Source organism: Dipodomys merriami, unplaced genomic scaffold (genome assembly GCF_024711535.1).
Source record: "Dipodomys merriami isolate MVZ:Mamm:240054 unplaced genomic scaffold, mDipMer1.0.p SCAF_85, whole genome shotgun sequence".
Lineage (NCBI taxonomy): Eukaryota > Metazoa > Chordata > Mammalia > Rodentia > Heteromyidae > Dipodomys > Dipodomys merriami.
In genome coordinates, this window is record NW_027206457.1 from 5,555,837 (window position 1) to 5,700,015 (window position 144,179).

The window sequence follows — 144,179 nt, forward strand, 5'->3', positions numbered from 1 at the left end:
GAGACAAAGACAAAGGCCGGCTTACCTCCTGGTGGGTCCGAGCTGGAGTGGGTCAGGGGGCGATCCCGGACGAGCCCCCAAGATGAAAGACCCCCGACTTCGGGTGTCCCCCAAATCAGGACCTCCCTGCCCCAAGCACCAGTCAGACAACACCAGATGCAAAAGCAAGAGGGTTTTATTTGGGCATGCCCAGGTTCCCAGGTGCATGTGACCTCGAGATCCGCAAGGTTCAGGTCAGTGGCTGGGAACCCCGAGCAGTCCCGGGGATGGTCCTTTTATGGGACCCCTCTGTCCGTTACAGTAGAGCCCGCGCTTTTTCAGCCAGTAAATTTAAAGTGTTACAACCTGGTCTGCACGCAGGCAGCCAATCCTTTTAAAACAAATCATATGTTTTGGCCAATCACTGTTCGAGGGGGTCCCTCGGTGTACGTGCCGTGCCGAGTTGTGTCTCCAGCCCTTGGTATGAGGAAGTGACCTTTGTCAGAGTCAGCACCTGTCGTTCGCTCATACCAGGGGGCTGACTGCGGGGTGGGATTAGTTAGTAGGGTGTGGGCTTATTGATTAACTGGTGAGGTTAGTTATCAAAGGGGGAGTGTGGGGGTAATATAATTTTCTTAGCAAAGCATGTTACAGAAGCCAGAAATAGCTTGGTTAGATACAAAACTCTGTTCCCCTACAAAGAGGCTCAGGGCCTGGTTGGTTGGGGAGGGGGTCTTTCACTGGTAACTGAGGCCCAACCATCTGATGTGCTTTGTTAGCAAAGATGTCTAAACGTTGTCAAATTTTAGGTTTTGAGTTTGGCCTTTTTTGTTTTGTGCTGTGTATTCTGGTACTGACTATATGACTCTAAAATATTGGGCATATCTGTGCTAAGATTCTCACATCCAATGGGTTTTGTCATTTCAGAATATTTGTTGGCAATTCTTGATAAGAACCAGGTAAACTGTACTTATTCTACTTGATCTCCTTGTTGCTTTAATTGGAAATAATAAAGGGCTTTTGTGGCAAAGATTGCAGTTCAAAGCCAGCCTAGCTGAAAAATCCCTAAGACTCCATCTCCCAACTAACCTGCAAAGAGCCAGGCTGGAAGCATGGCTCAAGACTCTTATCTTGAACCAACAAACACTGGAAGTGGTACTATAACTTAAAGTGGTTCAGTGCTAGCCTTGAGCAGATGCCCAGGCCTTGAGTTCAATCCTCCTTGAATACCAACTGGGACAAGCCATCCCAGCAAGGAGCACCTAGACTCAGCCAGTCTGGGGAACAAGGGAACTTGGAGAAGAGTAAGAGGAGATGAGGTTACATTAGCTACTTTGCACCTGTCCTTTCAAAATTAACCAGAGCCTGGAGGTCACTAGAAGAAGCTGCCCATCAGTGTCCCGACCCGCAGGACTTCAACAAGGGCAGTGAACCTAAGCGAGAAGGAATGAAGGGACAAGAGACACAAAGGACAGCAAGACAAGGATTCTGATCAAGGTGCCAAATTTTATTTTTCACACAGGGGTATTTATATGCCTAGAATAAGGAAGCTTTTTCATTGGGCGTAGCAGCTGCAGGATGCTTGCTTAGGGCAATGTGAAAAGGTGGTCAATAGCAGCTACCTGGTCTTTGTTTGGGGCAGGATGAAAAGACCAGATTCTGTAAATAGCGAGATAGTCAAGCTTATCATGCAGAGAGACTCCCTGCAGGGCTCTCGACACATCAGATGTCCTTACTTGTCTACCTATTAACTGGACAAGAATTTACATTCTTGCCTTTGTTAACTGACTTCTCTACCTAGTAACCAGATGTCAGAAGTAGCTAGGGACATTTCTACCAATATTTTTCAGCCCCAAGTCCTTCCTCTTGCCATTTATTTGCTCTCTAGTATTTTTTTTCCAGCTCCTCAATACCTCATGAGACTTCTCCAGACTTCATCTAAGGGCTAATGCCACCAAGGGACAGCTGCTGCTCACTGCCTTCTCTGGGAAGGGACCAAATTCCAGCCTTTTACACCTATTGTTGATGCCCCTTGTCAGCAGGAAGTAGCCAGAGAGAATCTGTGCCCTATTTCATGATTATTAAAAAGCTAGAATGTAAGGTCGGCTCCTGGATGGTGAGAAGTCTCCACCCTCCTTGCAGCAAAGTCTCCACCCAGTACTTGCTTTACTTAGGCAACTGGCACACCTGGAAGATGTCACATCTGCTTCCGCTGAGGTCATGTCTGAATTTGATGTGGCCACATCTTTCTCCACCCAATACCCTAGATAAGGCCTAGCCCAGGCCCAGACATTCTCTCAGCGCTTTCCTTCTCAGCTCTTTCGCAGCTCTCTCTCTTTCTCTCTTTCCCAGCTTTCTCTTTCCCAGCACTCTCACTCTTTCCCATCTCTCTCTTTCCCAGCCGCGTGGAGGGCCAACATGGCCTGGTGCCAGCTGGAACGATGAATAAACCTACTCCTTACCCAAATACCATGTGCATGGTGCTGTTCTTACTCAGCTACCTCTTTTTAAAAACCTAACAGTGTCCTGGCCCAAAGTGGAAGCTGCGAAGCTGCGTGTGGGAGCTATTGTCTCCTGGGGGCCAAGGTCAGATGGACCTGCCTGCGGACTAGCACCTGAGCACATACCTGGTGCTTTGCTTGACTCTGGGGAATAAGGAAAAAACTGGACCTAGATGGGAAAGGCAGATCCTTCCTTATAGGGTCTTTTGGGTACTTGAAAAAATGGGCCGAAGGGAGACGGGTGGGGAGGTGAGGGGGTAGGGAGGGGCAGGGAGGAGGAAGGGGTCCTTGGTTGTCCTGGCTACTTGCTGTTGCTGACATAGGGGCATGGAGTCACCAAGGCTGGGGTCTTCAGGATCCAGGTATGTGCTGGGTAGGGCAGGAAGGTGTAAGAGAAATCTCTGCCTACAGTAATAGGATGTCCTTGACTTGCTCACAGGTCCTGAGTGAAGGCTGTAATTCTATTAAAGAGAAACTTGAAAAAGATGATATGCAAAAAGGCTAACAAGGTGGCAGGACCAGGTACTATTGAATGGCAAAGGCAAAACATACTCTGGCCACAAGCCAGAGAAGTTCCATTTGGAGCATACGTCCAGTTGTGTCACATTACAGGGGAGGGAGAAATTTCATGTAACTGGACTATAGTGTCTGGATTATATAGAATGAATGGGATATAGAAAAAGCTGGTAACAAAGGCAAGAATGTAAGTTCCTCTCTGTGGTCTGCCCTAGGCCAAGTTGACCCTGTGCAGACACCTCCCCACCTCTAGGCTGTTTCCACCCAGTAACTGTTGCCTAGGTAACTGGTCCACCTGGAAGCAGTCACCTCCCCCTTCTGTTACAATACATCCAGTGTCTGGCCACCCATCTGACCTTAGGAGGGTCCTAGGCCCTGAGGTCACATCCAGATTCCAGTGTGGCCACACCTTCCCTTACTTGGCCTAGATAAATTCTGGCCCAAGGGTGGATTGCCCTTTTCAGCCATGCCTCTCTACCATGCTAGGTGAGGCAGCAGTTCAGTAAGTACACTTCTGCCTGAATACCACTTGGTGTTCTCTTCATCAGTTACCTAATGAAACCTACCTATTTAACATGCCTTACAGAAACCATGCTTTTTCATTTGTATTTTGGATTAACTCAAAACTTGAAAACTGCTTGCTTTTTTCCTTCAGAACTGCCTCAAGGTGAACTGTGACTCCACTCAGCAGGTTGTAAGGTCAGAGCAGTTTGTTAGATTTTAGGCATATATCACAGCTGGTTAAGAGCAGGGCTTGGTCTCCTTCCTTATACCGCTTCCATTGATAAAGATTTTTCCTTTTAACAATTGCAGTTTTTTTTAACAATGGCAGTTTTCATCTATTACAATGAGATAACTTTGAACATATTCACACACACTCTTCCGTACAAAAGTTTTTTTTTTTTTTTTTTGTTTTTTTTTGTTGTTTTTTGGTCCGGTCGTGGGTCCTGAACTCTGGGCCTGAGCACTGTCCCTCAGCTCTTCAGGTCAAGGCTAGCGCTTTACCACTTGAGCCACAGCGCCACTTCTGGCTTTTTTCTTTTTCCTTATGTGGTGCTGAGAAATCGAACCCAGGGCCTCATGCTTGCAAGGCAAACGCTCTACCACTGAGCTACCTTCCTAGCCCCTGTACAAAAGTTTTTTTTTTTTTTTTTGCCGGTCATGGGGCCTGAACTCTGGGTCTGGGCGCTGTCCCTCAGCTCTTCAGCTCAAGGCTAGCGCTCTACCACTGGAGCCACAGTACCACTTCCGGCTTTTTCTGTTTATGTGGTGCTGAGGAATCGAACCCAGGGCCTCATGCTTGCAAGGAATGCACTCTACAGCTGAGCTACCTTCTCAGCCCCTGTACAAAAGTTTTAAGGCATTTTTTAAAAATGAAAATCGGCTGTAAGTTTCTTTTTGGAGTTCTAATGGCGAAAGACATTTTATGATAGAACCACATGGTCAATGCTAGAAAAATAAGCAAGACTTAAGGTTTAGCCAACAAACAGAATTTAATAGAATCTCCATGCTTAGATAAGCAAACATTGGTAACAAGAACAGAAAACCTTTAGAATAATTTTGGCAAAGCTTGGAGAGAGAGTAGAGGTCACATGAAATCCCACCATGTGGCCTTTGTCTCTTCCTAGGTGGGTATCACTCTCTAGGGCCTGCAGGAAATGAGGGGGGGAAGGTTAGGGGGTGGTAATAGCAACCTCATAGAGGCGTTTTGCCTTAAGGGAGAAATTAAGAATCCAGATTTTGAAGTGAGTAGACTCAGGAAAGAGAAAAGTAATGGATTATTGTCCAAATCCTGAAGGCCAAAAGGATATGTTTGCTTGGAGTATGCTATCTGTCTAACTGCTCTCAGGCTTGGTGCAGTCAGACAGTTTTCACTTAGAGAATCCAGACTGGCTACAGACAGGAGGAATGTACTTACAACAGCAAGGATGGAGAAAAGACTTAGGCTCATGAAACACTGATCCAGGTCAGCTAGCCTTTAAGAGGGAACCTAGAGGGGTCCCTGGGACCCTGCTTGCATCTCACTCTCAAGGGTACAAGTCCAAGAGCTATCAGAGGGAATGGAGGTGTTGTAATGGTAAATGATCTCTGGTCTAGATGTCGTCAGAGAGAGAGAGAGAAAGGGGAGGGGGATATGGAGATTGCTACAAGACAAGGAAAGTTCCCTTTCTAGTGGAAATAGCTGGGAGGTTTATGGCAGAGGACTTGGAGTGGAGGTAGAGGAGAACTTGGTGGGCAGAACAGAACAAGCAGTGGTTGGGGAGGTGGTTTCTCAGTGGAGGTAGAGGAGGGTTTGGGTGTAGGGGACTTCGGACTCCTTGCCGTTTCCTTGGCAATGAGCGGGAAGGCAAATGAATGGGCCCCAATAATTAGGAGAAGGCATCCCCAAAGACCTAATTAAATGGGGTGGGAGAGAGGAGAGAGAGACTGACTCTTGGTGTCTCTAGGGCACCCCATAGACACGAAGGAAGGGAGGTATAAGGTCACCCTCCTCTTGGCTAAGTCTCTACCCAGTACCTGTGGTCACCTAGGAAACTGGCACACCTGGTTAGTCACCTCCCCCTTTGAGGTCACATCTGGGCTGCCCCTGGTCACGCCTCCCATCTGACTGGAGGAAGATCACAGGCCCTGAGGTCACAGTGCATATAGTGCGGCCACACATTCTCCAGGCCCTTATCCTACTTAAACCCTTGTCAGATCTCAGCCTGCCTTTTCCAGCCATGTGGTCTCCACCTTGCATTGCTGGGGCAAGCAGTTTGGTAAAATAAACTTCTCTACCTGCCTGAATATATGTGTTCTCTTTACTGGAATTAAACCTACCCATTTAGTTACCTAAAGAAGGGACTCCTGGAGTCCCAGGGTCTGGGTCCAGAAGCATCCGCCATGGATGGGGCTGGTTACTTTGTCCTGAAGGCTTGTAGGTGGTGGGTGGAGTCAGTCAACTGGCAAAGAGCCTGGAGCCCTTAATGCCTTAAGCCACAAGGGGTGGTATCCAGGAGGCATGCACTGCTTACTCAGGCAAAGATACTGAGGTCTAATCTTGATCAGCTTTTTCCTTGTTGCTAGTTCTCTACCAGCCTTAAGGGAGAAATTAAGAATATTTTGCCTTGTTAACTGGAGATAAAGCCTTACAAGGCTGGGAATGTGGCTTAGATAGAGGTAAAGAGCTTGGCTAGCATGCAGTACAACATAAGAAGGAAAAGCCAGAAGTGGCGCTGTGGCTCAAGTGGTAGAGTACTAGTCTTGAGCTAAAGAAGCTCAGAGACACTACTCAGGCCCTGAGTTCAAGCTCCAGGACTGGCAAGAAGAAGAAAAAAGCGTCTTACAGACTTTTCTACCTGGGCTGGATACTCAGATCTCAACCTCTTGAGTAGCTAGGATTATAGGTGTTAGCCACAAGCTACTAGCACAGTACATTTTATGTTTATTCTAATATATAAACAATGAAATTTCAAATTTATCAGACTCTCAATGTGTAATTTCAAAATCAATGTGTTTAATTTAAACTTGATGAGAAACCTAAATAAAAACATTAAAACTATAAAACTCTTAAAGGCACAGATAAGAAAAGCAAAAATCGGGGCTGGGAAGTTGGCTCAGTGGTAGAGCGCTTGCTTTGCATGCATGAGGCCCTGGGTTCGATTCCTCAGCACCACATAAGCAAAAAAGAAAAAAGCCGGAAGTGGTGCTGCAGCTCAAGTGGTAGAGTGCTAGCCTTGAGCTGAAGAGCTGAGGGACCGCTCAGGCCCAGAGTTCAGGCCCCACGATCGGACCCAAAAAAAAAAAAAAAAAAAAAAAGAAAAGAAAAGAAAAGAAAAGCAAAAATAAACTATCAAAATGAAAAACGACACAAGAAAAGACTCACAGTACTAAGGAACAGAGGAGACATTTTCCAATAGTATATCTGAATGGCTTAATATCTAGAACACATAAAGAACTACAAGAACTTGAAAAGACATTTCTGCAAAGAAAATATACAACTGCCAGGAATGGCAATGTGGCTTAGTGGTAGAGAGCTTGCCTAACATGCATGAAGCTGTGGGTTCAATTCCTCAGTACCACATAAACAGAAAAATCCAGAAGTTGTACTGTGGCTCAAGTGGCAGAACACTAGTCTTGAGCACAGAGAGGCTTAGGGACAAAGCCCAGACACTGAGTTCAATCCCCAGGACAGGCAAAAATTAAATAAAAAAGGAATTATACAACAGCCAATAAATGACTTGGGCGCTGGTGGCTCACGCCTGTAATCCTAGCTACTCAGGAGGCTGAGATCTGAGGATCGCGGTTCAAAGCCAGCCCGGGCAGGAGAGACCGTGAGACTCCTATCTCCAATAAACCACCAGAAAACCGGAAGTGGCGCTGCAGCTCAAGTGGTAGAACGCTCGCCTTGAGCTGAAGAGCTGAAGGACAGCGCCCAGGCCCAGAGTTCAAGCCCCACGACTGACAAAAAAAAAAAAAAAACTTGATATAATAAGGGAAATGCAAAAAAAACCCACCATGAGGTAACACATATCCATTAGGATGTCTACTATTTTAACAATCCAAACCTTAAACTAAGCAAAAGGAAGCAAGAAAAGAACTGGACAGGATATGGAGAAACTAATCTTGGGAACTACTGGTGGGAATGTAATATTGTGTGGCTAATATGGACAAAGGGATCACTCCTCCAGATTACTGACTCAGTAATCCCACTTCTAGGGATCTCCCCCCCAAAAAACTGAAAATAGGATCTCTAAGATATATTTGTATAACTATATTTACAGCAGCATTATTCATACCAGCCAAGAGGAAGCAATCCAAGTGTCCCATCAATGGCATGACACAGGATACACAATACCAAGTTACTCAACCTTGAAAACACTACAAGATGAATGAACCCTGAGAACATTAGGCCAAGTGACATAAATCAGCCACAGAATACTGCATAATTCCTCTTATAAGAGTACTAGTCAAGCCGGGTGCTGGTGGCTCACGCCTGTAATCCTAGCTACTCAGGAGGCTGAGATCTGAGGATCATGGTTGAAAGCCAGCCCAGGCAGGAATGTCTGAGATTCTTATCTATAACCACTAGAAAACCAGAAGTGGCACTTTGGCTCAAGCGGTAGAGTGTTTGCCTTGAGCTGAAGAGCACAGGGACAGTGCCCAAGCCCAGAGTTCAAGCCCCTCAACTGACAAAAAAAAAAAAAGTGTACCAGTCAAATTCAGAGGCAAAAGAACTAGGTTACCAGGTACCCTGGAGAGGGAAGATTAGGGAATGATTTAATGGCTATTCAGTTTTGCAAGATAAAAATGTTCTGGAGATTGGTTGCAAGGTAATGTGAATATATGGTACTGAGTGGTTCACTTCCAAAAAATTGAGTTGGCATTGTTAGTTTGCATCTGTAATCCTATCTTTGTGTTTTGTTTTTGCTAGTCCTGGGGCTTGAGGTCAGGGCCTGGGCACTGTCCCTAAGCTTCTTTTGCCACAGCGCCACTTCTGGCCTTTTCTGTTTATGTGGTACTGAGGAATCAAACCCAGGGGTTCATGAGTGCTAGGCAAGCACTCTACCACTAAGTCACTTTCCCAACTCATCTTACTCAGGATCTCACCCTTTGTTATCTCTACTTTTAGGAGTTTTGTAATATTAACATGTATAGTTAGGTGCCTCATCATTTCAAGTTAATTTGAAGCTATCCTGGGCAGAAAAGTCTTTGAGGTTCTTTCTCCAATTAACTAGCAAAATGCTGGACTAGCAGCATGGCTCAAGTGGTAGAACTACTGTGAGTAAACAAACTGAGAATGTGAGGCCCTGAGTTTAAGCCAACACACACACACTCACACTCACACACAGAGATGTTGAGAGTCACATTTATCTATGTGCTGTCATCTTTTTTTTTTTTTTTTGTCGGTCGTGGGGCTTGAACTCTGGGCCTGGGCGTTGTCCCTCAGCTCTTCAGCTCAAGGCGAGCGCTCTACCACTTGAGCTACAGCGCCACTTCCGGTTTTCTGGTGGTTTATTGGAGATAGGAGTCTCACGGTCTTTCTTGCCCGGGCTGGCTTTGAACCGCGATCCTCAGATCTCAGCCTCCTGAGTAGCTAGGATTACAGGCGTGAGCCACCAGCGCCCGGCTATGTGCTGTCATCTTATGTACTTGGGAGGCTGAGAATGGGAGGATCATGATCCCAAGCCAGCCAGGAAAGTTCTCAAGACTTTATTTCAATGGAACAAGCTGGTTGTGATGGCATGAGCCTGTCATGTTAGCTATGATGGGAAGCCATGAAGATTGTGGCTCAAGCATTCACCTGGGCAGGAAGTGAGACACTATCTAATGCATAACCAAAAGATCTAAATATATGGCTCACCAGAATGCCTACCTAGCACGCATGAGACCCACAGAAACAGAAAAAAAAAATTAAACATGATGATGAATACATTGCTTTGGGCTCAAAGCTAGAAATTTAAATCTTGGCACTAGATTAAAATAAATATTTCTACTCATTATCTTGCCCATGTAATTGTAACCACTCTGTTCAGTATTTTCATAATAAAAAAATTTCTTAAAATAGATGAGGAATACTGACTTATCCTATTGATTGATTGTGCTGAGGATTGAACCCAGTGTTTTGTGTATTCTAGTAAGGCATATAACCAGTGAACTCCCTCCCCAGCCCCCATTTATTACAATGTTACAATTTAGCAAATGCTTTCAATTTTTTAATTTTTATTTAATTTTATTTTTTTGGGGGGCCTGGTTGTGGGGCCTGAACTCTGGGCCTGGGCGCTGTCCCTCATCTCTTCAGCTCATGGCTAGCGCTCTACCACTTGAGCCACAGCACCACTTCCGGCTTTTTTTTCTTTTTGCTTATGTGGTACTGAGGAATCGAACCTAGGGCTTCATGCATGCAAGACAAGCACTCTACCACTGAGCCACCTTCCCAGCCCCCAGCAAATGCTTTCTAAATGTACTTCAGAAGTAGTAAAATTCATAAGGCAGATATTTACTTTATAAATGAGAAAACTGAAGCTGATTGAAGCTTTAAGCTTTTCTTAGGGGACAAGTGGCAGAATTTAAGTCTAAGTTTGTATGGTTCCAAAGCTCAACTTCATTTTTCAATAACACAGGGCTTTTCAGGTATTATGCCCACATTGAGATCACTGTGGTACACCTTTAGCTTTATTCTGAGAAACTTTTAGAATTAAAAGGGTGGAAGGACAAAAAAAAATCATTTTTAGTCATTCTAGGTATATGCAATAGGGATGAATCACAACTTTCTTGTAGCACTTATTACTAAGGCCATTCAAAATAGATCTTAAACATTTGGACACATTTAATTCATTATGAGAACACTGAATTACATCAGGTTTCTGTTGCTGTGACAAAAGAATAAATACATTTTGAAGGAGGGAAGATTTTGGCTCAATCTTAATTCATGTTCATTTGGTTGGGGACAGGATAAGATGTAATTCCCAAGGTGATTCCCCCAAGGAATGCCTCCCCTCAAGACCTCACCTTCTAAATTTCTTTTACTTTACTTGTCAAATTATGAACCTATCAATAGAATAATCTTGTGCTGCAGAGCCCTCAGAACCCAAATACTTTTCAAAAGTTTCACCTCTGAACGTTGTTGCATTGGGGACCGAGACTTCAACAAATTAAGGTTTGGGAATATTTCCTACATAAATCTTCTTAATTTTAGTTCAGATGTCTGGTTTGATACCTCTAACAACTGCTTCATTGATTATAATTCTATATGAGGACATATATTTTTTCTCTAAATTCTCAATTAGTATCAACATATAAAGGTGTTTCATTATTACATATTCAAATATGATATTAACTCCTTTTTCATCTCCCCTTCCCAAACCCATCTCAACAAGCTTCACGTTCCATTTTAACACATGGACATAAAGTATTTTGCTCATATTTATGTTCTCCATTCACCTTTCCCCTTCTACTTAGTACCCACCAGCCTGAACAAGACTTTTATGTTCCAATACTGAGGCTTGAACTCAGGGTCCCAAGACTGCCCTTAGTTTTTTCATTCAAGGCTAGTGCTCTATTACTTGAGCAACAGCTCCACTTGTTGTTCTTTAAAAATATATTGCATTGGGCACTAGTGGCTCATGTCTATAATCCTAGCTACTCAGGAGGCTGAGATCTAAGGACCATGGTTCAAAGCAATCCCAGGCAGGAATGTCAGTGAGATTCTTATCTCCAATTAACCACCAGAAAATCGGGTATTGTGGCTCAAGTGGTAGAGCGCTAGTCTTGAGCTAATTTGCTCAGGGACACCACCTAGGCCCAGAGTTCAAGCCCCACAACTCACCAAAATAAATAAATAAAAATAACAAAAGAAATAACTATATATACGTAGTTATTATTATGTTTATTTCTGGGTTTTTTGTAGTTAATTGGAGATAAGAGTCTCATGGGTTTTCCTGCCTGGGCTGGCTTTGAACTGCAATCCTCAGATCTCACCTTCCTAGGTAGATAGGATTACAGGTGAGCTGCCAGCACATGGGTTAGATAAGACTTATTTTACATTCCTATATATGTTAAAAAGTGTTTAAAGAATCTTGAAAAAGGAAATCAACACAGAACTTAAAAAATGGCAAAACCTCCCATGCTCCTGGATTGGCAAGATTAACATCGTGAAAATGGCAATACTTCCCAAGGCTATCTACAAATTCAACGCGATACCTATCAAAATTCCACCCTCACTCTTCAAGGAAATAGAAGAGGCAATCCAAAAATTCATATGGAACAATAAAAGACCCCGAATAGCAAAAACGCTCCTCAACGGAAAGAACACTGCTGGAGGAATATCAATACCAAATTTCAAACTCTACTATAAAGCCATAGTAATCAAAACAGCTTGGTATTGGCATAAGAACAGACCTCAGGACCAATGGAATAGAATTGAAAACCCAGAAATGAACCTACAGACCTATAGCCATCTAATCTTCGATAAGGGAGCTAAAACAATAGAATGGAAGAAAGACAGCCTCTTCAGTAAATGGTGCTGGGAAAATTGGTTAACTACATGTAGAAAACTAAAGCTAGATCCTTATATATCACCCTGCACCAGAATCAACTCCAAATGGATCAAAGACCTTGAACTCAAAGCAGACACTCTGAAAACATTACAGGATGGAATAGGAGAAACCCTAGGTCTCCTTGGCTCAGGCCGAAATTTTCTGAATAGAGACCCGGAAACACAACAAATCAAAGAAAGGTTGGACAAATGGGATTGCATAAGGTTGCAGAGCTTCTGCAGGGCAAATGACATAGCTAGCAAGATCAATAGAAAGCCCACCCATTGGGAGAAGATCTTTACTAGCCATACAACGGACAAGAGTCTCATATCTAAAATATACTTGGAACTCAAAAAATTAAACCACCCAACAACAAATCCTCAAAGAAACAACTGTCCAATAAATAAGTGGGCGAAAGACTTAAAGAGAAGCTTCTCTGAAGAAGGATGGCCAATAGACAAATGAAGAAATGTTCAACATCCCTAGCCATAAAAGAAATGCAAATCAAAACAACATTGAGATATCACCTCACTCCAGTTAGAACAGTAAAAATCAAGAACTCTAACAACAACAGATGCTGGAGGGGATGTGGACAGAAAGGAACCTTACTTCATTGTTGGTGGGAATGTAAACTTGTTCAACCACTTTGGAAAGCAGTACGGAGGTTCCTCAAAAGACTTCACATAGATCTCCCCTATGATCCAGCAATCCTACTTTTGGGCATTTACCCAAATGTTTACAAACAAGACCACACTAAAGCTACCAGCACAACTATGTTTATTGCAGCATTATTTACCATAGCTGAGATATGGAACCAACCCAGATGCCCCTCAGTAGATGAATGGATCAAGAAAATGTGGTATATATACACAATGGAATTCTATGCCTCCATCAGAAAGAATGACATTTCCCCATTTGTTAGGAAATGGAAAGGTTTGGAAAAAATTATATTAAGTAAGCCAGGCCCAAAGAAACATAGGTCCCATGGTTTCCCTTATTTGCAATATCTAGTATAGGGATGAGTCAAGCGGAAAAGGTCAGATAATGTGATGTTAGGAAAATGAACCCTTAAATATGTATTTTAATGTTTTCGTTTCTTTCATGCATGTGTTTCTAACGCATTTATAAGATTATTTCTTTGTTGCTTTGTATGTCCCTCCCCCACAGTGTAACCCCTGCTTTCACTATATTTGATGTCAGTATAACATGTGGAGGAGATGGGGACAAACAAGTCGTTTAAGGATTCAGGTGGACCTGTTGCAACAATGAGGAGTACAAAATGTCATGTCAAAACCAGCTTTACAATGTCGGTGTGTGGGGGGGAGGGGGGTATGATTGGGTGGGAGGGAGGGGGAGGCTGGGAAGGGAGGTGAAGGGTAAACAAAGGAGGAGGCTGCAATGCTTGGTAAGAAATGTATGCATTATCCTGCCCATGTAATTGTAACCCCTCTGTACAGTATGTTCTCAAATAAAATAAAATAAAATAAAATAAAAAAAAAGTGTTTAAAGGGATTTTACTGCCATATTTCACAAATAACATTTCTATACTTTAATGTTTACTCAGTATTTACTTTCACAGGAAATGGTTTTCATGTATTGGCTTTTACACTCCTTAAAATTATACTGAGGTAATAATCATTGTTACTATTTCACAGATGAATCATAAAGTGAATTGCTTTGATCAGTGTTTCACATGTGGTGAGTGGCTGAGTATGGTCTTCAACCCAGAAAGTATGATTTGAATTGTCGTATAGTGAGCATTGAAGCTCAATGTACAGAAACCTGGTTTTTTTTTTTCTGCTGGTGAAGACACAGATTTTGACCCAACGATTCCTTGAAGCTGACAGAAAATGCATTTTTAATTTAAAAAAAATTACTAGGTTCGACCGCAATATATTGAGGTAAACCAAAAAAGTTTACTGAAAAAAAGTAAGTAAAACCTGTAAGATTCCATTCAGCCTAAAATATATATTCAGGATAAAACCAGATTGTCATTAGTTTAAAACAGAAAATATGACTTGCAATTCCAGCATAGACTTCTGGAGTCAAGAGTATGTAAGACACTGTGATTGATGTAATGTTCTCATGTCAAAAGCCAGTCCACTGTCCAGAATTCGTCTGTGTTCTGGTTTCTTTGCTACTAAGGCAATGGTGAGCAACCTTGTTCTGAAAGTTCAAACCAATTTCATCAAAGCCCTCAAATCTTTCTGGAGAATGGTTTACTATCTAACAGAAGCAGATACCAATCTGGAAGCAGAAGTCACTCTGCTGTTGTCTTTTGAGCCTTGGCAGCATTTTCTAAAATTTTCCTTTTCCATTCTTCATAATCTTGTGTCAGATCTTCATCTTTTTGTAGTTTACGTTGGATGTCTTCTACCTTCTCTATTTCTATGAGAAAATTATAAAAAGTAATTTCAAAATTCTTATGTTTACAAATGAAGTTTAAAAAAAGTAAGCTTAGGGGTTGGGAAGGTGGCTCAGTGGTAGAGCGCTTGCCTCGCATGTATGAGGCCCTGGGTTCGATTCCTCAGCACCACATAAGCAAAAAGAAAAAAAAGCCAGAAGTGGCGCTGTGGCTCAAGTAGTAGAGCGCCAGCCTTGAGTTGAAGAGATGATGGACAGCGCCCAGGCCCAGAGTTCAAGCCCCACGACCAGACCCCCCCCCAAAAAAAAAGTAAGCTTATTTAAAGTATCAATTTCAGTTGTAAAGGTAATAGAGAACACAATGCTGAAATGTAGAAATATCGGTTTTCATTTTCTTTTCCCAGCATACTCCAAGTATATTTTTTTCATGCTGAACTTTAAACAGTATTTACTTAACTCTCACCACAATCTTATGAAGTGTCGTGTATTTACCACATTTTGTAGATTAGCAAATTGGGGCTCACAGAAATTGTTATTTTCTTTTTGTTTTTTGTTTTTGTCAGTCATGGGGCTTGAACTCTGGGCCCGAATGCTGTCCCTCAGCTCTTCAGCTCAAGGCTAGTGCTCTACCACTTGAGCTACAACACCACTTCCGGTTTTCTGGTGGTTTATTGGAGATAAAGAATTTCACGGACGGGCTGGGAAGGTGGCTCAGTGGTAGAGCGCTTGCCTTGCATGCCTGAGGCCCTGGGTTCGATTCCTCAGCACCACATAAGCAAAAAGAAAAAAGCCGGAAGTGGCACTGTGGCTCAAGTGGTAGAACGCTAGACTTGAGCTGAAGAGTTGAGGGACAGTGCTCAGGCCCCACGACCGGACCCAAAAAAAAAAAAAAAAGAATTTCACGGACTTTCCTGCCCTGGCTGGCTTTGAACCTCGATCCTCAGATCTCAGCTTCCTGAGTAGCTAGGATTACAGGTGTGAGCCACCAGCACCCGGCAATTTTTTTTTTGGTCGTGGCCCTGAACTCTGGGCCTGGGTGCTATCCCTCAGCTCTTTAATTCAGAGCTAGCACTCTACCACTTGAGCCACAGCGCCACTTACGACTTTTTCTGCTTATGTGATGCTGAGGAATGGAACCCAGGGCTTCATGCATGCAAGGCAAGCACTCTACCACTGAGCCAACTTCCCAGCCCGTTACTTTCTTAAAATCACACAATCAGTAGATTTTTTTTTTTTGGCTGGTTGTGGGGCTTGAACTCTGAGCTTGGGTGCTGTCCCTCAGTTCTTCAACTCAAGGCGAGCTCTCTATCAGTTGATTTACATTGCCACTTCTGGTTATCTGGTGGTTTAATGGAGATAAGAGTCTCATGGACTTTCCTGCCCAGGCTGGCTTTGAACTGAGATCCTCAGATCTCAGCCTCCCAAGTAGCTAGGATTATAGGTGTGAGCCACCAGTGACCAGCTAAAACGTCTGGGATTTTTTTTTGGTCAGTCATGGGTCCTGAACTCTGGGCCTGGGCCTTGTCCCTTAGCTCTTCAGCTCAAGGCTAGTGATCTACCACTTAAACCATAGCACCCCTCCCAGCCTTTTCTGTTTATGTGGTGCTGAGGAATCGAACCCAGGGCCTCATGCATACAAGGCAAGCATTCTACCATTGAGCCACCTTCCCAGCCCCTAGGTCTTGTTAAAATCAATAAAAAGTAGTTAGGTTGGGGCAACACTGGTTGCTCATGCCTGTAATCCTAGCTACTCAGAAAGTTGAGATCTGAAGACTGAAGTCTGAAGCCAGCCCGGGTAGGAAAAATCCATGACTCTTGTTGCCAGTTAACCACCAGAAAATCCAAAGTGGCATTGTGGCTCAAAGGGTAGAGTGCTAGCCTTGGTAGAAAAATCTTAGAGACAATACCCAGGCCCTGAGTTCAAGGCCCATGGCCTGAGACTGTCTTTATAACTAGACCTTTTTTTTTTTTTTAAACAAACTGGAATTTTAGATATTTCTTAATAACTGATAAAAAAACCACCAGCCAGTCACAATCAGCCATCTAGCCAACTGGTTACAATTAGTGATCTACCTGCAAGAATGCCTAAGTAAGGCAAATAACAAGACATTAGCCAGGTTTGTTTCCAGGTTTATATATTAGCTAGGTTTATTTCCAAATTTAATCTATGAAAGCACCCATTTAAAACGCCTGGGATGAGTTCTGTAAATTTGAATGCTGTGTAATTTTGTGTGTACGCGCATGCATGCATGCATGTGAGACTGTGAGAGGCAAGGGAAGAGAAGTGAAGTGAAGAGGAAGACAGAGAGAGGGAGGGAGAGAAAATACTGGATTGAATTTAGAGCTGGGTGCTTTCCTTCTTTTCTTTCTGTCAGTCATGGAGCTTGAACTGGGGGCTTAGGCATGTGCCTGAGCTTTTTCTTTCAAGGCTAATTCTCTAGAGTTTTGAGCTGTAGCCCAACATTTTTTTTTGGTGGTTAACTGAAGACTCTCATAGACTTTCCTGCCTGGGTTGGTGTCAAACCATGATCCTTCAGATCTCAGCCTCCTGAGTAGGTAGGATTATGAGTGTGAGCCAGGGACACTGGGCTTCCTTTAGCTTTTTCACTTAAGGTCACACTTCTACTTCTGGCTTTTTGGTGGTTAACTGAAGATAAAGAGTCTCATATACTTACCTACCCAGGCTGATTTTGAACTGTGAACCTCAGATCTTCTGAGTTGTTCCTTGCTCCAAAACACTCTGTTAAATTTGTCTAAAGCCTTTATTTGGTGCCAGTACTAGGGCTTGAATTCAGGGCCTTAAACTCTCAAGATTTTTCACTCAAGGCTAATACTCTGCCACCTGCGACAAACTTCCACATTTGGCTTTTGCCACTTAATTGGAAATCAGTCTCCAAGATGTGTTTGCTTGGACTAGCTTAAGAGCTTTCATCCTCAGAATAGCTTCTGAGTAGCTAGGACTAGCTAGGCATTAGCTAACAGCACTCAGCTTGTCTGAAGCTTTTAACAGTGTCAAATCATGATTTGAACCCTGGCAGTTTGGCTTCAGACATATTCTTTTTTTTTTTTTCTTTCCCTGAGCTTTTTCACTCAAGGCTGGGATTCTGCCACTTTGAGCCACAGTACCACTTCAACTTTTCTAGTGGTTAACTGGAGATAAAGGTTTAATGGACTTTCCTGCTGGGCTGGATTTGAACCATGATCCTCAAATCTCAGCCTCTAGAGTAGCTAGGTTACAAGTGTAAGCCACCAGCACCTGGCTTTAGACATATTCTTTTTTTTTGGGGGGGGGTGTCCGGTCCTGGGGCCTGAACTCTGGGCCTGGGCACTGTCCCTCAACTCTTCAGCTCAAGTCTAGCGTTCTACCACTTGAGCCACAGTGCCACTTCCGGCTTTTTTCTTTTTGCTTATGTGGTGCTGAGGAATCGAACCCAGGGCCTCATGAATGCAAGGCAAGCACTCTACCACTGAGCCACCTTCCCAACCCCTGGCTTTAGGACATATTCTTAATCACAGTTCTGTTACTTCCATTAATAATTGTTTATAAAGTGAATAATGATCAGGATTTACTCTAAATCTGGCTCTTATGAGAAGAGTTACTCGAACAATACAGGAATATTCATTAATTACACTACATTAATCTCAATATCTGTATATTATAAGTCTTACCCGTAGCTGGTGGTTCAACCATCTTCTTTTTCTTCCTTGGTGGACTACCTAAGTCTCCAGGTGCCTCTTTAAAAAAAGAAGTGTTGTCAATTTTTTTTCTCCTGTTCACAATTCCAATATTTGGGCGTATTTTGGATCACAAAAGTTATGGACCAATGACTAAGAGAAGATAAATGTGCCCTTCTCTTTTCTTGCTGTTTCTTTTGTCAGTCTTAGAATCAGTTCTAGCTTAGCTTATGTATGTATGTGAATATTGGAGTATATTAACAGAGAATCCATTTTTCTGGGTATGAACTCATGGAACCACAGGCATTTTAAGTTATTAAACTACTTTACTTGAAAAAAAAAGAAAGCATTTTTCTAACTAAAGCAGCATTTTCCAGCTTGAAAATACTTTTGTTGGGTGTCAGTTGCTTATGCCTTTTTTATTTTTTTTGCTGGTCCTGGGATTTGAACTCTGAACCTGGGTGCTGTCTCTGAGCAGCTTTCTTTTTTTTGGAGGGTCTGGTTGTGGGGCCTGACTCTAGGCCTGGGCACTGTCCCTCAGCTCTTCAGCTCAAGGCTAGTGCTCTACCAATTGAGCCACAGCGCCACTTCCGGCTCCTTTCTTTTTGCTTATGTGGTGCTGAGGAATTGAACCCAGGGCCTCAGGCATGCAAGGCAAGCGCTCTACCACTGAGCCACCTTCCCAGCCAGCATCTTTTGTTCAAGGAAAGCCCTCCCTTCACCACTTAAGCCACATCATCACTTCTGGCAGTTTCGAGTAGTTGATTGGAGATAAGAGTCTCACCAACTTTCCTGTGTGGGGGGCTGGCTTTGAATCTCAATCTTCAGGTCTCAGCCTCCGGAGTAGCTAGGCTAATAAACCAAACTTGTAATCCTAGCTACTCAGGAGGCTAAGATTTGAACACTGAAGTTCAAAGCCAGCTCTCCCAATCAGGAAAGTCCATGAGACTTTTATTTCCAATTAACCATTAAAAGGCTGGAAGTAGTAGAGCACTAGCCTTGAGCAAAAATCTTAGGGATACGCTAGGAATGTGGCTTAGTGGTAGAGTGTTTGCCTGGCATGCATGAATCCCTGGGTTCAATTCCTTATTACAACATAAACAAAGAAAAGCCAGAAGAGATGCTGTAGTTCTAGTGGTAAGAGTGCTAGCCTTGAGCAAAAAGAAGCTTAGGGACAGTGCCTAGGCCCTGAGTTCAAGCTCCAGGACTGGTTAAAAAAAAAATCTTAGGGACAGCACCTATGCCTTTAGTTCAAGCCCCAAGACCACACACACACACACATACACACAAAAGTATGACTTACCAATAAATTCACATTTTCTAATAAGACATTAATGAACTACAGAATACTCACTGTCCATCTGCTGTCCAATCTTCTCTAACTGTTTACACAGTCGATCAAATATAGCTTTCTTTACACCCGAAGTGGCTGCCATTTTGTTTTTATCCACTTTCAGCTTTAGAATCCTACAAAAGAATTTCACACAATACTTTGTTCAGGATCAGTATAGTTTTTTTGTTTTGTTTTGTTGTTGTTGTTTTTTTTTTTTTTGCAAACCAGATGATAAACTTAGTTTCTTTTGCCTATGATTTGTTAGCACCCTCAACTTTTCACCATGTCATTAGCTAGACCCATGGGAATTTATCTTCTAAAGCTTTATTTAGTAAACTGAGAGTTAAAATGCACATAGAATCTACTTTGTAACAAATGGGGTACATAGATATTTGCTGTAGCAGGGGTGGGGAGTGTTTGGCCTATTGTTCACACACCCTGCCCCCCAACCCCCAATCATTCAGTAAATGGCAAGACAGACATATGTTTCTTGTTGGTGGCCTGTGGCAGCCTGCCTGTATTAATTATTTTGTATGGCCTGTGAATGATGTTATAATTATCCACATGGTCCTTGGAGCATAAAAGTTCCTCATCCCTATTGGAGCTTCATGCCCCCTCAACTACTTAATAAACTTCTGATGTAATTTGTAGAATGAAAATCATAGTATCTTTAAAACAACTTAATACATGATGCTTGTATTTATATTACAGGAGAATAACAACCTCTTACCCCTCCCACTAATAATCCTCTACAGCAACTACTAATAAAAAAAAAAGAGATTTCTCATTCAGGATAATAGACATGTTCAGACCTTTCTTGCTTGGTATACTATAGTTTCAAAAGTGGGGCTATTTAAACTATTTTCACTGATTTCTGTAGTAACAGCCACATTAAACTATATGTATGTATCTTCATTGAATTCAAGGGATTTTTTTTTCCCCAGTCCTGGGGCTTGAACTGAGGGTCTAGGCACTGTCCCTGAGTTTCTTTTGCTCAAGGGTAGCACTCTACCACTTAAGCCACAGAGCCACTTTTGGCCTTTTCTGTTTATGTGGTATTGAGCAACTGAACCCAGGGCTTCATGTGTGCTTAGGCAAGCATTCTACAACTAAGCCACATTCCCAGCCCTAAAGGGACATTTTCTTTTTTTGTCAGTCATGGGGCCTAAACTCTGGACCTGGGCGCTGTCCCTCAGCTCTTCAGCTCAAGGCTAGTGCTCTACCACTTGAGCCATAGTTCCACTTCTGGCTTTTTCTGCTTATGTGGTGTTGAAGAATGGAACCCAGGGCTTCATGCATGTAAAGCAAGCACTCTGCCACTGAGCCATCTTCCCATCCCCTAAAGGGACATTTTCTATAAATGACAATCACTCCTAGGTTTGTAGCTAGCAGAACCAAACACCCTTAAATTAGCAGATAGGTAGTGAGAAACCTATTCTTAAAATAACCAAGTATATTCTCCAACCCCCAGGAAGGTATCTGGCAAAATTAAACAAGACAACTTAGGCAAAGATATCAACAATTACTAATATTTCCAGGACAATAACTCAGCATAGACACAGATATTACAGAATGGTTGATAAACTCAAGAGCAGTTGTAATTATTATTATTATTTTTTTTTTTTTGGGGGGGGGTGTCCGGTCGTGGGCCTGAACTCTGGGCCTGGGCGCTGTCCCTCAGCTCTTCAGCTCAAGGCTAGCACTCTACCACTTGAGCCACAATGCCACTTCAGGCTTTTTTTCCTGCTTATGTGGTGCTGAGGAATCGAACCCAGGGCCTCATGCATGCAAGGCAAGCGCTCTACCACTGAGCCACTTTCCCAGCCCCAATTGTAATCATTTAAAAAATAATTAAAAATCGCTGGGTGCCAGTGGCTCATGCCTATAATCTTAGCTACTCAGGAGGCCGAGATTTGAGGATTGTGGTTCAAAGCTAGCCTGGGGCAGGAAAGTCTGTGAGACTCTCATCTCCAATTAACCACCAGAAAACCAGAAGTGATGATCTGACTCAAGTGGTAGAACACTAGCCTTGAGCTGAAGAGCTGAGGGACAGTGCCCCAGGCCCAGAGTTCAAGCCCCATGACTGACTAAAAAAATAAATAAATAAATAAAAATAAAAAAAATAAAAATCACATATGACCACAGTTCTGAGAGACTTTATCACTCATGAAAAGCAAACTTTGAAATTAGAAACCCAGCTTACATATATGGCCTACCACTTAGCAAATGAATTTCTGGCAACACTAGTTCCAACTGTCAGCTACACTGTGGGATAAACAGAGAATCTGGCCACTTGGCTACTATTCCTTGTGTTATCTGTAAGGGAAAATATGCTCTGTATTGAAATCAACTAAATTAGCATGTTCTTTGAGAATGAAAGAACCACTTAAAAATTGAGAACTTAGGGCTGGGAAGTGCTTGCCTTGCATGCAAGAGGCCCTGGGTTCAATTCCTCAGCACCACATAAGCAGAAAAAAAAGCCAGAAGTGGCACTGTGGCTCAAGTGGTAGAGTGCTAGCCTTGAGCTAAAGAGCTGAGGGACAGCACCCAGGCCCAGAGCTCAGGCCCCATGACTGGCAAAAAAACAACAACAACAACAACAAAAATTGAGAACTTACTTGCATGCTGAAAGTAGTGCAGCAGTGGTGAACAGAGGCCTGGATAAGTCAAGATCTACTTGCTGTGTCTGGGGAAGACTGGCTTCATAGCTAGAGCAGATTAGTGTTTGGAAAATTATTTGTAAGAAAACATTTCAAACGTGGCTGAAAATACAAAACAGAACTAACAATGTTTATGACATGTCTTTTTGTCACTTTAGCATCCTAATTATTTATTTGTTGCATTAGTGGAGTTGCTAAGCAGGTTGAGCCATGCCTCCAGATCTTTTTGTTCTAGTTATATTTTGCTAAAGGGCTTTTTGTCCAGCCAACCTAGGTTTAAAACGTGCCCATTCATATTTCCTGTTATAAATGGAATATAAATGACCACCTTTTTCTGTTGAGATGGAGTCTCTCCAATTGTTTGCCTGGGATGGTCTAGAAACACAATCCTCCCAAATAGCAAGGATTAATGGAAGTTCCTCAGAATTGATCACTGGGTAGTTGTGCTTATTTATCAATATGGTCTTTGTTTTAAGTTTCAGTATGCTCATACCTTTGTAGAATCTTTGAAGCCATGTTCACTGCTTCTGTACAGCTAAACTGTACACTGAGGTCTCTTATTCCAATATTTGAGTTCAGGCCCAGTAAACACTCAAAAGATTTAAGATAGCTCTGGTACATCTTCTTGTTCAAACCAGAAAGTTTAATTAAATAAGCCTTTGAAAGAAAAAGCACATATAAGTTCTATATATTACATAGAATATATATAAATAGCATCAGGTATTCAAAATTAATTCTGTGATAAATGACTCTATACACAAAGGCTTAGCTTCATTTAAGAAAAAAACCTAGAGCTGGGTGCTGGTGGCTCACGCCTGTAATCCTAGCTACTCAGGAGGCTGAGATCTGAGGATCACGGTTCAAATCCAGCCTGGGCAGGAGAGACGGTGAGACTCCTATCTCCAATAAACCACCAGAAAACCGGAAGTGGCGCTGTAGCTCAAGTGGTAGAGTGCTCGCCTTGAGCTGAAGAGCTGAGGGACAGCGCCCAGGCCGAGTTCAAGCCCCAGGACCGACAAAAAAAAAAAACCCTAGGCTGGGAATGTGGCTTAGTAGTAGAGTGCTTGTGTAGAATGCATGAAGCCATGGGTTCAATTCCTCAGTACCACATAAACAGAAAAAGGCTGGAAGTGGTGCTGTTCTCAAGTGGTAGAGTACTAGCCTTGAGCACAGAGAGGCTCAGGGACAGTGCCCAGGCCCTGCGAGTTCAAGCCCCAGGACTGGCAAAAACAAACCAACAACTCCCCCCCCCCAATCAGTAATCATATCAAGAAGACTTTTGCTTTCTAGGAGCTCATACTTTAGAGACAGGTATATGTATACAAAGATAATTTTAGTATTAACATGTCCAAGCTGTTAGAATAAAAACAATAGGAAAGATACACATATGATTACTTGTTTTTCAGTAGTGTCAATGTGAAAATTATTGAGAAAACAATGAGGGAGGTAATGGGAATAAAGTGAGGGTGAAGTAGAGATAGCAAAGGGAGAGGAGGATTAATCAAGGAGACAAACATAAGGATCCACCATGTGGGAAATGAATCCTAACTAGAAGAGTTAAAATAGAAAGCTTCAAAATCAATGGATACTAAGGATGATGTAAGACAACTTGCAGAACATTCTAGGAAAAAAATGGGAAGTTATTACATTAGCAAAGCCATAAGTTATTAAAGTACAGAAATGTGTTGACCAAGCATCATAGTTTGAAGTCAGAGTTGAAGAGAAGCTGGAGAGAGTATTTTTTTAAAGAAAAAAACCATTCAGACCATTTAAGAGTATATTCATTATGACAAAAATACTGTGCTGTGTCATGTCCATTTCATAGACTAAAGGCTCATAGAGCTATCAATGGTGATAAGAATTGGTTTCTCAACATGTGGAACTTCCTAACTCCAAAGCAGTTTTTCTCAACTATTTTGCAACCAGGATAAAAGAAACATGAAAACTGGGTGCTGATGACTAACACCTGTAATCCTAGCTGTTCAGGAGGCTGAGATCTGAGGACTGAGGTTTGAAGCCAGCTCAGGCAGAAAAGTCCCCATGAAACTCTTTTCTTCAATTAACCACTCAAAAACCGGAAGTGGAGCTGTAGCTCAAAGTGGTAGAGCATGAGCCTTGAGCAGGGACAGTGCCCAGGCCCTGAGTTCAAGCCCCACAACTGACGAAAAACAAAAACTAAAAATATGCACACATTTTAAAATATGTGCTTTAGAAGTATAATGCTATAACCAGGGGCTGATCATGCTAGTAGCTCCGTAGCTACTTGGGAGGCTCAGATTTGAGGACTATATTTAAAGCCAGCCCAGGCAGGAAAGTCCATGAGACTCTCATCTCCAACTAACCAGCAAAAAGCTGAAGTGGAACTGTGGCTAAAGTGGTAGAATGGAAGCCTTGAGTGGAAAAAGCTAATTCAAGCCCCAGTACTGATACCCTTCATCCTCCCCACAAAAGTATATAATAGCAGCATGGAAGATGAGCTTCATTAAGAAAGAGAATCAGAGTAACTAAATAAACACACTGCATTTTTTCCCTAACTGGATAAAATGACTCTGAAATTTATTTAGAATAACTTAGGGTGTATAGGAAAAGCTTAAAAACTAAGAGTTTTGACCAAGTCTTGTCCAACTAAAAATTAAAATGCAATTGTTAAGCTTTAGTGTTGCATAAGATTATTTGGACACTAAATGGGATATACTTACCCTGTCCAAGGGGTACTTCATATAGGAAGCTGCAAGGTCTAGGCACATGACTGCATTGCTGGTTTCTGTAGTATGTGCAGACAGACTGATACATTTCACCTGGGATAGTCGCAGGTACTCTTCTGCTTTCCTGGTTTATAAGGGCAATGCATTCACTAACACTGTTTCAAAAGTTTGTCTTTGTCTGACCTAGGTCAGACAAACATTGGTGGACTTCATCCTGGAACCAATTACTGTGCAAGTTTATTTGGGGCTGGGAAAGTAACTCATATTCTTTGGGGAGAGGAAATCCTCAAAGACAGGACCACAACTCTGACACAGACATCCATATACCTAACAGAGTGCTTTCTGGCAAAAGTAAGTTCAGTACCTCCAAAAACCAAGCCCCTCAGCCAGGGTTCCGTGGCTCACGGCTGGAATCCTAGCTACTCAGGAGGCTGCGATTTGAGGATCACAGGGGAGTTTTTTTCCTCGAAGTAGGCCCCAAGTTTCCCTCATCCCGGCGCTCCTTGTTCAGCACCACCAGTGGCGCGGGAAGGACTCCTGAGAAGGACCCGGACCGTAAGGCATGGGTCTCTCTCTCTCTCGGCGAGAACACCCGGACTCACCTCAGCACCTCAGGTTCCGAAAGTCCTAGGCGCGGGGCTAAGCACAGGATCAGTCCCGATCCCATGGCGCCAACCAAAACGACTCCCGCGCACAGTTACCTTGGGACGAAACCCAACGCGGAAGCAGCGCTGGCCAGTGAGCGTCAGGGCCAATCCCTGGCGCTATTAGATTGGTTGAAACGCGACAAAGAGGCTGTCCCTTACACCAAGCGTAGTCTTTCCTACGCGCACGCGCATGCACCAGTGCGGTATCCTGGGTGAATACCGTGGACCTTGTAGACAGCTTCTCTTTTTATTCCTTCCTTCATAACTAACTCGCTAAACACCATTTTCTCAGCCTTTCTGCTCGGCAGAAGAATAGCAATCGCGGCCCTGCATCCCTCCGGCTCACACCCACATTCTATGAACAGACTAACTGGCGCCTCGGCCCGTCAGCCTAGCGTGAAGGGGCAAGAGCCAATAAACACGCGAGATTTGGATTCCTAGAAACGGTCCAATCCACGAATCACGTGCAGAGCCTGGAGGCGGGCCTAGGAGGGGCGGGGCTTGGAGGGGCCGCAGCGTCACCTGACCGGGCGAGGCTCTACGCGGCGTTCGGTGCTGCTCGCTGCTGGCTCAGTGGAGTCGCCATGGTGAGTGATGTGGGGGTGGTGGGCTCCAGGCCGACCCTTCTCGCAATCCTTGCTTTTTCCCACCGGCCCAAAGACCCGCGGGCTGAGTATAGGGGGCCCGCAGCCTGATCGGGGCTAGAACCACCCTGGTTGGCCTGCAGGGTAGGAGTCGGAACGAAGAAGGCCGCAAGCTGGCTGATCCGGGCCCGGGTGGGCGGCGGCTCCTGGCTGCGGCGATTGATCAGGCGGCTTCTCTGAAGGGGGTGGCTGAGCCAGGAGGTTCTGGGTGCCTATGAAGGCCTCTTAAGTGGAATCGGCCACCTGGGAGCCTGTGTCAGGTCTGAGCGAATGGCCAGGTTGGGGGCGAACGGAGTGCCTGAGTCTGCGAGGTGGTGGCGCTGGGACCCGCCCAAATGTTGCATTTTCACCTTTGTGCTTAGCTGTGTTCGTCCGGCCCCACGGGCTTTTCCCCTTCAGTAAACATATTCCACGGGGTCCGCCGTGGTTTCCTTGTCTTTAGTGGCCGTATGGCCCTTGTTTGCAGTGGTTGCCAGAGAATTCTAGGAACTTGCTTAGGGATTTCCTGAAAGCATTCTTTCTGTCTTCCACTAATCCTAACAGCTGGAAAGGCTGGTGCTTGTTTCTTCTGACATTTGTTCATTGCGGACTGACCCTGTCTCACTAGTCTCCTCACTGATGATATCCAAGTACTTTACGTGGATTTTACGCCCACAAGTAGTCATGCTCCTTAGGACCTCTCTGTCATGGCAGCAAATAGTGGTGTGTGTGGCTTTGGCCTACTAAACTTGAACTTCCTCAAAATATGAACCTAGTGTTTGATGTAGTTTCCACCGTATAAATTTTTGGTGGTATTGGTATGCTGTGAGTGTTAATATCTCATTCACAGATTTTACTTTGAATATATAAATAGGAGATAACAAGAATAAATCTTTGACATATACAACTTTCCTAATATAGTATCTTACAGAATCATGTTTCTTATTTCTTAGATTTTTTTTTCTTGCAATTGGAAATTGATACATGATTAGTGTAAAGTTTTAACTTTTGTCTGGATTCTCAACATTAATTAGTTGTCATTTATAGTGTTTAATAAAGGAAACACTTGAGGAATTACTATGTACTCCATTTCCATGCTGAGTAAACCAAATAGGAATAGTGAATCACACATAGTCCAGTTCTTATAAATATTATTGGGAAAAGAAATCTGTCACAGCCACTATCTCTATGCCTTGATTAAGTAAGTCTTTGAGTGTCACTGTTGCATCTGGAAAGAAATCTTGATTTCCTTGGTCCTTCCCAGTCCTAAAAATGTAGAATGGTTCAGTTAATCAAATATTTGTGTCCTTTAGTGCCATGACTTTGCTAGTCAGTGAGTCCAAATAAATGGAGGGGACCTGCTTGTGGAACTTCCTGTAATGCAGTGTGAGGGCTGCTTTATGTCAGTGTCAACTCCGTGCTTTCAATTCTTGGAAGAGAGTTTTGCCTGGGAAATTTGGGAAAAACTACAGGAGATAGCATGTGGGTTAATTTTGAGGAAGATAAACAGAAATTCTTCATGTGGACAAGAAAGATTATTTCCAATAGATGAAGCTGAGAATAGTTAAAATTTCATGGTGTGGGGCTGGGAAGGTGGCTCAGTGGTAGAGCGCTTGCCTTGCATGCATGAGGCCCTGGGTTCGATTCCTCAGCACCACATAAGCAAAAAAGAAAAAAACTGGAAGTGGCGCTGTGGCTCAAGTGGTAGAGTGCTAGCCTTGAGCTGAAGAGCTGAGGGACAGTGCCCAGGCCTAGAGTTCAGGCCCCACAACCGGACCAAAAAAAAAAAAATTCATGGTGTGTTTCATCGTAGGATTCCTTCAGTACTAGTACATTAGTACAAATCTGTTATTCAGATTATGGGGTTCTTTGTTTTGGACCTTGAACCTGCTTGAGCCTAAAGGTAATCATTGTAAGAGAGCTACATTCCCTTGCCCAAACAACAACAACAATAATAATAATTTGTGCCAGTACTAAGGCTTGAACTTGGCCTTGTTCTGTCTCTGAGCTTTTTTGCCCAAGATGAGTGCTCTACCTCTAATGGAGCCACAGATTCATTGAATTTTTTTGGTTGTTAATTGATTGGAGATGAGAGTCTCATCAAATTTCTTGCCAGGTCTAGTTTTGAACCTTGATCCTCAAATCTCCTCCTGAGTAGCTAGGATTATAGGTATTAGCCACCCGTGGCCCACTTCCCAAATCATCATCTTCTTCCCCCTTCCTTCTCTTCCCCTTCCCTCCTTTCTTCATTGGATTTGCACTGTGGGTCTGGGTACTGTCCCTGGATTCATACTTAGAGTTCCGTTTCTGCTGTGATCCTCAGGTGATCTTCAGGTGATCTCTCTCTCTCTCTCTCTCTCTCTCTCTCTCTCTCTTTCTCTCTCTCTCCCCTCCTTTCCCCTCTCCCTCTCCCTCCCCCTCTCTCATCTAGCATTCTTATCAGTTGAGCCATAGCTCCACTACTTCTTTCTTCCTCCTCTTCCTCCTCCTCTTCCCTCTCCTCTCTTCCTCCTCCTCCTCCTCTTCCTCCTCCTCTTCCTCCTCTTCCTCCTCCTCCTCCTCTTCCTTCTTCTTCTCCTTTTTCTTCTTCGTTTTATTGGAAATGAGTCTCACAAACTTTTCTGCCTGGGCTGGCTTTCAACCTGGAATCTAAAGATCTCAGCTTCCTGAATTGCTTGAATTCCAGGTGTGAGCCACTGGTACCTGTCTTCCATCCCCTTGCTATTCTTAATTCTCTCTATAAATTGTTGATTTGTGTATTTCATCATTTTAAAAATAGTATTTTTATTACCATGATAGAATTTGGTGTGGGATTTCCTTCTTTTTACAGTTGATTTGATTGTCAGATTACATTTGTAGCATATATGAGGGAATTGGCTAACAAATAAGGTGCTATAGTAGATGGAGGTATTTGCTTGCATCTAAAGAGATAGGATACTAATGTCATTCTTACTGCTCACTACAAAGCTCTAGGCATATTTTGAGCCTGATTGATTCAAGTGTACTTACTTATTTCCATTTTATAGAGGAGGGAACAAAAGCACATTGCTTAAATAGAGTGTAGTTCTTTAAGTGATCTGTTTATGGTGACCTTTGCACTTTGGGGCAGTTTGTCAGTTTCAGTCTACAATGGGCCTGATCATAAATGTTAATTTGGGGCTGGGATGGTGGCTCATGGGCTGGGAAGGTGGCTCAGTAGTAGAGTGCTTGCCTTGCATGCAAGAGGCCCTGGGTTCGATTCCTCAGCACCATATAAGAAAAAGCCAGAAGTGACGCAGTGGCTCAAGTGGTAGAGCACTAGCCTTGAGCTGAAGAGCTGAGGGACAGCACCCAGACCCAGAGATCAGGCCCCATGACTGACAAAAATAAATAAATAAATAAATAAATGTTAATTTGATCTCAATTCATTGGTGTTTCCATTTTTCTCTGACCTACAAGCAATTACATACAGTCACAAATGAAAACTACTTCCAAGAGCAAGGAAGCATTGTATATGTTTAATGAAAAGATGGATATTCATGGTATGAGTATCTGTATGACTTTTTCAGGAAGGGAATCAAGAATAGTCATCTGTATTGTAATTACATTGTCTTACTAATTTGTAAAAAGATTTTTCTTTATTAGAATTTTTAAATTTACAGCCTACTTTGTAATTTGTCTTCTGTAATCTTACGTTTTTCTATCTACAATTGAAAACTTTCTACTCCATTGATACAAAATAGAATTAAAAATATTTTTTTGCCAGTTGTGGGGCTTTAATTTAAGGACTGGGCAATGTCCCTGAGCTTCTTTTGCTCAAGGCTAGCACTCAACCACGTGAGCCACAGTGCCACTCTGGCTTCTGTTTATCTGGTATTGAGGAATCGAACCCAGGGCTTTCTACATGCTAGGCAATCACTCTACCATTAAGCTACATTCCCAGCCCACAAAATAGAATTTTGCCAAGGTTTTATTCATTTGTTTATAGATCACTGAATCTTTTTAATCATTCTATACAGATACTTTGTAATCTATAGCTCTGGTTTAATTTGTAGTATAATAAGAATTATTATATATATAGTAGCCAAAAGGTGAGAACAACCCACTGTCCATAGATGGAAGAATGAATAAATACAATGTGGTATATGCCTATAATGGAATATTATTTAGTGTTTGAAATAGAGAAATTCTAACTTGCTACAATATGAATGAATCTTGAAGAGATTAAGCTAAGTAAAATAAATCAAGCACAAAAGGGCAAAGAGTCTTATGATTTCATGAACGTGAGGTAACTTGAGTAGTAAAAACAGAGAAAGTAGAACTGCTTGAGACAGGACAGAAAGTTATTGTTTAAAAGATAGAGAGTCCTTCCATCTGGAAAGATTTAAATAACCTGTTGGAGATAAAGGTGGTAATAACTGTACTAATTGGATATGTCAATTTTATTGTTATAAAATGTCATGTATCAAAGTTTATTGTTTGAATGTAATGAAATCCATTGCTTTTCATAATTGCTATCTATTACATGCATAGGTAAGGAGCCAAAAATAAAAATCAAACCAAAGGCAAAGATAGGGTGGCTTTACTAAAGTTCTCCGAGGACTAGCACATGAGGAGTAATAACTTCCAAATCTTTAAATGCTTAAATGCTGTCATTCTCCTTACCACTGAAACCAGCATTTTATGTAACAGCTCTGCCATATAAATTAATGTTAACATTAAAAGTTTTAAGTTAAACATTTTTAAGTTAACTTTAAGTTAACATTAACTTTAAGTTAACTTTAAGTTAACATTAAAAGGTACTTTTTCCTTTTTGTTTTTGTTTTTATTCAATCTTGGGGCTTGAACTCAGGACCTGGGCACTATCCTTGTGTTCTTTTGCTTGAGGGTAGTGCTCTGCCACTTTGAGCCACAGATGCACTTTTGGTTTTCTGGTGGCTAATTGGAAATAAGAGTCTTATGGACTTTCCTGCCCAGGCTGGCTTCAAACTGCAGTCCTCAGATCTCAAGCTTTCTGAATAGCTAGGATTACAGGCATGAGCCACCAGCATTTGGCAGCACTTTTTTCTTTTTTCATATATATTTTTTATTGTAAAAATACTGTATAGAGGGGTTACAGTAGGGTAATGAGTACATTTCCTATGGAGCATTGTTATCTCCTCCTTTGTTTTTCCCCTACCATCCCTTTTCTCCCCACCTCCCAAACTCCGCCCTCCCCATCCTGCCCCCCAATTTTTTTTTAATATTATTTTATTTGAGAACATACTGTACAGAGGGGCTACAATTACATGGGCAGGATAATGCATACATTTCTTACCAAGCATTGCAGCCTCCTCCTTTGTTTACCCTTCACCTCCCTTCCCAGCCTCCCCCCTCCCCCCACCCAATTATACCCCCCTCCCCCCCCCACTGACATTGTAAAGCTGGTTTTGACATGACATTTTGTACTTCTCATTGTTGCAACAGGTCCACCTGAATCCTTAAACGACTTGTTTGCCCCCATCTCCTCCACATGTTATACTGACATCAAATATAGTGAAAGCGGCTTGCCCCCAAATTTTAAAGTTCGTTTTCAACATAGTGTCTTGTACATCTCATTGTTACAATGGGTCAGCCTGTGTCCTTATTTAAACATTTTGTTATATCCCTCTCCCTCCCCAAATTATAAAAATGTATATACAAGATGCAGGATATGAGAATCAGATACAATGAAAACAGAGGTGGAATCAGATTCACTGAAAACAGGGGTTATACTGTGGGGGAAGAACATACAAAAGAAAAGAATCACTAGTGCATTATAAGTACATTAAAAACAATAGCAAGAAAGAAAAAAAACCACTTGTGTCCCTTTCTTGGGGTCCATTTCGCTTAACATCATCTTATATGGTCATACGTACATAGCTTTTGACCTTTTTTGCTTGTCCTAGACATGTACTAGTTATTGCAAATAAGGGAAACCATGAGACCTATGTTTCTTTGGGCTTGGCTTACTTGACTTAATATAATTTTTTCCAGGAAGTGACGCTGTAGCTCAAGTGGTAGAGCGGTCGCCTTGAGCTGAAGAGCTGAGGGACAGTGCCTAGGCCCAGAGTTCAAGCCCCACGACCAAGAAAAAAAAAATATATATATAATTTTTTCCAAGTCCTTCTATTTCCTAATGAATGGGGTGATGTCATTCTTTCTGATGGAGGCATGCAATTCCATATTGTGTGTGTGTGTGTGTGTGTGTGTGTGTGTGTGTGTATAAAATGTGGTATATATGTGTATGTGTATATATGTGGTATATATGTGTATATATACATATATATGTATATATACATATATATATATATACACACATATATATATATGCATACCACATTTTCTGTGTTTTTTTTTTTTGTTGGTCATGGGCCTGAACTCTGGGCCTGGGTGCTGTCTCTCAGCTCCTCAGCTCAAGGCTAGCGCTCTACCACTTGGCCGCAGCACCACTTCCAACTTTTTCTGCTTCTGTGGTACTGAGGAATGGAACCCAAGGCCTCATGCCTGCAAGGCAAGCACTTTACCACTGAGCCACTTTCCCAGCCCTTTTAGAATACATTTCTTTTTCTTTTTTTTTTTTTTTGGTTGGTCCTGGGGCCTGAACTCTAGGCCGGGGCACTGTCCCTCAGCTCTTGGTGAGTGCTCTACCACTTGAGCCACAGCACCACTTCCGGCTTTTTCTGCTTATGTGGTGCTGAGGAATGGAACCCACAGGCTCATGCATACAAGGCAAGCAGTCTACCACCGGGCCACCTTTCCAGCCCCACATACCATATTTTTTTTAACCCATTCATCTACTAAGGGGCATCTGGTTTGGCTCTATATCTTAGCTATGGTGAATAATGGGCAGCACTTTTTTCTTTGAAAATGAAGAGTAGTTGCAGTAGTACTCGGTTATTTATTCAGCTCTTACTCTCTTTCTAAAATCAAAAGCTTTTTTTTTTTTTTTTTTAGCCGTGCTGTCCTTCAGCTTTTCAAGACTAGCACTGTACCACTTGAGCCACAGTTCTACTTCTGGCTTTTTCTGTGTATGTGGTGCTGAGGAATTGAACCCAGGGCCTCATGTATGCAAGGCAAGCACTCTACCACTGAGCCACCTTCCCAGCCCCAGAGTTTTCAATTTTTATAAACTACTAGTGTTCAGAAGTAGTTTATATGGTTTGTATTTCTTTGTTAATCTCAAAATGAAATGTTTTTTGTTTGCTTGTTTTGTATGAAACAGACTAGATTTTGCTTTCATGGTTAGGTATAGGTCTTTGCCTTTCATATTTTTTAACTCATTGTATAAGAGACATTTTATCTTTTTATTTTTTTTTTGGGGGGGGGGTCTGGTCGAGAAGCCTGAACTCTGGGCCTGGGTGCTGTCCTTCAGCTCTTCAGCTCTTCAGCTCAAGGCTAGCGCTCTACCACTTCAGCCACAGCACCACTTCTGGCTTTTTTTCTTTTTGCTTATGTGGTGCTGAGGAATCGAACCCAGGGCCTCATGCATGCAAGGCAAGCACTCTAACACTGAGCCCCGAGACATTTTATCTTTAGTCAAAAAATTTTTTTTGGTTGGTCATGGTGCTTGAACTCTGTGCCTGGGTGCTATCCCTCAGCACTTTCACTCAAAGCCAACACGCTACCAACTTGAGCCACAGCCACAGCACCATTTCTGGTTTTCTAAGTGGCTTATTTAGAGATAAGAATTTCATGGACTTTTCTGCCTGGGCTGGCTTTGAACCTCTCAGGAGGCTGAGATTGGACGATCATGGTTTGAAGCCAGCCCAGGCAGGAAAGTCCATGAGACTCTTACCTTCAAGTAACCACCAAAAGCCAGAAGTGGAACTGTAGCTCAAGTGATAAGAGTGCCATCCTTGAGCAAATAATCTAAAAGACAGCACCCAGGTCCTCAGGACTGGCATACACACACACACACACACACACACACACACACACACACACGCACGCACGCACGCACGCACGCACGCACGCACGCACGCACGCACACATGCACACACACACTATACAGTCTACGGGCTGGGAATGTGTCTCAGTGGTCAAGTGCTTGCCTAGCATGCTGGTTTAGTTCCTCAGTACCACATAATAATAAAAATTTTATAAATAAATATATAATCTAAACATTTAGAACCAGCTTATTCATATGAATGTTTATGAAGCACACAATATATGTATTTTAGATATCAAAGACATAAAATGAGCATTATTTGTGATTATAATGGATGCCCTCTGTGGTAGAGGTGTTTATATGATATGAAGGAATGGATAATTCTACTTGATAAGAGCTAATTATTGTGCAAGCAGATTTTTGCTGATGATAGAGAAGAGTATATATCCTGAATAGCTGTATATTTGTGTTTCTGAAATATGAGCTAGGTGTTTGAGGAGAGTATTCTTTATCATTTCCTACCATAAATGATTAACAATAAATTTAGCTATTTTATTTCCAAGTTGTTTAGTTTCTAAGGTTAGTGTTCTATAATTATTTGGCCTGAAAAGAGTGTCAGATTTGGATTGGACTGCACCTATCACAAGTAGCTTGGTTTGAGAGCTAAATTCTGGTTAGATTCAGAGTGTATTAGCAGAACATACCCCTTACGTGTGTTCTTATGAACATACCTCTTTCTTTGAGGGCAGTCTTCCTCAAGAATGTTGAGTCACCTTAATAGTTGTCAGAATTGATTAGTTAGTTTGAGATCAGGGCTGGAATGAACCATATGTGAAAGTCTTGAAGGAGGACTGTGATTTAAACCATAGAAATAAAAATTGTGCTAAAGTACTTATGAAACACTAGTGAAAGTTTTGTGTTTTACATTTTTATTGCAGCCTACAACACAGCAGTCACCTCAGGATGAGCAGGAAAAGCTCCTGGATGAAGCCATACAGGCTGTGAAGGTACAGTCCTTTCAGATGAAGAGATGCCTGGTAAGAATGAAAATCTGAGAGACACAATTATAGATTTTAGGTTCCTAAGGAAGCATGTGCAATGTTTTCTAAAGTGAAATAGCCTGCAGCTCTTGTCAATCCAATCTTCAGCATCCACCAACATCTGTTATTAGATTCACTTCTGTCTAGCAGTGTATCAAGCATATTTATCAGTATTACATATATGAATAGATTGTATGTTTGCATGTTAGAATATAATCTCATGAAAACTAGAGAACTTGCCTTTTATTTTACACATCACTCTTAACATCACCACACTAATAGCTGACCTGAATTTCTTTCTTTCTTTCTTTTTTTTTTTTTTTTTGGCGGTCCTGGGGCTTGAACTCTGGGTCTGGGCACTGTTCTCAGCTCTTTAGCTCAAGGTGAGCTCTCTACCACTAGCTGCTCTAGCCACAGAACCACTTCTGGCTTTCAGATAGTTAATTGGAAATAGGAATCTTAAGGACTTTTCCTGCCAGGGCTGGCTCTGAACCATGATCCTCAGATCTCAGCGTCCTGAGTAGCTAGGATTACAGGTGTGAACCACAGGCACCGGGCTTTGAGGATCAAAGTTTTAAGTCAGCCTAGCAGACAAATCTCTGAGACTCTTATCTTCAATTAACAATGCAAAAAAGCTGAAACTCAAGTCAAGCCCCGGTGGCTTACACCTGTAATCCTGGCTACTCATGAGGTTGAGATCTGAGGATTGTGGTTCAAAGCTAGCTCTGGAAGACAAACCCATATGAGACTTTATCTCCAATTAACCAGTCAAAAACTGGAAGTGGTGCTAAAGAGCGCAGGGACAGTGCCCAGGCCCTGAGTTCAAGCCCCATGACCGACAAAAAGAAAAAGAAAAAGCTGCAACTGGTCAGGTGCCCATGGCTCAGACCTATAATCCTAGCAACTCAGGAGGCTGAGATCTGAGGATCACTGTTCAAAGATAGCTCAGTTAGAAAATTCCCCACGAGACTCTTTTTTTTTTTTGGGGGGGGGGGTTCAGTCGTAGGGCCTGAGCTCTCTCTGGGCCTGGGCACTGTCCCTCAGCTCTTCAGCTCAAGGCGAGTGCTCTACCACTTGAGCCATAGCGCCACTTCCGGCTTTTTTCTTTTTGCTTATGTGGTGCTGAGGAATCGAACCCAGGGCCTCAGGCATGCAAGGCAAGCACTCTACCACTGAGCCACCTTCCCAGCCCTGCCCCATGGGACTCTTATCTCCAGTTAACCACCAAAAAATCAGAAGTGGTGCTGTGACTCAAGTGGTAGAGCACTAGCGCTGAGCACAAAAGGTCTGTGACAGCACCCAGGCTGTGAATTTAATCATTGTGGCTGGAGGGGAAAAAGTCAGAACTGGAGGTGTGCCTCAGTGATTGAATGCCATCTGTGGTAGAAAATTTTGTTGGGGGGGGGGGGGGTCCGGTTGTGTGGCCTGAACTCTGGGCCTGGGTGTTGTCCCTCAGCTCTTTAGCTCAAGGCGAGTGCTCTACCACTTGAGCCATAGCGCCACTTCTGGCTTTTTTCTTTTTGCTTATGTGGTGCTGAGGAATCAAACCCAGGGCCTTATGCATGCAAGGCAAGCGCTCTACCACTGAGCCACCTTCCCACCCCAGTGGTAGAAAATTTTGAAAGCATGAAACTCTTGAGTTCAAGCCCAATTACAGGCACAAAATAATAATTGTTGCATAAATGGTTTTAATTCGTTTCAATTTGAATTATTCAGCTTTTCTTTCCTCCCTGGATCTTAGAAAGACTTTTAATTTTTATTCTAAATAGATACATTTATTATAGAAACTAGCTTAAAAATTACACACTGATGCTATTTAATATATTTTAATATTCGAAGAGATAGAAATAATCTGTAAGGTCTGGGATGGTGGCTCAGTGGTAGAGCGCTTGCCTTGCATGCATGAGGCTCTGGGTTCGATTCCTGAGCACCACATAAGCAAAAAGAAAAAAAGCCAAAAGTGGTGCTGTGGCTAAGGTGGTAGAGCATTAGCCTTGAGCTGAAGAGCTGAGGGACAGCGCCCAAGCCCAGAGTTCAAGCCCCACAACTGGACCCAAAAACAACAACAACAACAACAACAACAAAAACCAAAACAAAACAAAGAAATAATCTGTAAATACTGTAGACTGGATGAAAATGGAAGGAATCAAAACAAGTAGGCTAGTTTAAGTAGGCCTTCTTGCTGTAGTGTTAACAATTACACTTTAGTAACAGTCTTACGTTTTCTTTTTCTTTTTTTTAAAAATAATTTTATTTTAATTTAATTTTTTTTTAATTGTAAAAATACAGTTACATGAGCAAGGTAATGAGTACATTTCCTATCAAACATTGTTACCTTCTCCTTTTGTTTTTCCCGTACCCTCCTTTCCCTCCCACTTCTACAACTACACTCCCCTCCTTTCCTTCTCTCCTCCTCCTGCCAAAATGGTAAAGTTTGTGTTTCATATATGTTCATTTTCCATATTGATTTCTTTAATTTAACTTTTGTCAGCAGTGATCTTGCAAGTCCTTTTTGATAAGATCATCATTCCTATCAAAGTACATATTGTAACCCCTCTGTACAGTATTTTCACAATAAAAAATATTCTAATAATAAAAAAATCACATGGTAAATTATAAATACATTAAAAACAACAGCAAGAAAGATTAAAAAAATGAAAATGAGATATTTTCAGCTACAGATTTGTAAACACCAAAATGCTTAACTATATAACTTGGTTTAAGAGAATATTAGAAAACAGGTACTTTGACAGTCTTACATTTTCTAAGCTTAGTATTATGCTTTCTTATTTTATTGTATTTTTTGGTTACCTAATTTGGAAAGAAAACTGAGGGTCTTGGAATGGAGAAAATTAGTTTTGCACTTGCTTGTATCTTTTGTCTGTAAATGGATAGGATTTCTTATATTTTAAAGAATTGTTTGTATCTCTGAGTTAAGTGGGGCATATGGACATTTCGAGGGTATAAAGAACTCAGGAGAAAAACAGAGTTTCATGGATAGTTTTTCCAAATAGTTCTATAGGGTCTAGTCTATGATAAAGCCATGGACAAGATAAAGTTACCTTACTTCAAAACAGTTTACCATTTTAATACTTGGTCACAGTAAAATAGAAAATAATGGGATGCGTTTGGTGGTTCATGCTGTAATTCTAGCCTCATGGGAGACAGAGACAAAAGTGTGGAAGTTCAAGGCCAGACTGGGCAAAAAGATAGGGAAACTGTCTCAAAAAAGAAGCCAGGTGTGGTTTCAGGACTGTAATTCTAGCTGGGTAGAAGCAGAGGTCTAGGAGAATTGTAGTGTGAGTGCAACCTTAGGCAAAAAGCACAAGATAGTATCTCAAAAATAACTAAAGCTGGCTGGGAATGTGGCTTAGTGGTAGAGTGCTTGCCTAGCAAACATGAAGCCCTGGGTGATTCTTCAGTACCACAGAAACAGAAAAAGCTGCAAGTGGCTCTGTGGCTCAAGTGCTAGAGTGCTAGCCTTGAGCAAAAGAAGCTCAGGGACAGTGCCCAGGCCCTGGGTTCAAGCCCCATGACTGACAAAATAAAAACAAAAACAGAAAACTAAAGCAGATCAGGCACCAGTGGCTAATGCTTATAATTCTAGCTATTCAGGAGGCTGAGATCTGAGGATTGAGGTTCTAAGCAGCCCAGGCAGGAAAAGTCTATAAGACTGTTATCTCTAGTTAACCATGAAAAAGCCAGAAGTGGAGTTGTGGCTCAAGTGGTAGAGTGCTAGATGTGAGCAAAAGTCCCCTCAGGACAACATCCAGGCCCTCAGTTCAAGCCCCAGAATCACAACAAAATGTTTACAACAAAATGAGTTGGAGTGTGGATCAAACAGAGCATTTACCTAGCCAGAAGATCCTCAGATACTTTTCCCCACCCACAAAAAACGTAGTGAATTAATAGAGCAATTTCCTAGTCTCTAGCTGTTGAAAACTTGAAGTCCAGAGAAGGAACACAAAAGAGAAACAGCATGAAGTTTATTTTCTTTTAATTTTTAAAAAATTATTATTATTAGGGGAGGGGGAGGCTGGGAAGGAATGTGAAGGGTAAACAAAGGAGGAGGCTGCAATGCTTGATAAGAAATGTACTCATTATTTTGCCCATGTAATTGTAACCCCTCTGTACAGTATGTTCACAAAAAATAAAAAAAATAAAAATAAATTATTATTTTGTTGGTGGTGGGGCTTGGACTCTGGGCCTGTGCTCTACACCTGCCCTCTTCAGCTCAAAGAAAGTGCTCTACCACTTAAGCCAAAGCACCACTTCTGGTTTTCTGGTGGTTTATTGGAGATAAGAATCTCACAGAGAGGGCTGGGAAGGTGGCTCAGTGGTAGAGCACTTGCCTTGCATGCTCAAGGCCCTCGGTTCGATTCCTCAGCACCACATAAGAAAAAAGCTGGAAGTGGTGCTGTGGCTCAAGTGGTAGAGCGCTAGCCTTGAGCTGAAGAGCTGAGGGACAGCGCCTAGGCCCAGAGCTCAGGCCCCACCACCAGACCAAAAAAAAAAAAAAAAAAAGAATCTCACAGAGGGGCTTGTAAGGTGGCTCACTGGTAGAGTGCTTGCCTTGCATGTATGAGGCCCTGGGTTCGATTCCTCAGCACCACATAAGCAGAAAAAGCCAGAAATGGTGCTGTGGTTCAAATGATAGAGCTCTAGCCTTGAGCTGAACAGCTGAAGGACAGAGCTCAGGTCCAGAGTTCAGGCCCCATGACCAACCAAAAAAAAAAAAAAAGAATCTCACAGACTTTCCTGCTTTCAACCGTGATCCTTATCTGCAGATCTCAGCCTCCTGAGTAGCTAGGATTACAGGCATGAGCCACTGGTGCCTGGCATGAAGTTTGTTTTTATGTCACAAAAATAATTTCTGTTGTATACTCTTGAATTGTGTTATAATAAATTCATGATAGAAGGAAGTTGTATAATCAAGGTAAATATATTAAGCATTCTCATCAGTTCTCTTGGTATTTCTGTAGGACAAAAACAAACTTATGGATGCTCTGAAACATGCTTCTAACATGCTTGGTGAACTCCGGACGTCTATGTTATCACCAAAAAGCTACTATGAACTTTGTATCTTTTCAATGTTGAAATATAAGCATATGGGCCATACTGTTTTTTTTTTTAATTTTTAATTTTTATTATGATATACAGAGGAGTTACAATTACATAAGTCAGGTAAAGAGTATAATACTTTTTGGACAATGTTACCCTTTCTCTTGCTTCTCCTAGTTTTCCCCTCCCATCCCCATCTACAATACACTTATTTCTTGATAAGACCAATTCTGTTACTTATTAAATTTTTCTGGAATTATACCGTTCTTCATTATCTTAAAAAGTATTCAACTTCCTTGCAGATGTACTAAAAAAAAAAAAAAAAAACTTGCTTTCTGTGCTTAAACTTTTTTTTTCTTTGGTGTCCCTTCTGGAGTTTGAACTCAAGACTTGGGCACTGTCCTTGAGCTTTATTGCTCAAGAGTATTTATTGCTTTACTATTTTGGCATTTTGAGTGGTTAATTGGAGATCAGAGTCTCAGGGACTTTCCTGCTGGGCTGGCTTTGAACTGCAATCCTCAGATCTCAGCCTCCTGAGTAGCTGGGATTATAGCTATGAGTTAACCATGACACCTGCCTCTGTGCTAAACTTTTGTGTTTTGCAGATTGGGGATTGAACTGGTTCACTGTCATTCTAGACTTGCATTCTGCCACTAAACTAAACCCTCTACTCTATGTAAATGGGTTGTTACTATATTTCAATTTTCAGGTATTTCTCAAAAGCTATTAGGCAGTTTAAAGATGGGCAGGGGGGGTGGGAGGGGGTGTCTGACTGTGTTTTCCAGTCTGGTCCTCCTGCCTCAGCCTCCTGAGTGCTGGGATTTATATGCTTACACTGTACCTAGCTTTCTCCATCGTTTCTAATCTTGTGTAGATTGAGCTCAAAGCTTTATACATGCTGGGCCAAGTGTCTTACCTCTCAGCTGCATCCCTGTCCCTGCCCAATAGTTTCAATGACTTCAATAAGTTTTAGCGTTTTGGTTGGAGTATCTTTGAGTCCTTAATCATAATGAAAAGATATGGCTATTTCTGATGAGCTACACTACTTGGAGGTCTACCTGACAGATGAATTTGCTAAAGGACGAAAAGTAGCAGATCTCTATGAGCTTGTACAATATGCTGGAAACATAATCCCAAGGCTGTAAGTAATTAGAATCTGAACACTTTTATATCTATATTTCTTACCTTATTCTTTTTTTTATAAAAATGAACTTTGAGTATCTGATTTCTTAACAACTTGAGTCTAACATTGTGGCGAATACTTATTATTTGAGTAAATTTCCTTTTTATTAGAATTTGAAAATAGAAAAAAAAATGGACATGTTATTTTAAGGTCTTTTAAATATTAGAAAAATTAACTATCTTTTCCTGTATGTTTAAAGGTGAGACGGACCGACAGATACATATAGATGGTAATTTAATACTCTTCCCTTATCTAGCTATATTTGGTAACATAGTGAGACACCTCCCCCCACCATCTTATCTGGCTATACTTGGTAATCATAGTCCAGAAATTTTAAATGGAAAGTGCCAGACGTGATAAAGTTTTAAATTGTAAACTGTTCTAAGTAGCATGATGAAATCTTGCATTGCCCCTACTAGGGATGATTTGTCAAGCATGTCCACATTGTATATGCTGTTTACCTTTAGTTACTTAGTGACCATTGTAGCTATCAACTGTTATGCTATTTTGGTAGTGTAAAGCTATCTCAGTGTCACTTATCTTACTTCATCTTACCACACAGGTTTTATATCATCTCACATCATCACAAGGGTATACCTAATAAAATAGGATATGAAAGCAAGAAAAAGAAAGACGGGCTGGGAAGATGGCTAAGTGGTAGAGCACTTGCCTTGCATATGCAGCCTGAGGCCCTGGGTTCGATTCCTCAGCACCACATAAGCAAAGAGAAAAAAGCTGGAAGTGGTGCTGTGGCTCAAGTGGTAGAGCACTAGCCTTGCACTAGCCTTGAGCTGAAGAGCTGAGGGACAGTGCCCAGACCCAGAATTCAGGCCCCATGACTGAACCCCCCCCCCCCCAAAAAAAAAAAAGAAAGCCGGGCGCTGGTGGCTCACGCCTGTAATCCTAGCTACTCAGGAGGCTGAGATCTGAGGATCGCGGTTCAAAGCCAGCCCGGGCAGGAGAGACCGTGAGACTCCTATCTCCAATAAACCACCAGAAAACCGGAAGTGGCGCTGTAGCTCAAGTGGTAGAGCGCTCGCCTTGAGCTGAAGAGCTGAGGGACAGCGCTCAGGCCCAGAGTTCAAGCCCCATGACCGACAAAAAAAAAAACAAAAAAAAAAGAAAGACATAACTTTTTAATTTTAATCATATAACTTTTTGTTACAGTATATTGTCATAATTATTTTATTATTATTCATTTAATGTCCCTAATTTATAAAAGGGCAAGTATGTATATACAGGAAAAGTCAATGCTATCTGAAGTTTCAGTCATTGAATGGGGATCTTGGAACATATCTGAACATAGTTCAGAGAGGACTGAGTAGTGTGTATGTTCTTTTTGTTCTTTGGTCTATACTGGAATTTAAAATCAGAGCCTTGCACTTGTTAGGTGGATTCGAACAAGGTTAGGGGATATTTGCTATCCCTCCATCTCTACCTCCCAAGCCTAGGATTACAGACTTGAGCCATCATGCCCATCTCTGTATATGTATTTTTTTTTTTTTTTTTTTTTGGGTCCGGTTGTGGAGCCTGAACTCTGGGCCTGGGCACTGTCCCTCAGCTCTTCAGCTCAAGGCTAGCGCTCTACCACTTGAGCCACAGCGCCACTTCTGGCTTTTTTCGTTTTGCTTATGTGGTGCTGAGGAATCGAACCCAGGGCCTCAGGCATGCAAGGCAAGCGCTCTACCACTGAGCCACCTTCCCAGCCCTGTATATGTATTTTTAGAAATCAGTCAGTCAACCAGACTTGGTTCACCTATGATCCCAGTACTCCAGAGGCTGAGGGAAGAGGATCTTGAGTTTAAAATTAGCATGTGCAATATAGGAAACCCTGTCAAAAAAAAGTCGGTGATATTTGTTTATTTTTGCTTTCTTATGTTTTTAGTGTATTAAATCAAGTGATGTTTTCCTCATAATTTAGGAGAAGATAAGATTGTTCCTATCTTATTTAATGTATATAATATGTTTGGACATTACCAAATTCTTGATTTGAATATTGTATTTCTAATTAACTGTCTCCTCATAATTTTCCTAGCTATCTGTTGATTACAGTTGGAGTTGTATATGTCAAGTCATTTCCTCAGTCCAGGAAAGATATTTTGAAAGATTTGGTAGAAATGTGCCGTGGTGTACAGCATCCATTGAGGGGTTTATTTCTTCGGAATTATCTTCTTCAGTGTACCAGAAACATTTTACCTGATGAAGGAGAGCCAACAGAGTAAGTAGTCATCTTGGTTTATTTACGTATTTTTCATTATAGAACACTTACAAACAGTATATATCAAAATAAGAAAATTTCAATCCTTATAACCAATTAGTTTCTAGTAGCATTTTGTGTATAGATTTCCATTGTGATATAGAACTCCTCAGTATGTGTAGTATGATCTAAAATGTGTTATTATGCAGATTATGTTTTTGCTTTTTTTCATTTGACACAATTTAGAACATCCCTCCCCCCCCCAATATGAGAACAAATTTTCTCCCTCCAGTTTGGCTTTCTTACTCATAGCACATGCTCAACCACTTGAACCAGGCCTCCATTCTAGCTCTTTTGCTGCCTATTGGAGATGAAGTCTCTTGGACTTCTGCTACTTCCTGAGTTAGGATTACATGTGTGAGCCATTGGTATCTGGCTCTTTTTTGTTGTTACTGTTGTTAGTATAAATTAGTTGTACAAAAGATTTTCATTGTGATATTTATGTATATGCTATAATGCACTTTGGTAAATTTCAATCTATATTCTTAAACCTGTTTTTCCTCCTACCTTTAATTTTTTTAAAGAAAACAGTTTTTAGTGGATTTTATTATACTATTTTCATATGAGTATATGTACATATGCATGTATATATAAGGACTTTAATCATACACCATATCACCTTATTTCCTACTTCCCTCATTTTAAAATATTTAATATTGGTACATTCTGAAAATTGTATTTGATGTAATGAAATATGCTTAACTTTCTCCATTAGCCAGTTTTTCTTATTTATTATTTCTTGAATATCTGCCAGTTTTTATAATTTATAGACTGTTAATTACCCTAGAATATGTGATTTTAGTGATCTGTGAGCATAATTACTCTTAAACAGAAAAATACCAAAACCTTCCATCATTCATAGAGACTTCCATGTATGAGACCCAGAGACCTTTTCTTTTGGGGGGGGGGCAGTCTGGTTGTGGGGCCTGAACTCTGGGCCTGGGCGCTGTCCCTCAGCTCTTCAGCTCAAGGCTAGCGTAGAGACCTTTTCTGTAACTACCATTCTTTCGTCTGTGACTGTTCTCTGACAGCAATGTGAGATGGTCTACTATAGTTTTCAAACAACTAGGTGAGCTTGAAGTCAGGGCTTGGGCACTGTCCCTGAGCTCTTTTGCTCAATGCTAGAGCTCTACCACTTTGAGCCACAGCACCACTTATGGTTTTCTGGTGATTAATACGGACTTCTCTGCCTGGGTTGGCTTTGAACCATGACCCTCAGATCTCAGCCTCCTGAGTAACTAGGATTACAGGTGTGCCACCAGCATTGTGCTTAATTAGTGGCATTTAGTATTTGCATCAATTCCTCTTTTTTTCCTCACCCTTTTATTTTGTATGTTTTGTGGTACTAGGGTTTGAGCACTTGAACTACATACATCTTTTGCCCTTATTTGCTTTTGTTATATTTTTGCTCGGGGCTGGCTTCAGCCTGACTTACTGTCTCTACAAGTTCTCATGTAATACCATGCCTGGTCCTATCAATTTCTTCTCATCTTTCTTTTCCTTTCTTTCCTTCTTTTTTTTGCCAGTTATGGGGCCTGAACTCTGGGCCTGGGTGCTGTCCCTCAGCTCTTCAGCTCAAGTCTAGTGCTCTACCACTTGAGCCACAGTGCCACTTCCAGATTTCTGAGTGGCTTATTGGTGACAAGAGTTTCACGGACATTCTTGCTGGGCTGGCTTTGAACCGTGATCCTCAGATCTTAGCCTCCTGAGTAGCTAGGATTACAGGTGTGAGCCACTGGTGCCCAGCCTAATTTGACTCAATTTTAAGCACTTAATTAGGCAACCAACTTAAAAACTGGAACCCTGGTACTGGTAGTTCATGCCTGCAGTCCTAGCTGCGCAAGAAGCTGAGATCTGAGGTTTTGGTTCGAATCAAGCCTGGAAGTGGAGCTGTGACTTAGAGTAGTAAAGCACTTCACAAAAGCACAGGAACAGTGCCCCACCCCAAGTTCAAGCCACATGACTGACAAAAAATTAATTAATTAAAAGAAAAATTGGAAACTAAGTTTCTGTCTTAAGAGGTATAACAACTTAAAGGGCTGGGAAGGTGGCTCAGTGGTAGAGCGCTTGCCTTGCATGCCTGAGGCCCTGGGTTCGATTCCTCAGCACCACATAAGCAAAAAGAAAAAAGCCGGAAGTGGCACTGTGGCTCAAGTGGTAGAGCGCTAGCCTTGAGCTGAAGAGCTGAGGGACAGCGCCCAGGCCCATAGTTCAGGCCCTACGACCGGACCCTCCCCCCGCCACCCAAAAAAAAAAAAGAGATATAACAAAGTAGGCCTGGTGTTGTTGACACATGCCTGTAGTCCTAGGCCCACAAGAGACTGAGATCCCAAAGATGATTACAGTTGGAGGACATGTTGGGCAGAAAGAGTCACTAGATTGCATGTCCAAAATAACAAGCAAACAGAAGTTGGTCAATCATAAGGCCTTGAGTTCAACCTCTAATCCAGAAAGAAAGAAAGAAAAAAAACAGTTCTCCAAATGCTCACATTTCAACTGAAAACAAATTACAACAATAAAATGTAACAGGCTTATCATAAGTATCAGTTTATTTTAAACTTTTTGAATTGAAGGAGTTGCTAGCAAGTTAAGGTAGAGTTGGGGAAAGAATTTGTTTCCTTAAATTTGTATTGTGTCCTCTTCTTTTGTTTTTTTCTGATAGACTCTGTCCTTAAAATAACTATGCTAAGCCAATGAAGTTGTTTTTTTTTTTTTTTACAAAGCACGAATATATTATGAAGATTAGAAGAAAATGAGGGAAGGGTTAACAAGTTTGACAAGAAATGTACATATTACCTTATTTATGTAACTGTAACCCCTCTGTACATCACCTTGACATTAAAAGTAAATGAAGAAGGAAATGCATAGAACAGAGAAAAGCTAAGTTGTTCCTATAATTTAAATCCTGTATAAAGTTGTTTCTGACTTTTTTGTTTTGCAGTGAAGAAACAACTGGTGATATTAGTGACTCCATGGATTTTGTATTGCTCAACTTTGCAGAAATGAACAAGCTCTGGGTGCGAATGCAACATCAAGGACATAGCCGAGATAGAGAAAAAAGGGAACGAGAAAGACAAGAACTGAGAATTTTAGTGGGAACAAATTTGGTGCGCCTCAGTCAGTTGGAAGGTGTAAATGTGGAACGTTACAAACAGGTTTATATCTCTTTGCCTGTCATCTTGTTGTAATATATAAACTGAAATCTAATTGTTAAACATTAGATTGAAAAACCTTTTTTCAGTATCTTTTATCCAGACCTAATATAACTGAAAGACACACTATGTTTGTAGGTTGAAAGACTTGGTATTGTGAAGAAAGAGTTTTCCTTAAATTTATCTACAGATTCGGTATAATTTCAATCAAATACTAGCAGGCTTTAAAAAAAATTGAAATCTAAAATTGTATATAAAAAAGGTCAACATAGCATAAACATTTTTAGAGAGGATAAAGTTGGAGTACACAGCCTAAATTCTAGGCCAGCACCTAAAGTGTATATAGTGTGTATTAACATCTATAAATATGGATAGACACATAAAGGGATAGTGAAGAAAGACACAAATCTATGAAAAAAAATGAAGTGGGGAATAGGTGTACTTTCACTGTAAATCACTAGATATGATATATTTTAACATTATAAACTGTCTGGTATACAATTAGTAAACTCAGCAGTTGTAGGGCAAAAACAGCTAAAAGAAAAGAAAATGAGTAGGTAGGGCTTTATTTTAAAAAATAAGAAGGGAGAATTGGGTGTAGGCCAGCATTTGTCTATCATGCATAAGGCCTTGGGTTCCACTGTCAGCATTTCAAAACCAAAACCAGAGAGTTAGATTTGCCAATCCCTAGATTAGAGAATCCATTCTTAGTTTATGAGTTTGTATGTGACCCAATTTTGGGGGGTGGGGGCTGGTCTTGGGCCTTAAACTCAGGGCCTGGATGCTCACAGTTAGCATTTTACCACTTAGTCATAGCTCCATTTCTGGCTTTTTTGATGGCTAATTGGAGATAAGAGTGTAATAGATTTTCCTGCTTAGGTAGGTTTCTAACCACAGTCCTCAGATCCCAGCCTCATGAGTAGCTATAATTATAGGACTGGGCTAGCAGTGCCCAGCCCAGTTATTTATTTATTTATTTATTTATTTATTTTTGCCAGACCTGGATCTTAAACTCAAGGCCTGGGTACTGTCCCTGAACTTTTTGTCTCAAGGCTATTACTCTACCACTTGAGCCACAGTACCACTTCTGGCCTTTCCTGAGTAGTTTACAGGAGATAAATTGTCTGACCTGGGCTGACTTTAAACCATGATCCTCAGATCTTAGCCTTCTGGATTACAGGCATGAGCCACCAGCACCAGGTTCCCCAATTCTATTCTTTTCTTTTCCTTTTTTGTCAGTTGTGGGACTTGAACTCTGGGCCTGGGTACTGTCGCTCAGCCCTTTAGCTCAAGGGTAGCACTCTACCATTTGAGTCACAGCGCCACTTCCGGTTTTCTGGTGGTTAATTGAAGATCAGAGTCTCTCAGATTTTCCTGCCCAGGCTGGCTTTGAACAGCGATCCTCATATCTCAGCCTCCTGAATAGCTAGGATTACAGGTGTGAGCCACTAGCATCTAGCCCCAATTATTTTCTCATAAATGTTCAAGGGCAACATCAACAGATCCTTCTGGAACAATTAAAAATTTGTATGCAAACAACAATAACAACAACAAAAATTTCTAAGTCTTTTCCCCTCATTCAAAATAGAAAAACTCCAAAACTCCAACAGAAGACATAAATATAAAGCCTAAAACTCCTAGAGGAAATCTCTTATCACCTTAGAGTACATTAAAATTTCTAGCTGGTTGTTCTGGTACCCACTTGTAATCCCAGCAAGCTGAGGCAGGAGTATAGAGAATCAAGACAAGTTTAGGCTTCATAATGAGACCCTGTCTCAAAACAAAAAGATATAAGAGATTTCTTAGAATACATACATACACAAACAAACACACAAATGCAAACCATAAGAAGAATTAGCTTTATTTTATATGAATTTTATGCTAAATAAGAACTCATTTTGTATTTAAAATGTCTGAAAAATTTTAAAGTTTAAAAAAATGAAGTATACATGGGAATATGTTCAATATGTTGTGAAAGGATAGTTTAGAATTTTGAAAATGATCTTTTCACCATTATTGTTTTTCTTTCATTTTAGATTGTTTTGACAGGTATACTGGAGCAAGTTGTGAATTGTAGGGATGCTTTGGCTCAAGAATATCTCATGGAATGTATTATTCAGGTAAGTAGGGAGATTTATTTCATTCTCAAAAGGACTCATCTTTTATTTATTTTTACTTTTTTTTTGGAGGGGGGGGTCCGGTTGTTGGGCCTGAACTCTGGGCCTGGGCGCTGTCCCTTAGCTCTTCAGCTCAAGGCTAGCGCTCTACCACTTGAGCCACAGCGCCACTTCCGGCTTTTTTCTTTTTGCTTATGTGGTGCTGGGGAATCGAACCCAGGGCCTCAGGCATGCAAGGCAAGCGCTGTACCACTGAGCCACCTTCCCAGCCCAATTATTTATTTTTACTGGCTTGAAAAAATCTTGGGCATGTGCCTATAACTGTAGCCCTAGCCACTAAAGTGACTGACGCAGAAAAATCTCTTAGTAATTCAAGGCCACCCTTTCGCTTACTAAAAGCTGGTACTCTCCAACTTGAAACATCTCCACTTATGGCATTTAGATGCTTAATTGGAAATAATAGTCTCATAGACTTACTTGCTGGCCCAGTGGTAATTGGAACCATGATTCTCAGATCTCAGCCCCCTGTGTAGGTAGCTAGGATTACACTCAGGGTGAGACACTGGTGCCTAACATTTCTTTGTATTAATACGCTTTTCCCCCCCCAAAATTAGGAGTTTTCATTAATTTTGGTTTAATTGTAGATATACTTTTGTTTATGGACCAGTTTTGTCTGGGCTTATGTTTAGTGAGTTTAAATAATATATTTGGGAAAAATAAAAGTCTCGAGCTGGGAAGGTGGCTCGGTGGTAGAGTGCTTGCCTTGCATGCATGAGGCCTTGGGTTCGATCCCTCAGCACCACAAAAGCAGAAAAAGCCAGAAGTGGCGCTGTGGCTCAAGTGGTAGAGTGCTAGCCTTGAGCTGAAGAGCTGAGGGACAGTGCCCAGGCCCAGAGTTCAGCCCCAACGACTGACAAAACTAATAATAATAATGTATTTGAGTGTAATTGTATGAAATTTAAATGATTTTTTTCACAAATAAGAACTTTAAATATTATATATGAGTTCAGAATATTAAATGAAATACTTTTATTTGTATTAATTAATTTTGATTTTTAGGTTTTTCCTGATGAATTTCATCTCCAGACATTGAATCCTTTTCTTCGGGCCTGTGCAGAGTTACACCAAAATGTAAATGTAAAAAATATAATCATTGCTTTAATTGACAGGTAAGATCTTCTAAAACTTGAAGGTAAATGCTTTAACATAGGAATGATGAATTTAAAGTATTTTGTGAATTGTTTCTGTGGCATCTTTATTATGTCAGTAGTTTTGAAGAAATTATACTATAACTAGTATAACTGTGAATGAGCATCTAGTAGATATTTCTCTGACTTAGGCATGAAAGAAATTTAACTTTTAATGGTAAAGGTCTAGAGGTAATAATTCTTCCTCCTCCCCCCCCCCCCCCGCCCTGTTTTTTTTTTTTGTGCCAGGGGCTTGCTCAGGGCCTGGGCATTGTCCCTGAGCTTCTTTTGCTTGAAGCTAGTGCTTTACCACTTGAGCCACAGTGCCACTTCGAGCTTTTTCTGTTTATGTGGTCCTGAGGAATCAAACCCAAGGCTTCATGCATTCTACACAAGCACTCTACCACTAAGTCACATTCCGACCCCCCCCTCCCAGTTTTTGTTTTTTTTTGTTCGTTTTTTTGTTTTAGTTTTAGGGGGTTTTTTGGTGCCAGTTTTGGGGCTGGAACTCAGGACCTGAGTTCCTGAGCTATTTTGCTCAAGTATGGTGCTCTCCTACTTGAGCTCCATTTCTGCTTTTTTGTAGTTAATTGCAGGTAAGAGTCTCATGGACTTTTCTGCCCAGGCTTACTTTGAACCATAATCCTCACTTGAACCACCAGCATGTGAGACCCTGTGTTCCAATTCTAGTACTGCTAAAACAGAACAACAAAAAAGTGCAATTAAACCATTCTACTGTCACTTTTTCTTAAAAATTTTTTTTTGTGTGTGTGTCAGTCGTGAGGCTTGAACTCTGGCCCTGAGCACTGTCCCTCAGCTCTTCAGCTCAAGGCAAGCACTCTACCACTTGAGCTACAGCGCCACTTCCGGTTTTCTGGTGGTTAATTGGAGTTAAGAGTTTCATGGACTTTCTTGCCTGGGCTGGCTTTGAACTCAATCCTCAGATCTCAGCCTCCTGAGTAGCTAGGATTACAGGCGTGAGCCAACGGCGCCTGGCTTCTTAAAAATTTTTAAAAGTGTCTTATGTCTTTAGTAAATACCGTTTAGTAAAAACCGTTTGTGTTTCAGCCATTTGTCTTGGTTAAAAAAAAATAAAACTGGGCATTTCATAATGGCTTTTTTTTTTTTTTTTTTTTTTTTTTGTTGTTGGTCGTGGGGCTTGAACTCTGGGCCTGGGCGCTGTCCCTCAGCTCTTCAGCTCAAGGCGAGCGCTCTACCACTTGAGCTACAGCGCCACTTCCAGTTTTCTGGTGGTTTATTGGAGATAGGAGTCTCACGGTCTCTCCTGCCCGGGCTGGCTTTGAACCGCGATCCTCAGATCTCAGCCTCCTGAGTAGCTAGGATTACAGGCGTGAGCCACCAGCGCCCGGCTTCATAATGGCTTTTTAAAAATATCAAACTTGAGGGCGCCTGTGGCTCATGCCTGTAATCCTAGCTACTTAGGAGGCCAAGATTGAAGATCGAGGTTCACAGCCAGCCCAGGCAGGAAAGTCATGAAACTCTTATCTCCAAATTACCCACCTGAAAACTGGAAGTGGCATTGTGGCTCAAGTGGAAGAAAGCTCATCTTGAGCTGAAGAGCTCAGGGACAGCACCCAGGCCCAGAGTTCAAGCCCCACAACCAACCAAAAAAAAAAAAAAAAATCAAACTTGGCCTTCCATATAATAAGTGACTGCTTTGCAAATATGCTGTATGAAAGATAGCTCATGCCGATGGCTCATGCCTGTAATCCTAGCTACTCAGGAGGCTGAGATTTGAGGATTGCAGTTCAAAGCCAGCCCAGGCAGGAAAGGCCATGAGACTCTTTTATCTCCAAAAAAAAACACTCAGAAAACCAGAAGTGGCACTGTGACTCAAGTGGTAGAGTACTAGTCTATATTAATATTCTAGAAGAAATTGACTTATAGAAAGTAACAGCAAAGCAGCAAGTAATAAAATGTCATCTATAGTCCTACTATCCAGATTCCTATATCTTTTAAAATAAAAGTTGTTTTCTTTTTTAGATTAGCTTTATTTGCTCATCGTGAAGATGGACCTGGAATCCCAGCTGATATTAAACTTTTTGACATATTTTCACAACAGGTGGCTACAGTGATACAGGTTTGTATAGCATTTCTCCTAAGTTCTCAAAACTTTTAAATATCTCTGCTGCAAATTAATAAAATGTATGGTTTTCTCAAATTTTCAGTCTAGACAGGATATGCCATCAGAGGATGTTGTGTCTTTACAAGTCTCTCTAATTAATCTTGCAATGAAATGTTACCCAGATCGTGTGGACTATGTTGATAAAGTTCTAGAAACAACAGTGGAGATATTCAATAAGCTCAACCTTGAACAGTAAGTTAGGTGACATTCTCGTGAAAATCTTTATAAAGTAATTTTTTTGTCCTGGATTTGTTTTTCTTAATTGCTCTTTTTCTTTTTATAGTATTGCTACCAGTAGTGCAGTTTCAAAGGAGCTCACCAGACTTTTGAAGATACCTGTTGATACTTATAACAATATCTTAACAGTCTTAAAATTAAAACATTTTCACCCACTCTTTGAGTATTTTGACTATGAGTCCAGAAAGAGCATGAGTTGTTATGTGCTGAGTAATGTTCTAGATTATAACACAGAAATTGTCTCTCAAGACCAGGTAAGATAATACCAGTATTTTATTTTAGAGAAACAGAAAATGTAATTACTATCTTAGACCTTGATATTTAGACATGTGAGAAAGCAGGAAGTGTTATTTAATCTAAAAGATGTTTCAGATAGCTTATTCATTATATAAATTAGAAAATTTGAAATATATGCACATATATCACCTCTGATTCCACCACAAAGAGTTTTTATTAACCGGGGTTGATTACTGTTAGGAGCATCTCTTTCCACATATCACCATATATGTGTGTCTTGACAATCAAGTAGCAACATTTTTACAAATTATTTTACTGATACTTCTTTGTAACTTTACACAGAAACAATTTTAAGTTTTGACAGCTGTTATATGCTGATGGTTTTACTTTAGTGGATTTCTTGTTTTTCTCATAATGCAGGTGGACTCTATAATGAATTTGGTATCCACATTGATACAAGATCAGCCAGATCAACCTATAGAAGATCCTGATCCAGAAGACTTTGCTGATGAGCAGAGCCTTGTGGGCCGATTCATTCATCTTCTGCGGTCTGATGACCCTGATCAGCAGTATTTGGTATGTGTTAACTCACTGTAACCCTTTGCCAGGTCCTAACAATTAATTTAATTAACAATTAATTTAATTAACAATTTAATTTAATTTCAACTGAATTAAATATTCATGGCATCTGTGAGGTTTTACTTCCTTTTTTTTTTATTGAGGAGGGTGGTGTTATGAAACAAGGCTGGCCTTGAATTTGATGCTCCTGCCTCAGCTTCCTGAGTGCTAGGATTACAAGCATGTGCCTCTACCAGCTGGGTTTTACTGCTGAGTCATGTTTTCACCCCTCTCTGCACTAGTTATTTCTGACTTAAAGTCCTACTTCCTAGGTAGGAATGTGCTACCATTCTCACTTCTGTTGAGATGGAGTCTTGATTGAAAAGGAGCCTTGCATGTATGCCCACATTGGCTTCAGTGGTGATCCTCCTGATCTTAGTTTCCCAATAGCTATTATTATAGTTATGAGCCACGAGTGTTCTTTTCTTTAAATTGGTACTAGAGGGCTGGGAAGGTGGCTTAGTGGTAGAGCGCTTGCCTTGCATGCCTGAGACCCTGGGTTCGATTCCTCAGCACCACATAAGAAAAAAGAAAAAAGCCGGAAGTGGCGCTGTGGCTCAAGTGGTAGAGTGCCAGCCTTGAGCTGAAGAGCTGAGGGACAGCGCCCAGGCCCTGAGTTCAGGCCCCACGACCGGACCCCAAAAAAAAAAAAATTGGTACTAGAGTCTTGAAATTACAGTTTTGTACTTGGTCTGCTTGCTTGCTCTGTTGGTATTCTAGAACTCAAGCCGAACTGCTACCTCTTCTTTTTGCTAGTTATTTTTTCAGTTCTTATTTTTGTCTTATTATAAAGGCAATGTGCAAAGTGGTTACAGTTACATAAGTCAGATAATAATATATTTCCTTTTAGACAATGTCACCCTTTTGCTTTCTCCCAGTTTTTCCCTACAGTCCCTACCCACAAATTGTATAGTTTATTTTCGACAGTTGTTGGTTATTTTGAGGATGGAATCTTTTTTTTTTTTTTTTTTTTTTGGGTCCGGTCATGGGGCCTGAACTCTGGGCCTGGGCGCTGTCCCTCAGCTTTTCAGCTCAAGGCTAGCGCTCTACCACTTGAGCCACAGCCCCACTTCCGGCTTTTTTCTTTTTGCTTATGTGGTGCTGAGGAATGGAATCCAGGGCCTCAGGTATGCAAGGCAAGTGCTCTACCACTGAGCCACCTTCCCAGCCCCTTGAGGATGGAATCTTGTGGGTTTTTCTGCCTTGACTGGCTTTTGGATCTCAGCCCCTTGAGTAGCTAGAGTCACAGGTATGAGCCGAACTCCAGGCCTTTTATTTTATCTTTTGCCAATCTTGGGGCTTGTACTCAGAGATTGGGCACTATTCCTGAGCCTCTTTTTGGTCAAGGGCAGCACTCTACCACTTGAGCCATAGCACCACCTCCAGCTTTTCTGAGTAGTTTATTGGAGATAAGAATCTCACAGACGGAAGTGGCGCTGTAGCTCAAGTGGTAGAGCGCTCCCCTTGAGCTGAAGAGCTGAGGGACAACGCCCAGGCCCAGAGTTCAAGCCCCACGACCGACAAAAAACCAAAACAAAACAAAAAAAAAACAAAAACAAGAATCTCACAGACTTTTCTGCCTGAACTGTGATCCTCAGATCTCAGCCTTCTGAGTAGGTAGTAGGTACAGGCATGAGCCACTGGTGCCCAGCCCAGGACTTTTATATAAATGAATAACTATAAACTTTTGGATCTTATGAGAAACAAGTTAGATGCTATGGTTTGGGATTGTTTTTGTTGTTGTTGCTTTTTAAACTTTGTGAGAGTTCCAGAAAAACTGGTCTTTAGGTGGTATCCTATAATTACTCTATATTAAACTTCTTTTAATAATAAACTTTAAAAGAAATACAAACTTGATAATCAATTTCTTTATTTTTCCAAGTTGTATTTGTTACATTGAAAGTGCATTAAGAACTTTAAAATTGAGTTGCCTTTTCATTAGTCCTTATTTCCTGGTAAAGACAAATCAGTCCTCAGTTACCATTAGTCCTCAGTTAATCTTTGTGAAGTGAATAAAATAAGTTGCTCAAGCAGGACACAACAACAAATCATGAATCATTTATTTTAGTGTAAAGTAGCATGTCTGACTCTAGTTACTGTTAGTACAAAGTAGCTAACCATAGTTGTTAGGCTACTATAATGAAAAAGGGATCATTTGAGAAATGAAATTATTTGAGAATGGATCATAATTGTCTCCTCTTGGGCCTGTCATAGTTCACATTCTGTTTTGTTTTTTTTTGCCAGTTGTAGGGTTTGAACTCAAGGCTTGGACACTGTCCCTGAGCTCCTTTTTGCTCAAGCCTAGAATTCTACCACTTGAGCCACAGCACCACTTCTGGCTTTTTCTGTTTATGTGGTAATGAGAAATCAAACCCAGGGCTTCATGCATGCCCTAGGCAAGCATTCTACCACTAAGCTACATTTCCTGCCCATAGTTCACATTCTTGTACTTATTCATAGTTGGCTTAGAATAAGAGGCTGATTTCAGTTGCTAGTGTCTTAGTCGTGTATGTGTCTGTGTGTGTGTCTGTGTGTGTGTCTGTGTCTATGTCTATGTCTACATCTATGTCTATGTCTACATGTACATGTGTGAACTCAGAGTCTTGGTGCTGTCAGTCTTTTTGCCCAAAGCTGGCACTTGAACCATACTTCGAGTTCCAGTTCTTTACTGGTTAATTGGAGTCTCAAGGATTTGCCTGCCTGGGCTGGCTTCAGCTGTGATTCTCAAAGCTCAACCTCTAGAGTGGCTAGAATTCTAGTCATTACCTGCACCCAGTGTAATAGCTTTTGACTTTTCTTAGGGATGGATATTGAACAGTGTGTTCTGTGCACATACAGTGACTGTTCGATTATTTTAAAATGATTCCTTATGTTTCTGTGTGAGGTATGTTTTCATCTTGTTTCATATCACACATAGTAGATACACAATTGTGTGTGTGTGTGTGTGTGTGTGTGTGTGCATGCATGTGTACACGTGCATGCGTGTGCCAGTCCTAGGGAACTCAGGGCCTGGATGCTGTCCCTGTGCTTTTTTGCTCAAGGCTAGCACTCTACCACTTGAGCCACAGCTCCACTTCTGACTTTTTGATGGTCACTTGAAGATTAGAGTTTCCTAGACTTTCTTATCTCAGCTTTCTGAGTATATAGGATTAAAGGCATGACCCACCAGTACCCAGCCAATATACAACTTTCTAAGTAGAAAACGGCTGATTGGTTATGCCTATGTACATTTAAGGATATAATAATTCATTCTGTTGTAAGAGGGAATATATATATATAATATATAATATATACAATATATAATAATATATACATAATAATCCATTATATCAGAGAAATTCATAAAACTTGAATGTTATTCCTTATTTTGTATATTAAAAAATGTTTTGTAAGAGGGTAAAAATGCCTAAGAAGCATTGTACTCATACCTGACTTATGAAATTGTTACCTCTTTATACAACTCCTTAAAAAATAATAGTAGAGGGTTGGGAATGTGGCTTAATGGTAGAATCCTTGCCTAGCATGTATGATGTCCTGTGTACAATTCCTCAGTACCACATAAACAGAAAAAGCTGGAAGTGGCACTGTAGCTCAAGTGGTAGAGTACTAGCCTTGAGCAAAAGAAGCTCAGAGACAGTGCCCAGGCCCTAAGTTCAAGCCTCAGGACTGGCAAAAAAACAAAACAAAAAAACAAAAAGCAAGAGTTTCATGAACTGCTTTTTTCTGATACATCTACACATTTCTTTTACAGTACATCTTTTAAGTTGTATTGGTATTTTTCCCAATTTAAATAGGCTTAATATTTTCTGAAGTAGGAATATGATTTACCATCAATATGCATATAGTTGTTTTTGCATCATAGCCAATATATTCTGAGCACATGCCTGGGTCAGGTTCTGATTACAGTTCACATTAATTACTTGGTTTTCCAGTAAGGCCTGGAAATACTTGGGGCATATTTATCCAGGATCACACAGGTAGAAAGTACTAGAATCTGCTTTTTTTTTTTTTGCCAGTTCTGGGGCTTGAACTTAAGGCCTCAGCACTGTCCCTGAGTTTCATTTGCTCAAGGCTAGCACTCTACCACTAGAGCCATAGCACATCTTCCAGCTTTTTTTTGTGTATGTGGTATTGAGGAATCAAACCCAGGGCTTCATGCATGCTGTTAGACAAGCACTCTACCACTAAGCCACATTCCCAGCCCTAGAATCTACTTTTTTTTTTTTTTTTTTTTTTGGGTCCGGTCATAGGGCCTGAACTCTGGGCCTGGCCGCTGTCCCTCATCTCTTCAGCTCAAGGCTAGCGCTCTACCACTTGAGCCACAGCGCAACTTCTGGCTTTTTCTTTTTGCTTATGTGGTGCTGAGGAATTGAACCCAGGGCCTCATCCATGCAAGGCCAGTGCTCTATCACTGAGCCACCTTCCCAGCCCTAGAATCTACTTTTAAATGTAAAATGTAAGGCTATCTTACTTCAGACCCTGAATTCACTCATTCATTCATTCATTCATTTTATTTTTTTTAGTGCTAGTACTGGAACTTATGCAGAACTTTGGGTCTTATGCTCTGGCTTAGCTTTCCCTTCCAGACTGATGCACTACCACATTTTCAGTTCTAGCTTTTTGCTGGTTAATTAGAGATAAGAATCCCATGGATTTGCCTGCCCAGGGCTGGCTTCAAACTTCAGTCCTCATTTCTGCCTTCTGAGTATCTAGGATTACAAGTGTGAGCCATCAGCATCCAGTATAGAGCTTTAATTCTTTATCCTTATGTGTATATGTAACTAGCTACTTAGGGCTAGTTATAACGACCTCACTGAACCTTGGACTTCTCCATTTGTGAAATGGGGTCACTATTCTGTTTCTAGAACAATTGTAAAAACGTAACCAAGAAATATGTTAAAGGGCCTGCCATCATAAAGTCTAGTATACTGTTGTATTGACAAAATGGTAGTAGTGATTGATGATCAGAACCCTTATTTGGTTTTAAAGATTACTAATTTATAAAATTAAAATTTTTGTTGTCAGATTTTAAACACAGCACGAAAGCATTTTGGAGCTGGTGGAAATCAGCGGATTCGCTTCACACTACCACCTTTGGTATTTGCAGCTTACCAGCTGGCTTTTCGATACAAAGAGAATTCTAAAGTGGTGGGTTTACTTTTTAAATATATCACTACATTTTTTCCCCCTTTATCCTCACTGTGTGTTTGTTATTAATAGAGAATTTCTATTATATATCTATAATATATCTATGTAAATAGATGATAATATAATAAAATCCTATTTTTAGTAACTCTTAGTTTCTCATCCATCTTGTCTTAATAATTCCTAACAGTGATGTTCATAAATCATAAACAAGCCTATGAATTACATAAAACACTTAGAAAAGCAATTTAAATTTATGCTAAGACTTTTTCTAGGTTCTAAATTGAGTTAACTTTGCCTAATGAAAGAGCTGTATTGTATAATCACATATCTATAAAAGCATGTAATTGAATAATGTCATGAATTATATATAATGTTTCTGAGTTTATTTCATTGCTAAAATCTTCAGAAGTTCATTTTGAAGAAAATACCACAACTCATGTATGTGAAAGTTGGACAGCCAGGTTTATGTTAGTAAACTTCCTAATAATGGAGAAAATAAGATTTATTCAGAAATCTTACCAATATGAACAGCATATTTTGGCCAGTCTTTATTAGGACAGATTTCATCCAATGTTTCTCACCAATTTGTGGCTGTACTAATAAAACCTAGAACATATTACAAAATTATACTAATCAAAGTGGTATGGTACTGATATTAAAAAAAACACATAGAACAATAGAACAGAATGGAGTCTAGAAATAAATCCATGCACACACAATTAACCAATCTTAATACTAAGTAGAATACAAAGAATATATGATATTTTGAAAAGGATAGTCTCTTTAATAAATGGTGTTGGGCAAATTGGATGTCCTTATTCCCCAAAAATAGTATTAGGCCTTTATCTTATATACAAAAAATAACTCAAAATGGAAATAAGAATTAAAAAAGATCTGAGAGCATAAAACTCCCAAGGGAATTGCCACGACATTGGTCTTGGCAATGAGTTTTTGGGTATGACACCAAAAGTAAAAGAAAAAATAAGCAAATGGATTGTATAAAACTAAAAAGGTGGGGGCTGGGAAGGTGGCTCAGTGGTAGAGCGCTTGCCTTGCATGCCTGAGGCCCTGGGTTCGATTCCTCAGCACCACATAAGAAAAAAGAAAAAAGCCGGAAGTGGTGCTGTGGCTCAAGTGGTAGAGCGCTAGCCTTGAGCTGAAGAGCTGAGGGACAGCGCCCAGGCCCAGAGTTCAGGCTCCACGACCAGACCCCCCCCCCCAAAAAAAAAAAAAAAAAACAAAACTAAAGAGGTGGGCTGGGATGGTGGCTCAGTGGTAGAGCGCTTACCTTGCATGCCTGAGGCCCTGGGTTCGATTCCTCAGCACCACATAAGCAAAAAGAAAAAAGCCGGAAGTGGCGCTGTGGCTCAAGTGGTAGAGTGCTAGCCTTGACCTGAAGAGCTGAGGGACAGCGCCCAGGCCCAGAGTTCAGGCCCCATGACTGGACCCCCCCCCCAAAAAAAAAAAAAAAAAAAACTAAAAAGGTTTTGTATACAAGGGTGCAGTCAATAATAAATATCACCTAATAAGTGGGAGAAAATACTTGTAAATCATGTCTGAGAAGGGGTTAATATCCAAAGTAGTTAAGGAACTCAATAGTAAGAAAACAAGTAATTTGACTTAAAAATGGCCAAAAAAAACCTGAGTAGGAATTTTTCCAAAGAAGATAGATAGGCAAACTGCTGACATGTATATAAGGTATTCAGTATTACTAATCATCAGTATTCACATGTTCACATGAATTAAAATGGCCATTTAAACTTGAGTGTTCATCAGTAGAAAATTAATTAATTTATGGTGTGTATACATACTATGTGCACAATAAAATATTCCACCCTAAAAGTGAGAGAAATCCCACTGTCTGTGACAATATAGGTGAATGTAGAGAACACTATAATATGTAAAATTGGCCAGATACTCTCAAAACCATCCGCCGATGGCTCACACCTGTAATCCTAGCTACTAAAGAGGCTGAGATCTGAGGATTACAGTTCAAAGCCAGCCTGGGCAGGAGAGCCTATGAGACTCTTATCTCCAATTAACCACCAGAAAACTGGAAGTGACACTGTGGCTCAAGTGGTAGTGTGCTCATCTTGAGTTGAAGAGCTCAAGGCAGTGCCCAGCTCCAGAGTTCAAACCCCACGACTAGCAACAAAAAAAAGCTCATTTGCATGTTGAATCTAAAAGTATCAAATTTGTAGAAGAGAGTAGATGGGTGGTTGCCAGGGAGTATAAACTTTCAGTAGTAAGATGAGAAAATTGAGCAAAATAAAAGAAAAAAGTCAAGACAAAACAGCAGCTAAAACTTACTGTGTGCCACACATTGAACCAAGAGCCATATTACTTGGATTGTTGCATTTAATTCTTAAATCTATGATCATTATTAACTTTTAAAAATAAAGAGAACTGATTGTTTTACAGAGAGAAATTTGGGTGGTTGAACATAGTAAAATGTTTAACTTTACTAATAATTACACTAAATCTTCAGGTTGATTTCAGCAAAAGCAGTGGTATCATGCCAGTTCATCCTTAATACTGTTAGAAATGTGGTTTGTACATTCTTGGCAAAATATAGCTATATTGTTTTTTTGTTTGTTTTTTTAGGAAGCCCAATTATTCCACTGTTCTTTTTTTTTTAATCTTTTTACAATGTTTTATTGTACATGAAGAGGCTGCTAAGTAGAAAAATATCTTTAAGTGTACAAATACCCATGAAGGAAATATGCATAAATACAAATCAGCTCTTCCCCCCAAGAAATCTACAAAGGCACCACAAACTGAAGATTCTATTTCCCTTAACTCTAACAGCCTGAAACCTATCCGTTGGCATTACAAAACAGCCAAAAAGGACAGGATGACATGATTTCCAAAGGTTGAAAAATAGCATAAGAATCTCTTGAATCCTAACTTGATCACACAGAACTGCTTCTAAAATTCTAGGGATTGACTTATGGATAGTTTTTTCTTCAAACAAACCAATACACAAGCACTACTGTCATAGGACCTAGGATTAGGAGCACATGGGAAAGAGAACTAAAAAAAAATCTAACTTATTTTAAATTGTTTACTATAGATACAAAATAAACAAAAACTTCAAATAGAAATTAAGAATTAAAGTAAAAAGCTGAAAATACAAGCCTTTATATTACAGTACATATAATTACATAATTTATTAAAATTAATATAATCAGGGTTGTTTTGTTTTGTTTTTGTCAGTCATGGGGCCAGAATTCTGGGCCTGGGCGCTGTCCCTCAGCTATTCAGCTCAAGGCTAGCGCTCTACCACTTGAGCCACAGCCCCAGTTCCGACTTTTTTCTTTTTGCTTATGTGGTGCTGAGGAATTGAACCCAGAGCCTCAGGCATGCAAGGCAAGCGCTCTACCACTGAGCCAACTTCCCTTTTTTTTTTAATTAATAAGTTTTTGTATTGTGAAAATCCATTTCCCATTTTCTAGTGGTTTATTGGAGATAAGAGTCTCACAGGCTTTCCTGCTGGGACTGGTTTTGAACCGTGATCCTCAAATCTCAGACTCCTGAGTAGCTAGGATTATAGGCAGGAGTCATCAACACCTGGCTCTAGTTAGCTTTTTTAAAGTATAAAACAAAATCATACACAAAGATCTTGGTCAAGCCAGGCACCAGTGGCTTATGCTTATTATCCTAGCTACTCAGGAGGCTGAGATCTGAGGATTGCAGTTTGAAGCCAATCTATGCAGAAAATTCCTCTGAGACTTGTATCTCCAATTAACTTCTAAAAAACTGGAAGTGGTATTGTGGCTCAAAATGGTAGAGAACCAATCTTGAGCAAAAGAGCTGAAAGACAGCACCCAAGCCTTGAGTTCAAGCCCCACAGCGCGCACTCTTTCTCTCTCTCTCTCTCTCTCTCTCTCTCTCTCTCTCTCTCTCTCTCTCTCTCTCTCTCTCTCTCTCACACACACACACACACACACACACACACACAAAGATCTTGACTACATTTATGTAAGGGAAGCAGAAAGGAAGACATCAATATCACAGTGTTACCAGTGATTATTGTTAGTGGCAGATTTAGGGGTGATTTAATTTTTAAAAATTTTTTGTGTATTTTGCTATTTTTCTCCAAAAATTAGGGGTGTGTTGTTTTCTTATCAGGAAAAACAATCGAATATATATAAATTGCAAAGGCAGCAGCCAGCCTCAAATGGGTTTTGAGAAGACATTCTACTGATGTACTTGTGTGCACCATAAATGAGACAGAAAAGGAAAATAACAGGAAAACTGTGAGCTCAACTTCACTGCTTTTGCTGTTTGGTTCTATTAGAATTTTAAGTAAAATGAATATTCTTGAGCAAGTTAATCTTGAACTTAAGGTAATTTAAAATAATGTTTCTTATTATAGGATGACAAATGGGAAAAGAAATGCCAGAAGATCTTTTCATTTGCTCACCAGACTATCAGTGCTTTAATTAAAGCAGAGCTGGCAGAATTACCTCTGAGACTTTTTCTTCAAGGAGCACTAGCTGCTGGAGAAATTGGTTTTGAAAATCATGAAACAGTAGCATATGAATTTATGTCCCAGGTGAGGATCTGCTCTCCTTTCCAATTCATTTTACTGAGTAGAGTCCCTTGTTTATAGTTGCTATGGTAATATACATGGTTTTAATCTTTTACTTCCTGATGGGATAACTATTGATTTCTCACCATCTTAGGACCTCTTCATATTATCCTTCTATTTCTTGCATTAATCTGTAGAACTTCTGTAGCTAGCAAGGTAAATACCTATAGATTGGGAGAAGATCTTCACCAGCTATACAACAGATCGGGGCCTCATATCTAAAATATACTTAGAGCTCAAAAAAATAACTGACCACCCCCTAAGTCGGGCACTGGTGGCGCATGCCTATAATCCTAATCAGGAGGCTGAGGTCTGAGGATGGCAGTTCAAAGCCAGCCTTGGCAGGAAAGTCCATAAGACTCTTCAGTAAACCTCCAGATGGGCTGGGAAGGTGGCTCAGTGGTAGTGCGCTTGCCTTGCATTCGTGAGGCCTTGGGTTCGATTCCTCAGCACCACATAAGCAGAAGAAAGCCATTAGTGGTGCTGTGGCTCAAGTGGTAGAGTGCTATCCTTGAGCTGAAGAGCTGAAGGAGAGCACCCAGGCCCAGAGTTAAAGCCCCAGGACTGACAAAAAATAAAAAATAAAAATAAACCACCAGAAAACCTGAAGTGGCGCTGTAGTTCAAGTGGTAGAGGGCTAGCCTTGAGCTGAAGAGCTGAGGGATACAGCCCAGGCCAAGTTCAAGCCTCATGACCAACAACAACAACAAAAAAGCACCCTTTCCCCTCCAAAAAAGCAAATCCTCAAAGAAACAACCACCCCATTAATAAGTGGGCTAAAGAATCTAAGAGGCTTCTCTGAAGAGGAAATAAAAATGGCCAATAGACACATGAAGAAATTTCAATATCTCTGGCCATAAAAAAAATGCAAATCAGGGGCTGGGGGTTTAGCCAACATGCACAAGGCCCTGGGTTCGGTCCTCAGCTCTGGAAAAAAAAAAAAAAGAAATGCAAATCAAAACGACATTGAGATTCTACCTTGTCCCAGTTAGAATGGCCATTTTCAAGAAAACAACAGATGCGGGGCTGGGAAGGTGGCTCAGTGGTAGAGCGCTTGCCTTGCATGCCTGCGGCCCTGGGTTCGATTCCTCAGCACCACATAAGCAAAAAGAAAAAAGCTGGAAGTGGGGCTGTGGCTCAAGTGGTAGAGCGCTAGCCTTGAGCTGAATAGCTGAGGGACAGCGCCCAGGCCCGGAGTTCAGGCCCCATGACCTACCTCCCCCCCCCCAAAAAAAAAAAAAAAAGAAAGAAAACAACAGATGCTGGTGGGGATGTGGCCAAAAGGGAACGCTACTACACTGTTGATGGGAATGTAAGCTGGTTGAGCCAGTCTGGAAAGCTGTATGGAAGTTTCTCAAAAGACTAAATAGACCTGTTGCAACAATGAGAAGTACAAAATGTCATGTCAAAACCAGCTTTACAATGTCGGTGTGGGAGGGGGAGGGGGGTATAATTGGGTGGGGGGAGGGGGGAGGCGGGGAAGGGAGGTGAAGGGTAAACAAAGGAGGAGGCTGCAATGCTTGGTAAGAAATGTATGCATTATCCTGCCCATGTAATTGTAGCCCCTCTGTACAGTATGTTCTCAAATAAAATAAAATAAAATTAAAAAAAAAAAGACTAAATAGAGCTACCTGTGACCCAACACTCCCACTCCTAGACATTTACTCAAATCATCACAAACAAGGCCACACTAAAGCTACTAGCACAACCATGTTCATCGTAGCATTATTTACCACAGCTAAGATGGAATCAACCCAGATGCCCCTCATAGAGAATGGATGAAGATAATGTGGTATATAATAAGCACAGTGGAATTCAGTGCTTCCGTCAGAAAGAATGACATCGCTCCTTTTGTAAGGACAGGGAAAGACTTGGAAAAAATCATATTAAGTAAAGTTAGTCAGCTCCAAAGAAACATAGGCTCCATGGTTTCCCTCATTTGTAATAGTTAGTTTAGGATAGTCATAGCATAGGTTCACAGTAGTCCAGTAACTATGTACATATGACCATATAAAATAATGCTAATCGAAATGGTCTCCATGATATGGAAACAAGGGATTTTTGTTGTGGTGGTTTTGTGGGTTTTTTTCCCTCCTTTTTTTTTTTTTTTTAGTGTACTGTTTGCTGTTATTTCTTTTGTCTTTCTTTTTTTCTCTTCTGGTTTATTCCTTGTGGTCACTGTTTTCTGATTTCATACTCTTAGTCTTGGACACATAAATTGACATGTTGAAACCCTTTTGCACAACTATTTTGAGATCATAAAATTATTTTTAAAAAAAGAAAAAGTAACCCTCACAAAAAAAAAAAGAATTTTGGAAAATGCTCAACTTGAAGAATCTTTTGCTTTGTTTTAACTAGGCATTTTCTGTGTATGAAGATGAAATCAGTGATTCAAAAGCACAGCTGGCTGCCATAACTTTGATCATTGGTACTTTTGAGAGGATGAAGTGCTTCAGTGAAGAGAACCATGAACCATTGAGGACTCAGTGTGCACTCGCTGCATCCAAACTTCTGAAAAAACCTGATCAGGGCCGAGCTGTGAGCACTTGTGCACATCTTTTCTGGTCTGGCAGAAACACAGATAAAAATGGAGAGGAGGTAAGGTCATTACCAATTGCAGAATTGTTTGCTGTGAAATCATGCTCTGGAGTGAAATATTTGAGGTACTTAAAAATTGGATGAAGTTATTTGCTTTGTTTTGTTAAAAGAAGTGACTAGAGAATAATGTGTGGAGCATCTTCCTGAGGTAAAGCTCCCATTTTGTAATCTCTAGCCAAAAAGGGCACATAATGCGCTTACTTGAAGTGATCAAGTGAAAGTTTTGCCGGCTTTTTTCTTTTTGTTTATGTGGTGCTGAGGAATCGAACCCAGAGCCTCATGCATGCAAGGCAAGCGCTCTACCACTGAGCCACCTTCCCAGCCCCTCAAGTGAAAGTTTTACGTTTGCTGAAAGGCAGCATATTTTTAGTGGAAGTTAGGAAGCATTATGGGAAAAATGGACCTACAAATATCCAAAGTCTGGCACAGAACTCTTATGTCCTGAGCATGCTCAGTGGCAGACTTCTGAGATTTTAAGATGCTAAGGGTCAACTTTATCCTTTTGCTTTTTTAAAAGGAAGAATGCACAGTATCTTGGAAGCTGATGAAAGAGTACTGTAGCATTGTGTTTTGTGAAAATGAGACATACATGGTTTATTAATCTCTTTCTTTTTATCTTAGCTTCATGGAGGCAAGAGGGTAATGGAATGCCTAAAGAAAGCTCTAAAAATAGCAAATCAGTGCATGGACCCCTCTCTACAAGTGCAGCTTTTTATAGAAATTCTGAATAGATACATCTATTTTTATGAAAAGGAAAATGATGCGGTAAGTGAATTAGGAAGTGTCATTAGTTAACATTTTCCCTTTCTGCCCTAGAAGATTTAATGTATACAAAAGTTTATTGCTGGGTAGCTTCATTTTGTCTGTGAAAGTCAGAGTTTGCATTTTACCTGCTGTCTTTTTTCATTCATAGTTTACAGTCCTTCTGTCAGCAGAGATATATCTTGAATCAATTTTTTTTCTTTTTTTCTTTTCTTTTTCTTTTTTTTTTTTTTTTTTTTTGTTTGGTCGGTCATTGTGTTTGATCTCTGGGCCTGGGTGCTGTCCCTCAGCTCTTCATTTCAAGGCAAGTGTGCTGCCACTTGAGCCATAGTGCCACTTCAAGTTTTCTGGTGGTTAATAGGAGATAAGAGTCTCATCGACTATTCCTATCTAGTCTGGCTTTGAATCACAATCCTCATATCTCAGCCTCCTGAGTAGCTAAGCTTACAAGTGTGAGCCACTGACACCCGGCCCATTTTATGTTTCTTTTACTGATTCATAGTACTCTGCTTTTTTATTTTATTTTATTTTTTTTTGTTGTGCTTAGGACCAAACTCAGGGCCTAGTACTTGCTAGGCAAGTGCTCTTCTACTTAACTAAATCCTCAACCTTGCTTTTCTGCTTTCAAGGTGTTTTTATTTTGACATAATAAATAGCCAGGAGTTGTTGCTCAAAGTAACATGTTTTCCTTTTTCCTTTTTCATAATTACTCAGGTAGTTGGAGAGAGTCATATATATTCTTATAGTAGATTGAATTACCTTTTCGGGATACAGGCTTGATCATGAAATTATACATGTTCTTTTATAGGTAACTATTCAGGTTTTGAACCAGCTTATCCAAAAGATTAGAGAAGATCTTCCAAATCTAGAGTCCAGTGAAGAAACCGAGCAGATTAACAAACATTTTCATAACACACTGGAACATTTGCGCTTGAGGCGGGAATCACGAGAATCTGAGGGGCCAATCTATGAAGGTCTCATCCTTTAAACAGCTCATACTCCTTTCCACATACATCCAGTAAGGGTTTATTAACTAGGTCTCCCTTCTATAGATTGTGCCTTTCAGAAATGCTGAGGTAGGTTTCCCGTTTTTTACTTGTGATGTGTTTTACCCAGCACCTCCGGACACTCACCTTCAGGACCTTAATAAAGTCATTCACTTTGTATGTGTTCAAGTCTGTCTGATCTCCCCAAGTAGCATGACTGATCTGCTATAAAACTTCCATGATCTGTAAAAAACAAAAACAAAATCCACTTATCTTGGTTATTAATGAAACTCTCCTTGCTTTTTGTTTTGTTTCAATGTTGATTGTGTATTTTCTTCATTACCAGGAAATACTAACCCTAAAAAGTACCTGTCTCTGTTCTTAGTCCTCTTTGAGATTTAGAGGAAAGGAATACTGTTTGTGAGATTGAGCTTGGGCTTTTCCCTAAACGCAAGATAAGGCCATGGGTAACATTTTCCCTAAAAATAGAATATAATGCATGTTTGAAAAGTTTAAACCACCATGGTCAAAAGCAGAAGCTATATTTTGCATATTTGGACTCAGCCATTCATTAAGAACTTTTGTTGTCCTCTAGACTTATTTATCAGAAATAATTTGGTTCTAAATAGTATAAAATAGAAAATTTTGTGGTCTATATAATTTATGTATAACCATTACTGTAAATTTAATGGGAAATGCATCAAAATTATGATTTTTTTTGCACCCAGTGAAACAATAAAGTTGCTATTAACAATTTTGGACTTTTCTTTTCATACTGTCTTAACTGAGCTGGATGCTAGTGACTATTGCTTGTAATTGTAGCTTCTCAGGAGGCTGACATCTGAGGATCATAATTTGAAGCCAGGAAACTTCATGATAATTTGGGCAGGAAACTTCATGATATTCCTATTTACCGTTACCCTCAAAAAGCCAGAAGTGGAGCTGTGGCTCAAGTGGTAGAACTCTTTAGCCTTAAGAAAAACAGCTCAGGGGCTGGGAAGGTGGCTCAGTGGTAGAACGCTTGCCTTGCATGCATGAGGCCCTGGGTTCGATTCCTCAGCACCACATAAGCAAAAAGAAAAAAAAAGCTGGAAGTGGCGCTATGGCTCAAGAGCTAGAGTGCTAGCCTTTAGCTGAAGAGCTGAGGGACAGCACCCAGGCCCAGAGTTCAGGCCCCACGACCAGACCCCCCCCCCAAAAAAAAAGAAAAAAAGCTCAGGATGGGCATTAAAACTAGTAGAGTGCTTATGGAATCTTGTACATTCTCGTATTTATGGAATTCACTTGTTCAAGTCCCCATCTATGCTTTCAGTCATTATACTTTTGCATGATGACTTCTCTTAATTCCCTAAAGGCTTTCCACCCATATTAATTTTCCACTATGTAACTATCCCAAAGCCTAGTGTCTCATCTCTGATAAACTCTCATCTCTGATAAACCACCAGAAAATGGGAAGTGGTGCTATGGCTCAAGTGGTAGAGCACTAGCATTGGAGCTAAAGAGCTGAGGGACAGCGCTCAGGCCCAGATTCAAGCCCCATGATTGACAAAAAAAAAAAAAAAAAAAGTGGTCAGGTGCTGGTGGCTTAGCTACTAGGAGGCTGAGATCTAAGGATCATGGTTCAAAGCCAGCCTGGGCAGGAAAGTACATGAGATTCTCTTCCTCCTGTGAACCTCCAACTTCCAAAAAGTTGGAAGTGGCTCAAGTGATAGAGTATAGCCTTGAACAAAGAAGCTCAGGCCCTGAGTTTAAGCCCTATTCAAGAACTATTAGACATTTCATGGCCATTGGAAATAATAAATAAAAATAATAATTTCTAATAATAAAATGTGTTTGAAAGAAGCATATTTGTCTGGTATATTTTATAAAGCCAGGTTTAGTCATTTCTGTCTTGAATTATGTACACAAAGGTGATGGAATATTTTCCTATACTACTACAAACTGAAGAATATATAAACTGGTGAGCTTTATCATAGAATAATATGGAATAGTATATATAAGATTAAACTCCAATTATAGGTTTTTTCAGCTGTAACTATGATATCTGCCCAGGAGAATAATGAACATTACAAAATAATTTTTCTTAACTGGTTTTGTTTATACACATCTCTGCATCAATGCTTCTCAAACTTGAACACATAAATCACCTTTGGAATCCCACAACAATCTCTTCAGTGGGTTCAGCACATTTAAGTAACCTTGAATCATGTACATGTGTGCTGCCTTATTTTGCCAAATGTCCTTTCTGTCTAGTGGGAATGTGTAAAGAGACATCATGTGTGGTGGTGGTGCTGCTGATGGACAAGATATGAGCCTGTGAACAGTGTGCTGTGTATTGCTGCTGCTGCTGAGTCTTTGAACAGGAAAGCCTGAGAATAAAACATGGCCACCATTCTCACCTTGCTCTACATTTTCTTTTGGCCCACTTGAATGGAGAATCAATATCACAGGAGCCATATGCAGACCTTCTGGCTTCACTGTTTCCTCTGGTGTCACTGGAGGAAAACATTTTGCTCTATACATGAGTCAGTGCAGGATACTTCATACTATTAGACAATTTCACTATAACTATAATGGACACAACTTCAATTCAGAGCAAAGAAAATTTGATTACCATGGGAATAATAAACCCAGGTTCTGTGAGTACATGAAAAGTTAGAAAATACCACTTTAGGCAACTTTTGTACTTAAGAAATGATGTGCCTGGGCTGGGAAGGTGGCTCAGTGGTAGAGTGCTTGCCTTGCATGCATGAGGCCCTGGGTTTGATTCCTCAGCACCACATAAGCATAAAGAAAAAAGCCGGAAGTGGCACTGTGGCTCAAATGCAGGAGAGGAAAGTATGCGAGAGCAGAGCAGGGCAGGCCTGTGGAGAGTCGGGCAAGCCTCCTCTGGAGGCCATTTAGGACCTTCCTCTAGAGAGGCCTGTTAAGAGGTACCTCCCGGAGCAGAGCAAGACAGGCCTGTGGAGAGTGGAGAGGTCCACAGAGAAGGAGGCAGGAAGAAAAGGAAAAGCCTTCCTCTTTGGAGGTTTGGAACTTTGGAGATCTGAGGTTTGGACGTTTGCAGACCAACTAATAAATAGGTCAGGGCTGCCCATTGGCGTTCCCGCGGTTTGGTGGTCGAGGTTGCTCTTGGTTCTGGGTATCTAGCCCAGGACAAGGTAGTTGCAGGCCCCATTTCTGGTGTAAATAGTGTAAATTAAAAAAAAAAAAAATTGTCGCCTTTAACTGTGCCTCGATGGATTGTTTCACTCTTTAGAGGTCATAATTGAGATGAGACCCAAGGTCAGCAGCCACCTCAATGTACCGCCTCAATTTCACTTACTGATACAGATGCCTAGAGAAGCCTAAACCATAAGATGGCAAAGAGACAAAAGCAGCTGATCCACCAGTTGAGAATTCATCCGCTCCTGAGGCTGACCAGGGCAGGACTGAGTAAATGCCGGCTTACCTTACCATTATCAGGTTTAGTCATCCAACAAGAAGAAATGAACATTAAATTCCAACAATAAGAAATGAATAAAAGATTGGAGCTGAAGACCTTAAGTGCTTGCTTTTTGCCCATTGACCAGATCATTAGAACTATCTGCATTAACTATGCAGTATGGGGTTTTTATTATTTTTATCTAAAGACATCTCTTTTGGTAATGGCAAACGTGTTTTGTTTTGTTTTGCATGGTTTTCCTCAATACACTTTTAAAGGTTTTTAAATTGTTTCATATCTGGTCAAGTTGAGATTTTTAAGAAGTTTATTTTTAATTTGTAATAAATTTAGTTTTTGTTTTTTTTTGTCGGTGGTGGGGCTTGAACTCTGGGCCTGGGCTCTGTCCCTCAGCTCTTCAGCTCAAGGCGAGTGCTCTACCACTTGAGCTACAGCGCCACTTCCGGTTTTCTGGTGGTTTATTGGAGATAGGAGTCTCACGGTCTGTCCTGCCTGGGCTGGCTTTGAACCGCGATCCTCAGATCTCAGCCTCCTGAGTAGCTAGGATTACAGGCATGAGCCACCAGCACCCGGCTAAAAGTTTTTTTTTTTTTTTTTAAGTCAACAAACTTTAAGCACCTATTAATAAAGGTCTTAAAAAAAGGGGAGGGGTTTGGGAAGGTGGCTCAGTGGTAGAGCACTTGCCTTGCATGCTCGAGGCCCTGGGTTCGATTCCTCAGCACCACATAAGAAAAAAGCCAGAAGTGGCGCTGTGGCTCAAGTGGTAGAGTGCTAGCCTCCAGCTGAAGAGCTGAGGGACAGTGCCCAGGCCTAGAGTTCAGGGCCCACGACCGGACCCCCCCACCCCCCAAAAAAAGATAATGCCGGGCACCAGTGGCTCACACCTGTAATCCTAGCTACTCAGGAGGCTGAGATCTGAGGATTGCGGTTCAAAGCCAGTCCAGGTAAGAAACTCCGTGAGACTCTTATCTACAATAAACCACTCAGAAAAACAGAAGCGACTCTGTGGCCCAGGTGGTAGAGTGCTGGCCTTGAGCTGATAGAGCTCAAGAGTTCAAGCCCCATGACTGACACACACACAAAAAGATCATGTCTGCAAATATAGTTTTGCCTTTGTCTTTCCCTTTGTGAATCCTTTTTTGTCTTTCTCTTGCCTTATTGCCCTGGAGAGAAAATGGACATTCTTGCCTTGTTTCTTATTTTAGAGAACATGGTTTTAGTTTTTCATCATTTAGTATGGTATTGGCTGTTGGTCTGTCATATATAGCCTTAATTATGTTGAGGTATGTTCCTTCTATCCCTAACTTCTCGAGTGCTTTTTAACATGAACAGTTATTGCTTTTTGTTAGGCCTTTTCTGAATCTATTGAGAGGATCATGTGGTTCTTGTCTTTGGCTTTGTTAGTATAGTATTTATTTATGTATATTAAACCAGGCTTGCATCTCTGGGATAAAATCTATATAATCACCGTGTATATTTTTTGATTGGCTGTTGAATTCTGTTGGCAAATATTTTACTAAGGAGCTTTGCATATATGCTTATCAGAGAGATTGGTGTATAGTTCTCTTTTTTGGGGGGGGTCCAGTCGTGGGGCCTGAACTCTGGGCCTGGGCGCTGTCCCTCAGCTCTTCAGCTCAAGGCTAGCGCTCTACCACTTGAGCCATAGCGCCACTTCCGGATTTTTTTTTCTTTTTGCTTATGTGGTGCTGGGGAATCGAACCCAGGGCCTCAGGCATGCAAGGCAAGCGCTCTACCACTAAGCCACCTTCCCAGCCCTATAGTTCTCTTTTTTGTTGAGTCCCTACTTGGTTTGGGATGAGTGTAATGCTGGCTTCATAAAACATGTTTGGTACTGATCCTTATGTTGTTTGAAGAATACTGGTTAGTTCATCTTTAAACAAATTGAACTGTGACTCCTTTGGGACCTGGACTTTTTCTTGTTGGAAGACTCCTTATTACTTACTTCAATCTCATAATGTTTTATGGGCCTGTTTTAACTGGCTTATATCTTCTTGGTTCAGCTTAGGCAGCTTGTATGCCTCTAGAAATATATCAATTTCTGCTAGATTTTCCATCTTAGTATAGGTTTAAAAGTTGTCCCTTATAATCTTTTGGATTTCTTGGATGTCTGTGGTGAGATAACCCTTGTCATCTCTGATGATATTGATTTGAATCTCTTCTCTCCTTTTTCAAAATCTCAACTTAGCCGGCGGGGAGTTGGGAGGGTAGTCTGTCAATTTTATTAATTTTTTTCAAACAAGTTTTTTCTTTTACTGATTCTATGTGTAGTTTTTTAAGTTTATAATTCATTGATTTCTGCCCCTCTAGTAGTTTTGGGTTTGGTTTGTTCCTGTTTTGGTAGCAGCTTTAGCTATTTGTTTTCTTTATTTAAAATAAAAAGAGAAATATGACTCGTTATTTGTCTTCAAGAACTCACTGCCTCTGACACAGTGCAACAGTCACATTACCCTTCAGCATGTTTCTTCCACTAAGGAAGCTGGAAAGTTGGCTTGGAAAAAAGATGGCCCCAATCAGGCTTCTTTTCTGCTCATTTTTCCACCCAGTCTTTTGGAAACATTTGGGTCCACACCTACAATCTCTGCCAGATTTATACCAGTGACTACCTCTCTAGTTTCTCATCTGCCTGACTTCTTTGGGTGTGGGTATTTGAGATCCCTGCATTAAGAACAACATCTGGGAGCCATTCACTCTTGAGGGAGTAGAAGGGTGGCACAGGCTTCTGGGAAAGGATACTGCTCAAATGTCTCAACAGCCTGAGTGGGAATAGTGGTGGCCTATTGTGGCTGTGCTAGGAAGTGGGATAAGGCCAGAGGCATGCAGATTTGCTCTGCAATATAGTAGATGGGAATCACAGGCAAGAAATCCACGAAAGTTTTCTGCAGTCATGAGCGAATAGAAACAGGTTCAGGAGAAGGTTAGTTCTGAAGGCTTCTGCAGAAGTGAATGCTGTCATCTGAGAACTGGGGATCTCCCAAGTGTCATTCAGCAGGTCTAGGGTGGGAGGGCAGAACTTTTTTTTTTGGTCAGTCATGGGGTTTGAACTCTGTCTCTCAGCTCTTCAGCTCAAGGCTAGTGCTCTACCACTTGAGCCACAGTGTCACTTCCAGTTTTATGGTGGTTTATTGGAGATACGAGTCTCATGGACTTTCCTGTCCAGGCTGGCTCTGAACTGTGGTCCTCAGATCTCAGCCTCCTTAGTAGGTAGGATTACAGGTGTGAGCCACCGGCGCCTGGCCAAGGACTTTATTTAAGTACTAGAGTTTGAACTCAACACCTCACAATAGGCTGCTGTTCTAATACTTGTGTCATGCCTTCCACCATACCACTGGCTGATTATTTGGAGACAGATTCCAGCAATCTTTTCTGTCTGAACTAGCCTTCTCTAGCTAAGGTTACAGGCATGAGCCACTGGTTTCTGGAGAGACTGCCTACTTTTTTTTTTTTTAATCAGTCCTGTGGCTTGAACACAGGGCCTGAGCTTTTTTGCTCACAGCTAGCATTCTACCACTTGAGTTAAAGCTTCACTTCTGTTTTTTTTTTTTTTTGTGTGTGTGTGGTTTTGTATTTTTTTGATAGTTAATTGGAAATAAGAATCTCATGTACTTTCCCTGTTTTGCCTTGAACTTCAGTCCTTAGATATCAATATCCTGAGTAGCTAAGATTATTGGCGTGAGTCACCGGTGCTCAGTTTGTTTTTTGTTGTTGTTTTGGTACTGGGGCTTGAATTCAGGGCCTGGCTACAGTCCCTGGACCAAATTGACACCAAAAGGACTCTGCAGGTCTGCCATCAGTGATTGAGAGAGAGAACCATTGTACCTGCACTTCACTCTGAACACAAAGAAGAAAAGAATTTGTAGGCTGTCTTTTAATTGTAGTCCTTAGATCTCATCCTGAGTAGCTAGGTTTTACAGGAGTGAGCCACTAGTGCCTAATGAGATTGTGTGTGTATGTGTGAATCTATGTATGTATGCGTGCTTGTCCTGGGCTTGGACTCAAGGCCGTGTGCTGTCATTGAGTTATTTTACTCCAGGCTGCCATGCTTCCACTTTGGGCTTTTTGGTGGTTAATGGGAGTTAAGAGTCTTCTAGACTTTCCTGCCTCAGCTGGATTCTAACTGATCTCAGCCTCCTGAGTAGCTAGGATTACAAGTGTGAGCTATAGTGCCCCATTGATATTGCATTCTTTAAAAACTGTGTGGCCCCTGAACTAGACTTTGAGTAGTGAAGGTTCAGAGAAGGACTGCAATTTATTATTTATTTATTTGGTCCAGTTATGGGGCCTGAAGTCTGGGCCTGGGCGCTGTCCCTCAGCTCTTCAGCTCAAGGCTAGTGCTCTACCACTTGAGCCACAGCACCACTTCTGGCTTTTTCTTTTTGCTTATGTGGTGCTGAGGAATCAAACCCAGGGCCTCATGCATGCAAGGCAAGCGCTCTACCACTGAGCCACCTTCCCAGCCCTTGAATAGTATTTGATATGTAAACAAAAAGTTACTGCTAGCTTAAGTTTTCACAGAAAAATATGATTTGTTAGTTGAAATAACAAATTTTTTTAGTTAATTAAGAATTTCAGATTTTTATTTGAAATCTAAGGTTATACTGTTGAAAGCTTTTTTTTCCCCTTACATTTTAAAATTAACACATTTCTGGGTGCCAGCAGCTCATGCCTGTAATTCTAGCTACTCAGGAGGCTGTGATCTGAGGCTCATGGTTCAAAACCAGCTCTAGTAATTGTGTCTCCCACAACTGGCACAAACAGAAACTTCAGTGATAACTTTTTTTGTGTGTCTGATGGTCCTGGGACTTGAACTCAGGGTTTGCCTCTGTTCCTGAGTGTTTTTTTTTTTTTGCTCAAATCTTCAAGGCTAATGCTCTACCACTTGAGCATCTATCTGCTCTCCAGTTTTTTGTTTTTTGGTTTTTTCTTGGGTCCAGTCGTTGAGGAATCGAACCCAGGGCCTCGAGCATGCAAGGCAAGCGCTCTACCACTGAGCCACCTTCCCAGCCCTTGTTTGTTTGTTTGTTTGTTTTTTGTAAGTCATCCCAAATTAAGTTGCAACACCTTTTCCCAATTTGATCTCAGCAACTGAAATAGAAAGAGAACCGCGGTCCTCCAGACAGTAGGTGGCGCCAACGTGCTGTTCTCAGAGACTGGAAAGGAGGGACTCTGGAAACTGCGTCTGTTCGACTAGCCAATGGGAGGGGACTTCGTCATCGTAACGCCTCCCGGGTTTACTCCCGCAGAAATTTGAAATGACTACTGAGTTGCTGGTGGGCGGCTGCCTGGAGCGGGAGGCCATGGCGGGCCAACGCACTCTCCGCGCCTCTGAGGAGAACTTGGAAACCCTGGAAAAAGGTGAGCACCGCCGAGTCGGGCGGATGGTTTCTGTGGCGGCTGGGCCTTCGGGATGAGGCGCTTGACTGGCGAGTGGCGGCGGTGGCGGGTGGGCCTGGGACCCGCTCTCCCTTCGGGGTCCGGAGAGCTCCACCCTCTGTGTGGGCTTCCTGAGACTGGAACGAGCTGGGCTGTGCCTGGGGCGCCCAGCTGCAGGACTCCGGGAGCACGTGCTCCTTACTGTCTTAACTTTATATGCATCTCTGACGCGTCTGGATTCTCACTTTCCTTTTTGGGAAAACTAGCCCAGTCCTTCTCTCGGCCCTTGAATAGCCCTCGAGCCCGCAGGGCGTGGATACTGGAGGAACCAGATTTCAGCTCTCAGGCCTTTCCTTGGAGATTCCATTCCTGTCTGGATCTATCTGTCTGTTTCTGTATTTGCGTATGTGTGAATTGTATTGTCTATTTATATCATCTGTCTGTGCTTATGTATGCATATATGTGTGTGTATTTCTTTCTTCCCTTATGTATATGTGGAGTTATTTTTGGCAACCCAGAGCCTTGCATATGCTAGGGCAAGCGGGCCACCACTGAGCCACACCCCTGCTCTCATTACTTTGTCTTCTGACATTTATACTGTGTAGTGGAAGTAGTTCAGTTCCAGTGACACAGGTGTGGTGGAGCTGGCAAAAGTTGTTTACTTTCAGTTTTCCCCCTTGGAAAACAGAGCTATATTTTTGAAGTGATTGTCAAGAAAGACAAATATTCGGGGCTGGGAAGGTGGCTCAGTGGTAGAGCGCTTGCCTTGCATGCATGAGGCCCTGTGTTCGATTCCTCAGCACCACAAAGGCAAAAAAAAAAAAAAGCCGGAAGTGGAGCTGTGGCTCAAGCGCTAGAGCACTAGCCTTGAGCTGAAGAGCTGAGGGACAGCACTCAGGCCCAGAATTCAGGCCCCACGACCGACCAAAAAAAAAAAAAAAAAGACATATATGCTATTACTTACATATGGAATGGAGAATAGCTGAGCCTAGAGACTGAGCTTCTATGTGTTGCTAGTGGGTGGGAGAAATGGGGAGATGTTAGTCGAAGAGTACACTTTTAGTTATAAGTTCTGGAGACCTAATAAGTAGCACTATGACTATAGTTAGGTTTACTGTATATTGTATACTCAAAGTATAATGTTACTGCAAAAAAAAGTAAGCTAATGTGAGATGATAGAAATGTCAGCTTTACTATGGTCATTTCCTAATGCATGCATGCATCAAAACATCATTTTGAACACCTTTTAACTCAGTAAAGCTGGCAAAACAAAGCAAAATAGTAAAAAAACATAGTGCTGTTGGCTCACATCTGTAATATTAGCTACTCAGGAGGCTTGGATCTGAAGATCACAGTTTGAAGCTAGCTGGAGCAGGAAAGTTAGTGAAATTCTTGTCTGCAATTAATCACCCAAAAGTGTGAAGTGGGGGTATCCTTGAATGGTAAAATGCCAGTCTTGAGCCAAGTGAGATTGTAAGGCCCTTAGTTCAAGCCCCAGTTACTTACTGGAGTGCCTGTGCACAACACACACACACACACACACACACACACACACACACACACACACACACCAGTTTCTATTGTAAATAACTAAGAAATTCTTAAATTCTTTTAATTGCAGTAGGCATATTCTTTTTATATTTATTTATTTATTTACCAGTTCTGGGTTTGAAGTCAGGGCCTTTGTGCTGTCCATGAGCTTTTTTCTGTTCAAGGCTAATGCTCTATTGCTTGAGCCACAGCCTCACTTCTGGCTTTTTTGGTAGTTAATTGGAAATAACAGTTTCACAGGCATTCTTTTTTTTTTTTTTGGGGGGTCCAGTCGTGGGGCCTGAACTCTGGGCCTGGGTGCTGTCCCTTGTAGTGACCGTCTACTCGACCAGCGAGGAAAAACGACCACCACTCCAGGAGTCTTCTCAGATCACGCTTTATTGGAGAGCCTTTTAGTTGTAGGAGAGCTTGGGCGCGAGAGAGCGTGCACCCGAAATACAGCCGCTTATATAGGGAATTGGAACACGGGTCTTTCTATTGTTGGTCGCCACTTCCGGCTTTTTCTTTTTGCTTATGTGGTGCTGAGGAATCAAACCTAGGGCCTCATGCATGCAAGGCAAGCGCTCTACCACCGATCCACCTTCCCAGCCCCCTTCACGGGAATTCTTGCGTGGCTGGTTTTTGAACTACAGACCTCAGATCTCAGCCTCCTGCATTAGCTAGGATTACAGGGATGAGCCACAGCACCTGGCTATTTTTATATTCTTTATAGACAGGTAAGCTGAGGCATAGGGAGATGGTCACAGGCTGGTGATATGTGATCAGAATTTGTGAGCAGCAGTCCCTTGAGTACGTGGGTCATCTGTGGGATAAAATAGTTCTGATTGTCTGAACAAGGGCAAAGACATGGAAGGAAGGAGAAAGCAAAGGAAGATGTGGGAATGCTACTAATAACAGTATTACACACTTTCCCTTAAAACACGTCTGGAAACTACTCTGCCAGTCTAAAGGCTACCACCATTGGCATTGCTTGTTTAGTTTGTTAATTAAGATGTCTATTAAAAACATCTTATTGCGGAAGTGGCGCTGTGGCTCAAGTGGTAGAGTGCTTGCCTTGAGCTGAAGAGCTCAAGGGACAGTGCCCAAGCCCGGAGTTCAAGCCCCATGACCGACCAAAAAAAAAAAAAAATTATAAAAACATTGCACTGAATTAGATAAGGATTCTGGCCAAATCATACCTTTTGAAACATAAGTACTTATCAACCAGACCTAGGGTGGTTTGTACTTTCTGATCTTTTCCTTAGACACAGTCCTTGAAATTATTGAGAAACCTAGTAGTTTTAAGTAAGTAAATCTTATGTATTATTAAGGATCTCTGGGCTGTGAGAGTGGCTCAGGTGGTTCAGTAAGCATAAGGTCTTGAGTTCAAATCCCAGCACCAACCCCACTCCCAAATAAAACTTTATAACCCTCAAACAACAACAACAACAAAACTACTTCTGATACATAGTAGTCTGGAAGTTCCTCAAAAAAACTAAAATTAGACCAGGTGCAGGTAGCTCAAACCTGTAACCCTAGCTACTCAGGAGGGCCAGAATCTGAGGAAGGAGGTTCAAAGCCAGACTAGGGAGACAAATATGGGAGACTTATCTCCAGTCAACCAGCAAAAAGCTGGAAGTGGAGGTATGGCTCACATGGTAGAGAACCAGCCTTGAATAAAAAAGCTAAGCAAGAGCATGAGGCCCTGAGCTTAAGCCCAGTATTGACACAAGAAAACCAAAACCAAACCCCTAAAAAACTAAAAATAGAGCCCTGAATGGTGTCACTCCTGGGTATATATCTGAAGAATTTTAAGTATACAATTGAGATACCTGCATAGTCACATTATTGCTATTCACAAAAGCTATGTTACAGAATCATCCTAGGTGTCTGTCAGCTGAGGAATGGATAAAAAAAATGTGGTATATATACACAATGTAGTATTTATTATTCAGCAATAAAGAAAAACAGAATTGTGTCATTTGCAGGAAAACAGTGAAATTGGAGATCATGATATTCAACAAAATAGACCAGACTCAGAAAGACATCACATTTTTTTCTCTTTCCTATATGACATTGTTAAAGAAACTGCTTGGGGAAAACCAATGGAAGTTGCAGGGAGAAGGTATGGGGAGGTGAAGCTGATTAAAGTACATTATATGCATTATGGAAATATAGTGAAACCCCTTTGTACAATTAATATGTGTGAAAAACCTTTCATACCTGCTTATTGAGAGGGCATTGTCAGACTCACACTATAAAAAGCCTTCCTTTGAAGGCTGCTTAAACCCCTTCGAGGTGTAGTATAAAAAGCTGATACCTCTTTTAATACTGTTTGATGGAATTGGTTTCTGGAGAAAATTCTGTAAGATATGTGACCATTATAACTTTAATTAGAGTAATTAGAGTACAAATAAAAACAATAACTTTGAAAGAGAATTTGAGTGGTTTCTATTGAATTAAAAAATAATGCTTAGCAAATGCTAATCATTACACCTGTAATCTAGCTTTTCAGGAGGTTGAGGTTTGAGGCTCATAGTTCAAAGCAAGAGAGTGTTCATGATATTCTTTTTTTTTTTTGTCAGCCGTGGGGCTTGAACTCTGGGCCTGGGTGCTGTCCCTCAGCTCTTCAGCTCAAGGCGAGCACTCTACCACCTGAGCCATAGCGCTACTTCCAGTTTTCTAGTGGTTTTATTGGAGATAAGAGTCTCACAGACTTTCCTGCCGGGCTGGCTTTGAACCGCGATCCTCAGATCTCAGCCTCCTGAGTAGCTAGGATTACAGGCGTGAGCCACCAGCGCCCGGCTTGTTCATGATATTCTTATCTCCAATTAAGTGCCCCCCAAAAAGCTAGAAGTAGAGCTGTGCCTCAAGTGGTAGAATGCTAATCTCGAGCCCAAAAGCTCAGAGACAGTGCCCAGGTCCTGTGTTCAAGCCCTAACACCAACAAAAACCCTTTTCTTCCTAAGAGAATAACAACAAAAACTTGTGAAAAATCTTAAGCCCTTACTGCTTTGAAGTAGAAATTGCATTTTGATGTTTGAAAGATAGTTTTTTCTAATAGCGGTATAGGTAAATAGAGCATCTTAACACTTACCCTTATTTGTGTTTATAGAAGAGGAGTACTCTATAAGTACTGAAGTTCTGGGATAATTGAGCCTGCTTATTTTTGTTGTTCATTAGGTTTATTCCAAGATGAAGATTCATGTTATGATTGTAATTATTGTGATAAGCCAGGTACCATTTTACAAAGCTTTGTACCAGAAGGAAAAACTCTTTTCCCAGAAATTTTTCAAACAAATCAACTTTTGTTCTACGAGCGATTCCAAGCCTATCAGGATTACATTTTAGGTAAGTTCTTTTTTGCTTCTTTTGTAAGTTTATTAGTAGATTGTCCCTTAGGTTGCTAGTTATTGGTTCTGAAAAAGTAGATTTAAATGTATTTATTAACTTCTCTCTACTTTGTGCATTTTCAATTCTTACTGTGTTGAATTTGTTTGTAGCTGACTGCAAAGCCTCTGAGGTGAGGGAATTCACAGCTGAATTCTTAGAGAAGGTCCTTGAACCATCTGGATGGCGAGCAGTCTGGCACACGAATGTATTTGAGGTGTTGGTTGAGGTAAATTAAATTCTGTTAAGATAGATGTCTCTACCTATAATCATTTTACCTCAGACTGATAATATCAAAATTCCTATTTTATAAATAGATTGAAAATAATGTGTTTTTTACATCTAATTGTCATAGTAGTTGAAGTGTTCCACAAATTTTAAATGTTAGCAGGAAGGAATTACCAGGGAATTAAGGTGGATTAAGTTTCTTTGTCCTTTGATAAGAAGAAATGGATTATAAACCTGTGAAAGGAAAGGAGGTATTTGAGATTGTCTAGAAAATAAGGCCCGGCTCATACCTGTAATCCTTGCTACTCAGGAGTTTGAGATCTGAGAATTGAGGTTTGAAGACAGCCTAGGCAGGAGACTCTATCTCCAATTAACCAGTAAAAAGATAGAAGTAGAGCTGTGGCTTGAGTGGTAGAGTGCTAACCTTGAGAAAAAAGCTCAGGGACAGCTCCTAGGCCCTGAGTTCAAGCCCCAGGACCAGCACATCAAAAAAAAGAAAAATCCTCTTTATGTCCAGTGGAGCTTTATTTAAATTTTTACTTTCTTGGTTGAAGTTCTTTAAGTAGTATAAACCAAATAGGCATTGGATAACTAGCCCATTTTTTAGCCTAACAGGATGAATCAAATGTGTCTTAATATAGAAAGTAAGAACAATTTTATTTTTCAGCTGACTGAACCTTTTAAATCACAACTTGGAATTTTTCTCATTATTTGTAAATGTATCACAACTCCCTCCCCCCCGACCCCCCCCCCCCCAAAGAAAAAAAACCTCGTTAAATGTTAAATAGGGAATGTGACTATGAGTTGCTTTACTGGGAGAGGGTGAAGGAAGGGGTGACAATGTCCAAAAAAAGAAATATACTCATTACCTGATTTATGAAATGGTAACCTCTCTTTATAATACCTTAATAATAACAATAAAATAATAGAAAAAAAAGAAAAATAGTTACTTTGTTACATGTTCAACACTATTCTGTTTTATTTTTCTTTCTGATTACAGTGTGAATTCCATGAGGGTAAACACTAGGCTTGTTGTTTTCTTTTTTTTTTTTTTTCCGTCAGTTGTGGGGCTTGAACTCTGGGCCTGGGCATTGTCTCTCAGTTCTTCAGCTCAAGGCGAGTGCTCTACCACTTGGGCCACAGTGCCACTTCTGATTTTCTGAGTGGTTTATTGTAGATAAGAGTCTTATGGGCTTCCTGCCCAGGCTGGCTTTGAATGGTGATCCTCAGATCTCAGCCTCCTGAGTAGCTAGGATTACAGGTGTGAGCCACCAGTACTGGGCTTGTTCTTTTCTATTTATTTTTATTTGTGCTGAACTCAGGGCGTTGCTGTTGTCCCTTAGCTTATTTGCTGTCTCTTCAGTCACAGCTTCCCTTTTGGCTTTTTGGTGGTTAATTGGAGATAAGAGTCTCTTAGACTTCACTGACTATATTGGCTTCAAGCTGTGATCCTCAGATTTTAGCCTTGAGTAAGTAGTATTAAGGTTTGAGCCACCCTTACCTTGCTGGGCTTATCTTCTTTTATTCTTTGCTCCTATTTCATGGTTACAAACCAAGCGCACAGTCATTGTTGTGTTGGTGACTCCTACCTGTAATCCCAGCTACTCATGAGGGTGATCCTTGAGGATCATAGTTGTAAGCCAGCCCAGGTTGGAAAGTTTGTGAGACTCTAATCTCTAACCACTAAAAAGTAAGAAGTGGAGCTGTGGCTCAAGTGGTAGAGCACTAACCTTGAGAAAAATCTCAGAGATAGCACTGAGGCTCTGGGTTCAAGCCCCAGGGCTGGAACAAATTCCCCTCTCCCTATACACAAGTAAACTATTTATAGTGCTTTATATGTGTGTCTTACCTTTGCTTTCCATGTGTTGAGTCACATTATTTTAAATTTCAGGTTACAGATGTGGACTTTTCAGCCTTAAAGGCAGTGGTGAAACTTGCTGAGCCATATATTTGTGAATCTGAAGTGAGCACTTTTACTTTGGAGTGTATGAAGGAGCTTCTTGATCTGAAGGAATATCGATTGCCCTTACAGGAGTTGTGGGTGGTATTTGATGATTCTGGAGTGTTTTACCAGACAGCCCTTGCAATTGAGCATGTCAGGTAGGAAGAGAAATTGATAAAAATAACATTACAACAATAAATTAAATAATTCTGGTCTTGATTAGACTCAGATTTAAAACTCAAGATGTAAAAACTTTGTTACTGCTGTATTTAAAAATATTTAGAACTTGATGGGCACCACTGCCTTATTATTGTAATCCTAGCTATTTGGGAGGCTCAGAACAATAAGATCATATTTAATGCCAGCATGGACAGGAATACAATCCTTTCTCATTTTAGGATAACTGCCATCCTAAAATGAGAAGACTTAGAATGTAGAAGACTTAGAGTGGGTTAACTTGGCCAGCCCAGGCAGAAAAATCTGCAAGACTCCATCTCCACAGAGAGAAACTGGACACTGATGTGTGCCTGTGATCTAGCTACTATGGGAAGCCTCAGAATAGACAAATATCAGCTCAGGTTTGCACCCATACAAGAAATGAGATCCTATTCTTTGAAGTGACAAGTGAAATACAGGGATGGAGGCTATATAACAGCAGTGTAGCAATGTGAGAATTTGAATTCAAACCTCAATACCTTCAAAAACCAAAAAGATAAAAATATTCCAAGACTAGGGGAATATCCCTTTTTGTTTTGCTGGAGATTGAACCTATTTTTTTTTTTTTTTTTTGTTTAATCTCTTTCTTGAATCTTGTTTTTCTGCTTACAAAGCACATGCTTTATTTACCTCTGAGCCACACATCCATCCTCTAGGACACTATAAGTTAAAAACAAAAAATGTTTAAAATATTTACTTTGTAGTCATTTCAAACCTGCAAAAAAGTTTAAAAATAGCAAAAGGACTTTCTTTACTTGGTATTTGCACATGTTAGCAGAAGATAGAGGATATTCAATTTTGTTTGTGTAGGTTAGAAACTGCCTTCAAAATTGTGGATGGTGCTGGCTAGTTGTGGTTCATACCTATAGTCCCAGGTATATGGGAAGCATATAGGCTGGAGGAGGTCTAAGTCCAGCACTAAAACTAGCAGCAACTGTGCTCTTTGTAGAGTGTGACCAGCTTTGTATTTGAAAATTTCTGGCTTCTGTGTGGAGAATAAATGGAGGGAGATGCAATATGAAACCCATTTAAGAGGCAAGAGAGAAAGAGAGCAGCAATGAGCACTGATGGAGACTCACTGAAGGGTCTGGGATGTGGTGGCCCAATAAAAATGATATGGAAATCTAGGCCAACTTCTAGTTTTGTGGTTTAAAAGGAATTAATGGTTCATGCCTGTAATCCTAACTACTCAGGAGGCTTAAGATCTGAGGATTGTGGTTTGAAGCTAGCTCAATTTGTGAGAAAGTTTGTGAGATACTTATTTACAGTTAACCACCAAAAAGCCAGAAGTGTTAGAGTGGTATCCTTGAACAAAAAAAGCTTAGGGATCTCCTTATTCCTTGCATCTATTGAATCTGGTTTTGTTGTTGTAATATATACACTGGGCCAGGTGGTCCTGGAACTTTTCCAGTTCACTTGTCACCAGTTCTGAGCTTGAGCCAGAGGTTTGTGGCAACAGTCAGTGATATACTGTTGGCACTTGTTGCATGGAGTCTGGCTGTCTTCACAGCATGTGGTTCTGCACCAGAACATGAGGCCCTGTGTCTTCCAAATGTTTTTTCTCTCCACAGTCTTCACTGTACACTCTACTGTCTCCTGCACCTGGAGCTGCAGCAGCTCTGACATGACTACCCTGTGCTGGATGGCATGGGTGCCCATGTGAACTCCCTTGTTTGTTTGTTTGTTTGTTTTTAAGTAGAAGTTTTCCAACTTATGTAAGAAGAAAGGAATGATAAAAATCAAAATATATGTATTTTATAACTCTTAATGGGAAAAAAAAGGTTCCAGGCAGCGAGCAATGGTAAGTACAACTGAAAAACTTGTAGGGAACATGTAGCAGGTAGATCAGACTGATAACACCAGTATCCATCCATCTTAACCTCAAAAAAATGGATGACCAGGCATTGTGTGTGCTTCCTAATGGCATTGCATTATATCTCTCCTGAAGTATTCTTACCAGAAAACTCTAGATCTCTCAGTTTACTAGAAATAAAGGAAATGACCATCTTAAGTATATAATTAACAAAATTCAGAGTGTTTGGAACTGTTAAATAAATTGCAGGGAAAAAGAAGGAAAGGAAATCTATGGAATAAAAATGATTAAGAGATACAGCAAATGCAACTCTTGTTTGACTCTAGATAAAATCAACAACAGCAAGAGACAACTAGAGAAATTTGAACATTGTCAGATGTTTTATAATATTAGGAATTAAAACTTTTTGATATAAAGATTTAATACTAAAAATTTATGAAAGTTGTATCTCTGAGATTTGCTGCAAAATAAACCAGTGTCAGGACTGTGTGTTAGAGGAGCAGAGGGGTAAGTGGGAGGGGTAGAGATGAGGAAAGATAACCTATGAGTTGATAATTATTGAAAACAGGTGGTAGTGATCTTTATATACTATTCATGATTCCTTTGTTCTCTTTATGTAGTTGAAAAATTTTATAATAAAAATGTTAAATCATTTGGGGAGCTATACAAAAATAGACTGTTCTTCCTCCAGTTGAGATTCTTACTGGTCTAAGATAAGGAATAAGGAAATATATTGTTATTGTTATTATCTATTATATTTGGCTGTTCTGGGGAATGAACCTAGGGATTCATGTTTCCTAGTTGTACCACTTGAACTATGCCCTAGCCTTTTTGGATCTCTGCCTTTGGAGTAACTGGATTATAATCATGAGCTGTTATACCTATTCTTTCTCCTTATCTTTTCTATGTCCAGAAATTGCACTGTTTTCTGCCCAGTTGATGTTGATCTTCAATACAGTTCTTATAAAAAGGAAATCCTAGTAAAACAAGTGTTGTGGGAAAATTTCACTAGCTGATCCAAAGAAATTCTGCATGTTGTGTAACTTGTGACTGTCAACCATAGCAAACACTGCATTAATAAAGAACATTGTGTGTTTGTGATAGCTGGTAGGATTACTTTGATTTGTTTTATAGCTGTCACCCTTGCAAAACATTTGAGCCAGTGATTGAATTTGAATACAAGTAAATTCCTTTTCAGATTTTTCTACCAAAACATCTGGAGAAGCTGGGATGAAGAAGAGGAAGACGAGTATGATTATTTTGTCAGATGTGTTGAGCCTCGCTTGAGATTGTAAGTATTTATAACTGACTTTGTATGTGTTGGAAAAGTAGTTATTCATGTTAATTTTACCTTTGTTACAAACACCCCCCCTACTCCCACTCCCATTTCAGAAACAGACAGAAACAGATATAGAACAAGTATAAGCCCTTGACAAATTATTAAGTTAAATTGATGTAGAGACAACTAGAATTTTTTAAAATTAATTAATTAATTTGTCGGTCATAGGGCTTGAACTCTGGTCCTGGGCGCTGTCCCTCAGCTCTTCAGCTCAAGGCTAGCGCTCTTCCACTTGAGCCACAGCGCCACTTCTGGCTTTTTTCTGCTTATGTGGTGGTGAGGAATTGAACCCAGGGCCTCATGCATGTAAGGCAAGCACTCTACCACGGAGACACCTTCTTAGTCCCTATTTATTTTTTTTGAGACAAGGTCTCACTATGTAGCTCAGGCTGTCTTTGAACTCAAAATCTTCCTGCCTTTATCTCCTGAGAGTCCTAGGTTGTGTGTGTGTGTGTGTGTGTGTGTGTGTGTGTGTGTGTGTGTGTGTGTGTGTGTGTGTGTGTGTGTGTGTGTGTGTGTGTGTGTGTGTGTGTGTGTGTGTGTGTGTGTGTGTGTGTGTGTGTGTGGTTGTATGGTTGTGTTCTGTTTCTGGCACTTGAACTCAGGGCTTAGATGCTGTTCCTGAGTTTTCTTTTTACTCAAGGCTAGCACTCTACCACATGAGCCACAGCACTACTTCCAGCTTTTTCTGAGTAGTTTATTGGACATAAGAATCTTATTTTCATCTGTAACCTGTTCTTCTCTTTGTCACATCTCTCCCTCTCCCTACAACTCCCCTTTTCTCTCCAACTCCCCTTCTCTAATTCCTTTTGCCTCTTCCTCTTTCTTTCCCTCTCCCTTTTCTCTTTTTCTTTGGGTTATTTTTCAGATAGGGTCTCAAGTTTTTTCACAGAGCCAGGCCTGAATCACAATCCTGGATCTCTGCCTTTCTAGAAACTGAATTACAAACACAAGCTGTCATACTTAGCCTTTTTCCTAGTCTTTGCTATATCAGTGAGTGACATTATCTTCTGCTGAGTTGATGTTGATATAGTTCTGATAAAATGGAAGCCTCAATAAAACTAATGTGGGGAAATTTCACTAACTGTTCCAAGAAGTTCTCTATATTGTATACCTTGTGACTATCAACCATAGCAAATACCATATTCACCTTAGAGAACATTGTGTTTTCTATAGCTGGTAGGATTACTTTCCTGTCCAGGCTGGCTTCACACTGTGATCCTCAGATCTCAGCCTCCTGAGATTACAGGCGTGAGCCACCATCGCCTGGTGACTCCTGGGATTTGCCTGTGTACTTTTAAAGATTGACAGTTTAAGAATAAGTTAATGGCTCACTGTAAATCTGAATAAAATTCAATTCTTTTTTTTTTAATTTAATTTTATTTTATTTGTGAACATACTGTACAGAGGAGTTACAATTACATGGGCAGGATAATGCGTACATTTCTTACCAAGCATTGCAGCCTCCTCCTTTGTTCAATTCTTTTTTTTTTTTTTTTTCAGCCATGGGGCTTGAACTCTAGGTCCCTGAGCTCTTCAGCTCAAGGCTAGCAGGCTACCACTTGAGCCCCAGTGCCATTTCCAGCCTTTTTTACTGTTTATGTGGTACTGAGGAATTGAACCCAGGGCCTCATGCATGTGAGGCAAGCACTCTACTGCTGAGCCACCTTCCCAGCTCCTCAATTTATTTTTGAGTCTGTAACTTCCATTTTCTGCCAGGGGAGCAGAAAATGTCTCTTATTCTCTTACTATTTTCTTTCTCCTTTCCTTTCCCTTTCCCTTTCCCATGGGACTTGAACTCTGGGCCTTGGTGCTGTCCCTCAGCTCTTCAGCTCAAGGCGACCGCTCTACCACTTGAGCCCAGTGCCATGTCTGGTTTTCTGAGTGGTTTATTGGTGATAAGAGTGTCATGGGTTTTCCTGCCCAAACTGGTTTTGAACTGCAATCTAAGCCTCCTGAGTAGCTAGGATTACAGGTGTGAGCCGTGGCACCCAGTGAACCTTTTTTTTTCTTCTGGTTGTGGGGATTGAACTCTGGGCCTGGGCACTGTCCCTGAGCTCTTAGCTCAAGCTCTACCACTTGAGCCACAGTGCCACTTTTTCTTTCTTTCTTTCTCCTTCATTCGTTCGTTCCTTCCTTCCTTCCTTTTCTTCCTTCCTTCCTTCCTTCCTTCCTTCCTTCCTTCCTTCCTTCCTTCCTTCCTCTCTCTCTGTTTCTCTTTTCCTCTCTTTCTCTCTCTCTTTCTCTTCTTTCTCTCTCTCTCTCTTTTTTTTTTGTCATGGTCCTGGACTTGAACTCAGTGCTTTGGTGCTATCCTTAAGCTTTTTTGCTCAAGGCTAGTGTTCTACCACTTGAGCCACAGTTTAACTCCCAATCCCTTGCAGTTTCCCCCTACTTTAGCCCTGTTATACTAAAATAAATCTTTGCTAGAACAACAGCAACAACAAAAAACACCAAAACAGTTCAATTAGAGTACATAAAAAACCCTATTGTTGCATTCAAAAATAGTTATTTGAGAAATAGTGAAACTAATTGAATTATAGAAGATTCTTTGCTTTCACTTAAAATTAAAAGGTACACAATTTTGCTCTACATAATAAAACACAGTAGATTAAATTGACTCAAGATGTTCTGTCAAGTTTTACTTGAAAGATGAAAATATTAAATGGTTAATATTTGTGGTAAATATAGATTTCTAAAATACTGAAACATTTTTCTAGATTATGAACGTTTTCAAATCTATTTTTCTTTCTTTTTTTTTTTTTTGGTGCCAGTTCCAGGGCTTGAACTGAGAGCTTCATGCTCTTGCTTAGCTTTTTCTTTTTTGAGCCACATAGTTACTTCCAGGGATTTGCTGATTAATTGGAGATAAAAGTTTTGGGATCTTTGAACCATGATCCTCAGATCTCAGTCTTCTAAGTAGCTCGGATTACAGATATGAGCCACCAGTTCCCTGCAAAATAATTTATTAGCGATTACAATTATATGTTACAACTATGACCTGATAATGTTTGTAAGGCACAAACGTTTAAGGAAAAACTTTACAAAACAAGAAAAAGTACTGATCCTAATGAAGTACTACTTTAAAGTTCTAATAGTTTTTACTTATTCAGAACAACTTACTCTGAAGATTAAGTAATCCCAGTTAAGATAGAAAAATGTTCTCAAAAACCAGTGAATTTCAGTTTGCTCTTAAACTTTCAGGCATTATGACATTCTTGAAGACCGAGTTCCCTCAGGACTTATTGTTGACTACCACAATCTCTTGTCGCAGTGTGAGGAGAATTATAGGAAATTCTTGAATCTGAGAAGCAGTTTGTCAAATTGTAATTCTGATTCTGAGCAAGAAAACATCACTATGGTAGAAGGGTTAAAACTGTATTCAGAGATTGAACAGCTGAAACAAAAGCTAAAACTCATTGAGAATCCTTTGTTAAGGTATGTGTGTCTCTGTTATTCTTAACTAGTTAGCTTCTTTCTTAGGAGCTGTGTTACTGAGAACTCATGGATCTTTTGGTTTCTTTAAGATATGTGTTTGGTTATCAGAAGAACTCTAGTATCCAAGCAAAGGGCTCACGTCCAAATGGCCAGAAGGTGACTCATGTGGTCTCTTCCACCGTGAGGACTGGTCTGCTTCAGTCTCTGCTGAGGGACAAGCTGTGTAAGGAAGAAATGGAAATTCAGGTACTGGAGTTTCTTGGACCAGGTGGTTTTGTCTTTAGATTTTTCCTAGGTTGTTCTGAATTCTCCATTATTTATGGGAGCTTCCAGAACTGATTTTCTATGGAATAGGAAATGTGGGAGCTCTGCCCTTGGTCAGCATTGTAACTCTTCAAGAGTGCATTGGGCTCAGAGCACTGTCATAGGAAATACTTAAGTGTGCAGTTTTTCTCCATTTGTAAGTGACCCATGAAAGTATTTGTAGTAATACGTGTTGCTTTTGCAGGTTGAGTATTTACACTGTGTTGTTTTCTAGTTTCATAGTGATCCACTGTCAGCTGTAAATGCCTGCTATGAAGGTGACACTGTTATTGTTTGTCCAGGCCATTACACGGTACATGGTTCATTCTCCATTGCTGACTCCATTGAGTTAGAAGGTGAGTATAGAAGAGGATCCAGCCAAACTCATGTATGAAAGTGAATCAAATCTTACCAGAACTCCCATTTGATTTTCAGTGAGTTGCCTTGGGACATTAAGGGTATTTAAAGCCTAGAGGGAATGGATCCATCTTGAGTTGCAGATCTTTTTTTTTTGTTGTTGTTGCTCATGGAGCACTGTCCCTCAGCTCTTCAGCTCAAGGATAGCACTCTACTACTTGAGCCACAGCACCACTTCCGAGTTGCAGATCTTTGTGGTAGTGTATGATGGGAAGTTGTTTATAGGCACATGTAAAGTAATAATACCATTAGGAGAAAGTACTTTAGCTTTCAGATTGTCAGTAGCTTATAGAAAGAAACTTAATTTCTAGGATGGTAAAACAACTGCAGCAATATTTTAATTTTTTAATTTTAGTTTATGTTTTTAAATTTTTCAATATTAAAAAAAATTGTTGTTTGCTCTTATCCAACACATGGATATCTTGATATACGGGTTATTGCAATGGGCTGTACCACTTCTGGTTTTCTGTTGGTTAATTGGAGATAAGAGTCTCAAGGACTCTGCTGCCTGGGTTGGCTTTGAACCACAATGCTCAAATCTCAGGGTCTTGAGTAGCTAGGATTATAGGTGTGAGCCACTGGTATACCTGGCTAATATAGTTTATTTTTGTGAAGTGCATTCACCTTAAATTGATACCAAAAAGTTATCTTAATTCTTACAACTTACTGTCACAGAAGCTACACTTTGTATCCTGACTAAAATATATTGTTAAGAACATTAATGTTAGTAGATTCAATTAAAAATAAATTTTTAACAGTTATACTCTATATGTTTACAATGATCTCCAGGATAAAGCACTGCAATAAAGACATTTTATATATACTTTTTGGCACAGTGAAAATAACATTGACGTAATAGTTATAGTTATCAATCTATTGATATTATTAGTTCTATGTAGGTTAGCAAAGAACTTACAATTGCCAGAGTATCATTAGTATTAGTGGCACTATTAATATTAATTATATATTAATAATATTGAATTCTGGTTTAGTGTAAAAATGACTACATTTATTAACAAGCATTTCTGAGAATTGGACAGATGATATGTCTGATGTGAATATATGGAGTGACTCATAACTCTTATTAACAAGTGATATATATTGAGTATTATATTCAGGGTTACATTACAATAGAGCTTTGTATTCTCGTTTAGAAAGTCAATTAGAGTTTTCAATTTTTAAGTGCTAAGACTATGTAATTTGTATAATTACATCAAATATAATGTTCCTCAGCATGAAATTCTTTATATATATATGTTTCTAAAGATTATAATTGTTGTAGAAAATATGCAGAGTACAGGCAGGCTCATATAAGGAAACACAGACAAATTGCCCACATCCTTAATTATCCAGTGTCCATATCTGTAACATTCTTGTGAATAGAGCCTCCTTATACATCTTCTACTGTTCTTAAAGTCTTGTCTGTACTCCTCAAGTAACCTTGCTGTTTAGAGCAGCTAATGCTTTCATCTAATCAAGCCAAGATTAATCTTTAGACAATAAGAGTTATTTCTTTTTTTATTTTTTTTGTCGGTTATGGGCCTGAATTCTGGGCCTGGGTGCTGTCCCTCAGCTCTTCAGCTCAAGGTTAGTGCTCTACCACTTGAGCCACAGCGTCACTGCTGACTTTCTGCTTATGTGGTGCTGAGGAATCAAACCTAGGGCCTCATGCATGCAAGGCAAGCACTCTACCACTGAGCTACCTTTCCAGCCTAAGAGTTATTTGTTACTTTCAGTTTTGTCTATGTAGTTTTATGATGAAATACAGTCAAGTTCTTGAGTTTTTTTTTTTTTTTTTTTTTTCAGTTGTGGGACTTGAACTCTGGGCCTGGGTACTGTCCCTGAGCTCTTCAGCTCAAGGCAAGCCACAGGGCCACTTCCAGTTTTTTGATGGTTTATTGGAGATAAGAATCTCATGGAGTTTCCTGCTGGGCTGCATTTGAACTGGGCTGGCTTTGTACCATGATCCTCAGATCTCAGGCTCTTGAGTAGCTAGGATTACAGATGTGAGCCACTGGTGCCTGGCAAGTTCTTCAGTTTTCTAGGCAAGCACTGTATCACTAAGCACACTCCCAGCCCAAGTTCTTGTTTTCTGATACTCTATAAATTCATTTAGTTTAAATTGCATTATTGTAAGATTTAGCTAGGGGCTGGGGCTGATACAGTGTTAGAGTGGTTGCTTTACATGTAAAAGTTCCAGGATCTGATCCCCAGCACTGTAAAGAAAGAAAACTTTTGTAGAGATTTGATGCTATTTTTTTTTTTTTTGTGACAGAAATTAACAGATTTTTATTTAATTAAGAAATATGCAATTTAGGCCGGGCGCTGGTGGCTCACGCCTGTAATCCTAGCTACTCAGGAGGCTGAGATCTGAGGATCGCGGTTCAAAGCCAGCCCGGGCAGGAAAGACCGTGAGACTCCTATCTCCAATAAACCACCAGAAAACCGGAAGTGGCCCTGTAGCTCAAGTGGTAGAGTGCTCACCTTGAGCTGAAGAGCTGAGGGACAGCGCTCAGGCCCAGAGTTCAAGCCCCATGACTGACAAAAAAAAAAAGAAAAAAGAAATATGCAATTTAATAGGGTTGATATTACTGGGAATGAGTTTACCACAGGAATCTACTACTTTTTAGTTATAAATACTCAAATTTGATGTTATTTAGTGTTAGTAAAATGAGCCTTTTTTTTTCTACTTGAAGTCAGCTTGGTACATTTAAGTCAGTGTGTTTAACAGAATTATTAGTTAGCTAATCTTGAGAAATGCTGGATTTAAATTCACATAGAGTTGTACAATATTAGAATGGTAAAAGGGCTGAAATTGAATATGTTAAAGTCCTTTGATCCTGCTGTGAATCCTTAGGAAGTTTCTTTTTTGTATAGTATATGTAGTCTGTGTTGACCTAGAACTCATTATGTAGTTCAAGCTGACTTTGAACATAGGTTGTTCTTTTTTTTTTTTTTTTTTTGTGAAAATACCAGACAGAGGGGTTACAATTACATGGGCAAGGTAATGAGTGCATTTCTTTTTTTTTTTTTTTTTCTTTTTTTTGGTCTGGTCGTGGGGCCTGAACTCTGGGCCTGGGCGCTGTCCCTCAGCTCTTCAGCTCAAGGCTGGCGCTCCTACCACTTGAGCCATAGTGCCACTTGCGGCTTTTTTCTTTTTTGCTTATGTGGTGCCGAGGAATCCAACCCAGGGCCTCAGGCTTGCAAGGCAAGCGCTCTACCACTGAGCCACCTTCCCAACCCCATGAGTGCATTTCTTATCAAGTATTGTTGCCTCCTCCTTTGTTTCTCCTTCCCATCCCCAGCGCCAAAGTTGTAAAGTTTGTTTTTCGACATAACATCTCATTGTTGTAATGGGTCCACCGGTATCCCTATTTAAACAATTTATTTTTTTTCCCCTTCCCCTCTGCAAATTATACCAACATCAAATACAGTGAAAACAGGTGTTATACCCTCTTGAATTTGTGATCTTCTTACCTTAGCCTCCATAGTGTTGAGAATCATTATTATTTTTTTTGGCAGGGGTGTCTGGTTGTGGGGCCTGAACTCTGGGCCTGGGTGTTTCCCTCAGTTCTTCAGCTCAAGGCTAGTGCTCTACCACTTGAGCCACAGTGCCATTTCCACTTTTTTTTTTTAACTGCTTATGTGGTGCTGAGGAATTGAACCCAGGGCCTCATGCATGCAAGGCAAGTGCTCTACCACTGAGCTACCTTCCCAGCCCCTGAGAATCATTATTTTTTTGATGTTGGGACAAATTGGGAATTTGTTAAAAATTAACAAATACTTACATTAAATTAATGTAAGTATCTGGGGAGATAGATTTTATTTAGATACTGGTCTACTTGTATCCCTTGGAATCATGAACTAGAGAAATCTATCCTAGAGTTTTTGCCCCTCACATTTAAGTGGTTTTTTTTCTCTTCCATAGGGTATGGTCTACCAGATGATATTGTGATAGAAAAGAGCGGCAAAGGGGACACTTTTGTGGATTGCACAGGGGCAGATATTAAAATCTCAAGCATAAAATTTATTCAGCATGATGCTGTAGAAGGAATCTTAAGTAAGTATCTGCATGTTTTATTATTTGTTCTAGGCTTTGAAAGAATACTTTCTATGGAAAATAGAATTTAATGAAATGCCTTGAGTATATGGAGGGCTGATTAATTATGTATATAACATAATGACTTAGGAAGCTTACTCTAAAGTGAAAAGGTAGTTCATTGAAGAGGGACTTTTTTGGTCTGAGACTTGGACTTAGACTTCATTCATATCTGATGCATTTGCCCATTGGCTGATGCACTACTGCCTGAGCCATGCCTCCAGCCCCAAGAGTTATATAATACTGGTTTCTTTTTTGTTAGATTTTTTTTTTTGTCATTACATTTTTTAAATCACTACATATTGTGGTCTGTGCTTTTTGTATTTGGTGTAATGCTAGGCCAAAGCCAGCTTTCTTAATACTGTGGTATGCTTTAGATTCAGTGTGCCTTCTAAAGGGAGCTTGCTCTTTTAAGTGTTGGAGATTTGTGGGAACTAATAGGTCACAGATGGTCCACTTTCATTAATAGATTAATGCAGGTATCACAAGAGTGGATTAGTTTTCTTGAGAGTGGGTTGTTTTAAAAGAGTAAGGATGGGCCATCCCTAAAATCGTCCTTGCTAGTAGTCCATGTGCCCTTGCTGCATATGACATTTTACATTTATGCTTGTTGTAATACAGCTGGGGAGATCTTGTCAGACTGAACTTGAAAGCCACCAGAGCTGGGTGCTAGTGGCTCATATGTATAATTCTAGCTACTCAGGATGCTGAGATCTGAGGACTGAGGTTCAAAGCCAGCCCAGGCAGACAAATGTGATAGATTTAATTAACCTTCACAAAGCTGAAACTGGAGGTGTGGCTCAAGTGAGTGATACAGCAGTGAGAAGAAAAAGCCCAGCAAGAGCACAAGACCACGAGTTAAAGTCCCAGTACTGGCACATGTGTGTGTGAGTGCACACAGACACGCACATGCGCACATATACACATAGAATCATGACTCAAATTAACCTCTTTTTTAAAAAAACTGTTACCCAATGTTGGGCAGTTTGTTATAGCAACCCCAAACCAACTAAGACACATTGCTCTAGTATGACTTCCTAGAATTTGTATGCTCTACTTTTTCGGATACTAATTCTTCTTCCTTCCAAGATACACACACACACATACACCCCTCCCCCCCCCCCACACACACACACATTTTTTGTAATGAATGAATACTTTGCATTTCTGAGGTTGTTAGTCTCTTTTTAAGAATGTTGACTTTTAGAAAATATTATAGTCTTTGTTTTATATTTTATGAATTTAACAAACTTTAAATGGTATTCTTTGAGAAATATTTAGACTGTCTAGTGTTGTAGTCTATTTCTAATATTGAAATAGGCACATTCCCTATTTTTTTTTTCCAGTACTAGGGTTTGAATTCAAGACTGTACTTGCTAGGCAGGCACTATACTATGTGAGATGTGATTTTAGCTCTTTTTTTCTTTTTTTTTTTTTTTTTTTTTTTGGTGTACTGGTATTGGGGCTTGAAAACAGGGCCTGGGTGCTGTCCCTTAGCTTGGTTTTGCTCAGAACTAATGTTCTACTACTTGAGTCACAGCTTCACTTCTGGTTTTTTACTGGTTAATTGGACATATGAGTCTCATGGACTTTCCTGCCTAGACTGACTTCAAACCGCAATCCTCAGATCTCCATTTCCTGAATAGCTAGGATTAAAGCATAAATCATCAGTGTCTGTCCTCTTTTGTTATTAGTTATTTTTGGGATTGTGTCTCATGTTTATTTTCAGTCTGACCTACACTAGGATCATGTTTACAATTCCTTATTTACATAGCTGAAGTGAAAAGTGTGAATCATCACACTTTTTTGTTGATATGCAATCTGTATAATTTTTTGCCCAAGTTGGCTTCAAACTGAAACCTTCCCAATCTCCACCTCCTGAGTAACTAGGATTATGGTATGAGTCACTGCAACCCTTTGTTTCCATTGTAGTTATTCATCATGGCAAGACTACACTGGACCATTGTGTACTGCAATGTGAAACTACAGGTGTCACCATACGAACATCGGCTGAATTTTTAATGAAGGACTCAGATTTATATGGTGCCAAAGTATGATAATTTTTTTATTGCTTTAAAGGGAGTAGTTATTGGATTTAAGTTCTGAATGAATTAGATAGTCAAGATATAAAGATATAAAGTCAGTTCATGCATGTGCTATCGGTGCCCAGCTAGCAGACTGTCTAGAAGGGTTAGGCTGATTACATGCGCTCCATCCATATGTAAATGAGGAGCTAATGCTTTCTCCCTGTATACTATGACTCAATGCTTTCTCCCTGTATACTATGACTCCTAGAAAAACAATTTAGCATACTACAATAGCTGTGTCATAAATGAGCACACATGTCTTCTTTTATATATTGGGAATTAAATTATTCCTAAATGGATTCTCAAATAGCCATAAAGATATGAGTGAACATTTGGTTTTCAAAGTGCCTACCATATCATAAGGAAATAAAGTATTGGAGTTTTTTTTTTTTTGCATGAAGTATGCAAGAATTGGATCCTGTATGTGGTCTTTTAAATTACTTGGTATAAATAGCATTGAAATTAGATGCTGATTTTGTCATGGGTAGTAATAGGAGTAGGAGCTGTTTAACTCAGAGGTGATTTCTGAATTAGTTTTTTAAGGTCTATTTTAAGCTGGCTTGTTTTTGAAAAGTAGAACGTATTTCTCTCTATTACCTTTTTAATGGTCTTTTTATCTTATTATTTTAATAGTTATTGCTAAATGGGTTATTTTTGACAGAACTAGACAAATTATCTTGAATAAAAGAACAAAAGTCAATGTGACATTTTTAAGCATTTTGTGTCTATATGTGTGTGAGGTTTTGAAAGTAATGTGATCAATATATACAAATTAACTAAAGTATAATATACACTGGGATGATTCCAATGGTATATCTCCTTTGAATGACTGACTTAAAATTTAACAAGGTGAATACCAGAAAGCGGAAACATGTTGTTGGGAGGAGGGTAGAAGGAATAGTTGGGACTAGTAGAGGGAGGGCAGATGAATGGAGTGAGAAAAAGTGGCTGAATATAGTCATAATGTTCGGTGTACATGTATGAAAATGGAACCAGGTAACTTGAAGGGATGGATGGAGTTGGAGAGGAGGATGAATGATGGAAGGAGTGACATTGATGGAGATGCATTGTACACTGACATGTTGAACAGAAATCCTTTTCGTACAACTTCTTAGAGATAAAAAGATAAATTTAAAAAAGTGATGTGATCATCAGTTTGTTGGAAATGGAGCAAATAGAAGTCTTGATTAGATGTATCAAATAAAAGTTACCTTTGTATTTTATTTTTGTACTATATTAAAGACTAGAATGTGATTGTAATAAACTTTTTATAATCCTGTCTTTTAAAAAACTGTCTTTTAAATAATGATGACATTATTTAACCTGCAGGGTGCTGGTATAGAGATATATCCTGGGAGTCAGTGTTCCCTGATTGACAATGTGATCCATCATTGCAAGGAGGGGATTCTCATCAAGGTGAGTTGGTGGCTAAAATGTGCTCTTCCTGAAGGCTAGAATGGTTTCACTTAAAAAAAGCTTTTTTTAGTGGGCTGGGAAGGTAGCTCAGTGGTAGAATGTTTACCTTGCATGCATGAGGCCCTGGGTTCAATTTCTCAGCACCACATAAGCAGAAAAAAGCCAGAAGTGTTGCTATGGTTCAAGTGGTAGAGTGCTAGCCTTGAGCTGAAAAGCTGAGGGACAGCACCCAGGCCCAGAGTTCAGGCCCCACGACCTACAACAACAAACAACAACAACAACAAAAGTTTTTTCTTTTCTTTTTTTTTTTGAGTCCGGTCATGGGACCCGAACTCTGGGCCTGGGTGCTGTCCCTCAGCTCTTCAGCTCAAGGCTAGCACTCTACCACTTGAGCCACAGCACCACCTCCAGCTTTTTTCTTTTTGCTTATGTGGTGCTGAGGAATCAAACCCAGGGCCTCATGCATACAAGGCAAGTGCTCTACAACTGAGCCATCTTTCCAGCCCCAACAAAAAATTTTTTTAAGAAGTTTTTTTGTGTTTTGTTGTGTGCTTGTGCTGTGGCTTAAACTCAGAGCCAATGGGCTATTGTTAGCTTTTTCTCACAATATTAGCACTTAACAACTTAACTATAGTTAGATTTCTGCCCTCTTGGTGGTTAATTGGCCATAAGGATCTTACAGACTTTGCTGCCTAAGCTAGCTTCAAATCATAGTCCTCAGATCTTAGCCTTTTGAGTACCTAGGATTATAGGCATGATCCACCAATTCCAGGCTTTGTTGTCTTATTTTGAGAGGTATAAACATCACATAAATTTTAATACTATTTGTGGTTGGTGATTGAAAGGCTCTTGTGAGAAAGCTTTGCTGCCTTAGATTCTTTAAAAATTAAAGGAATGTTGTATCATGTAAGCATATCTTTTCTATTTTATTTTTAGAGTAGTGTGAAAAATTTAGAAGATTTTTAAAACAGACAATGTTGAATATGATTTGTTTTCAATGTCACAGGACTTCTTAGATGAGCATTATGACATTCCCAAGATATCCATGGTAAATAATATGATACATAATAATGAAGGTTATGGTGTTGTTTTGGTGAAACCTGTAATTTTCTCTGACCTGCAAAAAAATACCCAAGATGAAACTGAAGGTATGGTTTATTTTGTAATTTCTTAATATGAGAACCAGATTTAATTTATTTTAGCACTAAACATCTAATTAGGACATGAGTATCCTTTCCCTACTTAAAGATATTACAGGAGGGCTGGGATGTAGCTCAGTGTCAAAGTGCTTGCCTAGCAAGTGCAATGTCCTGGGTTCGATCCCAGTACCAAAAAAAAAGAAAAGACAGGGCTGGGAAGGTGGCTCAGTGGTAGAGCACTTGCCTTGCATGCATGAGGCCCTGGGTTCGATTCCTCAGCACCACATAAGCAAAAAGAACAAAGCCAGAAGTGGCGCTGTGGTTCAAGTGGTAGAGCGCTAGCCTTGAGCTGAAGAGCTGAGGGACAGCGCCCAGGCCCAGAGTTCAGGCCCCACGACTGGACACAAAAAAAAAAAAAGAAAAGACAAAAAAAAAATACAGTTAAAAAAAAATATTACAGGAACATGCTTGGTCATAGAGATAGAGAAGCTTAGTGAAACCCTAACATAAAATCTCAGAATAAGAGAAACTTTCAAGTTCAACTTTTCACTCAGAACTTTGGTATTGTAATTCTGTGGTTCTGCAGTTTCCAAGTTTTTGGCTTTTAATAATTTTTTTTAAATTTAAATTTTAATTTTTTGTGAACACACTGTACAGAGGGGTTACAATTACATGGGCAGGTTAATGCGTACATTTCTTATCAAGCATTGCAGCTTCCTCCTTTGTTTACCCTTCACATCCCTTCCCAGCCTTCTCCCTCCCCCCCCCCCACCAACATTGTAAAGCTCGTTTTCGATATGACAACTTGTACTTCTCATTGTTGCAACAGGTCCACCTGTATCCTTAAACGACTTGTTTTTCCCCATCTCCTCTACAAGTTATACTGACATCAAATATAGTGAAGGCAGGGGTTATACTGTGGGGGAGGGACATACAAAGCTACAAAGAGATAATCTTATAAATGCGTTAGAAACAAATGCATGAAAGGAAGAAAACATTAAAATACATATCTAAGGGTTCATTTTCTTAACATCGCATTATCTGACCTTTTCCGCTTGACTCATACATATACTAGATATTGCAAATAAGGGAAACCATGGTTAATAATTTTTTAAAATTTAATTTTATTGTCAAGATGATGTACAGATGGGTTATAGTTATGTATGTAAGGTAGTGGGTACATTTCTTGTCAAACATTCTGGCTCCCTCCCTTGTTTTTCTCCCACTACTCCTCCCCTCCAAGGCTCCCCAAGTTGTAAAGTTCATTTCCAATATATTATGAGTATCACTGTTGCATTGGTTCAACCTTTGTCCTTTGTCTCACCATTTTGTTGTTCCTCTTCCCTTCCTTAATTCAGATAAATGTATATAGAATACATAGGGTACCAAAATCAGTGACAACAGTGACAACAGGGGATAAATCATTGGGGGAAAAATGAAAGAAAAATGAAATGACTCCACATAGTACATTAAAAACAACAGTAACAAAGGAAAACCTCTTGTTTCCATATCTTGGAGTTCATTTTGCTTAGCATCATCTTATGTGGTCATATGTACCTAGCTTTTGAGCTATTATGATCCTCTGCTAGGACTATCCTAGACATATAGTAATCATTACAAATGAGGGAAACCGTGGAGTATGTTTCTTTGAGTTTGGCCTTCTTCACTTAATATGATTTTTTCTAAGTCTTTCCATTTCCTTATGAATGGAGTGAGGTCATTCTCTGATGGAAGCAGAGAATTCCATTGTGTATATCTACCACATTTTCTTGATTCTTTCATCTACTGAGTGGGATCTTAACTATGATAAATAATGCTGCAATGAACATGGTTGTGCAATGAACATGGTTGTACTGATAGCTTTAGTATGGCCTTATTTGTGGTCTTTTGTTAAATGCCAGAAGTGGGATTGCTGGGTCAAAGGGAGCTCTATGTGTAGTCTTTTGAGGATCCTCCATATTGTTTTCCAGAGTGGTTAAACAAGTTTACACTCCTATCAGCAGAACAGTAGCATTCCCTTTTGGCCACATCCCTTCCAGCATCTGTTGTCATTAGATTTTATAAGTCATTCTAACTGGGGTGAGGTGGAATCTCAGTGTTGTTTTGATTTGCATTTCTTTAGAAAATGAAGCAATGAAACTGAAGACAAGTGTAGAGGCAGATGCCGCCATAAGGGTTGATCTAGAAGAGCTGATTCAGTGTACGACTGGCAAAATGGAACTTCATGTAAAAGCTGACCTTTCTGAACAGGCTGAGGGGAACTATGAAATTGCAAGTGAAATAGTTGCTGCATCCACACAGAAAGGCCAGATGAGGAAGAAAAGGTTGAGTGAACTAGGCATAACACAAGCTGATGACAACTTAATGTCACAGGAGATGTTTGTTGCAATCATGGGAAACCAGTTTAAGTGGAACGGGAAAGGGAGTTTTGGTACATTTCTATTCTGACCACAATGATGTAAATATATATCAAAACATTGGATCTTGCACCTGTTGCCCTGAGAATCACTGCTGCTTTGAGCTATATGTTACTATATTTGATAATACTCAATTGGATTTGAGTTAAAGATGGATTTTATTTCTGCAAGTATTGCACATTAAACATTCTTTTTAAGAAAGGCTGTACAAAAACCTATAAAATAGGAAATAATTGGCAATTACTTATCAAGAAAATCCTTTCTTAAATGCTCTTCTAGTAACTTTTAGAGTAAATGTACATTAACCTAGCACTTCAAAGAGGAGGAAGAAAGGCAGATAATCAAGATTGTGCAAAAGGTGTCACATGTGCACTGTTCTTCTACAGTAGTTATCTTTATAACAGGTCTGTTTCCATACAGTATTTGCATAATATTTGTCTTAAAATAAGAGCTCTGAATTGGAATTTACCTAATTAGGCTTACTGTTGTATTTTTATACTGAGCTATGCAGTCTTCAAAACAACAGTAGACACATAACAAATTTGACACAGAAAAGAGAGGTATTGATTGGAATGTTTGTTTACATAGAGCATTTCCAGTATTGATGTGATTGATTTAAAAATGTATTTTCTTTTACCATAGTAAGGTTCTGATCCTATTTCTCAGATGGTCAATATGTCTATACAATATGTCTATACAACTGTATTTTTCTTGGTATCACATACTGTAAAACAACTTTTAAACATTTATATTTTAAAAAACTGTGACATTAATATGCCTTTTGGTTAAAATTATACTGATGTAATAATAATAAAGCTGAATCTTGTTATATTTTCCAAACTCATTATGGGTCACAGTGCCAGGGAGCATGTTATCTGTAACATGCTATCTTTTTATAGATTGAGAAAAATATTAATATGGGTTTTTTTTCCCAAGTGCTGTTATAGGAATACCATGTACAATCTTTTAATGTTTGGGGGAAAAAATTACTTGTAGCTTGTTGCTCATATCTGTTATCCTAGCTACTCAGAAGGCTGAGAGCAGAATGGGTTTCAAGGTCATCCCAGGCAAAATTCTATGTGACTTCATCTCAATCATTAAAAAGCCAAGCCGGGTCTGGGAAGGTGGCTCAGTGGTAGAGCGCTTGCCTTGCATGCATGAGGCCCTGGGTTCGATTCCTCAGCACCACATAAGCAGAAAAAAGAAAAGGCTGGTAGTGGCACTGTGGCTCAAGTGGTAGAGCACTGGCCTTGAGCTGAAGAGCTGAGGGACAGTGCCCAGGCCCAGAGTTCAGGCCCCACTACTGGACCAAAACAAAACAAAACAAAAAGCCAAGCTGGAGGTATGGCCTAATTGGTGGAGCACTAGCCTAAACCAAGTAAACATGAGGGACTTGGTTCAAGCTCTGGTTCCAATTCCCTTCCCCTACTCAAAAAAAAAAAAAAAAAAAAAAAAAGTCGGAGGAAGATGGAGGAGAAGCTAGAGGCTAAACAAACTCTCACATAGAAAGCAGTTTTAGTGTTCCAGTGAACAGTTGAAGGCCAGAGAATTACACCAAGTGTGCCATCACAGTACAGACAGTTTGGCCAGAGAGGGAAAATCCAGGCAAGGAGACAGATCTGAGTACTTGCTGGTAGCCATGGCAGCAGCAGCAGCTGGAGCCGCCATACCTACAACACAAAAAGTCCAGGACAAAGGCGCCAGACGAGTGGATTCTACTCAACACCAGCAAGAACTGACAAGGAGCAGATATCTTCATCCTGCAGGTCCCAGGCCAGAGACGACCCAGGAACCAAGACTCCTGCAATAGTAGAACCCTGATATCCTTATTCCTCAGGGAGTAGAGGAGGGAAGACCCCCCCCATCTCCCGCCTTACCACCACCTGAGATCTCCATATTTGATACTGACAAAGGTCCAGCTGAGCAGCTAGCTCCTACTCAGGCCTTGGAAGAAAACAAAAGAGTCATTTAGCAGGTCACAGGAACCTGACCTGGCCTGCCAGGCTCAGTTCCACTTAGGGGAAAGTCATCCAGCCTAGGCAGAGAAGCTCTGCCCCCAGAGAAGTGTGTTCTTCACTGGGTAAACAGAGCCAGAGGCTGCCCCTCCCTACAGCAGCCTAGACAATCAATTGAAATTCAGTAAATATAAACCTTGAGAATGGCTCCAGGCTGGGCTCTGTGGATGTCTCAGAAGCTAGCCCCTTAGGGAAAAGCTACACTTTGCTGAAAGGCCTCAACCCTGCCCAGAACCTAGCCTCATCACATCATCTCCAAACTTTTGTGATACTCAAAGCAGATCTCCCTCCCACTGAACTAGCCTGGGAGGAGGATCAGAAAATCCTGGGTAAAGCTAAGCATTTTTCTGCCTGCTCAAACAAACTGACTTAAGAAACCAATCAAGCCACAGGAAAACCAAGGACCACAAGCAGACCAGAGACTCCACCAAGAGACTGGTTAGAACACAAGGGAGATACAGAATCTTCCCATCCACCCCCCCCAAAAAAAATTAAAGAACTTTTTTTTTGTACATTTAAAACTTTTTTAATTAAAAATTATTTTCTATTTTTTTTCCTCACATAGTTTTTGTTTTAGGTGTGTGTGTGATTTTTAAAAAATCTCTACTGACCTTTTGAGCCTTTTTTCTCTTCTTTGTTTTTCTTTTTCATTCTTTTCATTTTTTCTTCTCTTTCGTTCTTTTTTGCATGACTTAATTGCTGTTCTGCTCATCATCAGATATGTACCTGTCGTCGATTATTAGACTTTATCCCCTATTGTGTACACACAACCCAGAAATTTATTACTCAAAACCTCTTAGGATTAAATTCTTTAATAGCAGTATTATCTCTTTATACCTATATAATTTTTAAAAGAATTTTTATTTTTAATTTTTTCCTGTCTCCTTTCTATCCCTCCCTTACTCTGATCCTATTCTTCTTTTCTCAATATCACTTCTTTAAACCTGCATAATTTATAAATGTCTCACTTTTTAAATTTAAATTTTTGTTTTTCCACCTCTTTTTTTTTTAAAAAAAATCTCATCATTTATTCAATCCATTTCCCTCTTTGAGCCTTGGTTAAATTCACTCTCCTTTTACCTCTCCACCCACATTTGTCCCTAAACCTAATTTCTGGTTTGCCAAATTCTTCTTTGCTGTTCTTAGCCAATTAATCCACAGTTGTTTGATGTTGAATAGATTGTATCTGCAACCATTTTGACTGTGCAACTACAGGACTTTAGTTGATGCTTCCTTTAAAATAGTGGTCTAGCACAAAATTGGTGTTACTTTCATACCAAATGGGCAGAACAAGCTGGAAAAACAAGAAAAATGGCCAGTCCAGGTATCTCAACTCCCACTCATGATAATCAGGTGACATAACAGATAATGAATAATCCAGAGGAGAGTTCCCAAAAAGCTCTATAAACACTACTGGTAAACATGGTGAATGAAAAGATTGAAAAGCTGCAAAGGACTCAGTTTGGGTGTGATAGGAAGAGAGAGGAGGCAAACCAAAGGTCAATATAGGAATCTCATGAGCGTGAGGAAGCTACTCAAAGATTGATACAGAACTAGGGTGAGCAAGTTGAGAACACTCAAAGAGAAGTAAAGGAATTGTGTGAGCAGGCTGAGAACAAAGAGAAACAGGAATTGCATGAGCAGGCTGAGAACAGACAGAAAGTCAGGAATGGCATGAGCAGGCTGAGAACAGTCAAAGAGAATTACAGCAATTGCATGAATGTGAAGAAGCTAATCAACGAGTAATACAGGAATTGCAAGTGGAGGATGACAAAGATCAATAGAGACATTCATGGAATCCATAAACAGCTGAAAATTCAGGGAGACCACAAAGGGAATGCAGAATGGAACCCGACAGAAGGAATGGGAATCCAAGGAAACCATAACCAATCAACTAAGTGATTTGAGAATAAACACTGGGCACCAAATTAAGGAAGTAAAGAAGTTCATACAAGATCTAAAACAAAGCTCCAACAAAGAATTGGAAGCCATCAAAGCTGACAGAAGGAAAAGAAAAAACAAAGTAGAAAGTCTTGGCAGTAGCTTAGACCATGGAGAAGATCGAATCTCGGGGACTGAAGACAGCCTAGCTATTATAGAGAAAGAACATACAACTATCCAAGACAAATCCAAGAAATATGATAGATCTATTCAACATTTGGAAGACACCATCAGCAGGCCTAATCTGAGGATAATGGGTGTAGAGGAGCACCTAGAGACAGAGATTTATGGTCTAGGAAATTTGTTTAACAGGATCCTAGCAGAGAACTTCCCAAACATGCCAAAAGATAGGCCTATTAAGATACAAGAAACTTTTAGAACCCCAAATAGACCAGACCAGAAGAGGACATCCCATCATATAATCCGCTCAGAATCAATTCAGACCAAGGAAAAGATCCTTACAGCTGTCAAGGAGAAAAGATCAGTCACCAATAGAGGGAAACCAATTAGAATAACCTCAGATTTCTCAGCAGAGACAAAGCAAGAAGAACCTGGAATGATGTATGCCATGCCCTAAAGACAAGCAACTATCAACCAAGAATACTATACCCAGCTAAACTCTCCTTCATAACTGAAGGTCAAATAAAAAACTTACACAGCAAAGAAAAACTGAAACAATATATCTCAACCATACCAGTCCTACAAAAGATACTTAAAGATGTCCTACACATAGAAAACCAACAAGACCATAATAAAGGCCAAGAATTTGCACCCTAACTGAGAATCCAAGAACCACAGAAAGAACCCAGTTGTCTCAGCCTCCAAGAAGGTGGATAACATGGCAGGAACTCCCAAATACCTCTCAATCCTATCTCTCAACATTAACAGACTTAACTCTCCAATTACGCAACACAGACTGTCTAGTTGGATTAAAAAGCAAGATTCTTCTATCTGCTGCCTTCAGAAGTCACACCTTGCCCATAAAAACATTTTGAAAGTAAAAGGCTGGAACAAAATCTACCAAGCAAATGCCCCCCATAAACAGGCAGAGTTGCAATACTAATATAAAATAAAATAGACTTCAAATTAAAATTAGAAGAGATAAAGAAGGTCGATACATACTAATTTCAGATCTCTCTTTCAGGAGGATATTACAATTCTGTTCGCCAAACAACGGAGAACCCAAATTTATCCAAGAAACACTACTTTCCTTCAAATCTCACATAGATCCAAAGACATTAATTGTTGGGGACTTTAACACACCACTATCCCCCCTAGATCGGTCAACTTGGCAAAAACTCAACAGAGAAACTGAAGATCTAAACAACTACATAGATCAACTAGATTGCACAGACATCTACCAAATATTTCACCCAGCAGCATCAGAATACACGTTTTTCTCAGTAGCACATGGAACATTTTCCAAAATAGACCATATTTTAGGTCACAAAGCAAACTTGTCCAAATTCAGAAACATTGAAATTATACCTTGCATTTTCTCAGACCACAAGGGAATAAAATTAGAACTCAACACCAAAAGCCACCAAAGAAAGTAACACATGGAGGCTGAACAACACACTGTTGAATGACCAGTGGGTCAGGGAAGAGATTAGAAACTAACTTCAAATGTTCATGATATTTAACAAAAATGAACACAAATTACCAGCTCCTCTGGGACATAGCAAAGGCAGTACTCAGAGGCAAGTTTATAGCTCTGAATTCCTATATCAACAAATTGGAGAGATCTAAAACCATCAATTTAATGAGACAGCTGAACCTCCTTGATAAAGAGCAGGAAGATAAACCCCAATCCCGTAGATGGAAAGAAATAATTAAAATTAAATCAGAATGAAACAAATTAGAATCCAAAAAAACCATAGAAAGAATCAACGAAACAAAGAATTGGTTCTTTGAAAAAATTAACAAAATTGAGAGACCCTTAGCTTATCAGTAAAAGAAGAGAACACACCCAAATAAATAAACTCAGAGAAAAGAATGGAAACATCACCACAGAAACAACCAAGATTCAGAAAATTATAAGGGAATAATTTTCAAACTTTCATGTCAATAAGTTTGAGAACTTAGCAGAAATGGATCTTTTCCTAGCAAATATCGACATACCGTGACTAATCCAAGATGAGTTTAATCATCATAACAGGCCCTTATCAAACATTGAAATACAAACAGCAATAAAAGACCTTTCATCTAAGAAAAGCCCAGGACCAGATGGATTTACAGAGGAATTCTACAAGGCCTTCAAAGCAGAACTCACACCAATACTCCTCCAACTCTTCAATGAAATTGAAAGAGAATGTTCACTATTGAACTCATTCTATAAGCCATCATAACCCTTATCCCCAAACCAGGCATTTGACAAGATCCAACACCACTTTAGGCTGAAGGCACTGGAAAAACTAGGAATCCAGGGAACATTCCTCAATACAATAAAGGCTGTACATGACAAACCTAGAGCCAGCATTATACTTAATGGTGAAAAACGAAAGCCATTTCCTGTTAACGTAGGAAGGAGATAAGGATGTCCACTCTCTCCGCTTCTCTTCACTCTAGTATTACAATACCTAGCTACAGCAATAAGACAAAATGCAAACATAAAGGGGATCCAAATAGGGAAAGAAGAAGTAAAACTCTCCCTCTTTGTAGATAACATGATCTTGTATTTAAAGTATCCCATAGACTCCACTCCCAAATTACTCAAGCTGATTCAAAACTTTGGCAAAGTAGCAGGGTCTAAAATTAACCCTAAAAAATCAGTGGCTTTTCTGTATGCCAACAATGAGAAAAGCGTGGCTGAAATTAGGAAAGCAACTCCATTTGTAATAGCCCCACAAAAAAAAAAAATACGTAGGAATTAACCAAAGAAGTGAAGGACCTCTATGATGAAAACTTTAAAAACCTGAAAAAGGAAATCAAAACAGAAAGTGGCAAAACCTCCCATGCTCCTGGATTGGAAGGAACTACATTGTGAAAATGGCAATACTTCCCAAGGCTATCTACAAATTCAATTCGATACTTATCAATATTCCAACCTTATTCTTCAAGGAAATAGAATAAGCAATCCAAAAATTCATTGGGAATAAAATACCCCGAATAGCGAAAACGATCCTTAACAGAAAGAACAGTGCTGGAGGAATATCAATACCAAACTTCAAACTCTATTACAAAGCCATAGTAATCAAAACAGCTTGGTACTGGCACGAGAACATTCCTCAGGACCAATGGAATAGAATTGAAAACCCAGAAATGAACCTAAGGACCTATAGCCATCTAATCTTCGAAAAGCAAGCTAAAAAAATAGAATTGAAGAAAGACAGCCTCTTTAGTAAATGGTGTTGGCAAAATTGGTTAATCACTTGTAGAAAACTAAAGCTAGATCCTTATATATCACCCTGCACCAGAATCAACTCCAAATGGATCAAAGACCTCGGAGTCAAAGCAGACACTCTGAAAACATTACAAGATGGAATAGGAGAAACCCTAGGTTTCCTTGGCACAGGCCGAAATTTTCTTTTTTTTTTTTTTAATTTTATTTTATTTTATATGTGAACATACTGTACAGAGGGGTTACAATTGCATGGGCAGGATAATGCGTACATTTCTTACCAAGCACTGCAGCCTCCTCCTTTGTTTACCCTTCACATCACTTACCAGCTTCCCTCCTCCACCCCCAATCCCAATCCTTCTCCTTCCCCCCTTCCCCCCGCCCCCCCCCCCCGCACCGACGTTGTAAAGCTCATTTTGGACAGGACAACTTGTACTTCTCATTGTTGCAACAGGTCCACCTGTATCCTTAAACAACTGTTTTTTTTCCCATCTCCTCCACAAGTTATACTGACATCAAATATAGTGAAAGCAGGGGTTATACTGTGGGGGAGGGACATAAAAAGCAACAAAGAGATAATCTTAAAAATGCATTAGAAACACATGCGTGAAAGAAAAAAAACATTAAAATACATATCTAAGGGTTCATTTTCCTGACATCACATTATCTGACCTTTTCTGCTTGACTCATACATATACTAGATATTGCAAATAAGGGAAACCATGGGACCTATGTTTCTTTGGGCCTGGCTTACTTCACTTAATATAATTTTTTCCAAGTTTTTCCATTTCCTAACAAATGGGGCAATGTCATTCTTTCTGATGGAGGCATAGAATTCCATTGTGTATATATACCACATTTTCTTGATCCATTCATCTACTGAGGGGCATCTGGGTTGGTTCCATATCTTAGCTATGGTAAATAATGCTGCAACAAACATAGTTGTGCTGGTAGCTTTAGTGTGGTCTTGTTTGTAAACATTTGGGTAAATGCCCAAAAGTGGGATTGCTGGGTCATAGGGGAGTTCTATGTGAAGTCTTTTGAGGAACCTCCATACTGCTTTCCAAAGTGGTTGAATAAGTTTACATTCCCACCAACAATGAAGTAAGGTTCCTTTCTGTCCACATCCCCTCCAGCATCTGTTGTTGTTAGAGTTCTTGATTTTTGCTGTTCTAACTGGAGTGAGGTGATATCTCAACGTTTTTTTTTTTTAATTTTTTTATTGTAAAGATACTATACAGAGGGTTACAGTTACATGAGTGAGGTAATGAGTACACTTCCTCTTGTACATTGTTACCCGCTCCATTGTTTTCCCCCTACCATCCCCTCCCTCCCTCCCTTCCCCAAGGTTCTTTTTTATTTTTTTTTGATTGTGATTAAGTGATTACTTAATTTCCGGAAATTCACAATATTGTGGAATAATGATGCTCATTTAAAGTCACAAGTTCATTCTAACTTTCCTGGAGCAAATTGTCTATCACAGTCTGTAATATATAACGGTGCTCACATGTTATATACCATATATGTGATCAGCAGCATGGGGATATTTAGTAGTGGTTCAACCAGATGAGTGGGAGTTCTTTGTTTCTTAAGTCCTGTTAGTTTTGTCATATCACCTAACATTTTGGATTTATCATCCACTTATCAGGGAGACCATGTACCGTTTGTCTCTTCGTTCTTGGCTTACCTCGCTCAACATAATTCCTTCTAGCTCCATCCATTTCCCTGCAAATGCCATTATTTTGTCATTTCTAATGGCTGCATAATATTCCATTGTGTATAGATACCACAATTTTTGGATCCATTCATCTGTGGTGGGGCATCTAGGTTGTTTCCATATCCTCGCTATTGCGAACAGTGCTGCAATAAACATGGAGGTGCACGTGTCATTGTATATTGGTTCCTGTTGTTCAGGCTAGATGCCTAGAAGTGGTATGACTGGGTCGTAAGGGAGGTCAATCTTTAGCTTTCTAAGGACCCTCCAGACTGCTTTCCAAAGTGGTTGTATAAGTGTACATTCCCACCAGCAGTGTAATAGCGTTCCTCGTTCTCCACATCCCCTCCAGCATTTGTCGTTGGCTGATTTGTGGATGTGGGACATTCTGACTGGGGTAAGGTGGTATCTCAGGGTTGTCTTTATTTGCATTTCCTTCACTACCAGGGATGATGAACATTTCCTCATGTGTTTCTTTGCCATTTTTATTTCTTCATCTGAGAAGTCCCTATTTAGTTCCCTTGCCCATTTAGTAATTGGTTCGTTAGGTTTGGGAGGGATTAGTTTCTTGAGTTCCCTGTATATACAGGATGTTAACCCCTTGTCTGATATATTGCTGGTAAATATTTTTTCCCAATTAGTTGGTTGTCTTTCTAGCTTGGTTGCGATAGCTTTATCTGTTCAGAAGCTTTTTATTTTAAGGTAGTCCCATTTGTCGAGTCTCTCTCCAACTTGTTGTGACCCTGGGACTCTGTTCAGGAAGTTCCTTCCTGTGCCTATTAGTTCAAGTGTCTCTCCTACTCTGTCCTGCAGTAGTTTCAGAGATTCAGGTTTAATGTTAAGGTCTTTAATCCATTTTGAGTTGATGTTGGTGCATGGTGAAAGGCTGGGGTCCACTTTTAGTTTTCTGCATGTGGCCGCCCAGTTTTCCCAGCACCAGCGGTTGAAGAGGCTGTGTTTCTTCCATTGTATGTCTTTGGCTCCTTTGTCGAATATCAGCTGGCTGTAGGCCTGTGGATTTATTTCTGGATCTTCTATTCTGTTCCATTGGTCTTCGGGTCTGTTTTTGTGCCAGTACCATGCTGTCTTTGTTATTATAGCTCTGTAGTAGAGTTTGAAGTTCGGCATGGATAGCCCTCCCATATTGTCTTTATCCCCTAGAATTGTTTTGGCTATTCTAGGTCTTTTGTTGTTCCATATGAATTTTTGGACTGTTTTCTGTATTTCAGTGATGTACGTCATTGGGATTTTAATAGGAATTGCATTGAATTTGTATATTAGTTTTGGAAGTATTACCATCTTTACTATATTAAGTCGGCCTATCCAGGAGCATGGGAGGTCTTTCCATTTCCTAGTGTCTTCTGCAATTTCTTTCTTTAACTTTTTATAGTTCTCATTAAATAGTTCTTTTACATCTTTGGTTAGGTTAATTCCTAAATATTTTATTTTTTGGGAGGTTATTGTGAATGGGGTTGCTCCCTTTATTTCCCTCTCTTCCTGTACATTATCAGTGTATAGGAAGGCAACTGATTTTTGTGGGTTTATTTTGTATCCTGCTATTTTGCCGAAGTGATTTATGATTTCTAAGAGTTTGGGGATGGAGTTTTTGGGATCGTGGAGGTATAGTATCATGTCGTCTGCAAAAAGGGGTAGTTTAACTTCTTCTTTCCCTATGTGGATCCCTTTAATGTCTTTTTCTTGCCTTATTGCCCTGGCTAAGGGTTCTAGGACTATATTGAAGAGGAGTGGAGACAGTGGGCATCCTTGCCTTGTTCCTGATTTTAGGAGAATTGGTTGTAGCTTTTCCCCATTAAGTATAATATTGGCTATTGGTCTGTCATAAATGGCTTTTATTGTTTCTAGAAATGTTCCTTCTATTCCTATTTTCTCTAGAGCTTTTAGCATGAATGAGTTTTGAATTTTATCAAAGGCCTTTTCTGCATCTGTGGCGATAATCATGTGATTCTTGACCTTGGCTCTGTTGATATGTTGGATTACATTTATTGACTTACGTATGTTAAGCCATCCCTGTGTCTCTGGGATGAAGCCTACCTGGTCATAGTGAATTATTTTTTTTATGTGTTTCTGGATTCTGTTAGGTAGAATCTTGTTAAGGATCTTTGCATCTGTGTTCATCAAGGAGATTGGCCTGTAATTCTCCTTTTTGGTTGGGTCTTTGCCTGGTTTGGGGATGAGTGTGATATTGGCTTCGTAGAATGAGTTTGGGATAGCTCCCTCTTTCTCTGTTTCTCTGAAGAGCTTGAGGAGTATGGGTATTAGTTCTTGTTTAAAGGTCTTATAGAATTCTGCTGTGAATCCATCTGGTCCTGGGCTTTTTTTTGTTGGAAGACTTTTGATAGCTTCTTGTATCTCATTATAGGATATTGGCTTATTTAATTGGTTAACTTCTTCTTTGCTCAGTTTGGGCAACTTGTATTTCTCTAAAAATGCTTCCATTTCTGCCCGATTTTCTTCCTTTAGAGAGTATAGCTTTTGAAAGTAGTCTGTTAGAATTGTTTGGATATCTTGGGTACGTGTTGTGATGTTTCCCGTGGCATCCCTAATCCTATTAATATGGGTTCCCTCTATTCTTTTTTAAATTAATCTAGCCAACGGGCCATCAATTTTGTTTATTTTTTCAAAGAACCAACTTTTTGTTTGGTTTATTTTGGTTATGGTTTTCTGATTTTCTAATTGGTTAATCTCTGCTCTTAATTTGGTTTTCTGGCTTCGTCTAGTAGCTTTAGGTCCCATTTTTTCTTGTTTTTCTAGCTGTTTTAATTGCAACATGAGATTATTTACTTGGTCTGTCTCCATTCTCTTGATGTGGGCACTGAGGGCAATAAATTTGCCCCTCAGGACTGCTTTTGCTGTGTCCCACAAGTTTCTTTGTGAGGTGTTTTCATTTTCATTGAGTTGTAGGAAATGCTTTATTTCTTCTCTGATCTCTTCTGTTACCCAGGCATTGTTAAGGAGTGTGCTGTTCAATTTCCATGTATTGGAGAAATTTCTGCGGTATGCTTTGTTATTGAGAGCTAGCTTGATTCCACTGTGGTCAGATAGGATACAGGGGATTATGTCGATCCCTTTGTATTTGCTTAAGTTCCTTGCCTGAACTATGATATGGTCTATTTTGGAGAAAGTTCCGTGAGCTGCTGAGAAGAATGTGTACTGTGTTGTTTTAGGGTGAAATACTCAGTAGATGTCAGTTAATTCCGCTTGAAGTATGGCCTCTCTTAACTGGGTAGCTCCTTTGCCAATCCTCTGGTTGGTAGACCTGTCCTTTGGTGAGAGTGATGTGTGAAAGTCTCCTAGTATTATCGTATTGGGATCTATTTTATTCTGTAAGTTTGAGAGCATTTGTTTGACATATCTGGGTGCACCAATATTTGGGGCATATAAGTTGATGATGGTTATATCCTCCTCTTGGATTGTTCCCTTTATTAATATGTAGTGTCCGTCCTTGTCTTTCTGTACTGATTTTAATGAAAAGTTTATTTTGTCAGATATCAGGATAGCTACACCTGATTTCTTACTGGGGGCATTTGATTGGTAGATCCTTTTCCACTCCTTCACTCTGAGTTTGTTTGTATGTTTGGCTGAGAGGTGGGTCTCCTGAAGGCAACAGATGGGTGGGTCTTGTTTTCTGATCCAGTCCTCAGTTCGTTTTCTTTTAATTGGCGAATTCAGCCCATTTATATTAAGAGAAAGTATAGAGAGATGCATTGTTGTCCCTGCCATTCCATTTTCCTAAGTTTTTCTTCTTTCCTTTCCTCCTGTGCTTGCTCAGTTAGACTTTGAGTAATGCCTGTTTGGGGCAGGTCCCAGTCCCTGGTTGCTTTCTTCAGGTTGTGTCCCCCTCTTAGAATTCTTTGTAATGCTGGCTTAATGTTTATGTATGCATTTAGTTTTTCTTTGCTATTAAAAGTTTTCAGTTCTCCATCGAATGTGAATGCTAGCTTTGCCAGGTGTATTAGTCTGGGTTGGCAGTTATTGGCTCTTAGGGCTCTATGGTGCTTTCCCAGGCTTTTCTTGCATTCATTGTTTGTGTGCAGAGATCTGCAGTGATTCTAATTTTTTTTCCCGTTGTAGTATAGCTCCTTCTTCATTTTTGCTGCATGCAGGATTGTTTCCTTATTATTCAGATCTATCATTTTTACTATAATGTGTCTAGAAGTGTTTCTCCTGGGATCTTGCTTGTTGGATGTTTGATAAGCTTCTGTGATGTAGTTAAGATGGTCGTTTTTGAGGTGGGGAAAATTTTCATTGATTATCTTGTTAAATAGGTGTTGCATTCCCTTGCTCTGGAATTCCTCACCTTCGTCCACTCCAATTATGCGAAAGTTATTAAATTTCTTGGCATTATCTGCTTGCTCTTGAATTTCCCTTTGGTTTAATTTGAGTGATTTTTCCATATCTGTCACTTTTTGGTCCAGTTGGTGTATTCTGTCTTCTGTATCTGACACTCTACCTTCCATTTCATTCACTCTGTTGACAGTGGCTTCTATTGTGGTTTGCATGGAGGAAATGGATCCCTTTATGGATTCAATGTTGGTTCTCAGAGTACTGATCTCACCTCTCAATGAGGTATGCATTACCTCTAATTTGGCGTTTATCTCACTTCTTACTGAGGTTTGTGCAGCTTCTATTTTTGCATTCAACTTTTGTTTGATATCCTGTATCTCTTTTGATAGTTCATCCTTGTGCTGTTTCAATTTCTGATCAATTTCTCACTTTATTTCTTGAGTCATTGCCTCTAGCAACCCTTGGATGTAGGTTTGGTCTTCCATTCCTGCTTTGCTCCCACTGGGGCTCTCCCCTGCGTGGCTGCCGGCTTTTGAGGTGAGCTTGCTGTCCTGGGTAGTGGTAAACCTTGTGATTTTTCTCTGTGATTTTCACATGGGGGTTCAGGAGACTGCTCTGCAATTTTGTTTTGGTGTGTCGGTCTTTGCTTTGTTGCTGATTCTGTATTGGTAGAGAGAGTCTGTGCCTGATCTGGGTTCTGTTGGTAGCCTATTTCCAGTTGCTATTCTGACTTACTTAGGATTCTCAGCTCTCTGCTGTAGATTGCTGGCAATTCCTGCCTTTGGAAGGGTTGAGCAGCCTAGACTGCTTGTGTTTGCTCCTACGGGTGCTCTTGTGAAGAACAGATGCTCTGGATGCACTCTCCCAAATACTGGAGTCTGCTATGGGCTCCTGATGTGTTTTTGTTTGTTTGTTTTGGGCTGGTTGTGGGCTTGAACTCTAGGTTTGGGTGCTGTCCCTCAGCTCTTCAGCTCAAGGCTGGCACCCTACCGTTTGAGCCACAGCACCACTTCTGACCCTTTTTGCTTTTGTGATGCTGAGGAATCAGATCCAGGGCCTCATACATCCAAGACTATCACTCCATTGCTGAGCCGCCTTAACAGCCTGAGCTCCTGCTTACTATCAGGTGCTGGCAGCCTGTGTTGCCCAATTCCCAGCCTAAGGTATATGGGTGGAGTTTTGGTGGGGTTTGGGCTTCTCTTGTCCTGGGCCTCCAGGTCTTTTGTTGTCACAGGCGTGCTTCCCGGGGAGTGTTGTTTCCTGATTTTCTCCCCTCTGTTTAGGCATATGCTCAGCTTTTTACTTCAGTTGGGAGGAGTTGGTTGTGTTGTTCAGGCGCCGGATCCCTGGGCCTGGTTCCAGCCCCAGCCCGGAGAGCCCTCGTTAGGCCTGTGCTGATGTGTATACCACCTAGGTTATGCAGCCTAGGGGACACAGTTCAAATTTCTTCTACTGTTGGTTATCTTGACCCAGGTGCACTGTTCCTGGCTTGGGCATTTTAGCTCCCTTCCAGGAGCACTCTTGCTCTGGCCTGGCCAGCAGAGTGTGCTCCACGGGCTGGTGGAGCTCTCGAACAGTTCCCAGTTTTAGTGGGTCCTGTGGTCCAGGTGTTGGGGTAGGGAGTCTAGGTCAGGGTCTGGGGATTCCCTCCAGCTCTGGTCTCCCTTGAGGGATACACTGTCCCCTGTGGAGTACTCACCCTGGCGCTGGTTGTTTCTGTGTGGTGTAGGTCATCAGTTGTTGCAATGCGAGTTCAGTTGGGGTGGTTGAGGGCTGGGTTGGGCGGTGGTGGCTCTGTGTGATTCTTTTCTGTCTCTGCCTCTATCGAAGCTGTCGGGTCAAAAGTGTCCATGCTCAGGCGGCTTCTTCGCTGGTTGTAGAGATCCGGTGGGTCTGACACCGGTGCCTTAGGCGACTTCTGCGTGCGTGATCTGCAGGCAGCCCCCTGTGCCTCTGGGACCCGGGCGGCCCCCGCCGGGTCGTTGCAATCACGATGGGGCGGGTGGTCTGCCGACAGGTCCCTTTGTCGCGCTGATGGTGCCTGTCGGCTTTGGCGGGATGGAGCCCCTCTGCTCCGGTGGAGAGTGAGGGGTGGGGGTGGGATCCTCGTGGAGAATGGTAGGTTTCTCTGTTCCTGGTGATCCGCTGTTCTGCAAACCGGTACCTGGTGATCTGCAAGTGGCCCCCTGTGTCTCTGGGGCTCCGGCAGCCCCATCCAGGCCAGCTGGCCGGCGGCTTGGCGCACTGCCACGTGGCCAGTAAAGGTTGGGGGAGGGGTCGTCACTTTTCTCTGTCCTGAAATTCTTCTTTTCCTCTCTTTCTTTTTTTGTTATTTTCCACCTCTGGTTTTTCTCTGAGTGTTCATCTTTTTGTTGTTGTCGGTCTCTTGGGGAGATTAAGCGATGGAACTCTGAACTCTCTTTTTGGTTGGAGAGAGCTGTGGCGTTTCCCTACTGCCCCATCGCCATCTTGGTCCCCCCTATCTGTTCCAACCTTTAACATTGAAAATGTGTTTGTTTTTACGGGCAAGATGTGACTCCTGAAGGCAGCAGATAGAAGGGTCTTGTTTTTTAATCCAACTAGACAGTCTATGTCGTTTAATTGGAGAGTTCAGTCTGTTAACGTTAAGAGAAAGGACTGAGAGGTATTTGGGAGTTCCTGCCATGTTATCCACCTTCTTGGGGGTTGCGAAAACTGGGTTCTTCCTATGGTTCTTGGATTCTCAGTTTGGGTGCAGTTTCTTGACCTTTATTGTGGTCTTGTTGGTTTTCTATGTGTAGGACATCTTTAAGAATCTTTTGTAGGGCTGGTTTGGTGGAGATGTATTGTTTCAATTTTTCTTTGCTGTGGAAGGTTTTTATTTGGCCTTCAGTTATGAAGGAGAGTTTAGCTGGGTACAGTATTCTTGGTTGATAGTTGTTTGTTTTAGGGCATGGCATACATCATTCCAGGCTCTTCTTGCTTTGATTGTCTCTGCTGAGAAATCTGAGGTGATTCTAATTGGTTTCCCTTTATAGGTGATTACCCTTTTCTCCCTGACAGCTTTAAGGATCTTTTCCTTGTTCTGAGTTGATCCTGTGTGGATTATAATGTGACGGTGGGATGTCCTATTCTGGTCTGGTCTATTTGGAGTTCTAAAAGCTTCTTGTATCTGAATAGGCCTATCTTTTTGCATGTTTGGGAAGTTCTCTGCTAGGATCCTGTTAAACAAATTTCCTAGGCCATTAACTTCTGTTTCTAGGTGTTCCTCTACACCCATTATCCTTAGATTAGGCCTTCTGATGGTGTCTTCCAAGGGTTGGATAGATCTATCATATTTCTTGGACTTGTCTTGGATGGTTGTATGTTCTTTCTCTATAATATCTAGGCTGTCTTCAATCCCTGAGATTCGATTTTCTGCATGGTCTAACCTGCTGTCAAGACTTTCTACTTTGTTGTTTTTTTTTTTTTTATCTCTTTTCCTTCTAATTGGTCAGCTTTGATGGCTTCAAGTTCTTTGTTGAAGCTTTGTTTTAGATCTTGTATGAACTTCTTTACTTCCTTAATTTGGTGTTCAGTGTTTATTCTCAGATCACTTAGTTGATTGGTTATGGTTTCCTTGGACTCCCATTCCTTCTGTTGGGTTCCATTCAGCATTCCCTTTTTGGTCTCCCTAACTTTCTTCAGCTCTTTGTTAATGGATTCCATGAATGCCTTTAGTGATCTTTGTGTATTCTCTTCCTGCTCTCTCAATTCCTCTATTACTCTTTGATTAGCTTCCTCCCGTTCGTGGGATTCCTGTAGTTCTCTTTGTGTGTTCTCAGCCTGTTCACGCCATTCCTGCCTTTCTCTTTGAGTATTCTCAAGCTGCTCATGCAAATCCTGTATCAGCTTTTGAGTAGCTTCCTCATGCTTATGATATTCCTGTATAAACTTTTGGAATGCCTCCTCTCTCTCCCTATCACGCTCATACAGAGACCTTTGTATGCTTTCAATCTTTTGATTTATCATGTTTGCCAGCAGTGTTTGTAGAGCTATTTGGGAATTCTCCTCTGGATTATTCATTATCTGTTCTGTCCCCTGATTATCGGGATTGGGAATTGAGATACCCGGATTTGCCATTTTTCTGGCTTACTCTGCCCATTTGAGATGAAAATAGCACCAGCTTTGTGCTAGAACACTATCTTTAGGCAAGCATCAACCCAAGTCTGAATTTGCACAGTCAGTAGTCTACAGATACAATCTAGTTCAACCAATACATCTATTCAACATCAAACAACTATACGTTAATGGGCTACAAACCGCAAAGAAGAATTTGGAAGACCAGAAATTATTAGGGTTAGGGAGAGATGTGGGTAAAAAAATAGGAATAGATTGATGTGGGGAGGCTCAGGGAGAGTTAACTAAGTCTTAATCTCAAAGCAGGAAATAGGTTGGGTAGGATGAAAGTAGAGAGAGAGAGAGAGAAAAAAGAAAGGGAACGGGAAAAGAAAAGAGACCAGAAAAAATAGAAAGGTAGAAATTAATAAAATTATGTAGATTCAATAACAATCTATTTAGATAAGAACGTGAATTTATTGAGAGAAGGTGAGGGATATAAAGGAGATGTGAAAAGCTTAAAAATAAAAATGCTTAAAATATTATATAGGTATAAAGGGGTAGTACTGCTATTAAGGAATTTAAGTCTTAGAGGTTCTGACTTGAGTAATAAATTTGTGGATTAAGTGTGTACACAATGGGGGATAGGGTCTAATAGTCAACTACGGGTTTATCTGAGGATGTGCAGGACAAGAATTAAGTCACATAAAGAAGAACGAAAGAGAGGAGAAGGTGAAAAGGATAAGAAAGGAAGAAGAAAAAGATGAGAAGTTCAGTAGAGCTAAACAAAAAACAAAAAGATAATTTATAAAGAAAAAAAAAGAGAGAGAAAGAAGACCAAAAAAGAAAGCAAAAACGCACATTCCCGTATCCCCAAAATAAAAATTATAAGAGGAAAAGAAAGTTTCTGGAAAACAATTTTTTTTAATCAAAAAAGGCAAAGATTAAAGATTGAAAAAAGTTTTAGAAAAGAAAAAAAAATTTTATATAAGGTACCAAAAATAAAAACTAAAAAAAAAAAGAAGACGAAGAAGAAGAGAAAAAAGAAAAACAAAAAACAAAAAACAAACAAACAAAAAAACAAAAACAAAAAACTTCTTTGATTTTTTTTTGGGAGGAGTGGGAAAAATCCTGTATCTCCCTGTGTCCGTAACCAGCCTCTTGTTGGAGTCTTTGGTCTACTTGTGGTCCTGTGGCTTGGTTGGTTTCTTAAGTCAGTTTGTTCGAACAGGCAGTAAAATGCTCTGCTTTACCCAGGATTTGGTGATCCTCCTCCCAGGCTAGTTCATTGGGAGACAGATCTGCTTTGAGTATCACAAAAGAGGGGGATGCAGTGATGAGGCTAGCTTCTGGTAGCTTTTCCGGGGCTGGTTTGTGAAAACCTCACAGAGCCCAGCCTGGAGCCATTCTCAGGGTTTCTGTTTACTGATTTTCAATTGCTTGTCGAGGATGCTAGAGGGAGGGGCAGCCTCTGGCTCTGATTACCCAGTGAAGAAACCCACTCTTCGGGCTGGCACCCGAGCTGGGTGACTTTTCCCTGGGTGGAGCTGAGTCTGGCAGGTAACGCCGCCGTTAAGTTCTTGTGACCTGCTAAATGACTCGTTTTATTCCAAGGCCTGAGCTGGAGCTAGCAGCTCCTCTGAGCTTTGTTGGTATCCAAGATGGAGATCACCGGTGCTGGGGGGGTTGGCCTTCCCTCCTCTGCTCCCTGAGAAGGAGTGAGGACGTCGGGCTTCTACTCACGCCGAGTCTTAGTTCCTGGATCGTCTCTGGTCTGCGAACTGCAGGATGAAGATGTCCGCTCCTTGTCGGTTCTTGCTGGTGTTGAGTAGAATCCGCTCGCCTGCTGCTTCTGGCTCCTTCGTCCCGGACTCTCTGTTGCTCAGGTATGGCGCTTGTGCTCACCCGCCACTGCCACAGCGGCCACCGCCGCGGCGGCTGCTGGCAAGGGCTCAGAAGTGTCTCCTTGCCTGGGTTTTCTTCTCTGGCCTAACTCTCTGTCCTGTGATGGCACACTTGGTGTAATTCTCTGACTTAGGACTGTTCACTGGAACTCTAAAACTGCTTTCTATGCAGTTTTAGCTTCTCCTCCGCCATCTTCCCGCTGTCCCCCGTTCTTTACCATCAGCTTTCTCTCTCATCACCTCTCCACTAGGCCTTCTTCTTCTCCTGTTCCTGGTTGTTGCTCCAATGTGTGAGACCTGCCTTAGAAGGAACTAGCCTCTACCATATTATCTAGACCTCTCATCTTTCCCCTAAAATGGTACTGATCATCAAAAATTCTGAAAAACTTGGGGCTGAGAAGGTGGCTCAGTGGTAGAGCACTTGCCTTGCATGCATGAGGCCCTGGGTTCGGTTCCTCAGCACCACATAAGCAAAAAGAAAAAAGCCAGAAGTGGTGCTGTGGCTCAAGTGGTAGAGCGCTGGCCTTGAGCTGAAGAGCTGAGGGACAGCGCCCAGGCCCAGAGTTCAGGCCCCACAACCCGACCAAAAAAAAAAAAAACTTTGAAAAACTTTAGATATTTTCTTTACCTAGAAATGATTTTCTTTCTGAATGACTTGACTTTATTTTCTAGTAAATCAGTCCTCACTACATTTACAGAAATTATTCATCTTTTCTTATTTCAGATCTACTTCTCAGTTCGTTTCTTAATGCTTTCCACTTTCAGAATAATCAGGTTTGTCTCTTGCTGCTGATTCCTAGTTAGTGTTGTTACTATTGCTTTTGAGTCCTGCAGATCACCAGACTTTTCCATGAAAGTCATGTGCATCTAGACTACAACTCCATTGACAAGGGTCTATTAGTTGTCAGGCATGAAACATTATTCCAGCCCTGGATTCTGAAGAAGTGATCTTTTCATACATGTTATTTGTAGAAATCTATTTATAAATAAATACTGATAGTTGAAACTTCTTTTATTTTTCATATTGATTTTTTGCAAGAGTAGATTCATAAGTAAAACTGTGTGTAACATAGTATACACAGATATTACTCATTTCTCAAAGGAATTTGAGAGAACTTTATTAATGGATACTATAGTTAATCGAAGGGGAAAAGAGTCAGCAAAAATTATGACTGGGTCTCAACTAACTGTGACAACAGCTGAACTCTAGGAAACAAAAAGGAAGATAGTGGTAGCCATTTGGAAGATGGGCAGCTATAGGTCAAAGGAAGCAAAGTTTCAGTGATGCTCAATGAGTAAGTCCTGAAAATCTAATTGACACTAAGATTCCTAGACGAGGTAATAATGACTGGTTGTAATTAACATTCCAGTGTACCTGTGTCCAGGTCCATGTGGGATCGGGCGGCTGCAGCCTGGGGACTCCCCTGTTTTGAGGTAACTTCTCCCTCCCCCCACAAACACTCTAATAGAGGGTGAGGGGAAGCATGTGCACGGGCCACTTGTAGTGGTCAGCCTACAAGGAAGTCAGGGACTCGGATTCCCACCAAGTCCCTCTGCCTTTCTGCCTATCTGAGTAGCTGGGATTGCTTCTCTTTGCTCTGTCAGTGATCATGGGGCTTGGGCAGGAGATCACTGAAGAGACAGAACCCTGGAGCCCTTTCAGCATTACCGCAGTCCTCCACTTTACTGGTCTGCATGGGCCAGTTGCAGTGCCATCCCGAGTGGCCCACACATGGAAGGAAGTACTCTCCGTGCCCCCAGTGGGAGCAGAATTGCAGGTGAGGGGACACACATGAATGCCCACATCAGCATCAGAGGAACCTGGAGGCGTACTGCACCTGCTGCAGCCAGGCAGTTCCCAGGGCCTCTTTGGCTTTGCTCTGAGGACCTCTGTCTTCCTCCTGGTCCACGTGGGCCCGGGTGTGGGTGCCATTACAGATGCCTCCATTTCAAAATAATGTGCTCATCTTCTGACCCCATTGGGGTCAGGGGATACAAGTGTGCACTCCAGTGCTAGATGGGTCTGGCCATGCAGTAGAGTCCACCCAGAAGGAAGGCAGGACTCGGGGGTCTTTCCTTCCTCCCCTCCTGGCTTCAGCCCTTGTACCTGGGGTTACTGGATTGACTCATGGCTGGAGTCTTCTTGGCTGCCACTGTCCTACAATGGGTGCTACACCTGCTGCAGCGGTGATGCAGAGCTCAGAGATCATGAGTTATTTTCAGAGCTTATTTGGTTTTTCAATAAGTCAAGATACAAATCTATCCCTAGCTTTGACTTGTATTTTAAACTGCAAGTTGTCCATATTAAATGAATGCCAATGGACTAGATCTAGTATGTAATACCTAACCTGAAAACATGCATATGTATGCATTGAGAGATTAGTGGTTTTACTTCATTCTTCAAATTGTAGTTTTTCTCCTCATGTTAATATTGAATCTTCAACTGTTTCTATTCCCTCGGGTGTATTAAACTTAGCCTAGCATGGTTCTTTTCTTTCCTTTGATTTTGTGTATGTGCATGTGTGTGTTGATATTGGAGGTTAAACTCAGGGCCTTGGCACTGTCCTTTACCTTTTTCTCTCAAAGCTAATGCTCTACCACAGCTCCATTTCCAACTTTTTTGGTGGTTAATTGGAGATGGATCTCATGGACTTTCTTGCCCAGGCTGGATTCAAACATCAATCCTCAGATCTCACTTCCAGAGTGTATGTTTTGTTCTTAAGATCAAAACATGGCCAGGCACCAGTAGCTCATGCCTGTATTCCTAGCTACTCAAGAGGCTGAGATCTGAGGATTACGGTTCAAAGCCAGCCCAGGCAGGAAAGTCCATGAGACTTGCATCTCCAATAAATGACCAGAAAACTGGCAGTGGCTTTGTGGCTCAAGTAGTAGAGTGCTCACCTTGAACTGAAGAAGTGAGTGACAGTTCCCAGGTCCAGAATTCAAGACCCATGGCCAACAGACAAAAACCAGAAAGATCAAAACACTGAAGAGGTATCTCAGAAGCCCCAGGCTATGACATTGTTACTGCTCACACTGTCACTAAAGATGTTTCTTTCTTTTCATAAAGGTTTCCACCAGTACAAGTATTCTACCCAGTGCGAGTATGCATAACTTTATATACCTGACAACTTGTACATTACCCAACTTGATGGCCTACACCAAGAAGCAAATAGGTGGCAGACAACATTGGCACATGCTGTGTGTTACATATTCTTCCTCAGGAAATTAAAGCTAAAAACAAGGGACATAGGCCAGCTTGAGCTAAAGAGGGAAATCTTGTCTCAAAAACAAAAACTGAAGACAGGAATCTGAGAGAAGAGGGAAGGGATTTATCTAGGCCTACATTTTCACCTGCACAGCCTTCATCTTGTGATTTATCTTTTCATTCTATTCAATAATCTACTTTCCAATGAGTTTTTTTTTTGGGAGGGGGGGTTCTGGTCATGGGGTCTGAACTCTGGGCCTTGGGTGCTGTCCCTCAGCTCTTCTGCTCTACCACTTGAGCCACAGCGCCACTTCCAGCTTCCCCCCTCCCCCCCGCTTATGTGGTGCTGAAGAATCAAACCCAGGGCCTCATGCATGCGAGGCAAGCCCTCTACCACTGAGCCAACTTCCCAGCCCCTTTCCAATGAGTTTTTAGGTCTTGTTTCTTTCTTTCTTTTTTTTCAGAGTTAGAAATCTTACTGTTATGGTTGAGGATTTAGCTAAATGGAAGAGTACTTGGCTGGCAAGTGCCGGACCCTAAGTTAAGATCCTCAGCAAAGAATTTAAAAAGATCTCGGTTTTTTATATTAAGAACAAAACATACACCAATAAATCCATCTTTTGGAGCTCATTTAAGAAAACTATGATGAAAAAGCATAACATAAGCTAGGCGCTGATGGCTCATGCCTGCAATCCTAATTAATCAAGAAGCTGAGACTTGAGGATCATGGTTTGAAGCCAGCTAGCACAAAGAAAGCCTATGAGTGTCTTATGTCCAATTAACCAGTAAAAATCCAGGACTGGAACTGTGATTCAAGTGGTACAGTGCTAGCCTTAAGCTAAAAAGTTAAGAGACAGCACCTAGGCCCTAATGCAAAACAAAACAACAAAAACGAAAAGGAAAACTCATAAATTACAAACCATGGAAATATCAGCACTATAAAGGACAGAATCCCAATGACATTTCTTTCTTGATTCATAAAAATGTGTAGGAGATACATGCATCAGTTTGGATAAAGTTATCTAAACTCTCTCTGACACATTCTGTAGCTTTGCAGTATGGAGGAGCTGCTCCTGATACCAGGGCTTTTTGGGGAGAAGGATTCTGGCCAGCAGAGATACTGTGAGGTAGGGAATTTCTAGAAACTTCCACAGGTCAGCTTCCAGCCACACAGCCTGTTTGGCCAGAGATAAACCCTCTGGAGCCTGGGACTCAGGTCCTGTCTCCCTTCTTCTCCACTTTGCAGGATCTGATCCTTGGGCTGGAAAAATTTGTTAAGCTCTGAGTGATTTGAAAGCCATGGTTTGGCCTGGCCAGAATATCAAGTTGTTCTGTTTTGATGTCTCTACATCCTCCTACATGTTGTCCTTTAGTTTCTTTGCTCTCAGCTAGTCTACCAATGAAGTCACAGCTCCAGTTCTGGGTTTTTACTTATTGGTTAATAAGACTTTCCTGCCAAGCCAGCTTTGTACTAAAAGTCTCAAATCTCAATCTCCTGAGTAACTAGGATTACTGCTGTGAGACACTAGCACCCGGCCAGATCCCTTCTTCACAAACTAAAACTACATGGTTTTCTGAGTTCAAATGGAAATTACTTTTTGTCTTCCATGGCTGGAGGCATAGCAGAGTAGCATGAGCAGCAAAGACATGCCTTACCTAGCAAGCATGAAGCCCTGAGTTAAATCACTTGGTTTGTACAATTTTTACAATTTAAAAATAAATAATTTCAAAACCTTTTTCCCATGTTGCAAGAACTTTTCAGCAGCTTATTGCTGACAGTTCTGGATTCAATGTTCTCCACTTAAGTATTTCCTTCATCATTACAGAAGGGAGACATTTTCTCTGTGGCACAAGTAGTAGCAGAGAAGACATTGGAAGAAAAGGCCTGGCCAGGTGGGTGAAGCTATGGAGTCCTGAAGAGAGGTGGATTCCATGGATCCTTGCCAGTCACCTACAGCTGTGGGAAACAGGCATCTTGCTACCAAGGTGCAGTGAAATGGGAACATGACACCCAAGACTGTGGAACCAGCCTAGGTCTGGCTGCTACTGTCCAATGAAATGAGAGCAAGGAACATTCATGCATAAATCTAGGACAGTTTTGCAGTCTGATCTTGTAGGTTTGTGTATGAATGCCCAGGATTGAAAGTGTTAAGACCAGGAGTGAGGTGATTTGTTTAGAAAAAGGACTCCTTCGATGTTCTACAAAAAATGTACTTATTACCTTACTCATGTAACTGAAACCCCTTTGTACAGCATCTTTATAATAAAAATAATATTTAAAATTAACGTATGTCCCATGCTTTCCCCTTATCTGCAGTATATGTCTAGGACAAGCAGAAAATGTCAAAACCTATGTACATCTGGCCATATAAGCTAATGCTAAGCTAAATGAACCCCAAGATAGGGACACAAGAGATTTTATCTTTCTTGCTGTTCTTTTTAATGTACTTATAATGTACATTTTTGTTTCTTTTGTATGTTCATCCCCCATGGTATAACCCTTGTTGTCACTGTATTAGATTCTGGTGTCCTGTGTCTTGTATATACATTTTTCTAAATCGGGGAGGGGAAGGGAAATAAAATGCTGAAATAAGGTTACAGGATGACCCATTGTAACAATGAGATGTACAAGACACTATGCTGAAAATGAATTTTACAACTTTGGGTGAGGAGGAATTGGAAAGGTTGGGAAGAAAGGGATGGTAGGGAAAAAACAAAGGAGGGAATAACAATGCTTGATAGGAAATGGACTCATTACCATTCTCATGTAACTGTAACCCCTCTGTACAGTATCTTTACAATAAAATATATAAATATAAAAAATGTACTCCTTCAGGACTTTCAGGCCTACCTAGTGTTCCATTGTAATAATGTACTCATGACAATCTTGTCTCAATTCAAAGACATCTGTGTGTGTGTGTGTGTGTGTGTGTGTGTGTGTGTGTGTGTGTGTGTGTGTGTGTGCGTGTGTGTGTGCCTGCCTATCTGTTTGGTTGTGTCTAGAGAATAGAAGGCAGATGTAGGAGACAAAGTTCCCTGAGAGACTGGTGCAGTGGCTTACACCTGAATTTCCAGCTATATGGAGGTGATCAGGGGGATGGTGGTTTGAAGCCAACATGGGCAAAACATTAATGGGACCACCACCTCAGCAAAAATACCAAGTGAAGTGGTACTGTCACGCTGTTATGTGGGAGACATGGAAGGAAGATCACAATCCAAGGCTGATATAGGCAAAAATATGAGATCCCACCTGAAAAATAACCAAAACCAAAGGAGCTAGAGTTGTAGTTCAAATGCTAAAGTGCCTTGATAGCAAGTGCAAATTAGAGTTCATACCTGAGTACTACTCATCACAAAAGAGTTGCATGAGAATATGACCTAATGCATTCACTAATGCAGTTGATAATAGTGAGTCCTGCATTATCCATGCACCCCACAGTGAGCTGAATATAATTAAAATTACCTACGATTATTTCCAGGCCAGAAAGTTATGAGACACATCAGGGGCTAAGACAGCACAACATCTGCTCCTGTGTAGGAAGCCTGTGACAGGACACAGGCAAGCCTGCCTCCAGTCTGCTAGCTGCATTTCCTGTTGGGTGGCAAATCATAGAGCAGACTATCTTTCTTGTTTCTAGTGAACACGTGGTACAGATTAGCAATTGGCTTTGAGGTATAATCTCATCCCTATCATCAGAAGAGCCACTACTATGCTGATAGCCAGCCTGCTGGGGCAGCCATTCAATGTGTCTTGGAAAGGATGTCCACAAACCCAGGGCTCAGGCTGTACTCAGTCATGAAAGTGATGAGGAGAGAAACTTTGTTTTATTTATTTATTTATTTATTTATTTATTTATTTATTTATTTATTTATTTATTTATTTATTTATTTATTTAATTTTTGTCAGTCATGGGGCCTGCACTCAGGGCCTGCAAGGCTAGCACTCTACCACGTGAGCCCCAGCACCACTTTCAGCTTTTTCTGCTTATGTGGTGCTACCACTGAGTTGTTCTTCTCACCTGAGTGCTACTGATTACAGCTTTTACGGCTACACTCTATGCAACCTGAGGAGTAAGTTGAACCTCTACTTATGGCACTCTGTTAAAGTTTTGAGAACCAGACCTCAGTTGTGTGGGATGCGACCAACGTCCATCCATTGCTATGGATGGCACTGGATATATCAGGCTGAGAAGGGGTATGGGAAGTGTAGCCCACTTACCTTGGAACCTGGTTATCTAGAGTTGACTCCCACAGGTGGGTCTACACATCCTGAAACCAACATATGGGGAGGGGCACAGGGAATGCTATGGCCATGGGACAGAGGTGGACATGGGCCGGGTGGTCAGGAGAATGAGGTGTAGGTGGGCCAGATGGCACTGGAAAGGGGGATTGGCAGTGGGTATGGGGGCAAGATGTGTTGAATAGGCTTTTCTAGGATGGTTCCTGCAGAGGGACAGAGAAGAAGATGAAGAGAGGAAGGAAGGGGAGTATGCGTATGGGTGTCTCACCATGGATATAGGTCATCCTGAGAGATGGTTCTGCTAGCAGGGTTCACACTGCCCACTTGCCTGGAAGCAGCTGGAGCCCAAGAGGGCATCACACCCATGCGCAGTCACATGCCCACATGGAGTATGAGGATGGAGATCCACACATCCAAGGCAAGGAGATTCCTGGGTTTCTTGTAGCTGTGGCAGGTACAGCACCAGTTGGAGGAGGATGGCAGTGAACACGGCCTGGGTCCTGAGACTGTCGGTGGAGGCAGTGGAACAAAGTAGTCTCCAGCAGGAGCCAGGAGAGGATGCCAGGCAGACTCAGAGCCTCCAGCTTCCTTCTTGGGTGGCCACTGTGGTTGTGAGCATCCAGGCTCATCCAGGTCTGCGTGCTTGTGCAGCGTGTGTGCTCTTGCGCATTGCAGGTGCCTACTCACTGTGAGTGTGTGAGGCACACTCCTCCCTCACACTTCCCAGCTGGGCTTCTTAATCTCAATCTCTGGAGAGGCTAGAGGACCCACGATCACTGGAACCCAGACCGGAGGTGAGACTTTCCCAGTTTCTACTGGAAAGCATCCAATGGAGGGTCTGGCATAGCACCCTGCTGGGTTGGAGCACTAGCTATAAAATAGTTTTTTTTTTTAAGTAATTAAATGTTTACTCATCAGTAGGGAAAAGAACAATTTTTTTTGGCTTTTTTTTTTAATTGTATTTTATTTTATTTGAGAACATACTGTACAGAGGGGCTACAATTACATGGGCAGGATAATGCATACATTTCTTACCAAGCATTGCAGCCTCCTCCTTTGTTTACCCTTCACTTCCCTTCCCCGCCTCCCTCCTCCCCCACCCAATTTTACCCCCCTCCCCCCACCCAATTATACCCCCCTCCCCCCCACACCGACATTGTAAAGCTGGTTTTGACATGACATTTTGTACTTCTCATTGTTGCAACAGGTCCACCTGAATCCTTAAACGACTTGTTTGTCCCCATCTCCTCCACATGTTATACTGACATCAAATATAGTGAAAGCGGGGGTTACACTGTGGGGGAGGGACATACAAAGCAACAAAGAAATAATCTTATAAATGCGTTAGAAACACATGCATGAAAGAAACGAAAACATTAAAATACATATTTAAGGGTTCATTTTCCTAACATCACATTATCTGACCTTTTCCGCTTGACTCATACCTATACTAGATATTGCAAATAAGGGAAACCATGGGACCTATGCTTCTTTGGGCCTGGCTTACTTCACTTAATATAATTTTTTCCAAACCTTTCCATTTCCTAACAAATGGGGAAATGTCATTCTTTCTGATGGAGGCATAGAATTCCATTGTGTATATATACCACATCTATAAAATAGTTTTATACCCCATTTCCCAGTGAGATTTATTCTCTTTTTTGCCAGTTCTGGGGCTTGAACTCATGGACTGGGCACTGTCCCTGAGCCTCTCTGTGCTCAAGGCCAGCATTCTACCACCTGAGCCATAGTGCCACTTCCAGCTTTTTGCTGTTTATATGATACTGAGGAATCGAGCCCAGGGTTTCATGCATGTGTTTGGCAAGCACTGTACCACTAAACCACATTTGCAGCCTTTTTCTTATCCTCCAGCCTCTCAGGAGATTAAGAAGCCCAGCCCAAAAGCGTGAGGGCGGGGCATGCTGCATGTGCATAACGGTGAGAGGTACGCATGTGCAATGTGCATGTGCATACATGCTGATGAGGGACACAGGCGCACGCACACATAAATGCATGCAGACCCGGATGAGCCTGGCTCGGGAGACCACACGGCCACCCAAGAAGGAAACAGGATGCTCAGGGTCTGGGCTGCATCTTATCTCAGCTCCAGCCTGAGGCTGCTGGGTTCCAGTGCTTCCCACGACAGTAGCAGGACCCAGGCTGTGTTTGCTTCCATCCTCCCGCAACTGGTGCTGCACCTGCCTCTGGGATGGAAACCCATGGGTGTCTTCCGCCTAGCTGTGCGGATCTCCATCCTCATAGTCCGTGTGGACATGTGACCGCACCTGGTGTGATGCCTTCCCTGGCTCGGGATGGTTCGCGGTAAGTGGGCCACTTTACCCCCCCCTCCACCCACACCCCCTCCCCAGCTGCTGACAGGAAGCACGCCGGTTGAGTTCAGCCAAATGACCTCTGACGGGAACACTCAGAATGAGAGTCTGAGTTATTACAACAGAAGAGAGTTTCACTACTTTCAAGGCTTCTCAGGAAGAATTCCAGAATCTTGCTGCCGGCAGGCCTCCAGGTGTTCCGGGTTAATATCTCCTTGTAAATCCTCCATGGTTTCTTCTACACCAGTGAAGTTTGACAATATTACTCAGTTTGCATTACTGCACAATTGCGCCTGCAGAGTTCTGCAGTGGTTGCAAGCACTCAGAAGTGGCAGCCATTGGTGCTTGTCCCCTAGGATGCTGCCAGCTGACTGGGAATATCTGCTTCCTGTTCTTCCTAGCTCAGTGTTACTGACTAGAGGTTTTACCACTACACTCACTTCACTCTGAAGAGTAAGTAGAACCTCTACTTATGACACTGTGTTGAAGTTTTAAGAAGCAGATCTCAGTTGTTTGGGACGCGGCAACTTTCCATCCATTACTGTGGACGACACTGGCTATATCAGGCTCTAATTAGTCCACTGTTGTGTTCAGCCAAGTGACCTCTGCCAGGAACACTCAGAATGAGGTTCTGAGTTATTACAACATAGGAGTGTTTCACTGCTTTCAAGGCTTCTTAGCAAGAATTCCAGAATCTTGCTGCCAGCAGGCCTCCAGGTGTTCCGGGTGAACATCTCCTTGTAAATCCTCCGTGGTTTCTTCTACACCCGTGAAGTTTGGCAAGGGTACGCACTTATAGCACTCTGTGAAAGTTTGGAGAACCAGACCTCAGTTATTTGGCACACCACCACTCTCCATCCAGGCCTATGGACGGCACTGGCTATATCAGGCTCTAATTAGTCCACGGTTGTGTTCAGCTGAATAACCTCTGCCAGGAACACTCAGAATGAGGTTCTGAGTTATTGCAACATAGGTGCGTTTCACTGCTTTCAAGGCTTCTTAGGAAGAATTCCAGAATCTTTCTGCCGTCAGGTCTCTGGGTGTTCCGGGTGAACATCTCCTTGTAAATCCTCCGTGGTTTCTTCTACACCCGTGAAGTTTGGCAAGGGGACGCAGTTTGCATTGCTGCACAATTGTGGCTGCAGGGCTCTGCCGCGGTTGCAAACATTCAGACGTGGCAGCCAGATAGGCTTGTCCCCACAGGACACTGCCAGCTGACTGGGTATAACTGCTTCCCATTCTTTTCACCTGATTGCTACTGATTAGCTTTGATGGCTACACTCTACTCAACCTGAGGAGTAATTTGAACCTCTACTTATGGCACTCTGTGTAAGTTTGGAGAACAAGACCTCATTGTTTGGCAAGGAAAAACTGTCCATCCAGGCCTATGGACGGCACTGGCTATATCAGGCTCTCATTAGTCCACGGTTGTTGTCAGCCGAATGACTTCTGCCCGGAACACTCAGAATGAGGTTGTGAGTTATTGCAACATAAGATCGTTTCAATGCTTTCAAGGCTTCTTAGTAAGAATTCCAGAATTTTGCTGCCGACAGGCCTCCGGGTGTTCCTGGTGAATATCTCCTAGTAAATCCTCCATGGTTTCTTCTACACCCGTGAAGTTTGGAAAGGGTATGCAGTTTGCATTGCTGCACAATTGGGCCTGCAGAGCTCTGCAGCGTTTGCAAACATTCAGAGGGGGCAGCCAGCTAGGCCTGTCCCTGTAGGACACTGCCAGCTGACTGGGTATATGTGCTTCCCGTTCTTCTCACCTGAGTGCTACTGATTACAGCTTTCACGGCTACACTCTACGCAACTTGAGGAGTAAGTTGAACCTCTACTTGTGGCACTCTGTCAAAGTTAGGAGAACCATACCTCAGTTGTTTGGCACGCCACCACTGTCCATTCAGGCCTATGCATGGCACTGGCTATAACAGGCTCTAATTAGTCCACGGTTGTGTTCAGCCCAATGTCCTCTTCCGAAAACACTCAGAATGAGGTTCTGAGTTAGTGCAATATAGGAGCGTTTCACTGCTTTCAAGGCTTCTTAGGAAAAATTCCAGAATCTTGCTGCCGGCAGGCCTCCGGGTGTTCCGGGTGAACATCTCCTTGTAAAACCTCCGTGGTTTCTTCTACACCCGTGAAGTTTGGCAAGGATATGCAGATTGAATTGTTGCACAATTGCACCTGCAGAGCTCGGCCGCGGTTGCAAACATTCAGACATGGCAGCCAGATAGGCTTGTCCCCGTAGGACATTGCCAGCTGACTGGGTATATCTGCTTCCCGTTCTTCTCACCTGAGTGCTACTGATTACAGCTTTGATGGCTACACTCTACTCAACCTGAGGAGTAAGTTGAAGCTCTACTTGTGGCACTATGTCAAAGTTTGGAGAACCAGACCTCAGTTCTGTGGCATGCGACCACTGTCCATCCAGGCCTATCGACTGCACAGGCTATATCAGGCTCTAATTAGTCCAAGGTTGTGTTCAGCCGAATGACCTCTGCTGGGACCACTCAGAATGAGGTTCTGAGTTATTGGAACATAGGTGTGTTTCACTGCTTTGAAGGCTTCTTAGGAAGAATTCCAGAATTTTGCTGCCGGCAGGTCTCCTTGTGTTCTGGGTGAACATCTCCTTGTAAAACCTCCGTGGTTTCTTCTACACCTGTTAAGTTTGGCAAGGGTACCCAGTTTGCATTGCTGCACAATTGCGCCTGCAGAGCTCTGTCACGGATGCAAACATTCAGATGTGGCAGCCAGATAGGCTTGTCCCCGGAGGACACTGCCAGCTGACTGGGTATATCTGCTTCCCGTTCTTCTCACCTGAGTGCTACTGATTACAGCTTTGATGGCTACACTCTACTAAACCTGAGGAGTAAGTTGAATCTCTACTTAGGTCACTCTGTCAAATTTTGGAGAACCAGACCTCAGTTGTTTGGCACGGGACCACTCTCCATCCAGGCCTATGGACGGCATTGCCTAAATTACGCTCTAATTAGTGCACGGTTTTTTTCAGCAGAATGACTTCTGCTGGGAACACTCAGAATGAGGTTCTGAGTTATTGCAACATATGAGCTTTTCACAGCTTTCAAGGCTTCTTAAGAAGAATTCCAGAATCTTGTTGCTGGCAGGCCTCCAGGTGTTCCGGGTGAACATCTCCTTGTAAATCCTCCGTGGTTTCTTCTACACCCGTGAAGTTTGGCAAGGGGACGCAGTTTGCATTGCTGCACAATTGTGGCTGCAGAGCTCTGTCGTGTTTGCAAACATTCAGGTGTGGCAGCCAGATAGGCTTGTCCCCGTAGGACACTGCCAGCTGATTGGGTATATCTGCTGCCAGTTCTTCTCACCTGAGCACTACTGATTATAGCTTTGAGGGCTACACTCTACTCTACTCAACCTTTGGAGTAAATTGAACCTCTACTTATGGCACTCTGTCAAAGTTTGGAGAACCAGACCTCAGTTGTTTGGCACACAACCACTGTCCATCCAGGCCTATGGACTGCACTGCCTATATTACGCTCTAATTAGTGCACGTTTTTTTTTTCAGCAGAATGACTTCTGCTGGGAACACTCAGAATGAGGTTCTGAGTTATTGCAACATATGAGCATTTCACTGCTTTCAAGGCTTCTTAGGAAGTATTCCAGAATCTTGCTGCCGGCAGGCCTCCAGGTGTTGGGGGTGAACATCTCCTTGTAAATCCCCCGTGTTTTTTTTTAACACCCGTGAAGTTTGGCAAGGGTATGCAGTTTGCATTGCTGCAAATTTGCGCCTGCAGAGCTCTGCCGCGGTTGGAAACATTCAGACGTGGAAGCCAGATAAGCTTGTCCCCGTAGGACACTGCCAGCTGACTGGGTATATCTGCTTCCCGTTCTTCTCACCTGAGTGCTACTGATTACAGCTTTGACCGATACACTCTACTCAACCTGAGGAGTAAGTTGAACCTCTACTTATGGCACTCTGTGAAAGTTTGGAGAACCATACCTCAGTTGTTTGGCACGTGACCACTTGTCCATCCAGTCCTATGGACGGCACTGTCTATATCAGTCTCTAATTAGTCCATGGTTGTGTTCAGCCGAATAACCTCTGCGGGGAACACTCAGAATGAGGTTCTGAGTTATTGCAACATAGGAGCGTTTCACTGCTTTCAATACTTCTTAGGAACAACTCCAGGATCTTGCTACCGGCAGGCCTCTGCCTGTTCCGGTGAACATCTCCTTGTAAATCCTCCATGATTTCTTCTACAACCGTTCAGTTTGGCAAGGGTACCCACTTTGCATTGCAGCAAAATTTTGCCTGCAGAGCTCTGCCTCGGTTTCAAACATTCAGATGTGGCAGCCAGATAGGTTTGTCCCCGTAGGACACTGCCAGCTGACTGGGTATATCTGCTTCCCATTCTTCTCACCTGAGTGCTACTGATTACAGGTTTGAGGGCTATACTCTAGGCAACCTGAGGAGTAAGTTGAACCTGTACTTATGGCACTCTGTGAAAGTTTGGAGAACCAAACCTCAGTTGTTTGGCACCCAACCACTGTCCATCCAGACCTATGGACGGCAATGGCTATATCAGGCTCTAATTAGTCCACGATTGTGTTCAGCCGAATGACCTCTGCCTGGAACACTCAGAAAGAAGTTCTGAATTATTGCAACATAGGAGTGTTTCAGTGCTTTCAAGGCTTCTTAGGAAGAATTCCACAATCTTGCTGCCGACAGGCCTCCGTGAGTTCCGGGTGAATTTCTCCTTGTAAATCCTCCATGTTTTTTTCTAAACCGGTGAAGTTTGGCAAGGGTACGCAATTTGGGTTGCTGTACAATTGCACCTGCAGAGCTCTGCCGCGGTTGCCAACATTGAGACGTGTCAGCCAGATAGGCTTGTCCCCATAGGACACTGCCAGCTGACTGGGTATATCTGCTTCCCGTTCATCTCACCTGAGTGCTACTGATTACAGTTTTTACTGCTACACTCTACTCAACCTCAGGAGTAAGTTGAACCTCTACTTATGGCACTGTGTGAAAGTTTGGAGAACCAGACCTCAGTTGTTTCTCACACGACCACTGTCCATCCAGTCCTATGGACGACACTGGCTATATCACACTCTAATTAGTCCACGGTTGTGTTCAGCCAAATGACCTCTCGGTAACACTCAGAATGAGTCTCTGAGTGATTGCAAAAAAGGTGTGTTTCACTACTTTCAAGTCTTCTTAGGAAGAATTCCAGAATATTGCTGCCTGCAGGATTCCGGGTATTCCTGGTGAACATCTCCTTGTAAATCCTCTCTGGTTTCTATTACACCCGTGAAGTTTGGCATGGGTACGCAGTTTGCATTGCCTCACAATTTTGCCTGCAGAGCTCTGCCGTGATTTCAAACATTCAGACGTGGCAGCCAGATAGTCTTGTCCCCGTAGGACACTGCCAGGTGACTGGGTATATCTGCTTCCTGTTCTTCTCACCTAAGTGCTACTGATTACAGCTTTGATGGCTACATTCTACTCAACTTGAGGAGTAAGTTGAACCTCTACTTATGGCACTCTGTCAAAGTTTGGAGAACCAGACCTCAGGTGTTTGGCACGTGACCACAGTCCATCCAGGCCTATGGACGGCAAAGGCTATATCAGGCTCTAATTAGTTCACGGTTGTGTTCAGCCGAATGACTTCTGCCGGGAACACTCAAAATGAGGTTCTGAGTTATTGCAACATAGAATGTTTCACTGCTTTCAAGGCTTCTTAGGAAGAATTCCAGAATCTTGCTGCCGGCAGGCCTCCAGGTGTTCTGGGTGAACATGTCCTTGTAAATCCTCCGTGGTTTCTTCTACACCCGTGAAATTTGGCAAGGGTATGCAGTTTGTATTGCTGCACAATTGCGCCTGCAAGGCTCTGTCACGGTTGCAAACATTCAGTCGTGGCAGCCAGATAGGCTTGTCCACGTAGGACACTGCCAGTTGATTGGGTATATCTGCTTCCCCTTCTTCTCACCTGAGTGCTACTGATTACAGCTTTGATGGCTACACTGTACTCAATCTGAGGAGTAACTTGAAACTGTTCTACTTATGGCACTCTGTGAAAGTTTGGAGAACCAGACCTCAATTTTTTGACACGCGACCACAGTCCATCCAAGCCTATGGACGGCACTGGCTATATCAGGCTCTAATTAGTCCAAGGTTGTGTTCAGCTAAATGACCTCTGCCGGAAAACACAGAATGAGGTTCTGAGTTATTGCAACATAGGAGAGTTTCAGTGCTTTCAAGGCTTCTTAGGAAGAATTCCAGAATCTTGTTGCCGGCAGGCCTTGGGGTGTTCCGGGTGAACATCTCCTTGTAAATCCTCCATGGTTTCTTCTGCACCTGTGAAGTTTGGCAAGGGTACGCAGTTTGCATTGCTGCACAATTGTCGCTGCAGAGCTCTGCCGTGGTTGCAAACATTCAGGCGTGGCAGCCAGATAGGCTTGTCCCCGTAGGACACTGCCAGCTCACTGGGTATATCTGCTTCTCGTTCTTCTCACCTGAGTGCTACTGATTACAGCTTTGACGGTTACACTCTACTCAACCTGAGGAGTAAGTTGAACCTCTACTAATGGCACTCTGTCAAATTTTGGAGAACCAGACCTCAGTTGTTGGGCATCCGACCACTGTCCATCCAAGACTGTCGACGGCCCTGGATATATCAGGCTCTAATTATTCCATGGTTTTGTCCAGCCGAATAACCTCTGCTGGGAACACTCAGAATGAGGTTCTGAGTTAATGAAACATAGGAGCGTTTCACTGCTTTCAAGGCTTCTTAGAAAGAATTCCAGAATTTGCTGTTGTCAGGCCAATGGGTGTTCCGGGTGAACATCTCCTTGTAAATCCTCAGTGGTTTCATCTACACCCGTGAAGTTTGGCAAGTGTACACAGTTTGCATTGCTGCACAATTGCGCCTGCAGAACTCTGCCTGTGTTGCAAACATTCAGACGTGGCAGCCAGATAGGCTTTTCCCCATAGGACACTGGCAGCTGACTGGGTAAATCTGCCCTAACCCTAAACCTAACCCTAACTCTAACCCTCACACTAACCCTAATACTCACACTAACCCAAACCCTAACAGTCCCCCTAGCCCTTATCCTAACCAGAACCCTAACCCTAACCCTAACCCTGAATGTGACCCTAACCCTCACCGTTACCCTAAAACTCACCTAACCCTAACACTCCCCTACACCCTAACATTAACCCTCACCGGAACTGAACCCTCACCCTAACCCTCACCCTAAACATCACCCTATCCCTAACCCTCACCCTAACCCTAACCCTCACCATAACCCTAACCCTAACCCTAACCCTAACCCTCACCCGAACCCTCACACTAACCCTTACCCTCAACCTAACCCTAACCCTAAACCTAACACTAACCCTCACACTAACACTAACCCTCACCCTAACCCTAACCCTACCAGTCACCCTAGCCCTCATCCTAACCGTAACCCTCACCCTAACCCTCACCTTAACCCTAACCCTAAACCTAACCTTCACCCTCACCCTCCGACTCAGCCTAACCCTAACCCTTACCCTAACCCAAACCCTACCCCTCACCCTAACAGTCATACTAACCCTAAACCTAACCCTAAACCTCACCCTAACACTAACCCTAACCCTAACACACAACCACACCCTAAGCCTCACCCTCACCCTCACCCTAACCCTCAACCTAAACATCCACCTAACTCTAACCCTCACCCTAACCCTAATCCTAAACCTCACCCTAACCCTAACCCTAACGCTAACCATCACCCTCACCCTAAACCTCACCCTAACACTTACCCTCACCCTAAACCGAACCCTAACCCTCACCCTCACCCTAACCCTAACCTAACCCTTACCCTAACCTTCACCCTCACCCTCCCTCAACCTCCGACTCAGCCTAACCCTAACCCTTACCCTAACCCTAACCCTACCCCTCACCTAAAGCTCATACTAACCCTAACCCTAACCCCAAACCTCACCCTAACACTAACCCTAACCCTAACACTCACCCACACCCTAACCTCACCCTCACCTCACCCTCACCCTCACCATAACCCTCACCCTAAACATCACCCTAACCCTAACACTCACCCTAACCCTAATCCTAAACCTCACCCTAACCCTAACCCTAACCCTCACCCTCACCCTAAACCTCACCCTAACCCTTATACTCACCCTAAACCGAACCCTAACCCTAACCCTCACCCTAACCCTAAACCTAACCCTTACCCAAACCCTAACCCTCACCCTCACGCTAACCCTCACCCTAAACCTAACCCTCACCCACAACGTAACCCTCACCCGAACCCAAACCCTCACCCTCACCCTAACCGTCACGCTAACCCTAACTCTCACCCACACCCTAACCCTCACCCTCACTCAAAACCTAACCCTCACCCTAACCCTAACCATAACCCTCACCCTAAACCTAACCGTAGCCCTCACCCTAACCCTCACCCTCACCCTCACCCTCAGCCTAACCCTATCCCTCACACTAACCCTAACCCTACCCCTCACCCTAACCCTCATCCTACCCCTACCCCTACCCCTAACCCTCACCCTAACCCTAAACCTAACCATCAGCCTCACTGTCACCCTAACACTCACCCTAACCCTCACACTAACCCTCACCCTAAACATCACCCTCACCCTCACCCTAACCCTAACCCTAACCAAAAGCCTCACCCTAACCCTAACCCTAACACTAACCCTCACGCTCACCCTAACCCTCATCCTAACTCTAACCCTCACCCTCTCACCCTAACCCTAACCCTAACAATAACCCTAACTCTCACCCTAACCCTCACCCTAAACTTAACCGTAATCCTAACACTCACCCTAACCCTCACTTTAACCATAACACTAACCCTAACCCTACCGTGCACAGTTACCCTCACCCTAACCCTCACCATAACCCTCACCCTAACCCTAACCCTCACCCTAACCCTAACCCTCACCCACAGCCTAACCCAAACCCTCACCCGAACCCTCACCCTAACCCTCACCCTCACCCTAAACATCACACTAACCCTCACCCTCACCCTAACCCTCACCGTAATCCTCACCCTAAACATCACCCTAACCCTCACCCTCACCCTCACCGTAATCCTCACCCTAAACATCACCCTAACCCTAACCCTCACCCTCACCCTAACACTAGCCCGCACCTTCACTCTAACCCTCACCGTCACCCTAACCCTCACCCTAACCCTAACCCTCACCCACACCCTAACCCCCACCCTAACCCTTACCCTCACCCAATATCTAACCCTCACACTAACCCTAACTGTCACACTAACCCTAACCCTACCCCGCACCCTAACCCTCACCCTCAACCTAACCCTAACCTTCACCCTCAGCCTAACCCTCACCGTAACCCTAACCCTCACCCTAACCCTTACCGTAACCCTAACCCTCACCGTAACCCTAAACCTCACCCACACCCAAACTGTCACCCTCAACCTCACCCTCACCTTCACCCTAACCCTCAACCTCTCCCTAAACATCACACTAACCCTAAGCCTCACTCTAACCCTCACCGTAATCCTCACCCTAAACATCACCCTAACCCTAACCCTCACCCTCACCCTAACCCTAAACCGAACCCTAACCCTCACCCTCACCCTAACACTCACCCTAACCCTAACCCTCACCCTAACTCTCACCCTAACCATAACCCTAACACTAACCCTAAACCTCACCCTAACCCTCACCCTAAACCTAACCCTAACCCTAACCCTAACCCTCACCCTAACCCTCACCCTAAATCTAACCCTCACCCACACCCTAACCCTCACCCTCACCCTAACCATAACCTTAAACCTAACCCTCACCCACACTCTAACCCTAATCCTAAACCTCACCCTAACACTCACCAAAACCCTCACCCTCACCCTAACCCTAACCCTAACCCTCACCCCCACATTAACCTAAACCTCACCCTAACCCGAACCCTACCCCTCACCCTAACCCTAACCCTAACCATAAACCTCACCCTCACCGTAGCCCTCACCCTAAACCCAACCCTAATCTGAACCCTCACCCTAACCCTAACCCTCGCCCTAACCCTAACCCTCACCTTCACCCTAATGCTCACCCTAATCCTCACCCTAACTCTAACTCTGACCCTCACCCTAACCCTCACCCATAACCGAACACTAACCCTCAACCTACCCCTCACCCTCACCCTAGCCCTCACCCTAACCCTAACCCTAAACCTAACCCTCACCCTAACCCTTACCCTCACCCTAACCCTCACCTTAAAGCTAACTCTAACCCTAACCCTAACCTTTATCCTCACCCTAACCCTAACCCTAACCTTAACCCTCACACTAAACCTAACCCTCACCCTAACCCTAACCCTAACAGTCACCCTAGCCCTCATCCTACCCCTAACCCTAACACTAACCCTCACCCTTACCCTAACCCTAATCCTAACCCTCACACTCACCCTAACCCTAACCCTCACCCACACCCTAACCCTCACCCTCACCCTAAACCGAACATGAACCCTTACCCTAACCCTAACCCTCACATTAACCTAAACCTCACTCTAACCCGAACCCTACCCCTCACCCTAACCCTAACCCTAACCCTAAACCTCAACCTCACCCTAGCCATCACCCTAACCCTAACCCTAAACCTAACCCTCACCCTAACCCTACCCCTCACCCTAAACCTAACCCTCAGCCTAAGCCTAACGCTCACACTAATCCTTACCCTAACCCTAACCCTAAGCCTCAACCTACCCCTCACCCTAACCATAACTCTAACCCTAACCCTCATGCTAAACCTAACCCTAACCCTAACCCTCACCCTAATCCTCACCCTAACCCTAACTCTAACCCTAACCCTCACACTCACCCTAACCCTTATTCTCACTCTAACCCTAACCCTAACCTTAACCCTCACACTAACCCTAACCCTCACCCTAAATCTTACCCTAACAGTCATCCTAGCCCTCATCCTAACCCTAACCCTAAGCCTAACTCTCACCCTAACCCTAACACTAACCATAACCCTCACCTGCAACCTAACCCTCACGGTCACCCTGAACCTCACCCTAATCCTAACCCTCACCCTCACCCTAACCCTCACCCTCACCCTCACCCGAACATGAACCCTCACCCTCACCCTAACCCTAACCCTAACCCACATCCTAACCCTCACCCTCACCTGAACCCTAACCCTAACCATAACCATAACCCTAACCCTAACCCTCACCCTCACCCTCACCCTCAGACTCAGCCTAACCCCAACCCTTACCCTAAACCTAACCCTACCCCTCACCTTAACCCTCATCCTAACCCTAACCCTAAACCTCACCCTAACCCTAAATCTAACGCTAACCCTCACTGTCACCCTAACACTCACCGTCACCCTAACACTCACCCTAACCCTAACACTCACCCACACCCTAACCCTCACCCTAACCAGAACCCGAACCCTCAACCTAACCCACACCCTAAACATCACCCTAACTCTAACCCTCACCCTAACCCAAATCCTAAACCTCACCCTAACCCTAACCCTCACCCTCAACCTAACCTTCACCCTAAACCTTACCCTCACCTTAAACCTTACCCTAACCCTAACCCTCACACTAACCCTAAGCATATCAGTCACTCTAGCCCTCATGCTAACCCTAACCCTAACCCCAACCCTCACCCTAACCCTAAACCTAAACCTAACCCTCACCCTCACCCTAACCCTCACCGTCACGCTGACCCTCACCCTAACCCTAACCCTCACCCACACCCTAACCCTCACCCCAACCCTCACCCTCACCCTCACCCTAACCCTAACCATAACCCTCACCGTAACACTAACCCTAACCCTCACCCTCACCCTCAGCCTAACCCTATCCCTCACCCTAACCCTATCCCTATCCCTCACCCTAACCCTCACCCTACCCCTCACCCTAACCCTCACACTAATCCTAAACCTAACCCTAAGCCTCACCCTAATCATAACCCTAACCCTCACCCTCACCCTAACCCTAACCTAACCCTAACCCTCACCCACACCCTAACCCTCACTCTCACCCTTACCCTCACCCTAAACATCACCCTAATCCTAACCCTCACCCTAACCCTAACCCTCACCATCACCCTCACCCTCACCCTTAGCCTTACCTTCACCCTCACACTCACCCTAACCTCACCCTCACCCTAACCTAACTCTAACCCTAAACTTCACCCTCACCCTCATCCTAACCCTAATCCTAACCCTAAAACTCAGCCTAACCCTAAAACTCACCCTAACCCTCAACCTAACCCTAACACTCACCCTAACCCTAACCCTAACCCTAACCCTAGCCCTCACCCTAACCCTCAACCTAACCCTAACACTAAACTTAACCCTCAACCTCACCCTAACCCTCACCCTCACCATAACCCTAACCCTAACCCTAAACTTCACCCTCACCCTCACCATCACCCTAACCCTAACCCTAAACCTAAGCCTCACCCTAACCCTAACCCTACCCCTCATCCTAACCCTCACCGTCACCCTAACCCTCAACCTAACCCTAAACCTCACCCACAACCTAACCCTCACCCTCACCAGAACACTCACCTGTAGGGAGCCGAGGCGAGACTCCGCCCACTCCCTTGCAGCTTTGAGGTAACCACCCCAGACGGTGTTTGGCGGGACGCCTGGGCTGTGCGCGTGCGCGAGCCAGGTAGAGTCCCCAGCCAATCCCATGACACCTGGTGACGGTGAAAGGCAGGCGACCAACAATAGAAAGACCCGCGTTCCGATTCTCCTATATAAGCGGCTGTGTTTCGGGTGCATGCTCTCTCGCGCCCAAGCTCTCCTACAACTAAAAGGCTCTCCAATAAAGCGTGATCTGAGAAGACTCCTGGTGTGGTGGTCGTTTTTTCTCGCTGGTCGAGTAGACGGTCGCTACAAGTGGTGCTGAAACCCGGGAACGAACCTGGGACGGGACCCGCGTGAGAGGCTGAACCGGAGCCAGAACTCAACACGTGGAGAGGGGACGTCGGTAAATATCCCCCGGTATGCTGTTCACTGTAGATTTAGATATTTATTGGTTGCTTGCATTGCTTCTTCCCTTGTGGCTTGTCTTTTTGATGGTGCGCACTTGCCTCGAGGAGGGAGGGTTTGATTTAATCCAGGAAGGATGCAAAGTACTAACACGGCATCAGGATAGTCTATCAGAGTCAGCATACAGTAAGGGGGAGGAAAATAGGCCTAAAAGAAAAAGGGAAAAAAGACAAAAGGATCCTAAAGAATTAAAGCAAGAGGGGCTGCAGCCCTCAC

At 41.6% G+C, this 144,179-nt stretch overlaps 3 protein-coding genes across 4 annotated transcripts; 2 read left to right on the plus strand and 1 right to left on the minus strand.

Moving 5' to 3' along the window:
• Positions 1-12,173: 12,173 nt before the first annotated feature.
• On the minus strand, positions 12,174-25,776 carry Orc6 (origin recognition complex subunit 6). 2 transcript variants are annotated; one of them, XM_070011899.1, is made up of 7 exons: positions 25,353-25,774; positions 24,745-24,874; positions 22,539-22,702; positions 22,004-22,093; positions 19,407-19,519; positions 18,047-18,112; positions 12,176-14,401 (listed from the first exon to the last, which is right to left on the minus strand). In XM_070011899.1, the coding sequence occupies exons 1-7, from the start codon at positions 25,415-25,417 to the stop codon at positions 14,274-14,276; spliced, it is 756 nt and encodes a 251-aa protein (XP_069868000.1). In that variant the 5' UTR covers positions 25,418-25,774; the 3' UTR covers positions 12,176-14,273. The 2 variants fall into 2 exon arrangements, with proteins under 2 accessions (XP_069868001.1, XP_069868000.1); XM_070011900.1 differs by lacking the exon at positions 22,004-22,093 and having other exon boundaries at positions 12,174-14,401; positions 25,353-25,776.
• Positions 25,777-25,884: 108 nt separating this feature from the next.
• Positions 25,885-67,985, plus strand: Vps35 (VPS35 retromer complex component). Its single transcript, XM_070011897.1, has 17 exons — positions 25,885-25,984; positions 34,847-34,945; positions 39,931-40,027; positions 41,027-41,150; positions 43,228-43,410; positions 46,391-46,604; positions 48,638-48,721; positions 49,778-49,887; positions 51,910-52,006; positions 52,095-52,243; positions 52,335-52,542; positions 52,946-53,101; positions 58,169-58,291; positions 62,670-62,849; positions 65,244-65,483; positions 66,105-66,248; positions 67,054-67,985. Exons 1-17 carry the CDS (start codon positions 25,982-25,984, stop codon positions 67,231-67,233), a joined length of 2,391 nt encoding a protein of 796 aa, XP_069867998.1. The 5' UTR covers positions 25,885-25,981; the 3' UTR covers positions 67,234-67,985.
• Positions 67,986-75,939: 7,954 nt separating this feature from the next.
• Positions 75,940-102,728, plus strand: Shcbp1 (SHC binding and spindle associated 1). The gene is made up of 13 exons (XM_070011939.1): positions 75,940-76,046; positions 80,778-80,945; positions 81,098-81,213; positions 83,104-83,312; positions 86,382-86,474; positions 89,727-89,960; positions 90,050-90,206; positions 90,499-90,619; positions 94,609-94,740; positions 96,712-96,830; positions 98,196-98,282; positions 99,289-99,430; positions 101,544-102,728. The coding sequence occupies exons 1-13, from the start codon at positions 75,944-75,946 to the stop codon at positions 101,867-101,869; spliced, it is 2,007 nt and encodes a 668-aa protein (XP_069868040.1). The 5' UTR covers positions 75,940-75,943; the 3' UTR covers positions 101,870-102,728.
• Positions 102,729-144,179: the final 41,451 nt, after the last annotated feature.

Bases quoted from the DNA above. Each gene is read 5' to 3' on its own strand.
- Orc6 (XM_070011899.1), bottom strand. From the start codon at position 25,417: ATGGGATCGGGACTGATCCTGTGCTTAGCCCCGCGCCTAGGACTTTCG. The intron at 19,520-22,003 runs GTAAGTTCTCAA...ATTCTTTTGTAG, and splicing joins GCACTACTTTCAGCATGCAA to GATTCTAAAGCTGAAAGTGG. The intron at 18,113-19,406 runs GTGAGTATTCTG...CTTTTTTTAAAG, and splicing joins GATTGGACAGCAGATGGACA to AGGCACCTGGAGACTTAGGT.
- Vps35 (XM_070011897.1), top strand. The intron at 53,102-58,168 runs GTATGTGTTAAC...TTTTGTTGTCAG, and splicing joins ACCCTGATCAGCAGTATTTG to ATTTTAAACACAGCACGAAA. The intron at 66,249-67,053 runs GTAAGTGAATTA...GTTCTTTTATAG, and splicing joins ATGAAAAGGAAAATGATGCG to GTAACTATTCAGGTTTTGAA.
- Shcbp1 (XM_070011939.1), top strand. From the start codon at position 75,944: ATGACTACTGAGTTGCTGGTGGGCGGCTGCCTGGAGCGGGAGGCCATG. The intron at 89,961-90,049 runs GTATGTGTGTCT...GGTTTCTTTAAG, and splicing joins ATTGAGAATCCTTTGTTAAG to ATATGTGTTTGGTTATCAGA. The intron at 96,831-98,195 runs GTATGATAATTT...TTTAACCTGCAG, and splicing joins CAGATTTATATGGTGCCAAA to GGTGCTGGTATAGAGATATA.